This window comes from Tachypleus tridentatus, chromosome 1 (genome assembly GCF_004210375.1).
Source record: "Tachypleus tridentatus isolate NWPU-2018 chromosome 1, ASM421037v1, whole genome shotgun sequence".
Taxonomy (NCBI): Eukaryota; Metazoa; Arthropoda; class Merostomata; order Xiphosura; family Limulidae; genus Tachypleus; species Tachypleus tridentatus.
This window is the reverse complement of record NC_134825.1, coordinates 173363015-173507193: the sequence shown is the minus strand read 5'-3', so window position 1 is coordinate 173507193 and position 144179 is coordinate 173363015. Positions and strand designations below refer to the sequence as shown.

The 144179-nt window shown below is 36.8% G+C and overlaps 1 protein-coding gene across 2 annotated transcripts; it reads left to right on the top strand.

Annotated features, from left to right (window-relative positions):
* Positions 1-36411: 36411 nt before the first annotated feature.
* LOC143230439 (QRFP-like peptide receptor) lies at positions 36412-126891 on the top strand. Of its 2 annotated transcripts, XM_076463989.1 has the most exons (8): positions 36412-36654; positions 60497-60575; positions 71583-71947; positions 90958-91079; positions 97186-97309; positions 115107-115312; positions 119073-119184; positions 121821-126891. In XM_076463989.1, exons 3-8 carry the CDS (start codon positions 71609-71611, stop codon positions 122166-122168), a joined length of 1251 nt encoding a protein of 416 aa, XP_076320104.1. In that variant the 5' UTR covers positions 36412-36654; positions 60497-60575; positions 71583-71608; the 3' UTR covers positions 122169-126891. The 2 variants fall into 2 exon arrangements, with proteins under 2 accessions (XP_076320104.1, XP_076320112.1); XM_076463997.1 differs by lacking the exon at positions 60497-60575.
* Positions 126892-144179: the final 17288 nt, after the last annotated feature.

The window sequence follows — 144179 nt, the reverse complement described above, 5'->3', positions numbered from 1 at the left end:
AGTAGAACTATTAGCTTCTAGTTAACATTGGTAATACAGCCAGATCATAAGTACTACTAGTAGAACTATTAGCTTCTAGTTAACATTGGTAATACAGCCAGATCATAAGTACTACTAGTAGAACTATTAGCTTCTAGTTAACATTGGTAATACAGCCAGATCATAAGTACTACTAGTAGAACTATTAGCTTCTAGTTAACATTGGTAATACAGCCAGATCATAAGTACTACTAGTAGAACTATTAGCTTCTAGTTAACATTGGTAATACAGCCAGGTCATAGGTACTAATAGTAGATCTATTAGCTTCTAGTTAACATTGCTAATACAGCCAGATCATAAGTAGTACTAGTAGAACTATTAGCTTCTAGTTAACATTGATAATACGACCTGTTCTATTAGCTTCTGGTTAACATTGGTAATACAGCCAGATCATAAGTACTACTAGTAGATCTATTAGCTTCTAGTTAACATTGGTGATACAGCCAGATCATAAGTACTAATAGTAGAACTATTAGCTTCTAGTTAACATTGCCAATACAGCCAGATCATAAGTACTACTAGTAGAACTATTAGCTTCTAGTTAACATTGGTGATACAGCCAGATCATAAGTACTACTAGTAGAACTATTAGCTTCTAGTTAACATTGCTAATACAGCCAGATCATAAGTACTACTAGTAGAACTATTAGCTTCTAGTTAACATTGGTAATACGACCAGATCTATTAGCTTCTGGTTAACATTGGTAATACAGCCAGATCATAAGTACTACTAGTAGAACTATTAGCTTCTAGTTAACATTGGTAATACAGCCAGGTCATAAGTACTATTAGTAGATCTATTAACTTCTAATTAACATTGGTGATACAGCCAGATCATAAGTACTACTGGTAGAACTATTAGTTTCAAGTTAACATTGGTAATACAGCCAGATCATAAGTTCTACTGGTAGAACTATTAGTTTCTAGTTAACATTGGTTATACAGCCAGATCATAAATACTACTAGTAGAACTATTAGTTTCTTGTTAACATTGGTGATACAGCCAGATCATAAGTACTACTAGTAGATCTATTAGCTTCTAGTTAACATTGGTGATACAGCCGGATCATAAGTACTACTAGTAGAACTATTAGCTTCTAGTTAACATTGCTAATACAGCCAGATCATAAGTACTACTAGTAGAACTATTAGCTTCTAGTTAACATTGGTAATACGACCAGACCTATTAGCTTCTGGTTAACATTGGTAATACAGCCAGATCATAAGTACTACTAGTAGAACTATTAGCTTCTAGTTGACATTGGTAATACAGCCAGGTCATAAGTTCTAATAGTAGATCTATTAGCTTCTAGTTAACATTGCTAATACAGTCAGATCATAAGTACTACTAGTAGAACTATTAGCTTCTAGTTAACATTGGTAATACGACCAGATCTATTAGCTTCTGGTTAACATTGGTAATACAGCCAGATCATAAGTACTACTAGTAGAACTATTAGCTTCTAGTTAACATTGGTAATACAGCCAGGTCATAAGTACTACTAGTAGAACTATTAGTTTCTTGTTAACATTGGTAATACAGCCAGATCATAAGTACTACTAGTAGAACTATTAGCTTCTAGTTAACATTGGTAATACAGCCAGATTATAAGTACTACTAGTAGAACTATTAGCTTCTAGTTAACATTGTTAATACAGCCAGATCATAAGTACTACTAGTAGAACTATTAGCTTCTAGTTAACATTGGTAATACAGCCAGATCATAAGTAATACTAGTAGAACTATTAGCTTCTAGTTAACATTGGTAATACAGCCAGATCATAAGTACTACAAGTAGAACTATTAGCTTCTAGTTAACATTGGTAATACAGCCAGATCATAAGTACTACTAGTAGAACTATTAGCTTCTAGTTAACATTGGTAATACAGCCAGGTCATAAGTACTACTAGTAGATCTATTAACTTCTAATTAACATTGGTGATACAGCCAGATCATAAGTACTACTGGTAGAACTATTAGTTTCAAGTTAACATTGGTAATACAGCCAGATCATAAGTTCTACTGGTAGAACTATTAGTTTCTAGTTAACATTGGTTATACAGCCAGATCATAAATACTACTAGTAGAACTATTAGTTTCTTGTTAACATTGGTGATACAGCCAGATCATAAGTACTACTAGTAGATCTATTAGCTTCTAGTTAACATTGGTGATACAGCCGGATCATAAGTACTACTAGTAGAACTATTAGCTTCTAGTTAACATTGCTAATACAGCCAGATCATAAGTACTACTAGTAGAACTATTAGCTTCTAGTTAACATTGGTAATACGACCAGACCTATTAGCTTCTGGTTAACATTGGTAATACAGCCAGATCATAAGTACTACTAGTAGAACTATTAGCTTCTAGTTGACATTGGTAATACAGCCAGGTCATAAGTTCTAATAGTAGATCTATTAGCTTCTAGTTAACATTGCTAATACAGTCAGATCATAAGTACTACTAGTAGAACTATTAGCTTCTAGTTAACATTGGTAATACGACCAGATCTATTAGCTTCTGGTTAACATTGGTAATACAGCCAGATCATAAGTACTACTAGTAGAACTATTAGCTTCTAGTTGACATTGGTAATACAGCCAGGTCATAAGTACTACTAGTAGAACTATTAGTTTCTTGTTAACATTGGTAATACAGCCAGATCATAAGTACTACTAGTAGAACTATTAGCTTCTAGTTAACATTGGTAATACAGCCAGATTATAAGTACTACTAGTAGAACTATTAGCTTCTAGTTAACGTTGTTAATACAGCCAGATCATAAGTACTACTAGTAGAACTATTAGCTTCTAGTTAACATTGGTAATACAGCCAGATCATAAGTAATACTAGTAGAACTATTAGCTTCTAGTTAACATTGGTAATACAGCCAGATCATAAGTACTACAAGTAGAACTATTAGCTTCTAGTTAACATTGGTAATACAGCCAGATCATAAGTACTAATAGTAGAACTATTAGCTTCTAGTTAACATTGGTAATACAGCCAGGTCATAAGTACTACTAGTAGATCTATTAACTTCTAATTAACATTGGTGATACAGCCAGATCATAAGTACTACTGGTAGAACTATTAGTTTCAAGTTAACATTTGTAATACAGCCAGATCATAAGTACTACTGGTAGAACTATTAGTTTCTAGTTAACATTGGTAATACAGCCAGATCATAAGTACTACTAGTAGAACTATTAGTTTCTTGTTAACATTGGTGATACAGCCAGATCATAAGTACTACTAGTAGATCTATTAGCTTCTAGTTAACATTGGTGATACAGCCAGATCATAAGTACCACTAGTAGAACTATTAGCTTCTAGTTAACATTGCTAATACAGCCAGATCATAAGTACTACTAGTAGAACTATTAGTTTCTTGTTAACATTGGTAATATAGCCAGATCATAAGTACTAATAGTAGAACTATTAGCTTCTAGTTAACATTGCCAATACAGCCAGATCATAAGTACTACTAGTAGAACTATTAGCTTCTAGTTAACATTGGTGATACAGCCAGATCATAAGTACTACTAGTAAAACTATTAGCTTCTAGTTAACATTGCCAATACAGCCAGATCATAAGTACTACTAGTAGAACTATTAGCTTCTAGTTAACATTGGTAATACGACCAGATCTATTAGCTTCTGGTTAACATTGGTAATACAGCCAGATCATAAGTACTACTAGTAGAACTATTAGCTTCTAGTTAACATTGGTAATACAGCCAGGTCATAAGTACTATTAGTAGATCTATTAACTTCTAATTAACATTGGTGATACAGCCAGATCATAAGTACTACTGGTAGAACTATTAGTTTCAAGTTAACATTGGTAATACAGCCAGATCATAAGTTCTACTGGTAGAACTATTAGTTTCTAGTTAACATTGGTAATACAGCCAGATCATAAATACTACTAGTAGAACTATTAGTTTCTTGTTAACATTGGTGATACAGCCAGATCATAAGTACTACTAGTAGATCTATTATATTCTAGTTAACATTGGTGATACAGCCGGATCATAAGTACTACTAGTAGAACTATTAGCTTCTAGTTAACATTGCTAATACAGCCAGATCATAAGTACTACTAGTAGAACTATTAGCTTCTAGTTAACATTGGTAATACGACCAGACCTATTAGCTTCTGGTTAACATTGGTAATACAGCCAGATCATAAGTACTACTAGTAGAACTATTAGCTTCTAGTTGACATTGGTAATACAGCCAGGTCATAAGTTCTAATAGTAGATCTATTAGCTTCTAGTTAACATTGCTAATACAGTCAGATCATAAGTACTACTAGTAGAACTATTAGCTTCTAGTTAACATTGGTAATACGACCAGATCTATTAGCTTCTGGTTAACATTGGTAATACAGCCAGATCATAAGTACTACTAGTAGAACTATTAGCTTTTAGTTAAAATTGGTAATACAGCCAGGTCATAAGTACTACTAGTAGATCTATTAACTTCTAATTAACATTGGTGATACAGCCAGATCATAAGTACTACTGGTAGAACTATTAGTTTCAAGTTAACATTTGTAATACAGCCAGATCATAAGTACTACTGGTAGAACTATTAGTTTCTAGTTAACATTGGTAATACAGCCAGATCATAAGTACTACTAGTAGAACTATTAGTTTCTTGTTAACATTGGTGATACAGCCAGATCATAAGTACTACTAGTAGATCTATTAGCTTCTAGTTAACATTGGTGATACAGCCAGATCATAAGTACCACTAGTAGAACTATTAGCTTCTAGTTAACATTGCTAATACAGCCAGATCATAAGTACTACTAGTAGAACTATTAGCTTCTAGTTAACATTGGTAATACGACCAGATCTATTAGCTTCTAATTAACATTGGTGATACAGCCAGATCATAAGTACTACTGGTAGAACTATTAGTTTCAAGTTAACGTTGGTAATACAGCCAGATCATAAGTACTACTGGTAGAACTATTAGTTTCTAGTTAACATTGGTAATACAGCCAGATCATAAGTACTACTAGTAGAACTATTAGTTTCTTGTTAACATTGGTGATACAGCCAGATCATAAGTACTACTAGTAGATCTATTAGCTTCTAGTTAACATTGGTGATACAGCCAGATCATAAGTACTACTGGTAGAACTATTAGTTTCTAGTTAACATTGGTAATACAGCCAGATCATAAGTACTACTAGTAGAACTATTAGTTTCTTGTTAACATTGGTAATACAGCCAGATCATAAGTACTACTTGTAGAACTATTAGCTTCTAGTTGTGTTGAATTATGTGATTAGCGCTTGGTAATTACCAATGGTGGTATAATTAGTCCCTAGTTGTCTCTGGTAGTTTTTAAACTATTCCCTCTAAGTAACCAGCGTTAAAACTCTTAGATTCTTTTAATGTCTCTTTCAACACAATTAGCTCCTAAATATTTACTATAAAGCAACTAGTTTCTAGTTACTACTGTTAGCACAGGTATATTCTGGATGCCACTGTTAGAATTATTAGTTCCTGGTAACTGTTGGCGGTTACCATGTTAGTTAGTATCAGTAGAAGTTAGTATTAGTTTTAAGCTTCGGTAACTTTTAATTACTGACATCACAAACCAGCAACAACAATAACAGATATTAAATGGTTAATATTTTCTGTGCTTGCGTAAGACGATTAGTTTTATCTAGGATTTACTTGTTCCGATGTTTTAATTTACTGGCTGAGATATGTTCTCCTGAAAATTTACAATCATAACACAGATGTCGCTGTTGTGCGACTAAAGCAAAAGAAAATTTAAAAAATCACACGAACAAATGGAGTAACGAGATTGAAACTTTGAACATCTTGCGTTTCGAAATAAAGTAAGTGCAAATGACTCCAGTTTCTTGGTTTGGTTCGTTAGGGTAGAAAATTAGGACAAACTTGACGTCACTGATACTCGCACACACAAACATATATAACATTCGAAAACAAATGTTTTAAAAGCATTGCGTAAATGTCATTTTGCCATCGGTTGGAGATCAGTAAAAACATTTGACGTTACAGATAAACCTATAATAAACGACACGCTGAACAGCATCACAGAAATGTTGTATGGCCCACATAAAACCGATAAAAAATCCTGCCAGTAACAACAATAACAAAATTATGTAAACATCGCTAAAAATGGAGTTGTTTTAAATGTATATTTCTAATAAAATAATGAACAATCATTAGAGGAATAGTGTCACAAAACACGGCCACTCTTTTCGTTGTGACACAACAAATTAAAAACATTGGATATTAGAAGGTAATAAAGCAAAATAAAACCACTCTCTTTACTCTCATAACAACACAGCAATATCTGGTAACAGTGACACAAAATATGACCACGTGCTCTCTTTCAAACGCATGTATAAACAACCATTGTACATCTGGCAAGAGTGACACAAAATATGACCACATGCTCTCTTTCAAACACATGTATAAACAACCATTGTACATCTGGCAAGAGTGACACAAAATATGACCACATGCTCTCTTTCAAACACATGTATAAACAACCATTGTACATCTGGCAACAGTGACACATAACTCAACTATTCATCCTCATTCTACCACATTAACGTGCAAGTATTGGAAATTTGTGAAATGAGACACAACTCACCAACTTCCACTGATTGTGACACAACTCACCAACTCCCATTGATTGTGACACAACTCACCAACTCCCATTGATTGTGGCACAACTCACCAACTCCCTCTGATTGTGACACAACTCACCAACTCCCTCTGATTGTGACACAACTCACCAACTCCCTCTGATTGTGATACAACAAAACGCAGTCACTGGAGATAGTTTGACACGACTAACACTCCAATAAATCGAACGGACTGACCTAGAATCACTGGGTACGTGTAAAGTTGGCATCTAACATTAAGTAATAAAGCTTCGAGCAACAGTCGCTATTTAGTTTTAACTACATCTAAAGTTAGAGGTAAAGAACACGTGCATATGAGAAACAAATCATGTATATTTTTCAAGGATATCAATTATATTCACAATTATATCTGGTCATTTTCAAAAGGTGGAATAAATCCAGTTCTCTACGACTTTAAATTACAAAGATACACCACAATAATTAATGTAAGTATTGATACACCACAATAATTAATTTAAGTATTGATACACCACAATAATTAATTTAAGTATTGATACACCACAATAATTAATTTAAGTATTGATACACTACAATAATTAATTTAAGTATTGATACACCACAATAATTAATTTAAGTATTGAAGAAGAGAAAGAAAAACAGACAGTTTTGGTAGGAAGATTCAGTTCAGGACAAAGCCATATTTGGCTATATGTTGAGTCCACTGCGGGAAATCGAACTCCGGATTTTAGTTTCATAGGAAGGCATGGAAAAAAGAAAATAAATAGAAATCCAAACTATAGATTTTTTTATTATATTAAAAACATCCTGTAATTTGATGGTACAAAAGATATTTGAATTCTACGAAGTGTTATTTGATTATATTTCGATACTGTCTGGAACTGATCATATAACTTGCGAAAGAATTATCATCGGCCTAGAAATTGTTGTATTCAGATCATTAACTTCAGAAAATAATAAAAGTCAAGACGAAATATACTGACTACGGATCTAATTACAAATGTTAGTTTGTTATTACGTTCCCTGTGACTCGTATGGGACGACCGGAAAGCTTTCTCGCTTAGAAAGTGCAGTGTACTGATTAGTTCATACTATTATGGCCTGGAACGAAGACATACACGAGTGGTCTCGCCTTCACGTCTATTACAAGTTTACAGGCAATACAGGGAAAACGTATGAGGCGGAAACTTCAAAAGAAAACATAACAAATTACACTGTATACCCACATACCAAAATGAAACAATTCAAAGAGTTAGAAATGAACTATCTGAGGACTGACTGTTTGGTTTTTGTTAAGCGCAAAGCAAATCAATGTGTTGTTTGTGTTAAGTCAGCCACGAGTATTGAAACCTGATGTTTAGCATTATAAGTTTTTAGATTGACCTCTGGAAGTGACAGTAGGAGGTGATAAATAGATTTTTCTTTGTTGTTAAGCACAAATGTACACAATGGGTTACCTGTGCCGCATTCACCATGGTATCGAAACTCAGTTTTTAGCGCTATAATCTTTCAGACTAAATACTGAGCCATGGACGGTGAGGCGTAATTAAAGTAACGCACTCGTCTATGACTAGTTTATTTCTAGTACTTATACTTAAAGATATCACCAGGGGGACTAGCTTCTACCTTGGCTTTGCGTATTAATACTTTTAGACTAGGTGTACATCCACAGTCTCCCAAGGTGTTCTGCTTCAAGATAAAATAAAACTTAAATTAAGAATAACAAATATTTTATTTCTTGCATTTCAAATTCATGTTATGTTGTGTTGTAGTTTACATAGTGAATAATTCTTCACGTGATTCATAGTACTTGCACGTTTTACTTGCGTCACCACAGTACATATAGCAAAATGTTAGCGTCACTCATGTGACATCACTTTAGTGTCTATTGACTGACTGACATATAACAAACTAGTGTATTCTTGTATGAGTGGTTAAAACGGATGACACCTCTAGACAGCCTCTGGGAAAATAATTTCAAAGAAAACGGTCATATCTTCAGACTCGGTTTTTAACTGTAACGTTCTGTTTTGTTGTTACACTATTCACTGTTAGTGGAGCTCACGAATTGTATCATACCAACTAATTACCTGTGGCGCCAGTGCATTAGATACACGTGTGACGCATTCATTACGTCATATCTGCACTCTGAGAAAAAATAAAGCTCTCCGTGACGAGAAATGGAGGCAAAAGAGGAAAATCGTGACCCCTATTTTAAATTTACATGCATACGGGATAAAAATTTCGCAAAGTTGGGGTTTGCACATCACTTAATAAGAACGTTTTTCCAGTATAATATAATCAAGAGTTTCATTATAATATGATTCTATTTTTTTGTTATATCATCAGGTACAAATAAATTGACCAACGAAATCGGGTCACTTATTTTGTTTGTAGAATACATACGGGTTCCAAACACTAATTACTGGAACGAAAATATTAATAGTATTTTTTTCTTCTATCTTTTTGTGATTCACATGTTATGAAGGACAATGTAACCATTAAACTTTTGAACCCACAAAGAATTTGGTGCACAAGGAAAATGTGATTAAAAAGCTAACAGATTAAAATTATTTTTGGTTATCCAGAGTTATCTAAGTCTCAAGAGGTGATTTATGGAGATTTGACTTGTTTTCGTGGGGAGAAACGCCAGATGCGATTACTAAGTTTTGTGGAAAAACAAATTCAGTTCTTTTGCGACATTTGAGTTTCTGTTCTAACATAAGGACAACAAAGAAACTAATGAAGGAAGATAAATAAGATAAAGTTTCCTTTAACGACTCGACAGCAAAGACTATTAAAACCAAAGTATTTGACATTAGAGTAATGCCAGTCATTCTTCAGGATTATTTATCGGTTAAAAAATCAGTTTGTTTGTTTTGGAATTTCGCACAAAGCTACTCGAGAGCTATCTGTGCTAGCCGTCCCTAATTTAGCAGCGTAAGACGAGAGGAAGGCAACTGGTCATCATCACCACCACCAACTCTTGGGCTACTCTTTTACCAACGAATAGTGGGATTGACCGTCACATTATAACGCCCCACGGCTGAAGGGCGAGCATGTTTGGCGCGACCGGGATGCGAACCCGCGACCCTCAGATTACGAGTCGCACGCCTTAACACGCTTGGCCATGCCGGCCCCTACACTACTAAATTAGGAACGACTAGCGCAACTAGCCCTCGTGTAGCTTTGTGCGGGCCCCAGCATGGCCAAGCGTGTTAAGGCGTGCGACTCGTAATCTGAGGGCCGCGGGTTCGCATCCCCGTCGCGCCAAACATGCTCGCCCTTATAGCCATGGGGACATTACAATGTGACGGTCAATCCAACTATTCATTGGAAAAAGAGTAGCCCAAGAGTTGGCGGTGGGTGATGATGACTAGCTGCTCTCCCTTACGCTGATATATTATGGATGGCTATCGCAGATAGCATTCGTATAGCTTTTAGGGAAATTCGAAAACAAACAAATATAAAAACTACATTCTTCTGGGCCTGGCATGGCCTAGCGCGTTAAGGCGTGCGCTTCGTAATCTGAGGGTCGCGGATTCGCGCCTGAGTCGCGCCAAACATGCTCGCCTTCCCAGCAGTGGGGGCGTTATAATGTGACGGTCAATCCCACTATTCGTTGGTAAAAGAGTAGCCCAAGAGTTGGCGGTGGGTGGTGATGACTAACTGCCTTCCCTCTAGTCTTACACTGCTAAATTAAGAACGGCTAGCACAGATAACCCTCGAGTAGCTTTGTGCGAAATTCAAAAACAAACAAACATTCTTCCACGCGTAGCTTCTTGTTAATCCTGTATTAATCGTGTATTAATCCTGAACGGATTCTCCTTTAATGACAAATTTTACTAAGAAAAAAAAAATGTATTGCTGTGGGTACTAAAATGGGTCGTTCTTATGCGTCATTGTTTGTTGGTTACATGGAGAATAACTTTTATTTTCGCTTATCAAGGAACATTTTATACCTTTTACAAACGTTGTCTTGATGACGTTGTTGGTGCTACCAAAACCCCTCGTACGACTTAATTTTTTTTAACACTTCGTTTCTCCCTTCCATCCAGCGTTTACCTTCACAAGGACAGTTTTCTCCATGAAATTACATTTTCTGGACATTCTCCAGTGAACATTGTTATTTATCGACTTCATTACAGTACAGACACGCTGATTCCCGCTCTTATCTACGGTACGACTGTCATATGTTTCAGATCTTTTATATTTACAATTCCTAAGACTGCGCAGATTCTGCAGTGAAGAAATCGATTACGAGTCGAAACCTGAAGATATGGATTTTGTTTTTTATCAGTCACTTCTACCCCAGGTCTTTAATAAAAACATGTGTGCAACACGTACATTATATAACTCAACAATACATCCTCATATGTAAACATAAGTCTACAAGCTTTCCGATGTCACTTATCTTTACTTACCATCCTAATACCTCTTAATCAAAACTTCAACATCTTCACTGACCACCTCATAACTTCCAAAAAATAAAAAAACACACTTGTTAGTTATAGACTCAATAAAAGTATTTAAAAAATAAAACATTTTATTCCATCCTAAAAATCCACCCTCCCCCATTGTGAACCCTAGTACAGCCTCTTGCCCAGAAAGAAATGCGTCATCCGCCAATATATTAACACTACGACTGCCTAATCTGACCCCAATGAAGAATCTTAAATACAATAGTCATTTACCTTCACTTCAGCAAGCCTAACATACTGTGTATGCTGTACAAAGCGCAAATGTTATACGTTGGGCAAACGGGTCGCCCCCTAGGGTAGTTCATAAGAAATAAGGACGCCACAAAGCCCACAGGTTTCGACTTCTATACACTTGAACTCACATTGGCTCCATCCTATATAGCGCACAGAGAACCTTAAAAAAAGTTTGATTTTTTTAGATTATGCAATGTTAATCTATTTGGAATGATTTGGAATTTCGCGCAAAGCTGCACGAGGTCTATCTGCCCTGGCCGTCCCTAATTTTGCTACTCTTTTACCAAAGAATAGTGAGATTGACCATCACATTACAACGCCTCCACGGCTGAAAGGGCGAGCATGTTTGGTGCGAACGCGATTCGAACCCGCGACCATCAGATTACGAATCAAGTGCCTTAACCACCTGGCCATGCCGGGACTTCATTTGGAATGAATGGAATGTTCTCTGTCCTTTAACTTTTTTTGCGCGAAATTCAAACCAAACCAAACCTTCAACTTGATCTTTTCCATTTCCCTGCCTGACACTTTATCTACACTTTCCCTTAGTGACATATAGTGTTTGTAACCTTTAAGGTTTCCCATAGTGATATTCATTGTTTGTAACCTTTAAGGTTCACAGACACTTAATCCGTTCACTTTAACCACACATTTTTGTTACTTTTGTTTTATTTTTACAGTTAGTCATCACTTTTAATACGTTCATATAAATTTTATTGTTTTAAGAATATAACCGGACTCACGTGTTCATTTATTTTCTTACATAAGTTTGGTTCAACACTTCCTTTGTTTTTATTTACTACTATTGCCTGTGTTTATACAGCTTTTATAGTTTCATAATTATTAAATGTTACTTCCCTTAGCTCATTTGTAGCTTCAGAAACAAGTTATTTGTCTTTCAATCTAACCCTTATATTAGCAGTTTTACTGTCGCAAGTAACCTGACGATGGTCTATTGTTCGAAACGTCGGTAATTACGTCTGGTAATAAAATTATTTTAATTTGTTGAGTTTTTCAACACCATATTCTATTTAGTTGTGCCTTTGTTAAACTAAGATGCTTCTAAAATAACGTATTATTTAATAAATATAAAATAACTAATTACTGTAGAATATTTTATTTTCTAGCCTAATACAATGTATAATCTCTTAGTCCTTTGACAAAGTTTTCATAGCAAAACAAGAATTTTAATAAAATATTCCGAAACATTAATTAATTGTTATACAGAAGCCTGTAGTCACGTGCTTTAATGTCTTTACGTCACTCGATTTGTGTAAGTAATTATCATTTACCCACCGAACTTAGCCTGGCATGGCCACGTGGTTAAGGCACTTGACTTCTCATTGGAGAGTCCTGGGTTCGAATCCTGGTCACACAAAACATGTTCGCCTTTTTAGCCATTTGGGCGTTATTATGTGACGATCGATCCTATTATTCGTTGGTAAAAGAATAGCCCAAACGTTGGCGGTGGGTGGTGATGATTAGCTGCCTTTCCTCTAGTCTCACCCAGCAAAATTAAGGACGGCTAGTACAGATAGCCCTCGTGTAGCTTTTCGCAAAATTCAAACCCAACAAACTTACAATATCTTAAATTTATTTTTTCTGGTTTCCCTGTAATGTGTTGAGCTAGCACAATCTCGCATGCATCTCAGTTAATCCTGAGCGTAAAATAGGAAACAAAATCAAAATATTTAATAATGCCATTTTATTTCCACGTGTCGTACCCTAAGGGTAGTGAGCGAATGGCGAGACTTCTGTATACTTGCGCAAGAATCCTGACTATTTCGAACAACCAATTATACAAATGTTTTGTACAATTCCGCCTGCGAAAAGTTATACTGTGGTGAAACCTTATCCAGTTTACAAACTAGATTCTCGTTTCCATAATTATCGTGGAGAAATTTAAAATGACAACCTTGACATCCTTGTTTCCAGACTCTTCGATGCACATTTTTCAGGGTTAAAAATCGTTAGTTTTTAAATAGTCTTCAATAGATTTGAACATTTCGTAATTAATTTGTTTGTTTTCAGACGTTCGCAAAAGGATATTTAAGGGATACCTTTGCTAGCTGTCCCAAGTTTTAAACTCATAGGTCTGACGAGCTGGTTTCGTTTGTTATGAGTTTAGAGCTAAGCCAGACAAACGCTATATCAGCTAGTCGTCCCTAATTTAGCCATTAACTGCTAGTTATTACCACCCACTGCCAACTCTTTGTACCAACGAATAGGGGGATTGACCGTCACGTTATAACGCCGTCAAAGCCGAAAGAACGAGCATGTTCGGCGGGACGGAAATCCGAAACCTTGACTCACAGATTGCGAGTCGAGCACCCTATACACTTGGCCATTCCAGGCCAAGGCCTGAGAGAAGGCAGCTACTAAATGGAACCTATCGCCACCTTTTCGCCCACTCTTTTACTTATTTCTGAATACTGAGATTTGACCGTCACTTTTATAATGTGCTCACTTCTTCGTTGCAGGTCAGTAATTCGTCTCGCTGACCAATGGGCTTCTCATAATTAATAATGCTTGGTTTCCTTTGTTTTAATTTTATCGTTAAGGTGTGCAATAGGAAATCTCTTCTTTGTCTCCACGGAAAAACAACCCGATTTTTTGTCTTGTTAGCCAGTAAACTTATCGCTGACCCGATGACAATTATGTTAATGTAACTGCACAATTCACCACATGTGACTAAAAACTATGATTTTTTTTCAAACAATGACAGGTTCATTAGTCTTACGGGACATAGATATTCTAAGATCAGTCTTAGGCCTAAACAGGAGTGAAAGGACTGTGTGTGTTTTCTTACAGCAAATCCACATTGGACTATCTGCTGAGCCCACCGAGGGAAATCGAACCTCTGACTTAGGTTTGTAAATCCGTAGACTTACCGCCGTACCAACGGGAGACGACTAAAGGGAACATTTATTACCATATTATCTGTATGGCACTATCGTAAAACGTCACCTTTAACATTTCTGAGTTTATCTCAACTTCTGCGTTTGTTTTTGTTATAGCAAAGCCACTCGACCTATCTGCTGAGTCCAAAGAGGGGAATCGAACCCCTGATTTTAGCGTTGTAAATCAGTAGACTTACCGCTGTACCAGCGGGGTTCCTGTCCACTTCTATTACACATGTGTAAGTTGTAATTAAACTTTCTGTCACTAATTTGATTTCTTTCCTTTTCTGTAAGTATGAATAATTAGATGTTGGTTATGAAATACAATAAATAGGGGGGAAGCCAAAAATATGTTGTCATTAACTTTATATGAAAAGATTTATTGTCAACAACAAATTTAATACGTCAGACGATACATCATTTATTTTATAATAATTCTATATCTATGCACTGTTTCTTTTCTCTTCTTGTCAACTTTAATAATAAAGTTATTGCAGTGTAATTTAGTGTTAGGTCTCCAGTAGGTGTTCTTTATTATAATAAATGAGTTCATTAGTACTGTTTAAGATAATTATTTGGATAAAAAATTGTTCAATTTTGACATGTATAATCTTAATTTAATAACAAGTAACGTTATCCAAGAATGTACTAAGCGTAAAACTAACTAGAGTGTCAGCGTTGTAGTCCCTTTGAACACCGATAGAGTGCAGTTACGTTCTTCACGTATTATAACATTTTGTTTTCTACAAGTATGGTTGAGCGAGGGCTTATGGTTATAATGCTGGACTGTGGATTTGCCAGTTAATCGTTCATTTCTTGTCACGAGTACTAGACCCTAATCTTTGGGCTATGGGTGCGTTATAAGAGTGACTGTCAAAGCCTATTATTCAGCTAATAACAATAGCCAAACAGTTGGCAGTGGGTGGTAGTGAATGTGGTACAGCTATATTATTGAGAAACCGATCCATAAGTTTGATAAATATCAGAGCTGGGTCATAAAGAAACCCATTCACAAATTTAATGATGGTACAACTCGATCATTCATAAATGGATCCATAAGGTCAATGATAGTATAACTAGATCATTAAGAAGATAGGTCACAATAAATTGTCGAATTTGATAGGTTTTTAGTTCTTATAATGAACTGATTAATATTTTGGTTCTTGTTAAACACAGCTCCACATAATGGGCTATCTGTACTAAACCTATTACGGGAATTAAACCACACTACTTTCATCTGATTAAAGATAAGAACATAAAAAGTCACATTTCGCATTATCATCTTTTAGCTGTGCTCTATAGCATCTGAAGAATGTTTGAAATTCAGTGTTTTCAAGTTGGCTCATTGAATCTATTATTTTTTATTTCAATTTAACGATCAACTTTGTTGTAAGAAACAATCGATAAAACAAGTCGTTAGTGGTAGTTCTACTGGTTAATATAAAATATGATTCTTACAGTACGATATCGGGAGCAGATGGAAGCTTGTTATCCAACGTTAACAAGAAAAGTTTGAAATCAACTGTCAGCAGAATTAAACTGGAGAAGTTTTGATAAAAATAGAGAAGAAAACTAAAGTGAAGACATGTCAGAAGTGTTCCTCTCTGAAGGAGAAAACTAAAGTGAAGGCGTGTCAGAAGTGTTCCTCTCTGAAGAAAACTAAAGTGAAGGCATGTCAGAAGTGTTCCTGTAAGAAGAAGAAAACTAAAGTGAAGGCATGTCAGAAGTGTTCCTCTCTGAAGGAGAAAACTAAAGTGAAGGCGTGTCAGAAGTGTTCCTTTCTGAAGAAAACTAAAGTGAAGGCATGTCAGAAGTGTTCCTTTCTGCAGAAGAAAACTAAAGTGAAGGCATGTCAGAAGTGTTCCTGTAAGAAGAAGAAAACTAAAGTGAAGGCATGTCAGAAGTGTTCCTGTAAGAAGAAGAAAACTAAAGTGAAGGCATGTCAGAAGTGTTCCTTTCTGAAGGAGAAAACTAAAGTGAAGACATGTCAAAAGTGTTTCTGTAAGAAGAAGTAAACTAAAGTGAAGACATGTTAAAAGTGTTCCTTTCTGAAGAAGAAAACTAAAGTGAAGGCATGTCAGAAGTGTTCCTATCTGAAGAAGAAAACTAAAGTGAAGGCATGTCAGAAGTGTTCCTTTCTGAAGAAGAAAACTAAAGTGAAGACATGTCAGAAGTGTTCCTTTCTGAAGAAGAAAACTAAAGTGAAGGCATGTCAGAAGTGTTCCTGTAAGAAGAAGAAAACTAAAGTGAAGGCATGTCAGAAGTGTTCCTCTCTGAAGGAGAAAACTAAAATGAAGGCGTGTCAGAAGTGTTCCTTTCTGCAGAAGAAAACTAAAGTGAAGGCATGTCAGAAGTGTTCCTGTAAGAAGAAGAAAACTAAAGTGAAGGCATGTCAGAAGTGTTCCTGTAAGAAGAAGAAAACTAAAGTGAAGGCATGTCAGAAGTGTTCCTTTCTGAAGGAGAAAACTAAAGTGAAGACATGTCAAAAGTGTTTCTGTAAGAAGAAGTAAACTAAAGTGAAGACATGTTAAAAGTGTTCCTTTCTGAAGAAGAAAACTAAAGTGAAGGCATGTCAGAAGTGTTCCTATCTGAAGAAGAAAACTAAAGTGAAGGCATGTCAGAAGTGTTCCTTTCTGAAGAAGAAAACTAAAGTGAAGACATGTCAGAAGTGTTCCTTTCTGAAGAAGAAAACTAAAGTGAAGGCATGTCAGAAGTGTTCCTTTCTGAAGAAGAAAACTAAAGTGAAGGCATGTCAGAAGTGTTCCTTTCTGAAGAAGAAAACTAAAGTGAAGACATGTCAGAAGTGTTCCTTTCTGAAGGAGAAAACTAAAGTGAAGGCATGTGAGAAGTGTTCCTATCTGAAGAAGAAAACTAAAGTGAAGACATGTCAGAAGTGTTCCTTTCTGAAGAAGAAAACTAAAGTGAAGGCATGTCAGAAGTGTTCCTTTCTGAAGAAGAAAACTAAAGTGAAGGCATGTCAGAAGTGTTCCTTTCTGAAGAAGAAAACTAAAGTGAAGGCGTGTCAGAAGTGTTCCTTTCTGAAGAAGAAAACTAAAGTGAAGGCATGTCAGAAGTGTTCCTGTAAGAAGAAGAAAACTAAAGTGAAGGCGTGTCAGAAGTGTTCCTTTCTAAAGAAGAAAACTAAAGTGAAGGCGTGTCAGAAGTGTTCCTTTCTGAAGAAGAAAACTAAAGTGAAGGCGTGTCAGAAGTGTTCCTTTCTGAAGAAGAAAACTAAAGTGAAGGCATGTCAGAAGTGTTCCTTTCTGAAGAAGAAAACTAAAGTGAAGGCATGTCAGAAGTGTTCCTGTAAGAAGAAGAAAACTAAAGTGAAGGCGTGTCAGAAGTGTTCCTTTCTGAAGAAGAAAACTAAAGTGAAGACATGTCAGAAGTGTTCCTGTAAGAAGAAGAAAACTAAAGTGAAGACATGTCAGAAGTGTTCCTGTAAGAAGAAGAAAACTAAAGTGAAGGCGTGTCAGAAGTGTTCCTTTCTGAAGAAGAAAACTAAAGTGAAGACATGTCAGAAGTGTTCCTTTCTGAAGAAGAAAACTAAAGTGAAGACATGTCAGAAGTGTTCCTTTCTGAAGAAGAAAACTAAAGTGAAGGCGTGTCAGAAGTGTTCCTTTCTGAAGAAGAAAACTAAAGTAAAGGCATGTCAGAAGTGTTCCTGTAAGAAGAAGAAAACTAAAGTGAAGGCGTGTCAGAAGTGTTCCTTTCTAAAGAAGAAAACTAAAGTGAAGGCGTGTCAGAAGTGTTCCTTTCTGAAGAAGAAAACTAAAGTGAAGACATGTCAGAAGTGTTCCTTTCTGAAGAAGAAAACTAAAGTGAAGGCGTGTCAGAAGTGTTCCTTTCTGAAGAAGAAAACTAAAGTGAAGGCATGTCAGAAGTGTTCCTGTAAGAAGAAGAAAACTAAAGTGAAAGCGTGTCAGAAGTGTTCCTTTCTGAAGAAGAAAACTAAAGTGAAGACATGTCAGAAGTGTTCCTTTCTGAAGAAGAAAACTAAAGTGAAGGTGTGTCAGAAGTGTTCCTTTCTGAAGAAGAAAACTAAAGTGAAGGCATGTCAGAAGTGTTACTTTCTGAAAAAGAAAACTAAAGTGAAGGCATGTCAGAAGTGTTCCTGTAAGAAGAAGAAAACTAAAGTGAAGGCGTGTCAGAAGTGTTCCTTTCTGAAGAAGAAAACTAAAGTGAAGACATGTCAGAAGTGTTCCTTTCTGAAGAAGAAAACTAAAGTGAAGACATGTCAGAAGTGTTCCTTTCTGAAGAAGAAAACTAAAGTGAAAGCATGTCAGAAGTGTTCCTTTCTGAAGAAGAAAACTAAAGTGAAGGCATGTCAGAAGTGTTCCTTTCTGAAGAAGAAAACTAAAGTGAAGGCATGTCAGAAGTGTTCCTGTAAGAAGAAGAAAACTAAAGTGAAGTCGTGTCAGAAGTGTTCCTTTCTGAAGAAGAAAACTAAAGTGAAGACATGTCAGAAGTGTTCCTGTAAGAAGAAGAAAACTAAAGTGAAGGCATGTCAGAAGTGTTCCTTTCTGAAGAAGAAAACTAAAGTGAAGGCGTGTCAGAAGTGTTCCTTTCTGAAGAAGAAAACTAAAGTGAAGGCATGTCAAAAGTGTTCCTGTAAGAAGAAGAAAACTAAAGTGAAGGCATGTCAGAAGTGTTCCTTTCTGAAGAAGAAAACTAAAGTGAAGGCGTGTCAGAAGTGTTCCTTTCTGAAAAAGAAAACTAAAGTGAAGACATGTCAGAAGTGTTCCTTTCTGAAGAAGAAAACTAAAGTGAAGGCATGTCAGAAGTGTTCCTTTCTGAAGAAGAAAACTAAAGTGAAGGCATGTCAGAAGTGTTCCTGTAAGAAGAAGTAAATTAAAGTGAAGACATGTTAAAAGTGTTCCTTTCTGAAGAAGAAAACTAAAGTGAAGACATGTCAGAAGTGTTCCTGTAAGAAGAAGAAAACTAAAGTGAAGGCATGTCAGAAGTGTTCCTTTCTGAAGAAGAAAACTAAAGTGAAGGCGTGTCAGAAGTGTTCCTTTCTGAAGAAGAAAACTAAAGTGAAGACATGTCAGAAGTGTTCCTTTCTGAAGAAGAAAACTAAAGTGAAGGCGTGTCAGAAGTGTTCCTTTCTGAAGAAGAAAACTAAAGTGAAGGCATGTCAGAAGTGTTCCTGTAAGAAGAAGAAAACTAAAGTGAAGGCGTTTCAGAAGTGTTCCTTTCTGAAGAAGAAAACTAAAGTGAAGACATGTCAGAAGTGTTCCTTTCTGAAGAAGAAAACTAAAGTGAAGGCGTGTCAGAAGTGTTCCTTTCTGAAGAAGAAAACTAAAGTGAAGGCATGTCAGAAGTGTTCCTGTAAGAAGAAGAAAACTAAAGTGAAGGCATGTCAGAAGTGTTCCTTTCTGAAGAAGAAAACTAAAGTGAAGGCGTGTCAGAAGTGTTCCTTTCTGAAGAAGAAAACTAAAGTGAAGGCATGTCAGAAGTGTTCCTTTCTGAAGAAGAAAACTAAAGTGAAGGCATGTCAGAAGTGTTCCTTTCTGAAGAAGAAAACTAAAGTGAAGGCGTGTCAGAAGTGTTCCTTTCTGAAGAAGAAAACTAAAGTGAAGACATGTCAGAAGTGTTCCTTTCTGAAGAAGAAAACTAAAGTGAAGGCATGTCAGAAGTGTTCCTTTCTGAAGAAGAAAACTAAAGTGAAGGCATTTCAGAAGTGTTACTTTCTGAAGAAGAAAACTAAAGTGAAGGCATGTCAGAAGTGTTCCTGTAAGAAGAAGAAAACTAAAGTGAAGGCGTGTCAGAAGTGTTCCTTTCTGAAGAAGAAAACTAAAGTGAAGACATGTCAGAAGTGTTTCTTTCTGAAGAAGAAAACTAAAGTGAAGGCATGTCAGAAGTGTTCCTTTCTGAAGAAGAAAACTAAAGTGAAGGCATGTCAGAAGTGTTCCTGTAAGAAGAAGAAAACTAAAGTGAAGGCGTGTCAGAAGTGTTCCTTTCTGAAGAAGAAAACTAAAGTGAAGACATGTCAGAAGTGTTCCTTTCTGAAGGAGAAAACTAAAGTGAAGGCATGTCAGAAGTGTTCCTTTCTGAAGAAGAAAACTAAAGTGAAGGCATGTCAGAAGTGTTCCTTTCTGCAGAAGGAAACTAAATTGAAGGCATGTCAGAAGTGTCCTTTTCTTAGTAAAGTTTTGCTATGTGTGGGAATTAGTTTGTGGCGCCCGTTTTTACCTTTGTTTTAATCGTGGTTATCGTGTCTGAATCACTTAATAAAAACATTATTTAATATTATCTATTTCGATCAGTTGCTATTCGTGTAGAACTCTGATATTTATTTTATATACAACTTACAATGGTTCCTACTACGTTTTTTTGTTTTAAAATATCGCACAAAGCTACACAAGGGCTATCTGCGCGATCCGTCCTTCATTTATTAGTGTAATACCAGAGGGAAGGCACTAGTCATCACCACCCAGCACCAATTCTTGGGCGAAATTCAAACAAACATATGTGTCTTGAGTGATAAACGTTAAATTAAGTTTTAATACTTACAGAATTAAAGAAAAAACAATGTTATATGTAACACGAGAGGGATAGAGTAAGGTTCAACGTTACAGGATTTTAGTTCTTAAGAATAGTTTCTACGTCTTTCCCCCCAGAAGCTCAGCGGTATGTCTGCGGACTTACAACGCTAAAATCCGGGTTTCGACACCCGTGGTGAGCAGAGCACAGATAGCCCATTGTGTAGCTTTGCGTTTAATTCAAAATAACAACTAAAATGGTGAGAAACTTAAACACACGAAATAATTTTAACAACATATATTTAAAATAAGCAAGTTAAACTTACAACTGTATTCTGTCTCGTGTGAAAAGAGCATTATTTCATAGTTTACCGAGAACGGTCTATTTTGTTTTGTTCTAATTCATCCAGTGGGGATGTTGAATGTGAACCCTAAATAAAGAAGATAAGTTGGAAATTGAACTTCATTAATCACATTTTAGTTACTGTTTTGAAACTGACGAATTAGAAACGTAAGATAGTGCAAAATACACATACACAGTCACAATCATTATAAAGTTCAACACTTCGACCGGACGACCTCAGTAGGAATGTTATGAAGGACTCTTGGTATAAACGTTGATAGCACATTCCTCATTTATTTGAAAAAAAAATTAAACAGTTCTTTGTATTTTTTATACAGTTTATAGTTGTGTACATTGACTGCTTTTGTCCAAGATATTTACATGACAGAACTAATGGACGGTTAGAATAGTGTCTGAGTCCTGGACTGATAGAACAACGTCTTAGTCTTGGACTGATAGAACAACGTCTAAGTCCTAGAGTGATAAAACAGTGTCTGAGTCCTGGAGTGATAAAACAGTGTCTGAGTCCTGGATTGATAGAACAACGTCTGAGTCCTTGACTGATAGAGCAATGTATGAGCTCCGAGGAAAATCAAACCCCGGATGTAGATTTACCGCTGTCCCACCAGGGGACGACTAGAAGTATATGGTATCATAAGCCATTAATTAATTATAGTACGGCCAATAACATTTGTTAGTTGATTTATAATATCAGGGATATATTCAACAGTGAAGGAGAAACAAACCAACAACCATTAAGATTTACTCAGATTCAAACTTGTCTAAGACATAATTTCTTACTTTAATGCTTGTTCAGGTTACCGGTATACACTGTTTATGTCCAAAGGTTTTTTGTTGTTGTTTTTTTGCCTTTAAAAATTTAAAGACAACACAAATTTTGCTGGTTTTCCTTTGCCGATGTCAATGATTGCCGAAAAGTTGATAGAGGCCAAAGACTGGCTGATTCAGTTTGGTTATGACATGTAATCAAATCTTACAGTATTAAAGCTCATATATGATTGATATAAATGTAACAGTTTGTGTGTTTTGAATTTCGCACAAAGCTACTCGAGGGCTATCTGCGCTAGCCGTTCCTAATTTAGCAGTGTAAGCCTAGAGGGAAGACAGCTAGTCATCACCACCCACCGCCAACTCTTGGGCTACTCTTTTACCAACGAATAGTGGGATTGACCGTCACATTATAACGCCCCCACGGCTGGGAGGGCGAGCATGTTTGGCGCGACAGGGATGCGAACCCGCGATCCTCAGATTACGAGTCGCACGCCTTAACACGCTTGGCCATGCCAGGCCCATAAATGTAACAGAAACCGTGCTGTAATTTCTATTATACGATATTTGTACTGAAATGAAATTAATTTCATCGTTGTAAAGAATAATCAGTTATGATAAGTATATTTTCAGATACCTACCTCGGGCAAAATAAGCGGTGATATAAAACTGTTATGGATTATAATTTCCTTCTTCATTACTACAGCAGCAAAGAACAAATATTAACCATAAAGTTAAGCAGCCAACGGTAATATAATGTAATATTATTGCTTCAACTGTGTAGGCCTTTATTTTATCTAATTCACATTAAGCCTTATTTCACTTTATTCGCCATAAGCTTTATTTTAGGTAATTCCCACTAAGCTTTATTTTATCTAATTTACAGAAAATTTTATTTCAACTTATTCACAATAAGCCTTATTTTAATTAATTCATACTAAGCCTTATTTCACCTAATTAACTGCAAGTCTTATTTCTAGTTATTTGCTATAAGCCTTATTTCAAGGTATTCACTATAAGTCTTATTTTACCTGATTCACAATAAGCCTTATTTTAATTAATTCGTAGTAAGTTTAATTTTACCTACTTCCCAAAATAATTATGATATGAAATTACAAGAAAATGAGGTTAACTGAAATTAACGGTGGTTAGAGAGTAATTCGCTTCGAAACAGAAAATTAAGGCATATGAGTCGGTAGAGCAGTGGTTCTTAACCTTGTTGGAGGTACTGAACCAGAACAGTGGTTCTTAACCTTGTTGGAGGTACTGAACCAGACCAGTGGTTCTTAACCTTGTTGGAAGTACTGAACCAGACCAGTGGTTCTTAACCTTGTTGGAGGTACTGAGCTCCGGAAGTTTCGTACTTGTATTCACTGAACCCTTCGTCACTGGAAGAATAAAATATGATGTTTTCAAATTCAAAACATAAGTAGATATTTTATTAGTGCACAAAATAAACCGTGCATCAGTTGCACACAATATCACTGTGTTCAAAGAACAAAACCAACAGAACATGAATTTCACACAAAAACAAAACTCAATGAATATTTACTGCAAACCAATGTGACTTTCAGATACAAGTTCAGAAATGCGCGGTTTTACCTTGGCAAGTGCCACTCTCATATCATTTTCACAACAAAGTCTGTTTCTTTTCTTTGTTTTATGTCTACCATCCTCGGAAAGGATTCCTCGCAAAGATACGTTGTAACAAACGGTATGAGCATCTCAAGCAAGGGCTTTCTTAGCAATAAGAGGGTACATTACGATTTGGTGACACCAAAACATTGAGAGCGTTGTTGTTCTGAAAAGTTGCTGTTGAACCTGGCTCTGCTGAAGTTCAATGATTGCATCGAGGTATTCATCATTGACATCTGCTATCGCAACACTAAACGTGAACGGCTGCCCATCCCATGCTGGATATGACTCTCTGGTGGGGAAGTATCCATCAAGAGACTTTGCGAGCTCATCTAAGTGCATGGCAATTGCTTGCTTCAGTTCCCCGGGTACAGAAATGTCTCCGATTTCAGACACATCTTCGATCTTACTTACACAGTCGTCCAGCAGGGGACAGTTTGCGAAGTTATCATTCTCTGTTCGTAGTTTACATAACGGTAGCTTTTTTGAAAAGCCTTCAGGTTTTCTCCCGCTTCGATGATGTTGTCTCCACCACCCTGCATCTGTTGATTGAGAGCATTGAAGATATCGGACATGTACGCCACAATGAGAATGAACTCAGATTTTCGAAGCAATCTGCATGACAATGTTGATGCTCTTGCAAAAAAGGGGTAATTCCACACGCATTGACACAATCGTGTCAAAAAACACGGTTCAGCATCTTTCCCCGGGATAACCACTGAACGTTAGAATGGTACAGAAGTACCTCGAATTCAGAGCCCATTTCATTACACAGCTCTTTGAAGATGCGGTGCTTCAGGGAACTATTTCACACAAAGCTCACACATTCCACTACAATTTTTAATACTTCTGCCAGTTTTGAAGGCAAGGTTTTTTGTTGCAGAACACAATGCGTTACAATGATGTGTGGTGCATCGGAATTCACCAGCGCACCAAAACCAGAGTTTCGTCCCAGCATGACTGAAGCTCCGTCCGAACAAACTATAGAAACCATATCCAACAAAAGATTGTTGTCTCTGAAGAAGTCATCCACAAGTTTCTTCACGCCGGCTGCCTTAGTTGTTGTTGTAACAAAATAAAAAATATTCTTTTATATCGTCGTTCTTCACATAGCGCACGAATACAAGTTGGCTTAGATTGGAAACGTCGGTGGTCTCGTCGAGTTCAAGGCTGAATTTTGCTGAGATTGAACTCAGATCTGCAACTACTTGAGCCAAGACATCATCTCTCATGCCATCTGTTCTGCTGCTGATGGTGTCATTTGAAAGAGGAATTTGGGATAACTTATTTTCAGCAGCTTTTCCCACCATGATATTCGCCATCTTCAACGCAGCTGGTTTTACGAGTGCTTCACCAATGGTGTGTGGTTTGCCCTGCTTTGATCTCAAGTACGCAACTTCGTACGATGCTGTGAGGATCGGTTTGTCGATGGGTACAAAGCTGAGAACAAAGTAACCTTTTCATCGAGCCTGACTCTCTTTACCTTGAATTCAGCAAGCATTGTGTTCTTGTATTTCCCATCTCCATGCAGCTTTAGGGAGTGTTCTCTTAGTTTTGCCGGTGCTAGACTAGAATTGCTCAACTTGGCATTGCAAATCATGCATTGAGGACGCTGACTCCCATCATGTTCCGTTGTACACGTGAATCCATATTGTACATATTCGTCCGACCACCTTCTGTTTTTGCTCGACATAGTTAGTATGAAGAGATTGAAAGGTTAGGAAAAAGAATCACAAATGACGTACAATTACTACAGTCACAAGTCGACTGCTAAGTGCACGAAGTTCCCTGCAACACAAATATTAAGACCAAGTGATGTGACGTGATCACCCGCAGCCAATGATGGCCAAGTGGAGCATGACGTCACGAATGATACGAGTGGGGTGAACAGTGTGTGTGTCTTGACGTCTGCCGAACCCTTGAAACTGACTCACCAAATCCCTGAGGTTCGATTGAACCCAGGTTAAGAACCACTGCGGTAGATGTTTGTTAGACTATTAACATAAAGCAAACCGACGGAGAGCTCGTAAGATATGCAACCAGGTCAAGTTTCATGTTGTTAACAGCGGAGGTTGGTTTTAATCGACATGAATAAAGTTGGTTTTGACAAAATATACCACATGTGCTTCCTCACCAAGCAGTGTCTTGTGGGAGAAGTATGAAAATAAAACCAACTTTATATGTTAATCACAGCTTTCACATTAATCTCAATTTTAATATATTAAATCAGTTTTCTTTGATGAGATAAAACGTTGTTTGGTAGTTAATAAGTATGGTTATTATCGAGAAGTGCTACTTCTGATACTTAATATACTATCTAGTTTATCAAGGTGAGACCTGAGATCTATGGCCACAGAGTCATGATATATGTTAAAGGCTACTATGTTTCGTCCACAAAACAATTAAAATTTTCGACAAAAGATAAGATTAGTGAAGCAAGATATTTCTTAGTGATTTGGTGTTGAATGTTTTAACGATATCACTTCGCCAAATGATTTGACAATGAAATATTACATATCATTTCTAGTCTGACTTTTATTACATCGATAAGAAATAACTGAAACATCGGCAGATATAGCACTCTCACGTACCTGGCCCTCGCTCTCATGAGTTTCAGGGTTTTATTTCTCAATGGAAAATATTAAGTCACTTTATTACGTGTGCATGCAGATACGGGCACACGAAATATATCCAAGGCTAGAGGTGTTTTTGTGTAAGTTCCTGCAAAGCTACTCGAGGGCTATCTGCGCTAGCTGTCCCTAATTTAGCAGTGTAAGACTAGAGGAAAGACAGCTAGTTATCACCACCCATCGCCAATTCTTGAGCTACTTTTTTACCAACGAATAGTGGGATTGACCGTCACTTTATAACATCTCCACGGCTGAAAGGGCAAGAATGTTTGTTGTGATGGTGATTCGAACACGCGACCCGCACTTTACGAGTCAAGTACTCTAATCATCTGGTCACGTCAGGCCTCCAAGATAATTTTGTGATTAAATAACGAATGTTTCTCACGTGTACCAATGAACATCTGTAATTATCTCATTGATGAGGAGTTGAAATGTAACAGTAGCGTAACGTCGAAAAAACCTAAAAACAGATGGATTTCATATACTGTTGAACATTCAAGGCAGTTCGTGACTAGAAACTAAATAAATTGCGCTTTGAAGCTCTTAGGAACAGGAATATTTGTGAGATTAAACATTACTATTTAGCTGGTAAAAAGTAAGAGGGAAAAAGAAAGATAACCGAATACCGAACTAGAAATTAAAAATTAATATTTGACTTTAAAATGTTGTAACCAACTCTCGTCAGTGTGTGTTTTTTTTATAGCAAAGCCACATCAAGCTATCTGCTGAGCCCACCGAGGGGAACCGAACCACTGATTTTAGCGTTGTAAATCCGTACAACGGATTTTCTCAACGGCCTGCTTGTTGTGTTTGTTGTGTTAGAAAGTTGTTTGTAAACAGATCCAAAACTGTGGTTCCTCTCGACCCATTCAACTGAGTAATCATATCAATGCGCTGCGATCCAGATGGTTAGGGCGTTCGAGTCATCATAGTCAGAGGGCCGCAGGTTCGATTCCCGTCACACCAAATATAATCGCCATTTCAGCTGTGGGGGCTTTATAATGTGACGGTCAATTCCACTATTCGTTGGTAAAAGAGTAGCCCAAAGTTGGCGCTGGGCGGTAATGACTAGCTTCCTTTGGTCTAGTCTTACACTACTAAATTAGGGACGGCTAGCGCAGATAGCCCTCTAGTAGCTTTGTGTGAAATTAAAAAGCAAGATTTTACAACACACATTTCTTCTCGGATATGTAACTCTTGTAACAGAAAGCCCAGCTTGTTAAATAATAGTAACTCTTGTGACAGAAAGCCCAGCATGTTAAATAATAGTAACTCTTGTAACAGAAAGCCCAGCATGTTAAATAATAGTAACTCTTGTGACAGAAAGCCCAGCATGTTAAATAATAGTAACTCTTGTGACAGAAAGCCCAGCATGTTAAATAATAGTAACTCTTGTGACAGAAAGCCCAGCATGTTAAATAATAGTAACTCTTGTGACAGAAAGCCCAGCATGATAAATAATAGTAACTCTTGTGACAGAAAGCCCAGCATGTTAAATAATAGTAACTCTTGTGACAGAAAGCCCAGCATGTTAAATAATATATATTATTACCTTTTATTTTATTTCAGCTTCTTGCGTCGCTGTTCGAATTTCAATCAGCCATGACCTAGTAGTTAGCGTCTGGGGCTGGATATCGGAATGCCTGGAGTCTAAAATACGATATCTCTAAACACGATGGGCCTGGCATGGCCTAGCGCGTTAAGGCGTGCGCTTCGTAATCTGAGGGTCGCGGGTTCGCGCCCGAGTCGCGCTAAACATGCTCGCCCTCCCAGCCGTGGGGGCGTTATAATGTGACGATCAATCCCACTTTTCGTTGGTAAAAAAGTAGCCCTAGAGTTGGCGGTGGTTGGTGATGACTAGCTGCCTTCCCTCTAGTCTTACACTGCTAAATTAGGGACGGTTAGCACAGATAGCCCTCGAGTAGCTTTGTGCGAAATTCCAAAACAAACAAACAAACAACCTAAACACGATCCACAACTTCAGCTGTGTTGTAAAGCAGTAGACAGTCAATCTCATTATTCGGAATAACGAACCACACGAAGCAGTTGTGGCGGTAGCCATTTCTGTCCATCTTCCTCTTGACTTTGCTATCATTTGTATTACAAGTAATGTAGATTGTGGTTGTCAATACGTTCATGACAGCAAATAAAACACGTTTGTTTTGTAATTGGTAGTCCGCCCCCCCCCCATCCTTATGGAACAGCGGAAAGTGTGTGGACTTATAACTCTAGAATCATGATTTCGATACCTATGAAGGCCACAGCACAGATAAACCACTTTGTAGCTTTGTGTGTACATATAAACAAACTGTAATTTGTTTTCAGCCCAATGTAAGACGTATCCTGTCTTATTAACTTGTGTGACATTCTCCAGTCGAATTTCATTATAGTAAATAACCAGTAAGTCCTAAAATCAGTTAACTTATTGAATGTGTCTCGAGAAAAAAGGCATTTACTTGTTAATGTTCGATTTCAGTATTGAATAAAACCACTGAATGATGTCGTATTTCTTCAGTGTTGAATAAAACCACTGAATGATGTCGTGTTTCTTCAGTATTGAATAAAATCATTGAATGATGTCGTATTTCTTTTGAAAGTTTATGCTATTCACAGCAACCATGTTAAATACACGTAGCTAACTTTATTGGTAATCTTTAAGAATTTATTGGTTGCCTTATTTTTATTTTTTATCACATTTACCTCCCCCTAATATCCCAGTGGCACAGGGGGGTGTATGCAGCCTTAGTACGCTAGAAACCGTGTTTCGATACAGGTGGTGAGCAGAGCGCAAACAACCTATTGCGCAGCTTTGTGTTTAATTACAAACAAACAAGTTCTTACGCGTTACGACTTTGTTTGATAGATTTAATCTTCCTTATTAAAGCTGAATTATTAATATTATAATTTTGTAAAACGAGAAGAAAAGCTCTAATCTTATTGTCAATTTGTTTATGATAAAATTTTAGTACAATTGCAGAGAGATTTGTAGGCTTAACAAAAAATGCATTAGAAATGAACTTATCTGAAGGATTCCCAGGTGGAAGAAAGTCAGTTTACGAACTCATAAAATTCTGGGTTCGATTTTCCGGGTAAATACAATAGATATTCTAATGAGGCTTGCTCTAGAACAAAAAACAAATTCTCTGCAGGGAATTTTTCTTATTACCTTACATTTATTGAGCCCTCCGCTAGTACAGCAGTATGTCTCCGGATTTACAACGCTAAAATCAGGGGTTCGATTCCCATCGGTGGGCTGAGCAGATAGCCACAAGGCTTTGCTATAAGAAAAACACACACAAACACATACATTTATTGAAGGAAACGTTTATAAACATCTGTATTTGTTTGCTGTATATATACTTACATATAATACAATATTTACTCTTTAGGACACTAATATTTTATGACATTGAGAACGTTCACTCTATATTTATTTCTCGGACGTCCCTATGTGTATCACATTTTTTGTATGTTAAATCTAATATTCTTTCATTTTACTTATTCACTGACTTTTATTTTACTTCTATCCCTCGTTTGTAATGAGGTTTTCTCATCCTTGGCCGCTCTGGTGACAATAAATTACAAAAATAACACAGATTCCCATGAGCTTCACTTTTCACAATTTTCAGCTGTGTTTTTAGTTACAAAAACAAATTATACTGACTCAGTTAGCGATAAGAGAACAGTTCTTACATTTAAATAAGCCATGTATATCACACTTTCCGGATAAACAGATGCAGCTCAAGCAACCAGCGCAGCTAAATTTGTTTTTTTAGTACAAAGCTACACAACGGGGTATCTGTGTTCTATTAACCATGAGGAATCGAACCCCGTGTTTTAGCATTGTAAGTTCGTAAACTTGCTGCTTACCAATCGGGGAGACATGTAGCTAAATATAAATCTAATAAAAACACTTTGGCTGTGAGAATCGGGAGAGCTGAAACAGATTGAAAGTAGAACTTAAAAAAAACAAAACGAAATCATATTTGGCGGAGAAACTGGTAGCTACGCTTGTAGCATTGGTAACCATTTCACACCAAGTATTCATTCATTAGTTAGCTAGGCCGCGTTTTTACACGGTAGTATACACTATATAAATGTAACTTCCAGTTTGGGTGCCAGTTCTGATTTTCATTCCTGTAACTCGTACACTCAGTTCCTGTTTGTAGCCGCAACCTTTTTCATACCTTAATGTGTTTGATTAAATATGTTTTTTTTTGTCAATAGACACCAACAAACCACAGCAAGTGACACTTGATAGTAATCAATATTAATCATAGGATCGCAACCCTATTTTTCAAAACAGACCTATGTTGCGTTTAAACTGGATAACGTCAAACTTCACTTTCGAAAACTCAGAAAATCCTTTTCGGATCCGGAATGATCAATCACGAGGATTTGTTTTTAGTGTGGTGAAGACTTTCATCTTAATGTTCTCGTGAACTTTAGTAGAATTCCTGTCACACTTTACAGAGCTATTAGCCCCAAACCGCGAGAATTTTCTGTCTCCCCATTATTAAAAAATGCTTCAAACTGATTTAGAATCCGGAGTTGGATCCACACCAAATTTGAGGATGACTGATCCGGACTGACTTCTCATCACGCGTGTACATCGATCAATCAGTTTTCGAGATAGCCCCGCGGGACACAGACGGACACGCATACACATGGACCCGTTGCAATACCCTTGTTCCAGGACAAAGGAGGTGTGGGTAATAACTTCTTTTATAGTAACGCCTTGGAGACTAGAGTAACAGTCATCACCCTTAATGCACTCCATATAGCTGTATCAAGCATCACTATTTACACGATTCAGCAAATATCACACGACATTAAGCGGTCTGCAACTAAAACTTCATAAAATATAGCAAATTTATGCTTAAAGATTAGCAGTGAATAATAACCGACCACCAACGTGATTCTTTGGAAAAAGTGGGTTAGAAACTGCTAATTTATTTTGCCTGGCCTGACCAATATTTAACTATTAGCACGTTCTTTCATCTTATAGTTTTTCTGCTCTAGATCAGCTGTACTTATCGAAAATGACAAAAACCAAGAAACGCTTCACCGTTGTGACTCGTATAACCAAGTGAAACAGTATAAATTTAGCAACCAGTTACAATAGAGTATATTGAAATTGTTTTAATATTTATCCATCTAGTATCACTTTACTCTGTTGTGTACTTTGATTGGGAGCATTTGTTTTGGATACTTGCGTGAATTCGAGGAATAAACAACGATTCTGCTTTTCATTAAAGTTTTTACTTATTTCTTTCTACCTATTTGCTTAGCTTTTAGTATACCCATATACCTGATACCTTTAGCTTTTACAAGAACTAAAACCACAGTAACAAATTTATAAAATGTAATATTTACACTGATCTACAGATAAATGTATAAAGCTACCAAAATAGGGCTTAAATTTGTGTTTTTTGTCTTATAGCAAAGCCACATCGGGCTGTCTGCTGTGTCCACCAAATGGAATCGAACCCCTGATTTTCACGTTGTAAACCCGAAGACTTACTACTGTCCAAGCGAGGGAACTGTCTGAAGACTTACCACTGTCCAAACGAGAGAACTGTCCGAAGACTTACCACTGTCCAAGCGAGGGAACTGTCCGAAGACTTACCACTGTCAAAGCGAGGGACTGTAAACTTATGATTATGGTTTTCATTTTTATTTCATTACTTTTCGTAACAGAAATACTGCTTCATTTTAAACTTCAAAAATTTTAATACACTTTATGTTATACCTGTATAGAGCATATACTTTACCTTTAGAAACAATCGCATGTCTATCCATTAATTCCTCTAGTGGCACAGCGGTATATCTGCGGACTTACAACGCTAGAGTGGTGGGCAGAGCACAGATAGCTCATTGTCTAGCTTTGTGCTTAATTACAGAGAAACAAAAAAAACCTATCCATTGATATGCAGCGTTATCTGTTGGGTTGAATTGAGATAGAAAGATATTTAAATACATGATATGTTTGCTATTTGTACAAAGTCTACATATATCTAATGGAATTTTCGAAATCGGATACCTAGAGACAAATCAAGTAAGATGGAGAAATTTTCTAGCGATAGTCCGAGTTGACTAGGCGCGAGTCCCGCTGACGTGATCTGATAGGGAGATAGTAGATAAAAAGTTACTGTTTAAAAAAATTTTTGAATTGTTATACATAAAATTTTAATTACATTTATAGCGTATTATTAGTATCTATGCGTATAATATATCGTAGCCAATACTTTGAATGGTTGATTTTGTCGCTTAGGAATTCAGCAAGTTAGTTCTCAGCGCGTGAATTATTTGGAAACCTTCTCGATTCCTACTATTAAGTACCACCATGATTAATAATAGCTTTGCACATGTAGTTTATATCTAAATCAAAATTGACACCTAGCTGCAGTTTATAAAAATCTATAAATGAGCCAAATTTGAAAACCGTGAAAGCTAAGTTCTTCCATACAACACGTAGTTCATGTAGAAAGAATGGTAAGAAATTCAATAAAAATTGGAGATTTTATGTATCGTGAAACCCAGTTTCTTAATGTATGACCATGTGTCGTAATCATGGGTTTGGTTTGCTTTGAATATCGCGCAAAGATATACGAGGGCTATCTGCGCTAACCGTCCCTACTTTATGTGGAAAGGTTTAACACAAAATGAAATACAAATTGTTTACTCGGATCTTTGGAAGAACTTTTCATGTGGAAAGTTTCAGATGAAATCAAAAGAAAGTTCTTTACTTTAAATTTCAGAGCAGTTGAACGTTTAGGTGGCGTTGGCATGAAATGAAGAAGAAACTGTTTACTGAACATTTCTGGAAACCCATTTACGGAGAAACTAGTTACACCAGTAACGGGGTGGGGGGTTTAAACAGAACCTGGATAGATGAGAAGGTGTTTACATAATCCTTTAAGGAGATTTGTCCAGGGCTAGTGGGATAATGTTACATATAAGTGAGGGAAAAAAAACACATTTTGTTTCAAACGATAACTGCTGTTGCTATGGTGATTCCAAAATTTGGGACGAATGTGAAGTGAATAAAATTTTAAGGAAAAGAAAGAGCGAGTCAGGCTTCACATTTTCAACTAAGCTGTCGTTACGTCAATCTCTGTATTTGTTCTTATATAAACAAATACTAATAAAAATGTTTTGGCTTAGTTGGAAGCTAATATTATGACGTTGTTTTTCTCTAGCCCAATAAAAACTCACCAATCAATACGTCAGAGCCAATCAAACACACCGCCACAATATAAAAGTCCATATATGAATGTATTTTTAGCTAAGATTTTGATTATTTTGTTTCTATTTTTAGATAGTACAGACGTTTTTATACTCATGTTATTATTATTTTCAACCGAAACGGCTTCTACGTTCTTTATAATGGTCCTATGGAGGATCATGTTTCGCATCCCGGTAATTAGTACTTTTAACATATTTATAACCCAAGCCTGATGTTATTTGTCCCTTACAGATTGCCCGGCATGGCCATGTGGTTAAGGGTCTCGACTCGTAATCTGAGGGTCGCGGGTTCGAATTCCAGTCACACCAAACATGCTCGCCTTTTCAGCCGTGGGTGCGTTATAACGTTATGGTCAATCCCACTATTCGTTGGTAAAAGCGTAGTCCAAGAGTTAGCGGTGGATGGTGATGACTAACTGCCTTCCCTCTAGTCTTACACTGCAAAATTAGGGACGGCTATCGCAGATAGCCCTCGTGTAGCTTTGCGCGAAATTAAAAAAACAAAAACCATTAAAGACCTGCGCACAAACCAACACCAACTAATTTTGAACTGATAGAGTAGAGAAAGAGAAGATAGTGAACAGTCCCAGCCGCCAACACTTTGGCTGCTCTTGTCTGTCTGAAAAAAAGGTAGGCACAGATTGTATATTTTTTATAACGCACCCACGGCTCCAAAGCGAGGAGCGAGGTTACGCGGTGATGGGACTCGAACCACGAATGCTCACAGTGTTAATAACAAAACATTGCTTTCCCCACAGTTATAAGTATTTATTTTCAAAATCTCCTATTTTTTCAGACACTTCCATCAATTTGTCTGGTTAGTTTGGTTAATTACATGTAAACTCGTGTTTCTACTGTCGTTTGCAACTTGAATGGCACGTTATGTCCTCGTGAGCTAAAGCTCTAACATAACAATTCCATATTTTGATTTACTGATCCGTGTACCTAGTAACATCACATGGGATTTGAACCTAATAATGGGACTGACTGTCACTTTTATAACTCGATTAAAGCTGTAAGCCCAAATGATGTTCAACGGCAATGCGGCTTGAACCTTAGGCCTTCAATTCTATTCAATAAGCCACTCTCAATTCCACTGTGACGTTCCTAATTTCTACTTCAACTGATTTTTTTACTTCAATTTCCCTCACTTTGTAGCATTTTTTGTTCTACCGGTCATTTATGGAGCATATCAGTCAATTGATACAATACGTTAAACATTAACTGCATTCGCGAACCTAAGATGAAGTTATTATTGTTTTACATATAAAATAACGTGTTTCTTAGTCGGTTCATATTAAATATTCTTTTTTTCTATTTTATTATACACCATTCATAAGATTTTCTCCAACTTGTAATATTCATAAATAAATGTGGAAAGCGTGTGTATAGTTGTGACGTATGCCACCAGGGGTATTAAAGTAAATAATATACACCATGTGGCGCTACTATCGGAATACGTTATTATCAATAGCGTCAATTATCTTCAATAAATTACTTTAAAATATATATTTTTTTTAATTTCGCGCAAAGCTACACGAAGGCTATTTGCGCAAGCCATCCCTAATTTAGTAGTGTAAGACTAGAGGAAAGGCAGCTAGTCATCACCACCCACCGCCAAGTTTTGGGCTACTCTTTTACCAACGAATAGTGGGATTGGTCGCTTTTATAACGCCCCCACGGCTGAAAGAGTGAGCATGTTTGGTACGATGGGGATTCGCATCCGCGACCCTCAGCATAAGAGTCGAATGCCTTAACCCACCTGGCCTTGCCGGGCATTTAAAGTAATAAATAAATAAGATATTGTAAGTTATATTTTTAAAGTAATAAATAAATAAGATATTGTAAGTTATATTTTTAAAGTAATAAATAAATAAGATATTGTAAGTTATATTTTTAAAGTAATAAATAAATAAGATATTGTAAGTTATATTTTTAAAGTAATAAATAAATAAGATATTGTAAGTTATATTTTTCTTTTCTACCTCAACCACCCACACACCGAATAGGTCGGTGATGTTAAATGTCATGGACCAATTCCTGTGGAGGGCACAGCATAGATAGCCCTTCGTGCGACTTTGATCTAAATAAGAAAGCAATCAAACTCTGATTTGTTGCCCTCAAATATATGGCGGGTATCAAACTCATAATTCCTATTTATCCATTTCATGCATTCGCTTCCGGTAAAAATGAAGTTATTGCGTAGCTGTCAAAGTAGCTATACGCCCCCAGCTTGTACAGCGGTTAAGTCTACGGATTTACAACGCTACAATCAGGGGTTCGATTCCCCTGGGTGGGCTCAGCAGATAGCCTGATGTGGCTTTGATATAAGTAAAACACACAAAGTAGCTATAAAGTAGTAAAAAATGGGGGAAAAAATACTAGTACCCCGGATGAAGCGGAAAGTTAGAGGAAATAAAGTTTCTTTTCTAACTTTATTGTCAAAAAAACATTCTTTGAGTAGGAAGTGTAAATCTGATGAAGCTAAAAGTGTTCATCTGTCCATTGTTTTATAGACACGTTAGTTAGTCTTAGTTTATAAGTTCCGTAGTGGTAGTTTTGAATTACGCACAAAGCAATACAATTGACTATCTTTGTTCTGCCTACTACGGGTATCGAAATCTGGTTTCTAGCGGCGAGTGTTAATTCAACGCCTAGACAACAGACTTATAACCTCTCATACTCGTGATCAAAATGAATAATATGAAACCAATTTGAAACAGAAGGACTTCTTGGTATACAAAACTTGACATGTGGATTCGGTGACATCTGAGAGTTAAAGAAGACGTGACAACGTATTATTTCCGATATGTGTATACATATACAGTTCTAGTACATCTCTCTCTCTTTGTGATTTAATAGAGAGAAAGAGTTCGTACAAGATGCCATGGTTTGTACTTAAGTGTATTTTTATTCAAACAGATCCCATCATGCTCAGCGTCGTGGATGATAGGGAAGCACTTGCTGCAGCCCTCTAGACCGTCTCATGCTTTCACATCAGACTCTTTGCATCTGCGCTGTCTTATTCTCACTGCTAGTGGCAAGAGCAAAGTTTGATACGAAGACTTCCTATAAAAAAATATCCCGAGCCCGAGCTGTTTTCCTTGACTTCACCAAACCCATCAGTTTTATTTACACGTACACGTTTTATTCTTCAAATATAAAAAGAATTTCATCTCTTGTACAACTGATTGTTAAAGGTAAGAAACTTCAATTTATTCTCGTTTTGGTGTTTTTAATCTTATCGAGTTATCGTGTCTCTTTTCGGATTTTGTTTATCTGTTGGTTAGTGTAGGTGTTCTTATTAGAGCAAAGCCCACCGAGGGGAATCGAACCCCTTATTTTAGCATTGTAAATCCGTAGACTTACCGCTGTACTAGCGGGGGGCTGTTGGTTAGTAAAAGAAAACTAATACAATGGGCTATTTGTGCTGTGCCCATCATGGGTATCGAAACCCGTTTTCTTTCGCCTGCACACTTACCGCTCAGGCACTGAGGGATGCTTTTAACTTATGAATTCAGAATTTTTCAGTTGTATTATTTTATGGGGTGGGTACTGGCTTTGATAACTTTGCTAAGGAATTATTTGTTTGTAGTTAAGCGCAAAGCTACACAAAGGGTTATCCGTGCTCTGCTCAACACAGGTATCAAAACCCGGTTACTAGCGTTTTAAGTTCGCAGACATACTGGATGGGAGAAAGTCGGTAAAGAAATACATTTTCAAGGAGCATGGCCTCAGGGGGCAAAAGATGTTTTATAGAAAACTGACCCCATATCAGCAGCATCATATCATTCCATACCGACCCCATTTTTACTGAACACAGTTCGTTTATTAGCGCCCCCCGCTAGTACAGCGGTAAGTCTACGGATTTACAACGCTAATGTCAGGGTTTCGATTCCCCTCGGTGGGCTCAGCAGATAGCCCGTTGTGGCTTTGCTAAAAGAAAAACACAAACACATTTATTAGCATTACTATCTACCTGCACGTTTTTTTGAAAAAATACTTTAATGAAGTGACGAATATTCTTTAGAGGTTTATATTTATCTTAAATACACTTAAAACGAATCTTAGCAGGCTGGACATTTGTGTGAAAGCACGTTATTATGTGAAGGTCTGGATTAACTAATAGCCAAATAGGCACTCGCCTTTGTATTCCTACAGCAAACAAGTACGCTACGTTTGGCTACCGTGTCAAGTGGCTAACAGTGGCTGGTTTATTTTTTTATACACTTTAGAATTTTTGTATCACGTGACATTTGCTTCTAAGGTAACTGAAATTAGTTTTTCATAACCTTTCCAAGTGATTGTTACGTTAAAAAATATTATTTTATAAGAATTATATTAGTAAGAGGGTAAAATATGGTGGTTAATATAAGGTTGTAGAGATGAGGAAGGCCCACAGAAGCTCCCTGCGGGCCCGATGTAGTCTTATCCCGGTCCTGGCTATGTGAGACGTTTCTTATAGTTATTTCACAGGATCAGCCCTTCTGGTGTTTCCACGTCGTTGTCAGAAATATCCAACCGGGAGCAATAGAAAATAAATTGTATATGATAGATGTTATGTACTAGACATCACGTAAAAGGCTGTGTTCTTTTAAGTAACAGTGCTTTTTCATTAATAAATAAACTAAGTATATATAAATTAAATCACACTGAGCGTCTGCGGAGCTGAAGTCCCGTTGATCGCGTGTCCGATAGAGGACCTGAGGTTCGACGGTTCTCGCCTGTTACTGCCAAAGGTGTGCTCCACACTCTGGGGCTGTGAGTGTATTATGAGTGACGTCCAAATCCTAGTATCCAATTAGATTAACCGAAGAGTTTGCAGTAAAAGGTTTTGACAAGCTATCTTCCATCTAGCCTAACGCTTCAAAATTATCAATGGCAGGTATAATTCGTCCTCAAACAGGATTTTGGAAAATCTAAACGAAATACGAGCAATAAGTTAAGAAAACCTTCCTCGCTGCGGTTATTCAACTTAACTTAACTCAAACGTTTCGTTTCGGAAATATTAACAAATATGTAGCAACGTTCATTCAGCGTTCCGTACTTTTTAGAGTTTTTTCTTACAGACCGTAATCATGGACTCTAAGTTCAAAGTTCAAAAGTAAGAAACGTAAATCAATACAACCTTCGAATTTCGTAAAAATGTTTTAGAAATAATAGGACTTTACGTATTTTCGTGGGTGACACGTAGGCTAAAACGCCCTCCCCTTGTGGCTCAACAGTAACTCTGGGGGCTCACCCGACTAAAAATCGGGCTTCGGCACTTGTGGTGGGCACAGTACAAACATCCCATTGCGTAGCTTTGTGCTTAACACCAAAAAGACAAACAAACAGGCTAAAATGGCCAAGTCAGAGACCTCAATGTTAGGGCAAAACCATCAGTAATTTATAAATGTTTATTAGGAAACAGTCAGTAACATTCGAATTTACTGCCATGGTTATAAAGCCCCCAAAAAACTGTTCAGCGGCGTGTTAGAACTGGAACGTTGGACCTTTCGAACTGCATCACGTATGTTAACTTTTAGGAAGCTGTTGTTGTTGTTGTTTTGAATTAAGCACAAAGCTACACAATGAGCTATCTGTGCTCTGCCCACCACGGGTATCGAAACCCGGATTTTAGCGTGTAAGTCTGCAGCCTTCCCTTGAGCCACTGGGGGGCAATATTATAAAGACCCCACGACTTAAAGGTCGCACATTTTTGATATGACTAGGATTCGAACCCGAGACCCTTAGATTACGAGTCAAGCGTCCTAACCTTTAGAAAACAATAGGAAAGTTGAGAGATAGAATCCCACCCATGTAATATCATGAATATTTTTGTCTTAAGGGAATTATCACCCACGTCTCTGTCAGCCAATTAATCCCAATCTCTTAAGCCTAACTGAATGAAATTTATAGGATACTGAGAGACAGAAAAAAGTCGGATTTAAATAACAAGAACGTGAACTTTTACAACACGTGCTTCGGAGTCGATGAAATTTTCGATGTCTTATTTTTCATTTACCCGAGAAATTAGGCAGTATTAAATTTTAGGTGGCGCTAGTTGCAGTTCTACCTAGTTTCATTCTCATAAATTAGCCAGTTAATAAATGGTGATCGTTGTCGTACTCTCTCAGGTTCATTCTACTAAACTAGCAGTTAATAGATGGCGCTAGTTATAGAACTACCCAGTTTCATTCAATTAAACTAGAAATTAAGAGATGGTATTAGTTGCAGTACTATCTTTGGTTCTTATCTACTAAACTAGTAATTAATAGATGGTTCTAGTTGCAACAGTGCCCCGTTTCATTCTAAAGCTAGCAGTTAACAGGCGACGCTAGTTGCAGTACTATTTAGGTTTATTCTACTAAATAAACAGTTATTTTATTTTAGTTATCGTATAGATCGTGGGTTTTACAAACAGTCGCTAGAAGACGATAATTACATAAATTTCCTTCTCATAAATAATCAAAACAATGAAGCTAAAAACGCCACAATAATTTATTTAATCAAACTACCTGCACGAGCAAGAAATGTTAAACTTGCGATCCTAAAAAACTTCTTTCCCAAACTGCAAGCAAAATTAAGGTGACATTTTGAAGAGATGGAAATCCTCTAAGCCTAATGCTAAATTATGACCCTTTCTTGAAGTCTAAATCAAACTTGCGAAATAATGTTATTAATGAGAGAACCAGTTACACCCGTTTTACTACGTGAGCCATATTAAAGGTTTGGCTTGTTTGTTTTGAATTTCGCGCAAAGCGACACGAGGGCTATACTGCGATAGCCGTCCCTAATTTAGCAGTGTAAGACTAGAGGGAAAGGCAGCCAGTTATCACCACCCACCGTCAACTCTTAGGCTACTCTTTTACCATTATAACGCCCCCACGGCTGAAAGGACTAGCATGTTTGGGGTGACGAGGATTCGAACCCGCGACCCTCGAGCCGAGTGCCTTAACCACCTCACCATGCCGAGCCCCATAGTAAAGATACACTTGTTCTTTATTTACATCGGAATTTGGTTCATGGTTAGGACCATAGAGGGCCAGGTTTAGTGTCGACCTCTTTTTTTTTCTTTTTCACTTCACCTGTTATTACTTTGTCGAACATTTAAGTAAAACCCTTGTTACGTTATTTTTGCATAAATCATAGTGTATTACTTTTTATCCAATGTCGGCAATTGTAATTAGCGTTTAAACAACGTTTCATGCCATATCCAATTTAGGGGTAATATGAACCCAAATATTTTCACTTGGTTCATTCGTGTTTGATCGCGTTCTTAGTCTGTATTCACAATGCGGCTAAGCTTAACAGTCACAACCACACACGCACGTAATCCTATTTGTACGTAGAGAACCCTTTCAAAACAGTTAGTTTTGTGTTTAGAGTTCACTAAGCCTAGTACTTTTGGCCTTTAAGAGCTACATGTGACATTAAAGACCTGTTATATTTGGTGCCGGATTCACTGATTCATTTACTATTCTTCTCGTGAAACTGAGCCCTCATTTGTGACCTTAGGGCGTTAAAATGAAAATTTTTGTCCACTTTTAGCCTTTCCTCTGACTGTTTATTAATTAAAATCTAATCTTTAAAAAGAGGTCTCACTTGAGTTACTGGAACAAATTGATTTTAACCAGACCATTATAGAAATTTGTGACACCAGTCAAACAGACAGAAAAGTTAGCGATTTTCTTTTTACGTTTATTGTGTTTTTTTTTTAATTTCGCGCACAGCTACACGAGGGCTATTTGCGCTAGCCGTCCTTAATTTAGCAGTGTAAGACTAGAGGGAAGGCTGCTAGTCATCACCACCCACCGCCAAGTTTTGGGCTACTCTTTTACCAACGAATAGTGGGATTGGTAGTTACATTATAACGCCCCCACGGCTGAAAAGGCGAGCATATTTGGTGCGACGGGGATTCGAACTCGCGACCCTCAAATTACGAGTCGAACACCTTAACCCACCTGGCCATGCTGGACCCTTTTACGTTTATATGTTTGTTGTAAAGCACAAAGATACACAATGGGCTGTCTGTGCTGCGCCCATTTTGAGTATCGAAACCTGGTTCTTAGCGTTATAAACCTTCTGTATCACTGGAAAGCATTTTTTTTTCGTAAAAGATTAAAGATCTTAAAGAACTGTTACGACAAAATATCGGTTTTATTATTCATCTATGTTTTTCTTTTTAAAAATCGACCACATCAGCAAATTTTTGAGAAAATACTTTTATGAAAATAACGGCATTCGACACTATTTTGTGTGTGTATTGTTCTGACCAGCTCAAACTTAAGAAAGCACAAAAAACAAAAGCTTTAAATGGTTAGTCTTCGCCTAACGTTTCCTTCGAACAATTCGATAAAAATACCTTTTTGTTTTACGATATCGTCAAAGCATTAAACCGCGACTTTCACTTTGTTTCAAACAGAAAGCCTAATTCTTTTCTCTTACCGTGGCTTTTAAAACGCGGTGTTCCACACATCAGAAAATAAGTATTCGATGAAAATAAAATTATTGCTTTAGCGCTTAAGAGCTTAGCGTACAAATAGCACGAGACATTTTAAGAACAAAAAATAATAATGAAAGAATGATTCGTAACAGTTTTGAAATCACATTACTTTCATACGGTAAAGGAACCAGTTTTTTCGTAACAGTTTTGAAATCACATTACTTTCATAACGTAAAGGAACCAGTTTTTCCGTAACAGTTTTGAAATTACATTACTTTCATAAGGTAAAGGAACCAGTTTTTACGTAACAGTTTTGAAATCACATTACTTTCATAACGTAAAGGAACCAGATTTTTCGTAACAGTTTTGAAATCACATTACTTTCATAACGTAAAGGAACCCGTTTTTTCGTAACAGTTTTGAAATAGCATTACTTTCATAAGGTAAAGGAACCAGATTTTTCGTAACAGTTTTGAAATCACATTACTTTCATAACGTAAAGGAACCCGTTTTTTCGTAACAGTTTTGAAATAGCATTACTTTCATAAGGTAAAGGAACCAGATTTTTCGTAACAGTTTTGAAATAACATTACTTTCATAAGGTAAAGGAACCAGTTTTTTCGTAACAGTTTTGAAATCACATTACTTTCATAATGTAAAGGAAGCGTTTGGGTACCTGAGCAAAGTCTGAGCATGTTTGACCCGTGTACTCACTCAAGTGTAACTACCAGTTGGATAACGTGTATACCCTATTATTAATGACTTAGCTAGATGTGACCTGTGTACTCTGCTGTTGGTAAAAACTGTGTGACGTGTGTACTCCAATGTTAGTGACTTAGCTAGATGTGACTTGTGTAAGCTACTGTTAGTACCAACTGGGTGACGTGTGTACCCTAATATTAGTGACGTAACTAGGCGTGACCCGTGAACTCAAGTGTTAGTACCAGTTGGGTAACGTGTATACCCTATTATTAATGACTTAGCTAGGTGTGACCTGTGTACTCTACTGTGAGTACCAACTGGATGAGGTGGGTACCTTAATGTTAGTGACTTAGCTAGGTGTGACCTGTGTACTCTAATGTGAGTACCAACTGGATGACGTGTATACTCCAGTGTTAGTGACTTAGTTTGGTGTGACCTGTGTACTCTAATTTAACTACCAACTGGTTAATGTTAGTGACTTAGCTAGGTGTGACCTGTGTACTCTACTTTAACTACCAACTGGTTAATGTTAGTGACTTAGCTAGGTGTGACCTGTGTACTCTACTTTAACTACCAACTGGTTAATGTTAGTGACTTAGCTAGGTGTGACTTGTGTACTCTACTTTAACTACCAACTGGTTAATGTTAGTGACTTAGCTAGGTGTGACCTGTGTACTCTACTTTAACTACCAACTAATTAATGTTAGTGACTTAGCTAGGTGTGACCTGTGTACTCTACTTTAACTACCAACTGGTTAATGTTAGTGACTTAGCTAGGTGTGACCTGTGTACTCTACTTTAACTACCAACTGGTTAATGTTAGTGACTTAGCTAGGTGTGACCTGTGTACTCTACTTTAACTACCAACTGGTTAATGTTAGTGACTTAGCTAGGTGTGACCTGTGTACTCTACTTTAACTACCAACTGGTTAATGTTAGTGACTTAGCTAGGTGTGACCTGTGTACTCTACTTTAACTACCAACTGGTTAATGTTAGTGACTTAGCTAGGTGTGACTTGTGTACTCTACTTTAACTACCAACTGGTTAATGTTAGTGACTTAGCTAGGTGTGACCTGTGTAACTACCAACTGGATGACTATTCTATTTCTAGTATTTCACGAAACTACATTTTGTTATGTTTATTTGGTCATCTCCTTCAACTATTCCTTGAATATAATTTAGATTTCTGTATATGTTTAAGTTACGTTCAAATTTTCTTTTTTATAAATCATCATAAAATGAAAAACAGTGATTTTCAAATACATATTCCGACTTAGTTAACTGTAATAATTGTGATGGTGAAGACAGTGAATATTATTATACATTTTGGAATCTTCCTTTTTGAATGCCTTTTTTAACGTGCTGATCTGAAAAGGTGAACTCTAGTTTTGGCATTTTCAAAATTAAAATGTGTTGTGGGTAAAACAAGTGTTATTGTCAGGCTGTAGCCAAGTGACCCAAATTGAACAAAGTTTGGTGATGTTGCATCAGTGTGTCCCCTTGACAACAAGCAATCTTAATGGAGAATTTCCGCCATCGATTATGATTTCTGGGTTCCAGCAATAACAAGTGTGGGGTGTAGGTACACTCGATTCAGTTTTATTACTCATCACGGCCCGCCGCTAGTACAGCGGTATGTCTCCGGATTTACAACGCTAAAATCAGGGGTTCGATCCCCCTCGGTGGGCTCAGCAGATAGCCCGATGTGACTTTGTTATAAGAATACATACATACTCATCACGATATCTGCCAACCCACCCTGAAATCTAATTATATTTCAAAAATAAAGCATTATCCTTCACATATATAGCGGGAAGATTTTATCAGAGAGATATCTTTTCGTTTTATGTAGTAGATATGTAAGTGAAAACTATAAAGCTGTCAACAAATTTAAAGTGAAATATTTAGTTAAAAATTCGTTTATTAATATACGCAGTAATAATCATAGTTGTATACGTAACAGAATGACGTAATAATATATTTAAACCACAAATACACACTAGTGATATAGTAAGATTGTATGATAAAATATTAAATGATATTTAGAGATGTCACTAAAAATGCTTGTTGGTTTTGAATTTCGCACAAAGCTACTCGAGGGCTATCTGCGCTAGCCGTCCTTAATTTAGCAGTGTAAGACTAGAGGGAAGGCACCTAGTCATCACCACCCACCGCTAACTCTTGGGCTACTCTTTTACCAACGAATAGTGGGATTGACCATCACTTTATAACGCCCCCACGGCTGAAAAAGCGAGCATGTTTGGTGTGACGGGGATTCAAACCCGTGACACTCAGATTAGAGTGTCATAACCACCTGATCATGCCGGGCCTCACGAAATATCTATCCTTCTCATGAGAGATATTTCTAACAGTATGCTATGTAAATAAGGCAAAGTACTATTATTTATTAAATCATCAAATGAACTTTGGTAATATTGTTCTTAGTACAAACATTCGTCTATAAGAACACTATCCGCCTTTGTAAAATGTATGACATTAAATATGTAAATAGAAACCATAAAGTTCATAAGACCTAGAGATTAAAATGGTAGATTTAATGGTTTACACACAAAGCAAAACTATAATTGTAATAAAAAGAATTCCATGGTTATAACTGCAAACACAACGTTATATAAATTAGATAAAATATTGATATTTATACTTTGGTATTACAATGCAGTTAATAACAAATTGATTTATCTACATCACTCTATGATAATCGTACCAACACGCTCTCTGGTGCTACTTTGTGTAACTATGTTTCCTCTTGGCGGAACTGTTATGTCATCACTCTCCTGTCCCAGCATGGCCAGGTGAGTTAAGGCACTCGACTCGTAATCTGAGGGTCGCGGGTTCGAATCCCCGTCGCACCAAACATGCTCACCCATTCAGCCGTATGGGCGTTATAAAGTAACGATCAATCCCGGTATTCGTTGGTAAAAGAGTAGCCCAAGAGTTGGCCGTGGGTGGTGATGACTAGCTGCCTTCCCTCTAGTCTTACACTACAAAATTAGGGACGGCTAACGCAGATAGTCCTCGTGTAACTTCGCGCGAATTTCGAAAGAAACCAAACCAAACCAAATCTATAAGGTTGAAATACCATAACCAGCCACACCTTTCACTTTCTTAACAGTGATTATTTCTGTAAACGTAGCATCAAATTTTTCAATTCATTACACTGTTTTACAGGTTAGAACCACAGTTATTTGGAGTGTCGCTGTATTCACACAACGTCAAGTAATGTAGCTTTATGAATGTTTTTTTCTTTTGACATTGTTAAAATTTTTTATCACATTCCTCGTACTTTCGTTTCCAAAGCTCTAAGAAAAGAGTACTTTAGACAATGATACACTTAGATTCACATTTCTGCAAACTTATGGCTACTTAAGACTGTAGAAAACAGATGCCAATCCATTTGCACTTTTCAAGTCACATACCGCATGGCTGAACCAGAGTTGGTTTTAATTAAAATTCATGTTCCCTATAAAAATGTCTCTTCATAACTAATAAGTTACATTTTTATTAATTTAGTAAGCATATATACTTTAGTCTGAAGGGAAAAATTGTCTATTAGCTTTTATTTTTAACTTCTTGAAGTATATGACAAGATTTTTATTTATTTGTTTTCTAGTTGTGCAGTTCTTGCTATGTTCATAAATTGAGTGCTTAACAAAATAAACTGAAACACGTGTGTATGTTATCATGAAATTAATGGTTCATTTGTTTCGGCGAATTTAATAATTTAATAAAAATCTAACATTTCTAAAATGTACGGCAATTGAAATAATAAAAGGAAACACGAACTGGCGAATTTGTTACCAAGTGAATCAAGCGAGGTGATGATGATATGTTTTGTTTTGTATTCAATAAATTTTGTTGGTTTGGAATTTCGCACAAAGCTACTCGAGGGCTATCTGCGCTAGCCGTCCCTAATTTAGCAGTGTAAGACTAGAGGGAAGGCAGCTAGTCACCATTACCCACCGCCAACTCTTGGGCTACTCTTTTACCAACAAATAGTGGGATTGACCGTCACATTATAACGCCCCCACGGCTGAAAGGGCGAGCATGTTTGGCGCGACGGGGATGCGAACCCGCGACCCTCAGATTACGAGTCGCACGCCCTAACAGGCTTGGCCATGCCGGGCCTGTATTCAATAAAAGTGAATTTTATCTTTTATCAAAACACCATTCACACTGGGAAAGTTAACTCGCAGTAATAATTTAGTTCACACGGTCCGGCATGACCAGGCGTTGGACTCGTAATCTGAGGGTCGCGGGTTCGAATCCTTGTCACACCAAACATGCTCGCCCTTACAGCCGTGGGGAAGTTATAATGTGACGTTCAATCCCACTATTCGTTGGTAAAAGAGTAGCCCAAGAGTTGGCGGTGGGTGGTGATGACTAGCTGCCTTCCCTCTAGTCTTACACTGCTAAATTAGGGAGGGCTAACGCAGATAGCCCTCATGTAGCTATGCGCGAAATTAAAAACAAAATTAGTTCACGCAGTTTTTATTGAGCCACAGCTCATGAGTTGGTCATATAGGAGATTTAAAACATATAAAAATATTCTCTTACCGACTTGGAACAAGACAATGTTCTAAACGAGAAATTGTATTTATTCCAGTAAATATGACTACACAACACTGTAATACGTGGTGATGTAAACACGGTCACCATATTATAAATATGACACTGTAATAACAGTAAAGAACCATTTTATGAGGTGAAGCTCCCTTTGGTCAACAACTAAATTACAAAAGAAAAATAAACACTGAGGTAGACAGGTAATTAATTGATAAATATTTCCACCAGATGGGGAGATTAACCTAGTTGACTATTAATACATTTAAACCATTAAAGTTTGTTTGATACACCTAACTGACTAACCACTAACACATTTCAACCACAACATGTTGATTGATATAATTAAAGAATTACCGTAATAAATTACTAGAATAAAATCAGAACACAACATTACGTAATAAGGTACTAGAATACAAGAAAGAAGGCAACACTTGAAGCATTACGTAATAAAATGTTACGCTTTATTTAATCAGAGCATCAAGACAAAAGTGAGATTGCAGCCTTCTAACACAGCACACATTCATACTCTTAATGACCTGAACAGCAGAGGAACCTCAGCATACTGAAATACAAACTGATTTTAATTCAAGTCAAAACTGTACACCCCTAAAAATTATAAATGAAACCTACAAATAAACTTGGAGCTAGGAAGCAGTTATGTAATGATGTAAGCAAAGCTTGAGTGCCTTAAATCGGGTATTTCGCTGTTAACATATTTTAGACGCTGTGCATTCAACTAAGAAGTTAAATTGCTAAGAAACCGCAAGTGACATCTGGACTGAGAAGGTAATGGTAGAATAATTCAGATTGTAATGGTTCCTTGTATCCGTAGGAACTTAAATACGTTTTAACAACTGTGTAATGATACATTCAGCTTAGAGCTATAATGTCACTCAATAGGTGTAAATAAATCTATATGATAACTAACACATTTCAACAAGTAGGTGTATATAAACATGGGTGACAATAAACACATTTCACACCTGGCCAACTGTTAACACACATCAACCAGTAGATGTTGGTTGATACACCTGGGAAACTGTTAACACACTTCAACCAGTATATGTTGGTTGATACACCTGGTCAACTGTTAACACACTTCAACCAGTAGATGTTGGTTGATACACCTGGCCAACTGTTAACACACTTCAACCACGAGATGTTGGTTGATACACCTGGCCAACTGTTAACACACTTCAACCACGAGTTGTTGGTTGATACACCTGGCCAACTGTTAACACACTTCAACCAGTAGATGTTGGTTGATACACCTGGCCAACTGTTAACACACTTCAACCAGTAGATGTTGGTTGATACACCTGGCCAACTGTTAACACACTTCAACCAGTATATGTTGGTTGATACACCTGGTCAACTGTTAACACACTTCAACCACGAGATGTTGGTTGATACACCTGGCCAACTGTTAACACACTTCAACCAGTAGATGTTGGTTGATACACCTGGCCAACTGTTAACACACTTCAACCAGTATATGTTGGTTGATACACCTGGTCAACTGTTAACACACTTCAACCAGTAGATGTTGGTTGATACACCTGGCCAACTGTTAACACACTTCAACCACGAGATGTTGGTTGATACACCTGGCCAACTGTTAACACACTTCAACCACGAGTTGTTGGTTGATACACCTGGCCAACTGTTAACACACTTCAACCAGTAGATGTTGGTTGATACACCTGGCCAACTGTTAACACACTTCAACCAGTATATGTTGGTTGATACACCTGGTCAACTGTTAACACACTTCAACCAGTAGATGTTGGTTGATACACCTGGTCAACTGTTAACACACTTCAACCACGAGATGTTGGTTGATACACCTGGCCAACTGTTAACACACTTTAACCACGAGTTGTTGGTTGATACACCTGGCCAACTGTTAACACACTTCAACCAGTAGATGTTGGTTGATACACCTGGCCAACTGTTAACACACTTCAACCAGTAGATGTTGGTTGATACACCTGGCCAACTGTTAACACACTTCAACCAGTAGATGTTGGTTGATACACCTGGTCAACTGTTAACACACTTCAACCAGTATATGTTGGTTGATACACCTGGTCAACTGTTAACACACTTCAACCAGTATATGTTGGTTGATACACCTGGTCAACTGTTAACACATTTCAACCAGTAGATGTTAGTTGATACACCTGGCCAACTGTTAACACATTTCAACCAGTAGATGCTGATCGATACACCTGACCAACTGTTAACACACTTCAACCACTAGATGTTAGTTGATACACCTGGCCAACTGTTAACACACTTCAACCACTAGATGTTAGTTGATACACCTGGTCAACTGTTAATACATTTCAACCAGTAGATGCTGGTCGATACACCTGGCCAACTGTTAACACACTTCAACCAGTAGATGTTGGTTGATACACCTGGCCAACTGTTAACACACTTCAGCCAGTAGATGTTGGTTGATACACCTGGCCAACTGTTAACACATTTCAACCAGTAGATGCTGATCGATACACCTGACCAACTGTTAACACATTTCAACCAGTAGATGTTGGTTGATACACCTGGCCAACTGTTAACACACTTCAGCCAGTAGATGTTGGTTGATACACCTGGTCAACTGTTAACACATTTCAACCAGTAGATGTTGGTTGATACACCTGACCAACTGTTAACACACTTCAACCAGTAGATGCTGGTTGATACACCTGGTCAACTGTTAACACATTTCAACCACAAGATGTTGGTTGATACACCTGGCCAACTGTTAACACACTTCAGCCAGTAAATGTTGGTTGATACACCTGGCCAACTGTTAACACACATCAACCAGTAGATGTTGGTTGATACACCTGGTCAACTGTTAACACACTTCAACCACGAGATGTTGGTTGATACACCTGGCCAACTGTTAACACATTTCAACCACGAGATGTTGGTTGATACACCTGGCCAACTGTTAACACACTTCAACCAGTAGATGTTGGTTGATACACCTGACCAACTGTTAACACACTTCAACCAGTAGATGTTGGTTGATACACCTGACCAACTGTTAACACACTTCAACCAGTAAATGTTGGTTGATACACCTGGTCAACTGTTAACACATTTCAACCACGAGATGTTGGTTGATACACCTGGTTAACTGTTAACACACTTCAACCAGTAGATGTTGGTTGATACACCTGGCCAACTGTTAACACATTTCAACCAGTAGATGTTGGTTGATACACCTGGCCAACTGTTAACACACTTCAACCAGTAGATGTTGGTTGATACACCTGGCCAACTGTTAACACACTTCAACCAGTAGATGTTGGTTGATACACCTAATCAACTGTTAACACATTTCAACCACGAGATGTTGGTTGATACACCGGGTCAACTGTTAACACATTTCAACCAGTAGATGTTGGTTGATACACCTGGCCAACTGTTAACACACTTCAACCAGTAGATGTTGGTTGATACACCTGGTCAACTGTTAACACACTTCAACTAGTAGATGTTGGTTGATACACCTGACCAACTGTTAACACACTTCAACCACGAGATGTTGGTTGATACACCTGGCCAACTGTTAACACACTTCAACCAGTAGATGTTGGTTGATACACCTGGCCAACTGTTAACACACTTCAACCAGTAGATGTTGGTTGATACACCTGGCCAACTGTTAACACATTTCAACCAGTAGATGCTGATCGATACACCTGGTCAACTGTTAACACACTTCAACCAGTAGATGCTGATCGATACACCTGACCAACTGTTAACACACTTCAACCAGTAGATGTTGGTTGATACACCTGGCCAACTGTTAACACACTTCAACCAGTAGATGTTGGTTGATACACCTGGCCAACTGTTAACACACTTCAACCAGTAGATGTTGGTTGATACACCTAATCAACTGTTAACACATTTCAACCACGAGATGTTGGTTGATACACCTGGTCAACTGTTAACACATTTCAACCAGTAGATGTTGGTTGATACACCTGGCCAACTGTTAACACATTTCAACCAGTAGATGCTGATCGATACACCTGGTCAACTGTTAACACACTTCAACCAGTAGATGCTGATCGATACATCTGACCAACTGTTAACACACTTCAACCAGTAGATGTTGGTTGATACACCTGACCAACTGTTAACACATTTCAACCAGTAGATGTTGGTTGATACACCTGGTCAACTGTTAACACATTTCAACCACGAGATGTTGGTTGATACACCTGGCCAACTGTTAACACACTTCAACCACGAGATGTTGGTTGATACACCTGGCCAACTGTTAACACACTTCAACCAGTAGATGTTGGTTGATACACCTGGTCAACTGTTAACACACTTCAACCAGTAGATGCTGATCGATACACCTGACCAACTGTTAACACACTTCAACCAGTAGATGTTGGTTGATACACCTGACCAACTGTTAACACACTTCAACCAGTAGATGCTGGTTGATACACCTGGTCAACTGTTAACACATTTCAACCACAAGATGTTGGTTGATACACCTGGCCAACTGTTAACACACTTCAGCCAGTAAATGTTGGTTGATACACCTGGCCAACTGTTAACACACTTCAACCACGAGATGTTGGTTGATACACCTGGCCAACTGTTAACACACTTCAACCAGTAGATGTTGGTTGATACACCTGGTCAACTGTTAACACACTTCAACCAGTAGATGTTGGTTGATACACCTGACCAACTGTTAACACACTTCAACCACGAGATGTTGGTTGATACACCTGGCCAACTGTTAACACACTTCAACCAGTAGATGTTGGTTGATACACCTGGTCAACTGTTAACACACTTCAACCAGTAGATGTTGGTTGATACACCTGACCAACTGTTAACACACTTCAACCACGAGATGTTGGTTGATACACCTGGCCAACTGTTAACACACTTCAACCAGTAGATGTTGGTTGATACACCTGGTCAACTGTTAACACACTTCAACCAGTAGATGTTGGTTGATACACCTGGCCAACTGTTAACACATTTCAACCAGTAGATGCTGATCGATACACCTGGTCAACTGTTAACACACTTCAACCAGTAGATGCTGATCGATACACCTGACCAACTGTTAACACATTTCAACCAGTAGATGCTGGTCGATACACCTGGCCAACTGTTAACACACTTCAACCACTAGATGTTAGTTGATACACCTGGCCAACTGTTAACACACTTCAACCACTAGATGTTAGTTGATACACCTGGCCAACTGTTAACACATTTCAACCAGTAGATGTTGGTTGATACACCTGGTCAACTGTTAACACATTTCAACCAGTAGATGTTGGTTGATACACCTGGCCAACTGTTAACACACTTCAGCCAGTAGATGTTGGTTGATACACCTGACCAACTGTTAACACACTTCAACCACGAGATGTTGGTTGATACACCTGGCCAACTGTTAACACACTTCAACCAGTAGATGTTGGTTGATACACCTGGTCAACTGTTAACACACTTCAACTAGTAGATGTTGGTTGATACACCTGACCAACTGTTAACACACTTCAACCACGAGATGTTGGTTGATACACCTGGCCAACTGTTAACACACTTCAACCAGTAGATGTTGGTTGATACACCTGGCCAACTGTTAACACACTTCAACCAGTAGATGTTGGTTGATACAACTGGCCAACTGTTAACACATTTGAACCAGTAGATGCTGATCGATACACCTGGTCAACTGTTAACACACTTCAACCAGTAGATGCTGATCGATACACCTGATCAACTGTTAACACACTTCAACCAGTAGATGTTGGTTGATACACCTGGCCAACTGTTAACACACTTCAACCAGTAGATGTTGGTTGATACACTTAATCAACTGTTAAACATTTCAACCACGAGATGTTGGTTGATACACCTGGTCAACTGTTAACACATTTCAACCAGTAGATGTTGGTTGATACACCTGGCCAACTGTTAACACACTTCAACCAGTAGATGTTGGTTGATACACCTGGTCAACTGTTAACACACTTCAACCAGTAGATGCTGATCGATACACCTGACCAACTGTTAACACACTTCAACCAGTAGATGTTGGTTGATACACCTGACCAACTGTTAACACACTTCAACCAGTAGATGCTGGTTGATACACCTGGTCAACTGTTAACACATTTCAACCACAAGATGTTGGTTGATACACCTGGCCAACTGTTAACACACTTCAGCCAGTAAATGTTGGTTGATACACCTGGCCAACTGTTAACACACTTCAACCACGAGATGTTGGTTGATACACCTGGCCAACTGTTAACACACTTCAACCAGTAGATGTTGGTTGATACACCTGGCCAACTGTTAACACATTTCAACCAGTAGATGCTGATCGATACACCTGGTCAACTGTTAACACACTTCAACCAGTAGATGCTGATCGATACACCTGACCAACTGTTAACACATTTCAACCAGTAGATGCTGGTCGATACACCTGGCCAACTGTTAACACACTTCAACCACTAGATGTTAGTTGATACACATGGCCAACTGTTAACACATTTCAACCAGTAGATGTTGGTTGATACACCTGGTGAACTGTTAACACATTTCAACCAGTAGAGTTTGGTTGATACACCTGGCCAACTGTTAACACACTTCAGCCAGTAGATGTTGGTTGATACACCTGGCCAACTGTTAACACATTTCAACCAGTAGATGCTGATCGATACACCTGACCAACTGTTAACACATTTCAACCAGTAGATGTTGGTTGATACACCTGGCCAACTGTTAACACACTTCAGCCAGTAGATGTTGGTTGATACACCTGGTCAACTGTTAACACATTTCAACCAGTAGATGTTGGTTGATACACCTGACCAACTGTTAACACACTTCAACCAGTAGATGCTGGTTGATACACCTGGTCAACTGTTAACACATTTCAACCACAAGATGTTGGTTGATACACCTGGCCAACTGTTAACACACTTCAGCCAGTAAATGTTGGTTGATACACCTGGCCAACTGTTAACACACTTCAACCACGAGATGTTGGTTGATACACCTGGCCAACTGTTAACACTTTTCAACCAGTAGATGTTGGTTGATACACCTGGTCAACTGTTAACACACTTGAACCAGTAGATGTTGGTTGATACACCTGACCAACTGTTAACACACTTCAACCACGAGATGTTGGTTGATACACCTGGCCAACTGTTAACACACTTCAACCAGTAGATGTTGGTTGATACACCTGGTCAACTGTTAACACACTTCAACTAGTAGATGTTGGTTGATACACCTGACCAACTGTTAACACACTTCAACCACGAGATGTTGGTTGATACACCTGGCCAACTGTTAACACACTTCAACCAGTAGATGTTGGTTGATACACCTGGCCAACTGTTAACACACTTCAACCAGTAGATGTTGGTTGATACACCTGGCCAACTGTTAACACATTTCAACCAGTAGATGCTGATCGATACACCTGACCAACTGTTAACACACTTCAACCAGTAGATGTTGGTTGATACACCTGGCCAACTGTTAACACACTTCAACCAGTAGATGTTGGTTGATACACCTAATCAACTGTTAACACATTTCAACCACGAGATGTTGGTTGATACACCTGGTCAACTGTTAACACACTTCAACCAGTAGATGCTGATCGATACACCTGACCAACTGTTAACACACTTCAACCAGTAGATGTTGGTTGATACACCTGGCCAACTGTTAACACACTTCAACCAGTAGATGTTGGTTGATACACCTAATCAACTGTTAACACATTTCAACCACGAGATGTTGGTTGATACACCTGGTCAACTGTTAACACATTTCAACCAGTAGATGTTGGTTGATACACCTGGCCAACTGTTAACACACTTCAACCACGAGATGTTGGTTGATACACCTGGCCAACTGTTAACACACTTCAACCAGTAGATGTTGGTTGATACACCTGGTCAACTGTTAACACACTTCAACCAGTAGATGCTGATCGATACACCTGACCAACTGTTAACACACTTCAACCAGTAGATGTTGGTTGATACACCTGACCAACTGTTAACACACTTCAACCAGTAGATGCTGGTTGATACACCTGGTCAACTGTTAACACATTTCAACCACAAGATGTTGGTTGATACACCTGGCCAACTGTTAACACACTTCAGCCAGTAAATGTTGGTTGATACACCTGGCCAACTGTTAACACACTTCAACCACGAGATGTTGGTTGATACACCTGGCCAACTGTTAACACACTTCATCCAGTAGATGTTGGTTGATACACCTGGTCAACTGTTAACACACTTCAACCAGTAGATGTTGGTTGATACACCTGACCAACTGTTAACACACTTCAACCAGTAGATGTTGGTTGATACACCTGGTCAACTGTTAACACACTTCAACCAGTAGATGTTGGTTGATACACCTGACCAACTGTTAACACACTTCAACCACGAGATGTTGGTTGATACACCTGGTCAACTGTTAACACACTTCAACCAGTAGATGTTGGTTGATACACCTGGCCAACTGTTAACACATTTCAACCAGTAGATGCTGATCGATACACCTGGTCAACTGTTAACACACTTCAACCAGTAGATGCTGATCGATACACCTGACCAACTGTTAACACATTTCAACCAGTAGATGCTGGTCGATACACCTGACCAACTGTTAACACATTTCAACCAGTAGATGTTGGTTGATACACCTGGCCAACTGTTAACACACTTCAGCCAGTAGATGTTGGTTGATACACCTGGTCAACTGTTAACACATTTCAACCAGTAGATGTTGGTTGATACACCTGACCAACTGTTAACACACTTCAACCAGTAGATGCTGGTTGATACACCTGGTCAACTGTTAATACATTTCAACCACAAGATGTTGGTTGATACACCTGGCCAACTGTTAACACACTTCAGCCAGTAAATGTTGGTTGATACACCTGGCCAACTGTTAACACACTTCAACCACGAGATGTTGGTTGATACACCTGGCCAACTGTTAACACACTTCAACCAGTAGATGTTGGTTGATACACCTGGTCAACTGTTAACACACTTCAACCAGTAGATGTTGGTTGATACACCTGACCAACTGTTAACACACTTCAACCACGAGATGTTGGTTGATACACCTGGCCAACTGTTAACACACTTCAACCAGTAGATGTTGGTTGATACACCTGGTCAACTGTTAACACACTTCAACTAGTAGATGTTGGTTGATACACCTGACCAACTGTTAACACACTTCAACCACGAGATGTTGGTTGATACACCTAATCAACTGTTAACACACTTCAACCAGTAGATGTTGGTTGATACACCTGGCCAACTGTTAACACACTTCAACCACTAGATGTTGGTTGATACACCTGGCCAACTGTTAACACATTTCAACCAGTAGATGTTGGTTGATACACCTGGCCAACTGTTAACACACTTCAAACAGTAGATGTTGGTTGATACACCTGGCCAACTGTTAACACACTTCAACCAGTAGATGTTGGTTGATACACCTGGCCAACTGTTAACACATTTCAACCAGTAGATGCTGATCGATACACCTGGTCAACTGTTAACACACTTCAACCAGTAGATGCTGATCGATACACCTGACCAACTGTTAACACACTTCAACCAGTAGATGTTGGTTGATACACCTGGCCAACTGTTAACACACTTCAACCAGTAGATTTTGGTTGATACACCTGGCCAACTATCAACACACTTCAACCACTAGATGTTGGTTGATACACCTGGCCAACTGTTAATACATTTCAACCAGTAGATGTTGGTTGATACACCTGGCCAACTGTTAACACATTTCAACCAGTAGATGTTGGTTGATACACCTGGTCAACTGTTAACACACTTCAACCAGTATATGTTGGTTGATACACCTGGCCAACTATTAACACACTTCAACCACTAGATGTTGGTTGATACACCTGGCCAACTGTTAATACATTTCAACCAGTAGATGTTGGTTGATACACCTGGCCAACTGTTAATACATTTCAACCAGTAGATGTTGGTTGATACACCTGGCCAACTGTTAACACACTTCAACCACTAGATGTTGGTTGATACACCTGGCCAACTGTTAACACATTTCAACCAGTAGACGTTGGTTGATACACCTGGTCATCTGTTAACACATTTCAACCAGTAGATGCTGGTTGATACACCTGGCCAACTGTTAACACACTTCAACCAGTAGATGCTGGTTGATACACCTGGCCAACTGTTAACACACTTCAACCACTAGATGTTGGTTGATACACCTGGCCAACTGTTAACACACTTCAACCACTAGATGTTGGTTGATACACCTGGCCAACTGTTAACACATTTCAACCAGTAGATGCTGGTTGATACACCTGGCCAACTATTAACACACTTCAACCACTAGATGCTGGTTGATACACCTGGCCAACTGTTAACACACTTCAACCACTAGATGTTGGTTGATACACCTGGCCAACTGTTAACACACTTCAACCACTAGATGTTGGTTGATACACCTGGCCAACTGTTAACACATTTCAACCAGTAGATGCTGGTTGATACACCTGGCCAACTGTTAACACACTTCAACCAGTAGATGCTGGTTGATACACCTGACCAACTGTTAACACACTTCAACCAGTAGATGTTGGTTGATACACCTGGCCAACTGTTAACACACTTCAACCAGTAGATGCTGGTTGATACACCTGGCCAACTGTTAATACATTTCAACCAGTAGATGTTGGTTGATACACCTGGCCAACTGTTAACACACTTCAACCACTAGATGTTGGTTGATACACCTGGCCAACTGTTAACACACTTCAACCAGTAGATGCTGGTTGATACACCTGGCCAACTGTTAATACATTTCAACCAGTAGATGCTGGTTGATACACCTGGCCAACTGTTAACACACTTCAACCAGTAGATGCTGGTTGATACACCTGGCCAACTGTTAACACACTTCAACCAGTAGATGTTGGTTGATACACCTGGCCAACTGTTAACACACTTCAACCAGTAGATGCTGGTTGATACACCTGGCCAACTGTTAATACATTTCAACCAGTAGATGTTGGTTGATACACCTGGCCAACTGTTAACACACTTCAACCACTAGATGTTGGTTGATACACCTGGCCAACTGTTAACACACTTCAACCAGTAGATGCTGGTTGATACACCTGGCCAACTGTTAACACACTTCAACCAGTAGATGTTGGTTGATACACCTGGCCAACTGTTAACACACTTCAACCACTAGATGCTGGTTGATACACCTGGCCAACTGTTAATACATTTCAACCAGTAGATGCTGGTTGATACACCAATATTTTCCTAGCCTTTCCCTGCACAGTACTTCAAGTGTTCAATAGAAAAAATTTATACCGAAACTAAAGTTTTAAGTCGCGCAAAAAAAATATAAATGAGGTAGATTAGGTGGAAAGCAACGTTCATCGTAGACTATGTAGCCTGTTCATCATACAGTAAGTGCGTATCTGTTAAAATTGTACAGTTATTTGTATGCAATATGCCTAAATCCTCTTACGTTAAACAATGATTATATCGAACAGAATACCACGTGCAAGAAACGGGTGCATTAATGGACTTGTAGAATACTGCGTTAGCTACGACGTTAACGAATTGGAACTGCTACTAATTATCGGTTTGTATTAATAAGACTTTTACATTTTGCTTCTTTGTTTAGATATTTGCGACTTTTAACTGTATCATAATGGGTAAACCTTTCATGTTGTCGTTATGTAATGAATATTTATGTTAAATTATCTCACTTGGAAAAGGTCGTCGTACTTCTCTTGAAGAGCGAAGTTCGAACGGGCAGAGTGTGGATTTCATCGTTCCTGAACTCCAGGTGTTCATGTACAAAATATTTAAAAGTTGCAAACACAGCTTTATATGCTGTCAAAATGCATTCATTTTAGTGAAAATTAGAAGAAAGAAAAACATTTACCGTGGAGCCATGGTTTTTGTCCCTCTTTATGTCTTCACTACTAATCACCTTTACAGGTTTCTGTCTTATTTAGTTATTTAAATCAAAGTTCTGACTTACAACGAAAGTGATTATAGACTGCGCGACTAGACCCCGAGGAACAATGGAGTAAAATAACAAGAAACCTTTAACCGGTGTTGATACCTATAGCAGGGTTTGGTTTGTATTGAATATCGCGCTGAACTACACGAGAGCTATCTGCACTAGCCGTCCCTAATTTAGAGTATAAGACTAAAGGGAAGACAGCTAGTCATCACCACCCACCGCCAACTCTTGGGCTACTCTCTTTCCAACAAATTGGGATTGACCGTCATATTATAACGCCCCTACAACTGAAAGGGCGAACATATTTGGTGTGACAGGGATTCGAACCCGCGATCCTCGGATTACGAGCGAGCTCCTTAACCACTTGGCCATGCCAGACCTCACCTATAGCAGGGACCACAAGCGATTGGATTCGGTTTCTTCAATGTTAGATGAATACCAGCATTAGCGGAGGTTTTAATCACCAGGACCAACCTAATTTAGTCTTATTACATTCAATACATATTGGATTGAAATTTAAACTTCATTCCTATTACTCTTGGGGGTTTCAGCTTTCTATGGAGTTGCCCTCTTATAAACTTGTGTTATATTACTACAGAGCGTAAGAAGATTCTTACATAATAATTATTTAATTACACTATACAGCTCCTGAATGGCTCAGCGCTGATTTTAAGGTTTATAACACTATTAAACGTGTTTCGATATACGTGATGGAAACAGTACTGACGGTCCACTGTGTAGTTTTACACTCGACAAAGAACAAATACGTAATTCAATTTGTAGTTTTGTTTGTTTGTTTGTTTGTTGTTAATCACAAAGCTACACAAAGGGCTACCTGTGTTCTGCCCACTACAGGTATCGAAACCCGGTTTCCAGCGGTGTAAGTCCGCAGACATACCGTTGTTCCACTAAAGGGCTCATCAGTTATTGAACAGTTATGTATCGTTATCGTCAAAAATCTGATGAAAATATAGAAAGATTCAGCTATGGCTTTGTGATAAACGTGCCGAATTGTAAATTCGAGGGATTACATCTCGTTCCAAGTCGTAGGTGCGTTATAAGAGTAATGGCCAAATCTTATTGTTCAAAGAGAAGTACGAGAGTTTGCGGTGGTTGTTGGTGACCTGTTATCTTCCATCTAATCATAATAATAATAATATTTTTTGTACAAATATTTATTTTAATGGCCTTATACTTGCAGGTTCGAAAGCGGGAAGGACGTTATAGCATTTCGACCGCACTCCGCTGCCGAAGAGACCTATCCTATATATCCGTGAATCGTGAGAACAATTATCTATCTTAATTTCAGTTAAATCTCAATGAATCTTGTTTTTACTAACAGTTTAGAATGAGATAGTTTACCATAAGAAACAGACGTGATGACGTAAATACCCGCTGACGAATGAGAAAGTCGGATAATGCTACGTACAAATAATTCAGATTTCACTTGTTTATGTATATTTATATCCAGTTCCTTTATTAACAGTTAAAATGAAACAATGTTTATGGTAGATATGAGTCTAACCATAAAAAAAAAGCCCATAATAGAAAGGTGGATGAATTTTATTTATTTGTGTTTGAATTGAATTTCCTGCAAAGCTATACGAAGGCTATCTGCGCTAGCCGTCCCTAATTTAGCAGTGTAAGACTAGAGGGAAGGCAGCTAGTCAGTACTACTAACGCCTACTCTTGGGCTACTATTTTACCTACGAACAGTGGGATGGACCGTCACACTATAACTCCCCCATGGATGAAAGAATGAGCATGTTTGGTGCGACGGGGATTCGAATCCGCGACCCTCAAATTACGAGTCGAACGCTTTAACCCACCAGGCCATGACAGGCCGATTAATTTTATCTAATGATTTGTTGGATTTCATTTATTTTGAATTTTACATAAACTTGCTACACGAGAGTTATCTGCGCTAGCCGTTCCCAGTTTATCAGGGACAGACGAGAGGGAAGACAGCTAATCAACACCACTCATAACCAAAGAATAATGGGATTCACCGTCACATTATACCGCACCTTGCGACCTAAATATGACGGGGATTAGAACCTGCGACCTACAGATCACGAGCTGATCGATCTAACGACCAGATTATATTTATATAGTCTAGTGTGTGTTTTGTGAAATCCAGTACAGTTAAAACAGGTTACGTTGCATGTATCTGGTTTATCTCGGCACTAAACACGGCTGATATGTTGGTTTCTGGTGCATTATGATGTCAATGTGCTTTATATTTAACCGTATTTTTCGCAGAAAACACATTAACTAATACTTTATCTGCAGTTCCTGTGTCATTTATTTGATAAAAAGAAACTTTTCCGCCATGTTCTAAGCGGTCACGTATCCCCCCCACACACACACACAAATAACAATAACCTAATATGCGTCTTTTAGACATTTTCACGACAGACAACGACTTCAAAGCCTGTACGCTGCTAGTTCCCTTCAATATCTGCATTTGTGTTTTGTATAAACGTGTATCTACTGCCCTTGTCTCGTATTACGGTTTATATTTCGCTACCCTATTTTCAAACCCATCATATAAATACACTTTATACCAATAGCATGTAGATAAAGTAATGGTATCGGATTTGAGAGTTAGAAAGACCCGTCTTCGTTAATAGTACACATATGATGAGACGTCTCCAACAATGGTACATATAGGTTACCTGTATTGCTATTTGTACACTTATATGCAAAGAAATTATTACACTCGTTTTTATTATTTGAGAGATTATCCAGTATCCACTTTTTCACACGGATCATCAGGTCGCTTAGGCAGCTAAATGTAATACAAAACTCTTTATTTTTCGCGGATGAATACATTTTTACGAACATTTTATGCAATTCAAATATTATTTCCCGGAAGTAGTATTGCTCTAGAAATAAGGAAAACGGATTGTAAGTTTCACTAAGGAGAAATCTGTTTACCTCGTCTCCGTTTTCAGGCATAACAAAATTCAAAAAGTGTAGACAGTGATATAATACAATGATGTAGGAGTGTAGACAAAGACAACTTTCATGGATGTGACATAGTTTGAAAGGAAAACGATAACAAAAGAAAACAGTGATTTAAAATATTCATAAGAAAAATCTTACATCAGTGTTACTCGTCTTTGAGGTAAAACCTAAACCTAAATTAATATTTTAAGAATACTTCTTGTACTTACAAAACAAGCACAAAAATGTTTCTCTCATGAAAAGAGTACCATGGTTAAAAACACACACAAAGAAAACGTGATAAGGGCCGGCTGTTATAACGACATAAACAGCTTTAGTTAAGCAGTAACGTATCCCTCCTCGCACGAAATAGGTCCGTTGGTCTTGTGGCCAGACAGAGTAGATATTTTCAAGGAGGTAGGTTTACTTCTCTTGTAGCCAGACAGTGGAAATTCTCACCAGGAGGTAGGTCCATTTGCTTGGTGGCCAGATAGAACGAATATTTTCAAGGAAGTAAACTCATTTGTGTGATGGTCAGACGAATGAATCCTCACAAGAGATGCTAGTTATCCCTCTAGTCAACTCGGTCTTCTCTCATCTTTTACATATAACGTTTACATTCTAGTTGTTAATGTTGGCACCAATGGGGAATAATCCCCAATCCCTGGTTATACTCACCCTCCTCCCATTCGAACGAATGGTAGTAGATACTTGTCCATTGTGCTGTTTCTCTTCCTTGAGGGTAGTCCTTTCCTGAAAGGAAGTTGGAAAAGATAAGCAGGCGCAACGGAACATAATGACCACTTTGTCTTATCACTTAACCTTTACGAGATGAAAACCTTTGATATCAGTCCCACGTGCAATCTGTAATCCATCTACAATGCCATTTGTTTTTTTTAACAATGCGTTCAGTGCATGGTGGCTTCACGTGCAATCTGTAATCCATCCACAATGCCACTTGTTTTTTTAACAATGCGTTCAGTGCATGGTGGCTTCACGTGCAATCTGTAATCCATCCTCAATGCCACTTGTTTTTTTTAACAATACGTTTAATGCATGGTGGCTTCACGTGCAATCTGTAATCCATCCACAATGCCACTTGTTTTTTAACAATACGTTCAGTTCATGGTGGCTTCACGTACAATCTGTAATCCATCCACAATGCCACTTGTTTTTTTAACAATACGTTTAATGCATGGTGGCTTCACGTGCAATCTGTAATCCATCCACAATGCCATTTGTTTTTTTTAACAATACGTTTAGTGCATGGTGGCTTCACGTGCAATCTGTAATCCATCCACAATGCCACTTGTTTTTTTTTTAACAATACGTTCAGTGCATGGTGGCTTCACGTGCAATCTGTAATCCATCCACAATGCCACTTGTTTTTTTAACAATACGTTCAGTGCATGGTGGCTTCACGTGCAATCTGTAATCCATCCACAATGCCACTTGTTTTTTTAACAATACGTTCAGTGCATGGTGGCTTCACGTGCAATCTGTAATCCATCCACAATGCCACTTGTTTTTTTTAACAATACGTTCAGTGCATGGTGGCTTCACGTGCAATCTGTACTCCATCCACAATGCCACTTGTTTTTTTTAACAATACGTTCAGTGCATGGTGGCTTCACGTGCAATCTGTAATCCATCCACAATGCCACTTGTTTTTTAACAATACGTTACTTTTCTATAACTACTATTCCTTTTCTCGCTATAAGTGGATTCTCACGCCTTTGTATCATTTGTGCACCCGCCCCTCTTCCAACTGTATTCTGAATTGTTTATCATATTTGTCTCTCCTTTAATTTATTAACAAGGTTGTTGTTTTTTTAACTTCGTCCTAACCCGACCCTTTGACTCCTAAATGGTCCTACATGGCCAGGTGGGTTAAGGCGTTTGACTCGAAATTTGAGGGTCGCGGGTTCGAATCTCTGTTACACCAAACGTGCTCGTCCCTTCATCCGTGGAGGCGTTAAAATGTGACGGTTAATACCACTATTCATTGGTAAAAGAGTAGCCCAAGAGTTGGTGGTGGATTGTGATGACTAGCTGCCTTCTCTCTAGTCCAACATTACAAAATTAGGGAGGGCTAGCGCAGATAGCCTTCGGGTAGCTTTGCGCGAGATTGAAAAAAACAGATAAAGAAACTCCTAGATCTAGATATTACCTTGTTACCAGTTCTGTATAGATTTAACAATAATTTTACCAAACGATTTTGAACTTGTATAATTTTAATAATTAGCTAGCCCCATGGATTGGGGCCCCATGAATTGGATTAATACCTTTTAATCCTGTCGTCAGGCTAAGTAATTCATCTACTTCCGTATCCAGTTTTGTCCATCCAAATCATTTAATTCTAATATTTAAATTTATCCTCACTAAACAATCAAGACATTGATCCTCTTTCCCAGCTTGTCTCTCAGTTTCATATAACAGTATACTTACTAATAAGATTACTCAACACAGCGTTATTGGATTAATCAACTACTGTACTTCAGACATTATTTTAATATTGTTCACACACAAGTTTATAATAACCAATCCTGATTTATTCTGGGTTAAGTACAGGGTTTCTTTCTTAAGTGCTGATATTCTTAAGTGCTGATATTCTTAAGTGCTGATATTAAGTGCTGATATTAAGTGCTGATATTCTTACACTGGCTTCTAATTCTTTGAATCATTTCTTTTCTTCATTTGATATAAATTCTCTAACAGTTGGCACCTTTAAATGTATTTACGAAACTCTGTACCTGGTCTTGTTTCTAAAGCACGCTGGTAGACCTACACCTTATCTTTGTGAGGAACTCAACAATTTTAAATAACCACCAACCCTGATTTTTACCATTTGTTTGATCGTCTAATTGTTGCACGTCTAACTCGGGACATACTATAGACAGGGCTATTTCGTTTCTAATATTACATAACCAAGTACCAAGTGTCTCAGTTCTATATAAATAAAATGTTTGTGTGGTAGATGTTTTCACATAAATCCCATATCTTATCCTGCGAGTAATGTCAAGTAATTACAGGGTAACATCGGTGTTGTCATGTCCCTGAATTGTGGTCACTTACTGTGAGTGGTTATTTGATACATTTCGTAATATAAATTTTGTTATTTGTAGATTCGTGCTTAGTAACCAGGCTATCTGTACTTTGCCAACCACGGGTATTGAAACCTAGTTATTTTTTAGTGTTTCAATCCTGCAAACTGAGCGACGGGGGGGGGGGCAGTTAATTCTTGATAAGTATAGTGGTCGCTTAGAATATCCATACGGGGTTCTCAGTTGTTACTTTACTATAAGCTAAATGTTTAATAATAATAAAAATATCTTACATAACCTGAACTAAATACATGATCTGTAGTAATACCCTCAACAACTGCAATATTTACTTATTCCCGTGTGTATTACGTGGAAATTTGGGCACTATGAGCAGACATTGTAAGCTATAAATATTATGTAAGCTCCCCCTTAGTTTCATCCAACACTCTTTTTAACTTACTCTGGAACAGCGGATTTGGAACGTTGAAACTGTGTTCCATTCCACGAGATGGCCTCACCAAATAACCAAATGTGACTTTGCTATAAAACAAACAAGCTCTAACTAACTAGAGGATATGAATTACGAACACTATCTTATCAGCTGCTGTGTTGAATATTTACATTAATCTGGTTAATTCCATCCTAGTAACTTCTACTGTAAATACTAACAAACATAGGTCATATTATCAGTCTGACATAAATTAATCGTCTTTTCTATCGACTTATGTCTCACACAGAAGCTATAGCTTCACTCTGGTTTAACTCCATTAACAGACCATTATCCTTCATTATATTTTCTAGTCAGTTGTTTATAATTTCCTATTAACCCTGTCTATAGAATCACCACTGATAGAAAAAGTGCCGTCATCTCTATAGTTAGCATTAAACGTCCTTTGAGAATATCACGTCTTCGTAATAATTATTTTATCTACAACAAATACGTCTCCATACTAATGTAGTAAATTCACTAACTGTTGCTTACGTTTAATATATTTATCTCCTAATTTAACATCACACTTCTTTATGAAAACCTGACTCTTTTACTTTTAAGTGCTGTTAGATTCAACTACTTCTGATTACTGGTTCTGCGTTCATTTCAATTCTTTCTTTCATTACTACTACTACTACTCGGCTTAGTGTTTTACTAGTACTAGTTGTACTTTTATCGCTACTACTCGGCTTAGTGTTTTACTAGTACTAGTTGTACTTTTATCGCTACTACTCGGCTTAGTGTTTTACTAGTACTAGTTGTACTTTTATCGCTACTACTGGCTTAGTGTTTTACTAGTACTAGTTGTACTTTTATCGCTACCACTGGTTTAGTGTTTTACTAGTACTAGTTGTACTTTTATCGCTACTACTAGGGTTAGTGTTTTTACTAGTACTAGTTGTACTTTTATCGCTACTACTCGGCTTAGTGTTTTATTAGTACTAGTTGTACTTTATCGCTACCACTCGGCTTAGTGTTTTACTAGTACTAGTTGTACTTTTATCGCCACCACTCGGTTTAGTGTTTTAATTAGCAACTAGTTGTACTTTTATCGCTACTCACTCTGGCTTAGTGTTTTACTAGTACTAGTTATACTTTTTATCGCTACAATCTCGCTTAGTGTCTTTTACTAGTACTAGTTGTACTTTTATCGCTACTACTCGGTTTAGTGTTTTACTTAGTACTAGTTGTACTTTTATCGCTACTACTCCGCTTAGTGTTTTACTAGTACTAGTTGTAACTTTTATCGCTACCACTCGGTTTAGTGTTTTACTAGTACTAGTTGTATTTTTTATCGCTACCACTCGGTTTAGTGTTTTACTAGTAACTAGTTGTACTTTTATCGCTACTACTCGGCTTAGTGTTTTAATTAGTACTAGTTGTATTTTTTATCGCTACCACTCGGTTTAGTGTTTTTTACTAGTACTAGTTGTACTTTTATCGCTACTACTAGGTTTAGTGTTTTACTAGTACTAGTTGCACTTTTATCGCTACCACTCGGCTTAGTGTTTTACTAGTACTAGTTGTACTTTTATCGCTACTACTAGGTTTTAGTGTTTTATTAGTACTAGTTGTACTTTATCGCCACTACTCGGTTTAGTGTTTTACTAGTACTAGTTGTACTTTTATCGCTACCACTCGGCTTAGTGTTTTACTAGTACTAGTTGTACTTTTATCGCTACTACTAGGCTTAGTGTTTTACTTAGTACTAGTTGTACTTTTATCGCTACTACACTGGCTTAGTGTTTTCACTAGTACTAGTTGTACTTTTATCGCTACCACTCGGCTTTAGTGTTTTACTAGTACTAGTTGTATTTTATCGCTACTACTCGGCTTAGTGTTTTACTAGTACTAGTTGTACTTTTATCGCTACTACTAGGCTTAGTGTTTTACTAGTACTAGTTGTACTTTTATCGCTAGTACTCGGCTTAGTGTTTTACTAGTACTAGTTGTACTTTTATCGCTACTACTAGGCTTATTGTTTTACTAGTACTAGTTGTATTTTTATCATGACACTAAAATCCCCAGATTTACAACGCTAAAATCAGGGGTTCGATTCCCCTCGGTGGGCTGAGCAGAGAGCCCTTTGTGGCTTTGCTATAAGAAAAACACCCAACTAAAATCCCTACCATCATTTAAACTACATATTGTATTATTACGTGCAGTATCAGTATTATTGCGTTATTATTTGAGTTATTATGAGTTACCAATATTATTGCGTTGACAATACTATGATACTGCTGCCTTATAATTACAAAGGGAATTAGTGTTATTGCGTTATCATCACAAGGATTAATATCAGTACCATGGGGTGTATGCCTGAGTAAACTATCAGTAGTATTACGTTTTAATTTTAGATCGCCACTGCCATGCTCATTGCACGTGCTCGGTGTCTGACTACATTACTGAGCGAGCGAGATGGCATAATCCCGAACCAACCTCTAGTAATGGATACATCAATGTTGTGACTTCTTAGAAACACTTGTCCTTGTAAATCACGTATTTTCTTTATCTATATTTGTTTCTTCAGAATTAAACACAAAGCTACACAATAGGATATCTATGCTTCTGTCCATCACGGCTCTCGAAACCCGGTTTTAACGGAGCGACTCCGCAGCCATAGTGCTGTGCCACTAGGGGAACTTCTATCTCGTTTCACCTCTCCATCTTTTACTTAAACAGGATACTTACCTATCGTCTTGTTGAATGTTTAGTTATTGAAGTTGAGATACTCTTTGAAATTACTTTCTATATATTATTTAATAATGTTAATTTTTTTTATACTAAGCAGAAAAAAACCCAGAGCTTGTGTCAGTTAGTAACAAACATTCTATTCTGTCTATTTTAAAACTAACTACTGGTGTAATTTTATTGACGCGATATATGATTGATATACAACCCATGGTATTGGAACTCCATCTACTTTCGTTTATAATTCTTACTGGAATTATGTTTCATTGTTTCTGCTACAACTGTTTTTTCTGTTGAAGTTACCAACTATTTCGTGAAACTCGATACCGAGTTACCTTGTAAGATATCTCTTTAGCCAGACAGAGAGGGCGAGTTATGGGCGCGAGGTCGAAGAGAGCTCGTATCATTCTGTTGTGGCCTTGAACAAGACACTTTACCACTCTTATTCCAATCAGTCCAGCTGTATGGTGGGTGCTAGTTGTTAGGAGAAGTAGATCGACGCCCTCTTGTGCCATTTGAAACCGGCTTTAAAAACCTTGCTATTGTGGATATTGCAAAGACACAGTTAGGACTGCAAAAACACAGTGAGGACTTTACTGTTTGACACACGCGGAACATATGTTCTTCAGTCCCATTTAATGTTTTCTACTTGTTATCTTTAAAAATTTGCAGTACATACTAGAGAAAATTACACATTTGGATAAAACTACTCTGTTAAGGTTTTATAATTGATTTTTTTACAGTGCGTGTCTGTGACTAGTTGGCGAAAAATTCGAACAATAGACAAACAACACACAATCCACTTATTCCAATAATAATACATATACAGAACAAGTCAAATGTGTGTACAAAAATTCTTTAGACTATACAATATCACAATTATATCTAAAACTCTAAATAATTCGCTTTTCTAGTCAAAGTCCACACAGGTTAAATCAATTATGTCATTTATAATTTAATTCACAAGAGAGGTTTGTTTTTTTTCTCAGCTTTGTTTCTTACTATACAATCTGCGATAAATTCACATACGTTACTGTATGGGTTACTACAGTTGTATCTCGAATTTCAAATAATTGCATCCTTTCATCATAGTCCACACAGACAGATTCAAACAGACAAAGCAAATTATTTTCCTTATATCTGATAAACTGTGAAACTCACTTTATAAGATCACCTGTTAAAGCCAATCACTCACATGCCGGCTAACTTCACATTTTCTAACTCTTTTTCTCACTGAACTTTATTTTACTTGCTCTCACTTGGTCGCCTATATTTATAACATGCTTAACTGAGGTCTCGAATTTTCTATAAACTACGCAGGCGACGCTATAGTGCGGCAATACTCACTTACGGTTATAATAATAATACCAAAGGTTCATGTTGGTGCCAACAATACTAAAACAGATGAAAGACACACACAACATAAGACTCTTACCAAGTTACGCAACCAAACTAGTCATAACTATTCACTTAAAATAAAAACGATTACTTTTACCTCTCTTATTATGAAAGGAAATAATTAGTAAATATTAAATCGCTAAATAAACTAAATAATAACTATTATAGTAAGCAATAGTGTGAATCTAAAATATTTTATACTATTAGATATATAAAAAAAATATTTGTGTATATATCTCAACCAACGTTTCGCCTTTGCGTCTTCATCATGGTTAATATACACAACTGTATTTTTTTATAAACGTTTATATTTGTTATGTTCTCTCCTCAAACTGTCTCTAGCAAAGTGTCACTATATTCCGCCTTTCAACCATTTTGCACTTTATGATTATTTTCGTAATTTGTTCTTGCTGGCTTGGCCTGTTGTTTACTATATGATTATTTTCGTAATTTGTTCTTGCCGGCTTGGCCTGTTGTTTACTATATGATTATTTTCGTAATTTGTTCTTGCCGGCTTGGCCTGTTGTTTACTATATGATTATTTTCGTAATTTGTTCTTGCCGGCTTGGCCTGTTGTTTACTATATGATTATTTTCGTAATTTGTTCTTGCTGGCTTGGCCTGTTGTTTACTATATGATTATTTTCGTAATTTGTTCTGTTGTTTACTATATGATTATTTTCGTAATTTGTTCTGTTGTTTACTATATGATTATTTTCGTAATTTGTTCTGTTGTTTACTACATGTTTTACCTGAACTCTTGCATTGCAGCCACGTTTATTCCGTGTAACAGCTTTGTTTATATGCCTGTTTGTCTTTAACTTTCTCGTGTTACTAACTAGCCCTTTCTAGCAGTTAGATTTCTGTGTCTCTCGTATCATTATCTCATGTACGTGAGGGTTAGCTTTCCTTAGTCTACTACCTAATTCCTGTAACTTACACTAAAATTCTGAGCAAAATATTTGCCTGTTTTCTATTTAGCATGTTCCGTTATAGCGTTCGGTGTTGGCGAGTACCATTAATTGAATACATATCGATACGTATTTAATTTCTAAATTATAATTTAACTCAGTTTCAAGCTATTCAAAATGACATACATTACGTAATAGATGTTTAACACCTTTTGTATTCCACTTGTTAACAGTTTCAAACGTGTGGTTTGTTTCGACCCATACTATGCTGCAACGTTTTTTATAATTAACTTCTAGATACATTTTATTGTTCTATTTTATGCATTTAATTGCATAATCAATACGCTGTAGTCCAGGTGGTTAAGGTGTTCGATTCGTAATCTAAGGGTCGCAGGTTTGAATCCCTATTCCACCAAACATGCTCGGCCTTTCAATCGTGGGAGTGTTATAAATGTATCAGTCAATCCCGTTATTCGTTATTGAAAGAGTAGCCCAAGAGTTGGTAATGGGTGGTGATGACTAGCTGCCTTCCCTCTAGTCTTACACTGCTAAATTAGGAACGGCTAGCGCAGATAGCCTCGTGTAGGTTTGTGCGAAATTCCAAAACAAACAAATCTTTTCTAGGTGAATGCTAGAATTTTGTTGTTGTTTTTTTCAGATATTGCGTTAAGCAATTAATGCGGTGCGTTCCTGTTTTAGCTGTTCCCGTTTTAATTGTTTTCTCTAAAGTATTCAATTGAGCATATTTACAGGAATCTTTTCTTGGTCCAGCTAATTATTGTAATTAATTGTTGTCTTTGTCTAGGTATTGCCTAGTTTGTTGATCGAGCAATGGAGGGTACATCACCAGTAGCCCTAATTATGGGAGACGAAGAGAGAGAATTAGTATTGAATAACACTGAATATGCTGATGACGAGAAAAACAACTCGGTGAATTCCACGTTTCTGTACGACTACGACCCTAACGACAGCTTTGGAACGTTCTTTCTGGACGATTTGATTCCTACCAGCATCGTGTACGGCCTCACCCTTATTATTGGCTTGACCGGAAACATTCTCATTATGTACACGGTGGTCAGATTCAGACGCATGCGCACTATTAGTAACATTTTTCTTGCTAGTCTGGCATCCGCTGACCTTCTCTTGATACTCGTTTGTGTTCCTGTAAAGGTAAGAATGCTCTTTACTTACCTTACCCAGTTCGGGTTTTATCACTTAATACCATGCTTTATCTATAAAAATGTCTAACTTTTGAAAGTCGTGAAATTAATTAAACCTTGTCTTAAAAAAGATATTAATATTTGTAACATAAACAATACGTTGTGTGCCCGCGGATCGAATGGTCAAGATAGAGATCTGTGGTAAAGCCATCTGTAAGTTTGAGCTAGCATCTAGAGATAGGACAGCCAGTCAATATCACATGTCCCCACTCAGTTTCATGTTATTTGTTTCTTAAGTCTTGCTACAAGTTTATTTACTTACAACATAGCACTGTACGATTTTATATTTGGAAAACCGCCTGGCATGACCTAGTGGTTAGAAATGATCAATTCCGTTATTCATTGGTAAAAGAATAACTCAATAGTTGGCGGTGGGTAGTATTGGCGAGTTGCTTTTTCCTCTAGTTTTATTACTGGTAAGTTAGGGACGAATACCGTAGCTAGCCTTTGAGTAGTTTTGCACCAAATTCAACGAACAAACAAATTCGAAGACAATAAAGAAAAAACACAATTTGTTCCTAGAAATATGAGGAACAATAAATATTGGATGACATGAATGCTTAGTTGTATAACTTTCTTCTGGAAGGTTTATTTTTCAGCTTCTATCAATCTTCGCCAAGCTACAAACTTATAAAAATAAAATTACTTATCACGAAATGACGAGAGACACGAGACATTATAGCACGTGACGTATCTTCCTCGCTGAGCTCGTGTTGAACTCTTGAGAGTAACACTTCAGGAAATAAAGAAGAAAAATCAGTGTACTTGTCCAACCAACAACGTCCTCCTTGCTTTCATTCTGTTATTATTTTATTCCTTAGTGGGGCTTTCGAAGAAATGCATAGAGTTAAGTAATTATCATGAAAAGGAAGCGAACACTTGGAGGTTTGTATTCCAGGAAGCTGGACATAAGTATATCAAAATGTTTGGTTTATCGAGTTATTTATCGTTAAGTGCAAGGTTAAAGACTCGTTTGACTGTGGACTGAATTCTGCGGGTACCGAAACCCAATTTTTAGCGTTATGACTTGTCAAGGCCCGGCATGGCCAAGCATGCTAAGGCATGCGACTCGTAATCTGAGGGTCGCGGGTTCGCGCCAAACATGCTCGCCCTCCCAGCCGTGGGGGCGTTATAATGTGACCGTCAATCCCATTATTCGTTGGTAAAAGAGTAGCCCAAGAGTTGGCGGTGGGTGGTGATGACTAACTGCCTTCCCTCTAGTCTTACACTGCTAAATTAGGGACGGCTAGCACAGATAGCCCTCGAGTAGCTTTGTGCGAAATTAGAAAAACAAACAAAAAATGACTTGTCAAACTTACTGCTGAACTACAGAGGGTCGAGATACTTGGAATCAGTTGAAAAACTAAAGCACCATATTTAATTCAATGTCAGCAGCCCGGCATGGCCTGTGCTTAGAGCACTCAACTCTTAACCTGATGGTCGCAACTTCGAATCCCTTTCAACGAATATGGTCGTCCTTTCAGCCATGGGTGCGTTATTAGGTGACAGTCAATCCCTCTATTTATTTTAAAAGCGTAGATCAAGAGATAACTGTGGGTGCTGTTGGGTAGCTGCTCTTCCTATAGTTTGGCTCGGCATGGCCAGATGGTTAGGGCGCTTGACTCGCAGTCTGCTCAGATCGGTGGTTCGAATACTAGTCCCACTAAACATGCCCGCTCTTTTAGCCGTTGGGGCATTATAATTTGACGGTCAATCCAACTATTCGTTGGTAAAAGACTAGCCCAAAAGTTGGCGGTGAGTGATGACTAACTGTCTTCCCTCTAATCTAACACTGCAAAATTATGGATGATTAGCGAAAATAGCCCTCGTGAAGCTTTGCGCGAAATTAAAAAACAAACAAACAAACAAACAATTAAGAAGATATTCCGAAATAACAGAAGTGTTAATTATTTTAGCAACAACACAAAACATTCAAATTTTCTGCTCTTAAAAACAGGAATGAAATCTTGCCTTTGTTAAATGGACATTAGCACCAGTTCTTTCTGGAATTCCAAGTGGAATACAGTCAGTTTTTCTTTTTATTGGAAACCAGTTGACCCTAATCCAGCTATTGACCAATATTTACCTGGAAACTAAATTTTAACAGTATACGAAGTCTAGTATTAATATAAACTGATACTCCATAGAGATAGGTTCAAATTAGGAGAGAAGTTCCACATTAATAATCAGAACCCTGGTGTTTTGCTTCCTATCCACCATGGCCATGTGGTTAAGGCACTTGACTAGTAATCTGAGAATTGTGGGTTCGAATTCCCGTCACTCCAAATATGCTTACCCTTTCAGCCGTGGGGGCGTTATAATGTAACGGTCAACCCCACTATTCGTTGGTAAAAGAGCAGCTCAAGAGCTGGCGGTGGGTGTTGATGACTAGCTGCCTTCCCTCTACTCTTACACTGCTAAATTAGGGACGGCTAGCGGAGATAGCCCTCGTGTTGCTTTGCGCGAAATTCAAAAACAAGCAAACAAATATTTTCCGGGACAACAATAACATAAGTTTGTAAAGAAAGAAATTATTTTGAATATGTTTCAAGCACGTGACTAACAAACTTTGGAAGTTTCGTGGTCTTCAACTTACTGAATCAAACCTGAATCTCCAATCTTTATGTATCTAATGTATTTGAATCAGTGATAAATAACCTAATAATTTAATAATGTCCTATTTGTTGATGATGTCGCATTGCTGTTAGCTATTTCACAGAAAGACGTGCAACGAGAACTTGCATTACCGTTTCGGTTCTGTACAACGTATCGCTATTCCTACTGTCGTCCTACGTTACAACTCAAGACACAAACAGTAGGCATAACGAAGTATTGTGGTTGATCACGTTTCAACCGATAATTATTAAACGATAACGTAAAACCAGTGTACGAAAATATCTTTGAACTTTTTAGTTTTAATTACAAACTAATTTCTTAAAACTGGATGGTTATGTGCATTGTTACGTAGCAGTAAATACGGAAAGTACGTAGACAGACAAAATGAATCTGATGGTTACGTACATTGTTACATACAACGTATAAGGTAATAGATAGACAAAATTAATGTAAAGGGGTATTTGCCCTGTTATGTAATAATATGTACGAGAAACAGAGAAACATACCAAAATTATAGATTTGTATACTCCATTAACCAAGAGGACGTTTCAGGGTAACTATTATGCACAGCGGTGTAAACTATAAAAACAATATAATGAACTCTTCATATAACAATGTGTACAATAGAACCGAAAACGGTTATCAGTGACAGCAGTATGTACCAGCACAAAACAATTGGAGCATACTTGAATTTCGTGTTGTTTAACAATACAAAACTACTCTTGTTCAATAATATTTTTTTCGAAAATCTTGAATAAGATTAAAAAACAAGCACAAAATGGTTGCAGATAAAGAACCAAACGTCCCTCTTTGAGAGATTATACCTTCACCTTATTCAACAATTTTATCTTTGAGAGATTATACCTTCACCTTATTCAACAATGTATCTTTGAGAGATTATACCTTCACCTTATTCAACAATGTATCTTTGAGAGATTATACCTTCACCTTATTCAACAATTTTATCTTTGAGAGATTATACCTTCACCTTATTCAACAATGTATCTTTGAGAGATTATACCTTCACCTTATTCAACAATGTATCTTTGAGAGATTATACCTTCACCTTATTCAACAATGTATCTTTGAGAGATTATACCTTCACCTTATTCAACAATGTATCTTTGAGAGATTATACCTACACCTTATTCAACAATGTATCTTTGAGAGATTATACCTTCACCTTATTCAACAATGTATCTTTGAGAGATTATACCTTCACTTTATTCAACAATGTATCTTTGAGAGATTATACCTTCACCTTATTCAACAATGTATCTTTGAGAGAGATTATACCTTCACCTTATTCAACAATGTATCTTTGAGAGATTATACCTTCACCTTATTCAACAATGTATCTTTGAGAGATTATACCTTCACCTTATTCAACAATTTATCTTTGAGAGATTATACCTTCACCTTATTCAACAATGTATCTTTGAGAGATTATACCTTCACCTTATTCAACAATGTATCTTTGAGAGATTATACCTTCACCTTATTCAACAATGTATCTTTGAGAGATTATACCTTCACTTTATTCAACAATGTATCTTTGAGAGATTATACCTTCACCTTATTCAACAATGTATCTTTGAGAGATTATACCTTCACCTTATTCAACAATGTATCTTTGAGAGATTATACCTTCACCTTATTCAACAATGTATCTTTGAGAGATTATACCTTCACCTTATTCAACAATTTTACCTTTGAGAGATTATATCTTCACCTTATTCAACAATGTATCTTTGAGAGATTATACCTTCACCTTATTCAACAATGTATCTTTGAGAGATTATACCTTCACCTTATTCAACAATGTATCTTTGAGAGATTATACCTTCACCTTATTCAACAATGTATCTTTGAGAGATTATACCTTCACCTTATTCAACAATGTATCTTTGAGAGATTATACCTTCACCTTATTCAACAATGTATCTTTGAGAGATTATACCTTCACCTTATTCAACAATGTATCTTTGAGAGATTATACCTTCACCTTATTCAACAATTTTATCTTTGAGAGATTATACCTTCACCTTATTCAACAATGTATCTTTGAGAGATTATACCTTCACCTTATTCAACAATGTATCTTTGAGAGATTATACCTTCACCTTATTCAACAATGTATCTTTGAGAGATTATACCTTCACTTTATTCAACAATGTATCTTTGAGAGATTATACCTTCACCTTATTCAACAATGTATCTTTGAGAGATTATACCTTCACCTTATTCAACAATGTATCTTTGAGAGATTATACCTTCACCTTATTCAACAATGTATCTTTGAGAGATTATACCTTCACCTTATTCAACAATTTTACCTTTGAGAGATTATATCTTCACCTTATTCAACAATGTATCTTTGAGAGATTATACCTTCACCTTATTCAACAATGTATCTTTGAGAGATTATACCTTCACCTTATTCAACAATGTATCTTTGAGAGATTATACCTTCACCTTATTCAACAATGTATCTTTGAGAGATTATACCTTCACCTTATTCAACAATGTATCTTTGAGAGATTATACCTTCACCTTATTCAACAATGTATCTTTGAGAGATTATACCTTCACCTTATTCAACAATGTATCTTTGAGAGATTATACTTTCACCTTATTCAACAATTTTACCTTTGAGAGATTATACCTTCACCTTATTCAACAATGTATCTTTGAGAGATTATACCTTCACCTTATTCAACAATGTATCTTTGAGAGATTATACCTTCACCTTATTCAACAATGTATCTTTGAGAGATTATACCTTCACCTTATTCAACAATGTATCTTTGAGAGATTATACCTTCACTTTATTCAACAATGTATCTTTGAGAGATTATACCTTCACCTTATTCAATAATGTATCTTTGAGAGATTATACTTTCACCTTATTCAATAATGTATCTTTGAGAGATTATATCTTCACCTAGTTCAACAATTTTATCTTTTGAGAGATTATACCTTCACCTTAGTCAACAATGTATCTGTTGAAAACAAAAGTCTGGTGATGGTTTTACTGAATAATAAAGAACCTGAGGATGACGTAATTGTGTTGAAACGACGTGAATTTAAAATCCAGTTCTTTTCCTTATCCAGTCAAGCCGTTTCCTGATTGGGTCTCTATTCACCAAATGAATCTTTGAGTTGTGCATCATTCAAGAAGTAAGAAACCTGAAAAGTGCTGTGTTCAGGAACTTTGGGCTATGTTCATTCAGCCTATGTTCGGGAATCAACGCTTAGCAAAGATGGCTTTCAGTCTTTACAATTCCCTTCATTTCAATACAATGGACCAATATGTACTCAAAACGAGGGTGTGAATGAGGTCCTGACAACTTTTATGAAAGAACCGTTTTAGCTGTTGTATTTTGGTTTGGTGTCCAAAGGTATTTGAGCGAACGCGATGTGTTTTATGTCTAGTTTGATGGAACGAAGTTACAAAAACGTGTAGGCCATTCCATTCGGACAGTACCTTGTTCTTCAAAGAATTTGTATCAACCAGTTCAGTACAGAGGAACAAAATTATCAACTATTAGGTGGACTTCAAAGCCAATTACATCAGCACAAAGTATGTTTGGATGTGATCCTTATAATGCGTGGAATCAATTGTATCCTTGGCACTTCTTCGGGTTTTGAATTTCCCGCAAAGCTACATGAGAGCTCTCTGCGCTAGCCGTTCCTACTTTATCAATGTAAGTTGAAGGCAGCTAGCCATATCACCCACCGCCAACTTTGGCTTCGTTTTATTTTAACTCAGTTCAAACTTAAATTTAACAAATAAATTATAAGAAAATAGTATTTGCACCACGTGTGAATATTTGTACATGAAGAGCTGGCTAAAACAACTATTTCGGATCGTATATGAAATTACATTGTCGATTTTTCACTCATGAGTTTTGTTGTCCATTGTTTGTTGTAAATTTCGAACTAAAATAAATATCTAAAGATGGTACATTTCCTACCGACTCGGTAGTATGACTGACAAACTTTAACACTAATAACTTGGTTTCAGTATCATTGGTAGGCACATTACAGATAGACCGTTGCGGAACTTTAGGCTTAACAATGAACTAACAAACCCAAGGTGGTTGAACGTCACTAGATGTTATTGGATTTGCGATTTAAAATATATATTAATAGCTAGAACAAAATTTAAGAATACACTCTTAGAATAATAAATAAAATTGGTTTCGTTACTGTCTTGTATCTTTCTTATATAAAATGGGTTTTATTACCATTTGCAACTTTGTTATATAAAATAGGTTTCGTTACTGCTTTGTAAGTTTGTTATGCCCCCAGTGGCACAGTGGTATGTCTGCAAACGTATAACTCTGGAAACCAGGTTTCGATATCTGTGGTTAGCAGAGCACAGATAGCTGTTGTGTAAGTTTGTGCTTAATATAAAACATTAACAAAACTACCTTGACTATACAAAGTCGGTTTACGCAGCTCATAATTCTCCTAGATTCATATTTTAAATCGCTCTTTATGAGTATCGTTTCTGTTATCATTCTCATGGGCCGGGCGTGGCCAGTGGCTAGAGTGTCCGGACTGTCAATTCCAAGATTCATGGGTTACATCCCTTAGTCATGAGAAAACGGCTTAAACTTTAGACTCGTGGGTGAATCTTAAGAGCGATGATCAGTCTTGGTTAAACAAAAGTTGGCGGAGAGTACTGCGGAGAACCTGCCCTTCTCTTGAAAAATTAGTCAAGATTAGGCGCTCGTCTTCTTTATATATCATTCGAGTAAACACTGAAGCAAACATCAGTTTGATGCCCAATGTTATCTTGTGAGCAGCATCTTTGTGGATTGGAATATAAAGTATGGGTATGAATTCTGCCAACACGAACCTGATTAAGGTTTGTGTTTATTTTCGCGAAGTGACTAGAAACGGTGAATTTCAAATGATATTATTACAATCAAACATTCAACGTTTGAATTTCGCGCAAAGCTACACAAGGGTTTTCTTCGCTACGCCGTCCCTAATTCAGTAGTGTAAGACTAGAGAGAAGGTAGCTAGGTATCACCACCCACCGCCAACTCTTGGGCTACTCTTTTATCAACGAATAGTTAGATTGACTATCACATTTATAACACCCCTATGGCTGAAAAACCGAACGTTTTTCATGGGACCAGTGATTCGAACCCGCGATCAAATAATCATGACTCAAGTGCCCTAACCACATGGCCATTCTAGGCCAGTTAACATTTAAGATTTTTTTTTCATTTATACCAAACTAACATTAAATGTTAAGTCTAAGGAAATCAACATATAAATTCATTTTCTGAAATAAACCTAAAAACAACAACAAAAACTTGTAATTTGTATTCTATCGTGACGTTTATCAGTGGATGACGTGAATATTGATGTTAATCTGGAAGTGTCGATCCGAAGTTACAGTTATGAGACTTACATATTGTTATTTATAATGCAGTCCAACATCAGATTATTTAAACTGCACGATTTTGTCTAACCGTTAAACACGTTTCTTAGGGCATTATGTTTATTTATCAGTTATTCCGGCGATATAATAAGTGCTAGAGAACTTTGAAGAGTTGATTATGCCCCTGTTAGACATATAATAAGTGCTTGAGAACTTTGAAGAGTTGATTATGCCCCTGTTAGACATATAATAAGTGCTTGAGAACTTTGAAGTGTTGCCCCTGTTAGACTGAACGAAACTTTATGTCATCGATTAAAATTTAAAAAATTCAACTCGTGCACACGAGAGGTTTATTACCTTCGGAAAATAAGTAATGGTATGAAAAGAGTAGCTTTCAGTAACAAGCCTGAGTTTTGGGATAAAAAGTTAAGTTTCGGTTTCTTTTTTTTTTTTTTGTCGTAGTATAGAGTTAAATACTAGGTTACTTCTTTGTCAAGTAATTATAAGAGAAATTGAGAACCATATCCACCATGATTAGAACTTAACATATTATAACTCAAGAGATCTTGATAGATTTTGAAAATATATCCAGGAAAAATAAACTGTGTTTTGTGAGTTACGATCGTAACGTGAAGGTGTGTGTTAATCCAACTTCAGTTAACACATAACTGTAGAGTTGCTAATTCAATATCTCACGGGGTACGCCGTTAAAATATTAATCAACTAACTGGGAAAAAACTGGGAACTCAAGAAAATGTTTTAAAAACATGTTTCGTATTAACTTACGTGAACAGATTTCAAAAGTTTCCATCAAAACAATTGACAGGAACCGCTCGTTACTGTTTCGGTTCACGTTTCGGGTTTTATAAATTCTACTTGTTACCTTAATATAAGAGTCGAGATTAACGAAGTTAATGTCTGAGTCTGTAACCCTGAACTTCGTGGTTTGTTAAAAGATCTCGGGTACGATCTGTGGGCACACAATAAGAGTGACAGTCAAATCTTGCTATTCGGTCAGACAATAGTTACCTCAGTGATGGCAGTGGGTGTTGTTTACTAGCTACTTTGCATCTAGTGTGTCAGTACAAAATTAGGAAGAGTTACGTACAGTGGTCCTTGGAACAAACAGGCAAAATAACCTATTGAATTAAATAATATAGTTCACCGATTGGTTACAATAGTAAAAAGTATTGAAGTTTAGAAGTGAGAACAATAATAATATAACAACTATTGTTGACGTTAACCGCAACCAGGTTGTTGGTTTTCACAGTGGAAATTAACCACAACCACGTTGTTGGTTTTCACAGTGGGAGTTAACCACAACCACGTTGTTCGTTTTCACAGTGGAAATTAACCACAACCACGTTGTTGGTTTTCACAGAGGGAGTTAACCACAACCACGTTGTTGGTTTTCACAGTGGGAGTTAACCACAACCACGTTGATGGTTTTCACAGTGGGAATTAACCACAACGACGTTGTTGGTTTTCACAGTGGGAGTTAACCACAACCACGTTGTTCGTTTTCACAGTGGAAATTAACCACAACCACGTTGTTGGTTTTCACAGAGGGAGTTAACCACAACCACGTTGTTGGTTTTCACAGAGGGAGTTAACCACAACCACGTTGTTGGTTTTCACAGTGGGAGTTAACCACAACCACGTTGATGGTTTTCACAGTGGGAATTAACCACAACCACGTTGTTTGTTTTCACAGTGGGAATTAATTACAACCACGTTGTTCGTTTTGACAGTGGGAATTAACCACAACCACGTTGTTGGTTTTCACAGTGTCAGTTAACCACAACCACGTTGTTGGTTTTCACCGTGGGAGTTAACCACAACCACGTTGTTGGTTTTCACAGTGGGAGTTAACCACAACCACGTTGTTGGTTTTGACAGTGGGAATTAACCACAACCACGTTGTTGGTTTTCACAGTGTCAGTTAACCACAACCACGTTGTTGGTTTTCACCGTGGGAGTTAACCACAACCACGTTGTTGGTTTTCACAGTGGGAGTTAACCACAACCACGTTGTTGGTTTTCACAGTGGGAGTTAACCACAACCACGTTGTTGGTTTTCACAGTGGAAATTAACCACAACCACGTTGTTGGTTTTCACAGAGGGAGTTAACCACAACCACGTTGTTGGTTTTCACAGTGGGAGTTAACCACAACCACGTTGTTGGTTTTCACAGTGGGAATTAACCACAACGACGTTGTTGGTTTTCACAGTGGGAGTTAACCACAACCACGTTGTTCGTTTTCACAGTGGAAATTAACCACAACCACGTTGTTGGTTTTCACAGAGGGAGTTAACCACAACCACGTTGTTGGTTTTCACAGAGGGAGTTAACCACAACCACGTTGTTGGTTTTCACAGTGGGAGTTAACCACAACCACGTTGATGGTTTTCACAGTGGGAATTAACCACAACCACGTTGTTTGTTTTCACAGTGGGAATTAATTACAACCACGTTGTTCGTTTTGACAGTGGGAATTAACCACAACCACGTTGTTGGTTTTGACAGTGGGAATTAACCACAACCACGTTGTTGGTTTTCACAGTGTCAGTTAACCACAACCACGTTGTTGGTTTTCACAGTGTCAGTTAACCACAACCACGTTGTTGGTTTTCACCGTGGGAGTTAACCACAACCACGTTGTTGGTTTTGACAGTGGGAATTAACCACAACCACGTTGTTGGTTTTCACAGTGTCAGTTAACCACAACCACGTTGTTGGTTTTCACCGTGAAAGTTAATCACAACTACGTTGTTGGTTTTCACAGTGGGAGTTAACCACAACCACGTTGTTGGTTTTCACAGTGGGAGTTAACCACAACCACGTTGTTGGTTTTCACAGTGGGAGTTAACCACAACTACGTTGTTGGTTTTCACAGTGTCAGTTAACCACAACCACGTTGTTGGTTTTCACCGTGGGAGTTAACCACAACCACGTTGTTGGTTTTCACAGTGGGAGTTAACCACAACCACGTTGTTGGTTTTCATAGTGGGAGTTAACCACAACTACGTTGTTGGTTTTCACAGTGGGAGTTAACCACAACCACGTTGTTGGTTTTCATAGTGGGAGTTAACCACAACCACGTTGTTGGTTTTCACAGTGGGAGTTAACCACAACCACGTTGTTGGTTTTCACAGTGGGAATTAACCACAACCACGTTGTTGGTTTTCACAGTGTCAGTTAACCACAACCACGTTGTTGGTTTTCACCGTGGGAGTTAATCACAACTACGTTGTTGGTTTTCACAGTGGACTTAACCACAACCACGTTGTTGGTTTTCACAGTGGGAGTTAACCACAACCACGTTGTTGGTTTTCACAGTGGGAGTTAACCACAACCACGTTGTTGGTTTTCACAGTGGGAGTTAACCACAACCACGTTGTTGGTTTTCACCGTGGGAGTTAACCACAACCACGTTGTTGGTTTTCACAGTGGGAATTAACCACAACCACGTTGTTGGTTTTCACAGTGGGAGTTAACCACAACCACGTTGTTGGTTTTCACAGTGGGAATTAACCACAACCACGTTGTTGGTTTTCACAGTGTCAGTTAACCACAACCACGTTGTTGGTTTTCACCGTGGGAGTTAACCACAACCACGTTGTTGGTTTTCACCGTGGGAGTTAACCACAACCACGTTGTTGGTTTTCACAGTGGGAATTAACCACAACCACGTTGTTGGTTTTCACAGTGGGAGTTAACCACAACCACGTTGTTGGTTTTTACCGTGGGAGTTAATCACAACTATGTTGTTGGTTTTCACTGTGGGAATTAACCACAACCACGTTGTTGGTTTTCAGCGTGGGAGTTAACCACAACTACGTTGTTGGTTTTCACAGTGGGAGATAACCACAACCACATTGTTGGTTTTCACAGTGGGAGTTAACCACAACCACGTTGTTGGTTTTCACAGTGGGAGTTAACCACAACCACGTTGTTGGTTTTCACAGTGGGAGTTAACCACAACCACGTTGTTGGTTTTTACCGTGGGAGTTAACTACAACCACGTTGTTGGTTTTCACCGTGGGAGTTAACTACAACCACGTTGTTGGTTTTCACCGTGGGAGTTAACCACAACCACGTTGTTGGTTTTCACCGTGGGGTTAACTACAACCACGTTGTTGGTTTTTACCGTGGGAGTTAACCACAACCACGTTGTTGGTTTTCACAGTGGGAGTTAACTACAACCACGTTGTTGGTTTTCACCGTGGGAGTTAACTACAACCACGTTGTTGGTTTTCACCGTGGGAGTTAACCACAACCACGTTGTTGGTTTTCACCGTGGGAGTTAACCACAATAAGATATTCTATAAGAAACTTGGTTCTAGCGCCAGCTTCTACATAATTACGTTTCTTTGGAATTAAGCTCGAAGTACAAATATTTATTAAGACTGCTCTGATTTGATGGTTATGATCGATTCAATAACAGAAAATTCGACAGGATTGATTCATACAGCATAACCCGAATTTCTATGACTTTTATTGAGTGTAACAGAAAGAAAGAAACTGTACACACGTTTGCACATAATTAAAATTTTATTCAAAGAATCGGAACTCAAGTTAACATGTTTTTCACTGACTCTTCAATAGAAGAGGCGATGTATTCTTGGCCCACCACGGGTATCGAAATCCGGTTTCTAGCGTTGTAAGACCGCAGACATACTGTTGTTCCACTGTCAATATAGGACTAGTGCATCAAATAAGGACATCGTATGGGCCGGGCTTTAACCTAAAAAATTGTACTGTAGAGAGAATAAATGTCGATGGATACCGATAGGAGAAGTTCATTTAAATATTGCCTGCTGGAAAATGATGAATTAATTTATATAATTTTTAAATTTAGATTATAAACTGCCTTTTAATTCCAAGTTTATTGACATGCAACAAAAACAGCCAATTAAATGTTAGTTAAATTTTGAATTTAAATCTACTGAATGTCGTGACATGCGCACTTTTACTCATCGAGAGTGAGTAATAAGAACATCCGTGAATTTGAAAGAAAGTAGTCCGTCCTCTTCCATTGTCTCAGTGGTGAACCTGAAGACTTATAACGTCAGAAAACTGGGTTTCGATACCTGTGATAACCATAGTACAGACTGTTTAGCTTTATGCTTAAAAACAAACAGACTTAAAAGTAAATAAATGTTAAGACAAAACTAGTGTTAGCGTTCTTGCTGAAAGTGAGTTTATCAATGTATTTCTTCCGTTTGAAACATTGCGAAGTTTTTATATCATTTTAGTTGTTAATTAGCAGTGAGATCGGTACTTTTCTGAAATGGCCAGAAGCGAGAATGCTTACTAAAGTTTTGTAAAACTTTGTCTGGATAAGAAAAGACAAGATTAGGTCAAATTGTGTCAGTTAGAGAAATAGAATTAAAATCAAAATATACATTTAATCCAGGCAACAGCTCAGTCGTAAAGTGGTACTCGAAATAACGAGAGGAGTCGCGCAGAAAATCTGTTATATTTGTCTAACGTAGAAACTTTAGGTTCAGCTTTGGACATAGAAGTGGACGATGACAGTGGAGAAATTCAGTTTTTAGGTTTTTCTACAAAATCAAGATGATTTCAGACCACAAGAGATAAGAATGACAAAAATATCAAATAGAGGCAACAGTTGCTATTCTCCCGAGACTCCGCAGTCTTAGACAACCTGAAAGATAAAGAGCAACTGTTGGAGAAAGATTGAAAAAGAAGGCTTAAGAATAAAAGATTTAAACACAGGAAGGACTTGAAGTAATTTTAAAATGCATGAGCTTTCAGGAAATCCATTTTTTGTAAAAATTCTAACATGCTATAACGGGTAGGAAACTAGTCATCCTAGACCAGAAGCAGATAACTCGTATCTTATCACCACAATAGTACTTGTGGTCCTTGACGGGAAGCAGATAACTCGTATCTTATCACCACAATAGTACTTGTGGTTCTTGACGGGAAGCAGATAACTCGTATTTTATCAACATAATAGTACTTGTGGTCCTAGACCAGAAGCAGATAACTCGTATCTTATCACCACAATAGTACTTGTGGTCCTTGACGGGAAGCAGATAACTCGTATCTTATCACCACAATAGTACTTGTGGTTCTTGACGGGAAGCAGATAACTCGTATTTTATCAACATAATAGTACTTGTGGCCCTAGACCAGAAGCAGATAACTCGTATCTTATCACCACAATAGTACTTGTGGTCCTTGACGGGAAGCAGATAACTCGTATCTTATCACCACAATAGTACTTGTGGTTCTTGACGGGAAGCAGATAACTCGTATTTTATCAACATAATAGTACTTGTGGTCCTTGACCGGAAGCAGATAACTCGTGTCTTATCAACATAATAGTACTTGTGGTCCTTGACTGGAAGCAGATAACTCGTATCTTATCACCGCAATAGTACTTGTGGTCCTTGACTGGAAGCAGATAACTCGTATCTTATCACCGCAATAGTACTTGTGGTCCTTGACTGGAAGCAGATAACTCGTATCTTATCACCGCAATAGTACTTGTGGTCCTTGACTGGAAGCAGATAACTCGTATCTTATCACCGCAATAGTACTTGTGGTCCTTGACTGGAAGCAGATAACTCGTATCTTATCACCGCAATAGTACTTGTGGTCCTTCACTGGAAGCAGATAACTCGTATCTTATCACCACAATAGTACTTGTGGTCCTTGACCGGAAGCAGATAACTCGTGTCTTATCAACATAATAGTACTTGTGGTCCTTGACCGGAAGCAGATAACTCGTGTCTTATCAACATAATAGTACTTGTGGTCCTTGACCGGAAGCAGATAACTCGTGTCTTATCAACATAATAGTACTTGTGGTCCTTGACTGGAAGCAGATAACTCGTGTCTTATCAACATAATAGTACTTGTGGTCCTTGACCGGAAGCAGATAACTCGTGTCTTATCACCGCAATAGTACTTGTGGTCCTTGACCGGAAGCAGATAACTCGGATCTTATCACCACAATAGTACTTGTGGTCCTTGGCCGGAAGCAGATAACTCCTTTAATACTGCCCGTGAGAAGAAACGGAATAATATAAAACGGCCTATGTTTAACAGGTAGTCCGGTGTGAGAATAGAAACTGCTATTAACTGTGGAGGACCCCCCAGAAACAATAAAGGTTCTTATCACCTCTGTTGACGGTGAAGAATACTTCAATCTTGGGAAATGGCCTGGATGACAAAACCTTCACAAATCACTTTGAACAATGGTTCCAGTGTCTGATTGTTTCAGACTATCTGACCAATCGCTTCCATGAAGGTGAGCAAAGCTTACAAATGAGCCTAAAAGATAAGGGGTTAGAGCTAGATTTTGCGTACGTACTCTATGGATGTTCCCTTTGAGCGAGATTTGGTTTTGTTAGCTGAACTCTGAGGGAGATTAGTTGACTTGGTATAACTTATTGATGTAGCCATAACTGAGCTTTCAATGGTGCTAGGTATAAATTATTAGTGGAACAGTCACTAAAATTTGAGCAATGCCGTATGAATTATTGGTGGAACAGTAACTAAAATTTGGGCAATGCCGTATGAATTATTGGTGGAACAGTAACTAAAATTTGAGCGATGCCGTATGAATTATTGGTGGAACAGTAACTAAAATTTGAAAGTTGAGTAATATCGTTAACATGTTCATACTGGTTAAATTGTGTCTCAGATACTCCATTAGGTAAGAATAGACCGTGAATCCTGACAAGAATAACCTCGTTTGTAAAATCGGATCTGGAGCAGAGAATAGAAATGAACATTTGGTGAAGTGTTTATGATGATAGACAGATAAACGGGTTGACCGAGATAGAAAAGAACGAAATTCATTTCATATAAATATATATATTGGTCACCTCCATATGATAGATGTGTTCTATTTAAAAGTAAAAAAAACTACAAACAACAGTTATTCAAAAGGAAACAATAAAGAAAACCAGGGAACGTGAAGTATGTGATTCATCAACAACTGGTTTTGTGTTTCCACGTTGATGTACAATACAACTACAGTACAATACAACTACAGTACGGATGATAGATTACACTCCCATTATTGGTGAATCTGGTAACGAGTTATTCATAACGTACTAGTATCATACATAAGTATCATATGTATATATCATATATATATGCATTACTTTGTTATAGTTTTAAAAAAGCCGAAACAAAAACAAATTAAACAAAAAACTCTGCATCACTTGAAAAAATCCCAGGTTACAAATTATAATGTGAGATTTATAAAACGTATCCTGTGTTTTCGAGGTGACTCAAGAGGTAGGACCCACATTACGGTGAGGATACATCGTCTATCAGTCTTAAACATCGTTCCTAGTCTCATATAAAAATAAAATAGATATAGAATTAAAATTAAAAGAACAATATGTGGGATCTCAAACCCACAACGTCACTCATCTATATCACTTTTCACTGTCTGCAGACTGCTGTGGGAAGGTGACTGTTCTCCAAATAAACAAGAAAAATTAATTGAAATAAAAATAAGAAAATAAGGTGCTGCCATGTGGTGGTAAGAAAGTTAAAATTTACCTTTTGAAGTTAGCATTCCAACCACAACAATGTTACAGTGGTGAGACAAAGATTTAACGTTAATACTAACTGTAACAATGTTACAGTGGTGAGACAAACATTTTACGTTAGTACTAGCCATAACAATGTTATATTAGTACAACAAACATTTTACGTTAGTACTAGCCATAACAATGTTATATTAGTACAACAAACATTTTACGTTAGTATTAGCCATAACAATGTTGTATACAAAGTTAATTCCACTTACAATAATGTATGTTTCCAATAACTGTTAAATTAGGTTCTCGAGTTATTTAAGTAACTTCCAGAAATTCTGCAGAAAGGCCCCTAGTGTTGACTTTTAAGTTAAAAAGAAAAGCTGTTATAAGCTGTGTGCTACAACATATTATTGAAATGATTATTTGAGTCCAGCTTAAACGACACACCAACCGAATCTCCTTTGAGGGTTGCGGGTTCGAATCCCCGTCCTACCAAACATACTTGCTTTTACAGTGGTGGTGAGCTTATATTGTGTCGGTTAATAGCGCTATTCGCTGTTACAAGTATAGAGTTGGCAGTGGGTGGTGATGTCTGGTTGGTTTGCGTCTAATCTTTCACTGCTAAATCAGGGACAGCTAACTCCTGTAACCCTCGTGCGACTTTGCGCGTAATTCAAACCAAATACATTTTTGTGGCTATTAAATTGTTTGGTAAAGAAAATAAAACCTTTTCGACAAAAAGAAATTCATAATTCTAATACTTAAAGCTATTTTTTTTTATGTAACACAAAAGATCATGCTTCTTGTGCGCTACTATATAAGTTGTCGTTTACTATAGTAATCGATTGTAGGTAATTGTTTTACTTTACGGATACGGATACCAAAGGTTCTATAAACGAGTTTCTTTGATACATCTGTTTCAGAAAGAGCATTTTCAAAACTTCTTTGTACGTATTTATTTTTCAGTATAGATAAAATATCGTGATAAGTTTCTGAAATTTTTTCCAACAATTTTGTTTAATGTAATTTAACTTAGAAAACTTCAGTTACAGTAATTATAAGTGATTCATTGTAGATACCATATCCCCGGTTTCTCTGTTCACATAATTAATCAGATGACAGGGCTTTCTGTAGTAAGTCACCTTCCTTTGAAGTGAATATGACCATGAAACTCAGAACTGTATCAATCTACTTGTTTTTGTTGGTTTTTTTTGTTGCCAAAATATTTATAACTAGTTTTGGATAAAAAACAAGGCACATTTTTCGTGTACGAAACCTTAAGCCTAACAAACTCCAGACCTAGTGTTGTTTGTCATAATGAGTTGGTTTTAAAAAATACTGTTATGGTTCATGCGCTCCGATACTCGCGTTAAATGAAGAGAGAGAAAAAAAAACATTAATGAAAAACCTTTTACGCTTGGGGGCGTCGTTCCCAATAAACGTACTATATATAAACAAGTAATTTATGGTGGCATAGTTTATAAAATGTAATGGCAGAATATATATTAAGTGAAGTCGCAAAGAATGTGATGTCTTACAACATATTTATATCTGTACAAGATGAACCATGAAAAACAAAGTTCTTATTACCAATGTTTGTTGAAGATACACTAATATATAAAAACAAAGTTCTTATTACCAATGTTTGTTGAAGATACACTAATATATAAAAACAAAGTTCTTATTACCAATGTTTGTTGAAGATACACTAATATATAAAAACAAAGTTCTTATTACCAATGTTTGTTGAAGATACACTAATATATAAAAACAAAGTTCTTATTACCAATGTTTGTTGAAGATACACTAATATATAAAACAAAGTTCTTATTACCAATGTTTGTTGAAGATACACTAATATATAAAAACAAAGTTCTTATTACCAATGTTTGTTGAAGATACACTAATATATAAAAACAATGTTCTTATTACCAATGTTTGTTGAAGATACACTAATATATAAAAACAAAGTAAGTTCTTATTACCAATGTTTGTTGAAGATACACTAATATATAAAAACAAAGTTCTTATTACCAATGTTTGTTGAAGATACACTAATATATAAATACGTACACTTGGAAATGCTATTTTTGGTTTTTCTCCAATTTATATATTAAACTTAACAGAACAGTTACGTAACTTTATATATATATATATACACACACAGAAACACAAATTTCATGTATAACCCCGATAAAATTATTATTACTTAAATATTTGACTTTCTTTATCTAAATATCTTAATATTCACTTTCCCTCAGTATAATTTTAATCAAATGTTTTCAATAAAACTGTACTCGTTTTTAAGAAATTTATTAAAAATACAGTTGATATTGACTTCGAATCGTTTTCCATTCATTTGTTATGTACAAACTTTAGTCGCTTCTCTCCTTTTTTTCTCTCACAGTACGTCAAGCTTTTCTCCTACACGTGGACTTTAGGAGAAATCTGTTGCAAGCTCGTGTATTACATTCAAAACGTTTCGTCTATTTGTTCCGTGCTGACCCTAACAGCAATGAGTGTGGAAAGGTAAGATCAGTAGTTTTAAAGTGCAGTTATCAAAACTGTTACTGAAACTAAAGTATTTTATATTAACTACTGAACTTCGTTACAGTAATTTAACGATATCATGTTTATAAGTACCACCATAACTTATTTAATGGGATTTATAACAGTACAAACCTAATTAATATAACTTGATTTATCAGCACCAACCTGCTTTATATAACGTAGTTTGTCAGTACCAACCAGGGTTATCTAACGTATTTTATCAGTACCAGCCTAAGTTATCTAACATAGTTTATCAGTTTCTATTGTTTAAATAGTACACTTTCTGAAACGTCTGTGAATATACGTGCCCAGAACGTTAAGCACGTGCTTGTAAACTTATGAGCATTTGTTTACCTGGGTTTTACATCTGGATAAACAAAAACTTGAATGTGTAGAAAATGCACCCCGGACCAGAGAGAGAAACGTGGCTTAAATATGTATATTTATTAAGCAGTGAACACTAATACACTGAACTTGAGGACACGCGCTCTGAACACGTGCCAAAGATGGCTAACACACCGAACACGCGCTGTATGAGAACAACTTGGGATCTGATATACATGCAAAACGCCACTACTAAAAAATAATTCTGCAGGTACAACTAAGTTCCCGAATGGAAAATAATTAAGATTATAATTTATTGTTTTCAACGAACGCCCTACTAGCTACTACTGCTGTAGTAACTATGGTGGTTCGAAAATATTATAATAGCTAATAATTCTATAGTAACCAAAGTGGTTACCCATCATATAGGAATTCTTGGAGTTATTTTCGTCAGCTTTAGAGCAAAACCACATTGAAATATCTGATGTATATATCGCAGGGAACCGAACAGCGAGTTTTAGCATCATAAGTCCGTAAACTTACCACTGATTCATTAGGGGACTTGTTATCACTTAATTCAACGTTCACATATTTTCCAATGTTTAAAGACTGTTTTCGCTTTCAGCGTTGTTGTTGTTTTCTTACTCGAAACGAACGTTTAGAATAATAAGAGATAAATGTGATTTTTGGAATAGCTTCATAGGTTAGAGTTCATCAATTGCTGTTAATTATAACAGAATGAAAGGTTATTTTTAGAACTGCGCATGCACAAAATACATAGCGTCACCTTTCAGTAAAATCAATATTCTAATAACCCAGTCGCATCTCATGAAATCACGAGCTATAACTTATCCTCTGGAAGTCTCTTGGAAGGGAAATATGACAATGTAGCAATTTCCTGTTGAGCATGATAAAAATCACTATCGTATTTGGTATGACGTTCAAATTTGCAACGTTTATTGTTCAAACTTATGATAAAGGTGGATTTTTGGAAACAAACAATAAAATTGGATATTGTATAAAGACAGTTGAATTGTTGTGTTAAAACGATTTTACAAACTGGACCGGCCTGGCCAGGTGATTAAGGCACTCGACTCGTAATCCGAGAGTCACGGGTTTGAATCCCCGTCGCACCAAACATGCTTGCTCTTTCAGCCGTTGGGGCGTTATAATGTACTGTTCAATCCCACTATTCGTTGGTAAAAGAGTAGCCCAAAAGTTGGCAGTGGGTGGTGATGACTAGCTGCTTTCCCTCTAGTCTTATACTGCTAAATTAAGGGCGGCTAGCAAAGATAGCCCTCGTGTAGCTTTGCGCGAAATTCAAAACACAAATTATCGCACAATGTAAAGCGGAAATATTTACTAATTATTTGTAACATTGACATGGGAATCACTGTTAATAAAAATAATTCAGTACACGACAGTGTGTGTAGAAAACTAACCAATGTTATTAGTTAACTTTGATTATATCCTTAAACGTTCATCACGAAGCAAAGAGAAATATATTTCTCAAGGTTTGTAACGCTCGTGAACCAACTTTCATGACTTCAGTAACTTGTTTCATAGCTTCACTGCATTCTTCCATGACTTAAGTACATTGTTTCATAACTTCACTGCATTCTTCCATGACTTAAGTACATTGTTTCATTACTTTATTATCTTGTTTCATAACTTCAGCACCCCACTAGTACAGCGGTACGTATACGGACTTACAACGCTAAAATCAGGGGTTTGATTCCCCTCGGTGGGCTCAGCAGATAATCCCCTGTGGCTTTGCTATAATAAAAACACACACGCATAACTTCAATGCATTGTTTCATTACTTTAATATCTTGTTTCATAACTTCAGTGCATGATTTTATTACATTTTTCCATGGATTCAATACGATGCTTTATAAGTTCTGTACATTGTTGCATAAGAACAATAAGTTGTTTATTGAAACGATTATAATAAAAAAAATCTTTATGTGGAAATAATAGGAGTGTGAGATTGGAGTCGTAGAGTAAATTTAAAATACGTTTTAATATTCATATAATTCTTCGTTATTTTATCCTTGATCAGTTTACTCTAAACGTCCAATAAAAATGTATTGACCAACGGACATTTGATCTGGCATTAATCTGTTAGCTTTGGTCAGCAAAAAATATCAAGTGCTGAAGTGCTATTACCTTCACCGTTTCTGGTCTTAATCAAATGAGTTCACAAAAAGTACGATCGTACCTGACTATACAGCAAAGAACAAGTCACGTGTCATTCGTCGTTAACTTACCATTGACAGCTCATACCGTCAGTTTCATTGCAAATAAGCTATTTTGTTTGTTCTTCTTTTCGTGTTATATCCAGCTGCGAAGCTGATAAACTACTATGAAGCTATTAACTGATGTGTTCGACCACTCAGGTCTGTTTAGATTGAGGACGTATCTCGACTGTGAGATAAACACGGTATCTGTTTTTATCTTAATAACTTATGATACTAAATGAAAAAAAAAAAAAATTATAATTACTTACAGCTTGTCGTATAATCAAGAGGTCGCTCGTCTATCTCCCGAGTCAGGAACGAACTTTTAATTGAATAATAAAAACTAAACTGACATAAAATTAACGGTGGAAACACAACTGTTATTATTACAATGTTTTTTTTTTATTTAATGTAAATGGAGTAAACAATAAACACAACAATGTAAGAGCAACAATGAGATGTAATTAACAAAATTTAGATGGAAAAGTTATATAATCACCTGTCAAAGACGAGAAATTCAATTAATGTACAGAAATGTCAATAAACTGATAAGGTATCTAGAACATAATTAATAGAGGGAAGAACAGTCACGCAAATATTATAAGAACCAACTGTGTCTGTTATAAACCACCAAACGTATGTCGATTAATATGAATAACAGTTGAATGATTGTGTCACTGAACAGAAATTTGGGCAAAGTAACTTTGATCAGCTTTATTATAAATATACATGGCCCGGTGAGTTAAGGTGTTCGACTCATAATCGGAGGGTCGCGGGTTCGAATCCCCGTCGCCCCAAACATGCTCGCCCTTTCACCCGTGGGGGCGTTATATGTGACGGTCAATCCCACTATTCGTTGGTAAAAGAGCAGCCCAAGAGTTGGCGGTGGGTGGTGATGACTAGCTGCCTTCCCTCTAGTCTTACACTGCTAAATTAGGGATGGCTAGTGCAGATAGCCCTCAAGTAGCTTTGTGCGAATTTCAAAAACCAAAAAACAAACTCTTCACTGCCGCGACAAGAATTAGATTCCTGTCAATAACAAGTATCACGAGTATATACTTGTCAATAACCAATAGCTTTTCTTTTGTCTGCCAGTTATCACTGCCGTGATTATTTTTTCTATCGTTAACCAATAGCTAAGGTTGTTTTATCTTTACTCTGTCAATAACTAACACTACGACTGTTCTATCTCCTATGTAAACAACAAAATGCAAGACTGTTTTACTTGGTTTCACAACTTTTAACTTATTTCGTGGTAATTTAGCAGCAGAAATCAGTACACGACTTCCCTGTGTATCGAAACGTCCTGTAAACTGATTCTTTTTATACCACTTAACGTCTGAAACGTGGAGTGTGTGTTTGTGTTTTGAATTTCGCACAAAGCTACTCGAGGGCTATCTGTGTTAGCCGTCCCTAATTTAGCAGTGTAAGACTAGAGAGAAGGCAGCTAGTCATCACCACCCACCCAACTCTTGGGCTACTCTTTTACCAACAAATAGTGGGATTGACCGTCACATTATAACGCCCCCACGGCTGAAAGGGCGAGCATGTTTGGCGCGACGGGGATGCGAACCCGCGACGCTCAGATTACGAGTCGCACGCCTTAACACGCTTGGCCATGCCGGGCCCTGAAACGTGGAACTTGAGCCGTCAACTTATTAACGAAATAAACATTCTTCAGTTATTCTACAATAAGAATAATAGTTTACTATTCGCCAAAAATAAGTTACTGAGACGTATGAATAAGACAATGAGAATAATTACACACGCTATTGTAAACTCAAGAGAAATCCAGACAATATATTCTAAATAATATTCATTTTGCACAGACCACGCCTTCTACGTACGTCATAATATCTCGGTTATAGCACCACCATCGGACGCAATTAGAAAAAAAAATACCATTAAATGTTGTTACCTATTCGCGGGTAAAACCGAACACTAGCACGTTACCTAGTCCACCGTTTATACACTGGAAGAGATACGAACGATACTTAAACATAGGTGTCAGATCTTTAAGGTGATTCAACAACTTGTACGTTACAAACTCTCCCTTAGTAAGTGGAAGTGTTGAGAACTCTGCTCACTATAGAGTAAAAAAAGACCGCAGGACGTGAAAAACAAATGATATAAGTGTTCAAAATAAGTAAAAACACGCGTCTGTGACACACAAAAAACATTTATATAGAAATTACTATTATAACATTATTTTTACTTATATCGAATGTTTTTCATTGTTTCACTACAATCATACATAAATTCAGAGATTCTAGCATTTTATTTTTTTTAACTATTAGAGGGGTGGTATACCAATTACACTTGGAAGTTTCTTTCTTAGTTTTTTAAAACGACAAAAGACAACCTTTGTTTGGTACGAGAATATTTCACTCAATCATTGACAACTTGTTCATTTAGAGCTAATTTCTACAGTTAACTACTCTACTAATTCAAGGTACGAATATCGATTGAAAGGAACGCAGTTTACCACGTGGAGTGAAGAATATGTTACTAGCTTTCGAACATGATGAATCCAGAGAATACATCCTGGTGTTCTGTTTGTTGAGTACATACACGCTATAAGGCTGTTAATACGAACCCTACGTTGCTTAGAAACGCATCCCTAGTTAGTTAATTTTTAAATAGACAAATGATGTAAACTTTTTTTAGTAATTGTTAAATGTTCAATATATAATTCTTTAACATTCCTTCTCAAACACTCCTAACAACGTTAGTTAAACACCTCAATATTTTTAAGAATCCTTGAAACTGTTCCAAACTTCTAAAGTTACTATCCTGATATAAAAATAATCGAGTATAGAAAACAAGTCGTATGTAATACGTCTTTTATTTAAAAATATAATAGACGCAATATTTTAAAATAAACTTATCTTTGTTTCATGTTAAGCCCAAAGCTACGCAATGGGCGATATGTGCTCTGCCTCCCACGGATATCAAAACCTTGTTTCTAGCGTTGTGTGTCCACAACTTTGGGGGGCGTATAAAAAAAGAAAACCGTGTTTTATACGTACTTCAATATATTGTCCTTTATCCTAAGAAATGTATATAATACATAGATAATAATAATAGGCCCGGCATAGCCAGGTGGGTTAAGGCGTGCGACTCGTAATCTGAGGGTCGCGGGTTTGCATCCCCGTCGCACCAAACATGCTCGTCCTTTTCGTCATTGGGGCGTTATAATGTTACGATCAATCCCACTATTCGTTGGTAAAAGAGTAGCCCAACAGTTGGCGGTGGGTGGTGATGACTAGCTGCCTTCCCTCTAGTCTTACACTGATAAATTAGGGACGGCTAGCGCGGATAGCCCTCGTGTAGCTTTGCGCGAAATTCAAAACAAACAAACAAACAGTAGTAATAGTAACAAAATGTAGGTAATAAACTGAGATATATTACTGATTCAACGTTTATGAAACCACCAATAAATAAATAATTTATTTGTACTTCTGTACATTACACATAAACGTTAGCTCCGGGCGTTAAGTTCAAACTGATTTTACTTCTAGGTATTACGCCATCATCCATCCAGTGAAGTCCCGCTACATCTGCACGACCAGTCACGCTCGCCGGCTTATCATTGCGGTTTGGCTCATCTCTTTGGTGTTTGCAATTCCCGTGGTATTTGTTCAGGTGAGATAGACAGATAGATGGAAGTTTATCAATTGTTTCATACAATGGCCGAGTGATGCCTTTTTATAATGTATGGTTCATGTGTCGTATCATAATTATCGTTATGCGTTTATATATGGTTCATGTGTCGTATCATAATTATCGTTATGCGTTTGTGTAACGTTGCATCGTTGCTTAAGTGTGTAAAAATCTAATAGTTTATGTATTATAGATCAATATTTACGTTACAATAAGCAGGTTTATTTTTCTCCATATCATTAAGATTATACAGGGTGTTCGGAAAGTCACTGTGCAGTTTTGTAATCATATTTTATTCAATGTATATCAAACCAGCAACTGATAGCGGTGTTTAGAAACAAAATAAGAAGGATCCAGGCCTGTAATATGCCAACAGGGGTCACTTTCAACATTGTTTATAATTGTCATTCATATTTACCTCCTGTATTCTATATTGAAACATGTTTGCTAATAAATATATAAGTGCACAGTGACTTTCCGAACACCCTGTACATTTGGGCGTGTAAAATTAGAGTACAAGCCACCATAATTGTTACGTTGAGTTTAACAGACACTGTCAATTGTATTTAACATAACCTGTCCAGTTTATTATTCTCAGAAGGTTCTTTGAGATTAAAATCGTGAGTTATGGTGCAACATTTCTCCGCCAGGCGTTTTTGGAAAGGTCCCTTTACCAACTTTCCTTTGGCCTTCTAAAAGATTCCATGCCCTTCACAACAAAACGAGCGTAATATTTAAGCCTAAGTTAATATTTTCAGTGGACACTGAGTGGCTTCTCTTTTAACTCACAGTCAATTGTCGCGAGCTCGAGACTGACCTGCGCGTAGATTATGCTGTTTTGTCCTTTCGCAAGATACTTTACCCCACGTGTTCTAGTTTATCCAGCTAACTATACGGAGGTTACCATGAGGGTTAACGCTGCGATGGAATTTTGTCCCATATAAGGATTTTTTTTTTTGGGGGGGGGGTTACAATGCATATCCCCATGTGCTCACTTACAAACGGATTTTCAAAGCACCGACCATACGGGCTTTGAACGTGATAAGGCTTAATAGCTGTACTGGTACAAATGGTCATTGTTTTGAAATATATATGTAAATGGCTCGTTTGGGTTGAGAAAATATTTTACGTAGAGGAGCAAACAACGTTTCGACCTTCTTCGGTCATCGTCAGGTTCACAAAGAAAGAAAGAGGTAACTGACCGGAAGCTGACCAGATGTTTGAAAGGGCTTGTGTAACTAAGTGTCGGAATATAGAGAGCGGTGTTAGATGTTTAAATATATAATTTTATATTATTTATTTTATTATTTTTAATAAAGGTATAAAGGTGTTCCTTTGTATTGGTTTATTTTGGGTTTAAGTTGTTGTATAAGTAAGGCTTCTTTAATTTTGCGTTTGTTTGTTTCTTTATTTAGTATTTGAGTGTTTTCTATGGTTATGTTGTGTTTATTTGACTTGCAGTATTCGAAAACGTGTGAAGGTGACTTTATGTTCTTTGAATCTGGTTTCCATTTTTCTACTTGTTTCTCCAATATAGAAGTCGTGGCAGTTATCACATTGAATTTTATAAATAATGTTGGTGTGGTGTTTGTCAGTGTAGTTTTTACAGAGTATAGACCCCAGTTTTGTGCCTGGTTTTTGAATAAATTTGGTATTAACTGGAATGTCATATTTTGTTACTAGTTTCTGCCAAATGTTGGTTATTTGTCTGCTGATGTCAGGAATATATGGCCTGTGCTATTTAATGTAGATTATGAAAATACGTTGCACAATTTTAAAGGTACATTATTGGATATTTAAGATTGTTTAGTGTAAGAGTTATTATGTGATTGAATTAGCGATCTTATATTTAATAATTATTTATTTTTCATAACAACGATGTTAAACTGATGTTACGCTACTCAATTGTTTTATATTTTTCTCATTGCCTTAAGAGAATTATCTTGACTAGTTAACGTTTCACCAGTAACGTTACAATATCTGTAGACGTTACATCATACGTCTCGTGGTTTGTAGAAAGTTCTAGGCCTAAATTTGGCAATGTATATATACTATGTAGAGAGACGACCAAGCGAGCGTAATTAAATTAAGTCAGAAAAGTCTAGTGAAGGTGAATGTTCGTTTACCTGTAATAGGCGATATTTTAAAGTGAGTTTCACAATTTAACAAAGATAATGAAAATAATTTGCCTTGTAAATTGTGTTCTAAAGAAAATGGATTCGTCTGTGTGAACCCTGACGAAAAAAAAAAGAGACAATTTCTTAGAATTCTGGATACAACTATGGTAACTCACAGAGTAACGTAAGATAATATATTGCAGATTTGCAGTAAAAAAAACATAGTAGGGATAAATAGTCGTTTTGTCAGTTGGATTCTAAGTTAACTGAACGATAATGTGTGGATTACTGAAAAGAAAAGAGAATTACTTAGAGTTTTAGACACAACTGTGATATTTCATAGTGTAAAGAATCTTTAAATATGCGTTTGACTTGTGAAAACAATTGGATTGTGTGCTGCCCGTTTATTGTTTGAATTTATCGCTAACAAGTCACAGACACCTAATGTGAAAAAAATCCAGCATTTGCTTGCATAGAAACCTAGCATACATTAAACACCAAAATGTTAAAATAGCTCAGGGTTCATCTGTATTATCAATGAAATTTCTTGTCACGAGAATCATATTGATAAAACAGAACCGTTTCGTTATAACGCTACCATCGGAAGCCATCTGCAACTGAGAACCATGTAGATGTAGAAATGTTATAACCAGTTTGTACTGAACTATTACCGATTGAACAGATTACTAAAGCAGTCAATCACATAAAATAACTGTTTGTCAATATAGGGCAAATAGACATAAAAAACTATACATATCTAGTTATTATAAAATATGATAAACTATGAATACAAACTTTCCGATATTTCTGAAACAAAGTACATTCAACATTGGCTAAAATAAACATCTTAATTAAAAACAATCAGAATTTGCATTGGATAATTAACGCTACACTAAGCCTACTGGGATTAATGACATGACATCTCTATTTTCTTTTAACTTTGAACAATATCTTGGTTTCACCAGTAAACAATTCCTGTGACTCCATATTCTCTATACAAAGTTAATCTATTTCTTCAATAATTACGTCACTTATGACGCAATCCCCACTGGGTCCAATGATAGCCAATTGTTTTCTCTGCTACCTTGATTGCTAGTAGCAATGAACCTGCCCATGTCACTTCAAACCTATTCCTTAGAAACACTATACCAATGGCATTTTCTTTCCAGAAAGACAATCGAGGGCCTAGACCAACGTTACAATATATGTAGTAATGACAAACACTATACCAATGACACTTCCTTTCTAGATAGACAATCGATGGCCTAGCAAAGCCAGGTGATGAGAGCGCTCGACTCATAAGCTGAGGGTCGCGGGTTCGAATCCCCATCATACCAAACATACTCGCTCTTTCAGCCGTGGGAACATTATAATGTAACGTTCAATCCCACTATTCGTTGGTAAAAGATTAGCCCAAGGGTTGGCGGTGAGTAGTAATGACTAGCTGCCTTCCCACAGCTAAATTGGGAACGGTTTGCGCGAAATTCAAAAACCGAATAAACAATCAAATTACATTTCCAAAATCCATTCTTTACCTTATTCCCAGCAACAAGTTCACTTCTGAGTTTAATATTCAAATATCTGGGTTTTGTAATAAAGGTTTCCCAGTTTTCTTTCTTTTATTCTGTAACAAAATCTAATGACTTTAGCTTCTGAAACCACGTGACACTAATTTTTTGAGAACCAAGATATCTCAGTGTTATATCCTAGAAAGCTTTATAATCGATGGTGTTATAATGAGACAATACTCTATATTGTGTGACGTTATTTTTGAGAACCAAGCTATCTCAGTGTTATATTCTAGAAAGCTTTATAATCGATGGTGTTATAATGAGACAATACTCTATATTGTATGACGTTATTTTTGAGAACCAAGATATCTCAGTGTTATATCCTAGAAAGCTTTATAACCGATGGTGTTATAATGAGACAATACTCTATATTGTATGACGTTATTTTTGAGAACCAAGCTATCTCAGTGTTATATTCTAGAAAGCTTTATAATCGATGGTGTCATAATGAGACAATATTCTATATTGTGTGACGTTATTTCTGTAGGCTAAGTTGCCCTGTTTCACAAAAGTTTTTTTTGTTTTGTTTTGTTGAATTTTGCGCGAAACTAGTCGACTATCATCTGTGCTAACAATTACTACTTTACAAGTAATACACCAGAGGAAAAGCATCGCCCACCGCCAGTTCTTTACGCCAAAGTTTCACGATATATCGCTCTCGCGACTCACAGGACAAGCATGTTCAAAGACGAGATTCGTATGCTCGACCTACAGATTGCGAATCGAGCGCCCTAATCATCAGAAAATGACACGCCTTTATTTTCCTACTGTTTTATAGAAAAAATTACACAATAGGCTGTCTGCACTCTGACTATTGTGAAAATTCGAATACCCCTGACGCTGGCGTTGTAAGCTTGTAAACCTAGAACTTACCCACGTCATGAAAGTTACATTGGTAACGCAATGTAGGCTTAGTTTGTTACTTTCACCTAAACAGTTCACTGTTTTACTCAACCTGTCTTCAAGTAATTTTGAATGAGTGGATATCGGTTTTGGCTGTTGAAATGTTTAACTTGTATCCAAAGTAAACTTGTAATGCATGGAAGTATGACCATGTCGAATCTGGCATGGTTTGGAGAGTTTAGGCTAACCAAGTCAAAGATATCAAATATAGCATGCATTTGACAATACCTGTAGTAATGACAAATATCATATTATTATTAGCTCAACGCTACAATATCTGTAGTAATGGCAAATATCATATTATTATTAGCTCAACGTTACAATATCTGTAGTAATGACAAATATCATATCATTATTAGTCCAACGTTACAATATCTGTAGTAATGACAAATATCATATGAAGAGCAGCCCCTTACTTTGTTAACCATGATCAAATATGAAGAGTATATGTCATCACTCAGACATTCCTACAGATGAATGTGTACGGATAGTATTGAGTGACATATCGCGGCTCATACCTTGGACCTTTTTTTATTCCACTGCCATACACACTAATCACCAGGCGAACCACAGCCAATGGGAATTCACGAGCGCGTGCTTTCGTGCACTTTCCACACTGGAGTCCTCAAGCCATTGTTAAACACCGTGGTATAATTTTTGAAGCCATCTTTACCTACGCGTCACATTGCCTAAATTTGCATAAATCAACACTTATAGTACTTTCTCTTGTATAGTCACAACAGGGTAGTCGCAGTGTTATCACAACGTTCAACACGTTAAATCACTATTTTATTGGCCCACCACTGCTGATGGTTGAGTCAAATCCAGAAACTTGGTGCTTTGTTAGAGAAAGTCAGAAACCAAACTTTGGTTTATGTAAGAACCAGTACCTCAGAAACCAAACTTTGGTTTATGTAAGAACCAGTACCTCAGAAATCAAACTTTGGTTTATGTAAGAACCAGTACCTCAGAAACCAAACTTTGGTTGATGTAAGAACCAGTACCTCAGAAACCAAACTTTGGTTCATGTAAGAACCAGTACCTCAGAAACCAAACTTTGGTTTATGTAAGAACCAGTACTTCAGAAACCAAACTTTGGTTCATGTAAGAACCAGTACCTCAGAAACCAAACTTTGGTTCATGTAAGAACCAGTACCTCAGAAATCAAACTTTGGTTTATGTAAGAACCAGTACCTCAGAAACCAAACTTTGGTTTATGTAAGAACCACTTATCAAATACGATAGCTGTTCTGACATTGACGTAAATGAAATCCTTTAAATGTTTGTTGTTTAATATTTGTATGTTTGTTCTTTACCTGTAAGCAGCTCTAAAATGTATTATTAAAATGTGAATACTTTCTTTTACTACAGAAATGTGTTATTCTATTTTTTCCTTAATAGTATATTGAAGTAATTGTTTGATATTTCGTATTTTAACAGCAGCACTTACAAGATATTAATGTTTTACACTAAAAAACATGCAGGTTTAGATTCATCATTTGTATAGATGTTTAAATCTTGTCCCCCGCTATTACAGCGGTATGTCTCCGGAATTTACAACGCTAAACTCCGGGGTTCGATTCCCCTCGGTGGCCTCAGAAGTTAGCCCGATGTGGCTTTGCTATAAGAAAACATACATACATACGTTTCAATCTTTGGATTTTTTATTCTAAATCCGTCAAGATTCGTTTTCATCAAATCTAGAATGATTAATAACTTTGTTATCAGATGTCACTTATTGTTAATAATGTTGCTTAGGCACATACCTTTTAAAAAATGGACAAAAAGCTGGCGTTTAATAGAAAACTGCTTAAAAGTAGAGAAAATTCTGTGTATTTTTTACGTTTTAATTTATATAGTTACGAGTTTCAAAAACCATGGTTATGAAAAAATGTAATTAGTCTTTGAGACGATCGTTTCTATGATGAAATTGTAGAAAATTAGACGTAAACTGACCAGCGGCATTCTTTATAATAACATGTTTAGTGAAATTAATTTTCTTTTAAAGCATTTAAATTTCACGATCAGATTTGTTTTTTTATAAAATAATAGATGTAGTTGTAGAAACTTCTGTTCCTACACGTGAATTATAGCTTCTTCTTTGTAAGGGAAAAAATATCCAATTAAATCTGAGGGTTGCACATCAGTATACGAAGATCAAAACATAACAAACTCAGTACGTTTTATAAAATATATAATCATGGAGTATTATGTATATTACAACATTACTACATTAAAGTTTGAAAACAAAATTTAAATACGTATATATATCTACTATTGATATGTCAGATACAAATAAGTATATCTCCTGTTGGTATATCGAATAAAAATAAATATATCTCCTGTTGGTATATCGAATATAAATATGTCTTAATGATATGTAGAATATAAAAAAGTGTATTTCCTCTTAATATATCGAATGTAAATAAATATATATCCTGGTGATATGCCGAAAATTAATAAATATATATATCATGTTGATATACCGAATATAAATTAATATATCTCCTGTTGGTATACCGAATAAAAATAAATATATCTTATGTTGATATGCTGGAAAGAAATAAGTATATATTCTGTTAATATACCGAACATAAATAAGTTTATTTCCTACTGACATGTGGAACATGATATCCATCATTGTCTAAACAAAATATTATATCTTAAAGGATACCATGAGAACTATGAATATTCGAGAAACACTAACTTACCTGAACGAAATCAGGTAAATAATTATGTAAGGTTGAAACATCGAGTTATAGTAACAGTACCCTACACGCAACAGATATCCCAGGAAGCAAACTGACAGCGTCTTCTAATATTTCACAGTGACGTTACTTCACTAAAACAATGTAGAAACAACGTGACATGGTGTGTCAATTGTTCTGACAGTTAGTTCTCTTGTTACGCGCAGAGCAGGGCCGTATCGGCTGTTGATGGCATGTTCTATGAGATGTTAACATGACGGCGTGTTCTGTGAGTGTGTGTGTGTTTTTCTTATAGCAAAGCCACGAAGGCCTATCTGCTCAGCCCACCGAGGGGAATCGAACCCCTGATTTTAGCGTTGTAAATCCGGAGACATACCGCTGTACTAGCGGGGGGAGGCTGTTCTGTGAGATGTTAACATGATGGCATGTTCTGTGAGATGTCAACTCTATATCCTCCCCAAACAAAAACAACAAGTGATCTATCCTTGTCTTCAAATATGCATACTATCATATTCTATGAACCTGCGTTTTGTGCGAGGGTTACTGCTCGCCCTACCCTTGATACAACCACGGCGCTAAGCTACAGAGAAACTAAATGAAAGTGCTGAAACGGCTTTGTATTAAAGTCTCTTTGATTAATTAGTCCAGCTGTTATTTTTGTGAAGTATGTTCTAGTTACCAGGAAGAACTAAGTGTGTTCTCTTCACTGCGGGTATCGAAACCCGAGTTTTAGCATTATAAACTCTCAGACTAACATCTCAGCCACGGAACGAGGGATAGGGGGGTGATTGAACAGTGCCATCTGAGCCACAGAACGAGGGATAGGGGGTGATTGAACAGTGCCATCTGAGCTACAGAACGAGGGATAGGGGGGTGATTGAACAGTGCCATCTGAGCCACAGAACGAGGGATAGAGGGTGATTGAACAGTGCCTTCGTTACCGAGAGACACTTCATTATATCATGTCTTGATAGTACCGTGTCGTCACTACCAAGTGTTGTGAGTAACGCACTACAGAATCTATATATATAATACCGTGTCGTCACCACCAAGTGTTGTGAGTAACGCACTACAGAATCTATATATATAATACCGTGTCGTCACCACCAAGTGTTGTGAGTAACGCACTACAGAATCTATATATATAATACCGTGTCGTCACCACCAAGTGTTGTGAGTAACGCACTACAGAATCTATATATATAATACCGTGTCGTCACCACCAAGTGTTGTGAGTAACGCACTACAGAATCTATATATATAATACCGTGTCGTCACCACCAAGTGTTGTGAGTAACGCACTACAGAATCTATATATATAGTACCGTGTCGTCACTACCAAGTGTTGTGAGTAACGCACTACAGAATCTATATATATAATACCGTGTCGTCACCACCAAGTGTTGTGAGTAACGCACTACAGAATCTATATATATAATACCGTGTCGTCACTACCAAGTGTTGTGAGTAACGCACTACAGAATCTATATATATAATACCGTGTCGTCACCACCAAGTGTTGTGAGTAACGCACTACAGAATCTATATATATAATACCGTGTCGTCACCACCAAGTGTTGTGAGTAACGCACTACAGAATCTATATATATAATACCGGTCGTCATTACCAAATGTTGTAAGTAACGCACTACAGAATCTATATATATAATACCGTGTCGTCACTACCGAGTGTTGTAAGTAACGCACTACAGAATCTATATATATAATACCGTGTCGTCACTACCAAATGTTGTAAGTAACGCACTACAGAATCTATATATATAATACCGTGTCGTCACTACCGAGTGTTGTAAGTAACGCACTACAGAATCTATATATATAATATACCGTGTCGTCATCTATACCAAATGTTGTAAGTAACGCACCACAGAATCTATATACATAATACCGTGTCGTCACTACCGAGTGTTGTAAGTAACGCACCACAGAATCTATATATATAATACCGTGTCGTCACCACCAAGTGTTGTGAGTGACGCACTACAGAATCTATATATATAATACCGTGTCGTCACCACCAAATGTTGTAAGTAACGCACTACAGAATCTATATATATAATACCGTGTCGTCACTACCGAGTGTTGTAAGTAACGCACTACAGAATCTATATATATAATACCGTGTCGTCACTACCGAGTGTTGTAAGTAACGCACTACAGAATCTATATATATAATACCGTGTCGTCACCACCAAGTGTTGTGAGTAACGCACTACAGAATCTATATACATAATACCGTGTTGTCACTACCGAGTGTTGTAAGTAACGCACTACAGAATCTATATATATAATACCGTGTCGTCACCACCGAGTGTTGTGAGTGACGCACTACAGAATCTATATATATAATACCGTGTCGTCACCACCAAGTGTTGTGAGTAACGCACTACAGAATCTATATATATAATACCGTGTCGTCACCACCAAGTGTTGTGAGTAACGCACTACAGAATCTATATATATAATACCGTGTTGTCACTACCAAGTGTTGTGAGTAACGCACTACAGAATCTATATATATAATACCGTGTCGTCACTACCAAATGTTGTAAGTAACGCACTACAGAATCTATATATATAATACCGTGTCGTCACCACCAAGTGTTGTGAGTAACGCACTACAGAATCTATATACATAATACCGTGTTGTCACTACCGAGTGTTGTAAGTAACGCACTACAGAATCTATATATATAATACCGTGTCGTCACCACCAAGTGTTGTGAGTGACGCACTACAGAATCTATATATATAATACCGTGTCGTCACCACCAAATGTTGTGAGTAACGCACTACAGAATCTATATATATAATACCGTGTCGTCACCACCAAATGTTGTAAGTAACGCACTACAGAATCTATATATATAATACCGTGTCGTCACTACCGAGTGTTGTAAGTAACGCACTACAGAATCTATATATATAATACCGTGTCGTCACTACCGAGTGTTGTAAGTAACGCACTACAGAATCTATATATATAATACCGTGTCGTCACCACCAAGTGTTGTGAGTAACGCACTACAGAATCTATATACATAATACCGTGTTGTCACTACCGAGTGTTGTGAGTAACGCACTACAGAATCTATATATATAATACCGTGTCGTCACCACCAAGTGTTGTGAGTAACGCACTACAGAATCTATATATATAATACCGTGTCGTCACTACCAAGTGTTGTGAGTAACGCACTACAGAATCTATATATATAATACCGTGTCGTCACCACCAAGTGTTGTGAGTAACGCACTACAGAATCTATATATATAATACCGTGTCGTCACCACCGAGTGTTGTAAGTAACGCACTACAGAATCTATATATATAATACCGGTCGTCATTACCAAATGTTGTAAGTAACGCACTACAGAATCTATATATATAATATCGTGTCGTCACTACCAAGTGTTGTGAGTAACGCACTACACAAACTATATGAGGTATATATAGGTAATAGAGAGCCGTCACTGTTGATTAATGCCAGTAAAGAACGAATAAAGGAATATTCATTGAAAACTGCTAGATTTAGACTTGGACAGCGACGTTCAGAACTTGTTTATGAAGTAATTTCCCTACTAAGTAGGCTAAAAGCAGAAACAAACGGAAAATCAAAAAAGTCCTACTTATACAAGGACTTAAACCTATATTAAATCAATAAAACATCTTTATATCAGTTGATAACTTAACATCTAACTGCAACACCTCCTGGAATTTCATATCCTCTAGCACTCAGTTGCTAACTGTTTTTGTTAATCTGAAGATGGCCTGAGAAGATCGAAACGTTGTTCTGTACTTTATTTTGACTAAAGTTTTAATAGCCACACCAATTGTCTCCAGAACACATAGTTTATTAAGGGTTTCTCAGTTGTACTGTTATTTCTTTATAAACCTAAAAAGTAGGTTCGAAATGCATTAAAAACCTAGAACGTAGGTTCGAAATGCATTAAACATATATTTCTATCACCAATAACTTCCTAGTTAAACCACTCTTACTTTTGTAAATTTCTGAATATAGATATTACAACCATACAATTAAATATATAATATGTAGCTGAACTAAAAAAAAACATATCGCAAAAAAACCAGATACAGAATAAACTGTGTCTTTCATTTAATTATTGAGACATTTGGCTCGTTGTCTCGCGGGCTCCAAACTCTTATCTGACAATTTTGCCCTTTCCACCTTAAGGATGTTATAATGTGAGAATCAACCCTATTATTCGATTAGAGTACCGCAACAGTTATTCGTATTGACTAACTTTCTTCCCTCTAATCTTTCACTACTAAATTAGGGACGACTATCGCAGATAGCCCTCGTGTAGCTTTACGTGAGATACAAAAAATAAACAAATACATAATTCTTCCCGTAGAGGTATTCTGTTCTGATAAATACAAAATTATTTGTCCTTCTTGAGTCCTGGTATTGTCAGAAGTATCTACAAGTACACCGTGTGACAAACACGTGTTAATTTATTCACGTGTCTACACGAGTTTCATCGTGATTGGATTACAAGTATACTAGAGAAGAGTACAATAAGTTTTGTTTCTATTGGATTGGTTTTCACACAGTTTCATAAGTGATAGCTTACAAGATTCGACAGTAACAACTAGAAGTTATTTTGCACAATGTAACGAGAGCCGTTCATCTGAGACGACAAGTTGCATCGCATTAACAAGACAAGAGGATTTTTGTTGTTGGCACAATAAAGCTACAACAAATATGATACCGAACCGAAGAAAGAATGTAAAACCAACAAAGCCAAGAGAAATGTTACTGCAAATATCAAGATGTTACTTCCCTAACACTTCAAGTATAATATAGAAGGAGTTGTTGTTGTTGACTTATGGGGACCATATAGGGGGAGATTTTTTGTTGTTATTCAGATATTACAGAAAAGAAGTGTTTTTATTGACTTGTGAGTACCACATAGGAGGAGATTCTTTGTTGTCGTACAGGTACTATATAGAAAGAGTATTTTTATTGATTTGTGAGTTCCACATAGAAGAAGATTCTTTGTTGTCGTACAGGTACTATATAGAAAGAGTATTTTTATTGACTTGTGAGTACCACATAGGAGAAGATTCTTTGTTGTCGTACAGGTACTATAGAGAAAGAGTATTTTTATTGACTTGTGAGTTCCACATAGGAGGAGATTCTGTGTTTCTACAAGAGAGAAACAGGAGTTTGGTAAAACCATTTCTCTTCACTGACGGAGATACTTTTCGATTATGTTACACACTGTTGCTTGGGTCACGTAGACGGTTATACCCCAGAACTTTGTGCTTTAAGAAGCTACACTTTGTTATCATGGCTATGGTATAACTTGTTGGTTTATGTATTCGATAACGTTTTAATATATCATACTCGTGGTCATTCTGTTTGATGACCAACGTTGTTAACGTACTTAGACATTCGTACGTAATCCAAGCACAAGCTTTAGTCAGCTCTGAATTCTGAAACATTACAATTCTAATGCACTAAGTTATTATATGTTAACAAAATAGTTTTCGCTCATTTTGAAGATTTAAACTATAATCCATTTGTTTAGGAAGCCTGGTCAATACTTAAATATCTTTCAAGATGCATTTACAGCTGTAGTAAACGTAAACTCTAGAACAATGTTCAGTCTTGGAACTGAAGGTTTTGAAGGAAGTATTCCAAAGTGGTTTCGAACTATTCACACAACTGTATCACGTGGAACGTGCATCTCGAAAGTAATGAGAATTTGAGCTGGTGCTATAAAGGTAAATTGGAAGAAAGTTTCGAATTACTAGCATAAGAAAAACCACCATGATGAGACAGTGGTCATTTCATGGCAAATTAGGGAACTACGACGTGAGAATCATCACTTGATCGTAGATAAGTGAGTTATGACGTCGTTATGGTCATTCCACGATAAGGTAATGAATTTCGAAGCAAATGAAGCATTTTCAGTATAGGAACGTTTTGAAAATGGTTTTATAAATTACAGTTTAACTCTACCACGTTTGTAGATAAATAATTTTTCAGTTCTATGGGCATAACGGCTCATAGAATAGCTCCGAGTTCGTTGTTATTTTTTCAAGTACAAACTTTAAACTCATAACTTCGTCTTGTGATTGATATGATGATCTAATTACAACCGTGGATATTGAGGATCCCCACTGGTGAGCTATCTAAAAACAAGTGGTTTTGTGTAATTAATTATATCTCACTTATTACATGTCTGATGTATGTCATGATGGTACTCTCAGATATGAATATGTGTTTGTTTCTGAAATTCGCGCTAAATTTGAATTGATGGACCTTAGGAACGTTGCTTGGCAACAGCAGCTCTTGGACTGCTCTAATCCAATAAAGGGATTTGACTGTAACGCTCTTATAACGTACTCACGCTTCCAAGATGAGCAGCGTGTAAATCATGCCGCAGGATGTGGACCACGACTCCTCAAATCCTCAGTTCCGCACGTTGACCACTCGGTCAGTCACGCCTGACTGAGATTGCCAGAAGTGTTTAGTGAAGTGTTCCGTGAAATGAATTTCGGGAATTTATTTTTGAAAATTTTGAAATTAATATACAGATGATATATTTTTTAATTAATCGTGTGATTTTTCGTTTGATTGTGTAATCCTTTTTAAAAACCTTTCCTTCGATTTGGTTTGGTTTGAAAATTCGCGCAAAGCTACACTAGGGCTATCTGCGCTAACCATCCCTAATTTAGCAGTGTAAGTCTAGAGGGAAGGCAGCTATTTAATCATCATCACTCACTGCCAACTCTTGGGCTACTATTTTACCAACGAATAATAGGATTGACCGTCACATTATAACGCCCCCACGGGTGATAGAGCGAGCATGTTTGGTATGACGGGAATTCGAACCTACGACCCTCAAATTGCAAGTCGAGTGCCTTACCTGGCCATGCCAGACCTCATGTCCTTCGAAGTAAACTCAAGGGGATGTATATATGTTCCTATGACAGTGAACCAGAAGCAGTACAGAACAACCAACCAGTTACAATGTGTTTGAAAAGTTCCTGCAAACAAACAATTGTAAATATATAATCACCCAGAAAGCTTCTTGTTTTTTTAAATCAGAACTGCATAAAGCTTTGTTCTGTTGCTAACATGTCAATAATTTAATGAATTTAATAAATTAACAAAAACTAATTTTTTGAAAAAAAGCAATTGTTTCGCACCAGCATATTAGTAGATGTACTCGTAAGTCGAATTTTTAAATTGTCATGACGACATCCAAATTACAGCTTTATTCAACATAGCAGTAACATCCGAATAATTTCTTCAAATATCAGCTTGATCTCGTTTTCATGTTCACTATTTTTTGGATATAAAATAAAAACAGTCTGTCAGTTGTAAAAGTGTAATGCTATTATTTATTTTGTGTTTGTTGTTCATGAATGTCGAGTCTATTGAACATTATGTTTGCAATCCACTGACGTCAAAGCTACAGAGATTTTTACAAGGCCTAAATGATAGACGTATAAATAGCTTCGATCAGAAGAGGGTAACAGTAACACCATGAAAAGAAAAGTTTAGTCAGATAAAAGTTAGAAAACACACATTTTACCATCATAGGAGTAAAAGGGCTAATATTTGGTATGTTAGAGTGAAATTAACAATTTGGAAGATATAAGGTGATTAATTCTAAACTAAATGAAACCGCCTGTGTGGTCTTCGATGGAAGGCAGACGATTATTCAAAGTTCACGATACAACTACGAAAACTCACGCGACAGCGGGAATTACACATAGATACTGTTACGATGTAACTAGATAAAATAGCCCGACTTGCCAACTAAATTCTAAAACAATTGAATTCGCCTAAGTGGACTTTTGATAAGTGGAAGAGAATGTATAGTGTTTACGATACGCCTATAATATCCGTAGTGTAAAGAATTTTTGTACATTCATTTAACTTGTTTTGAACATATATATTACTTTCAAAACAAGTGAAGTGGTGTCGTTCGTTTATCGTCGAATGAATCGTCAGCAAATCACAGACACTTACCGCAGAAGAACACTTAGCCCAACACACCCATATAACTCTGTTATAAATTTCCTCGATTATTGAATACGATAATAATACGCACATTTAAATGTTAAGAATTATAACAGTTGCTGCTATAATTACTTTCACAAAATGTGTCTCAGCTAATTAAAGTGTTATTATTAAAGTATTATCCCTCTTCTTACTATGGAACAATCAACGCATATTTAGCTTTATACGAAACTAAGAATTTTTATAAATCTTTTTAAAATATATTATTTTCATAAAAGTAAACTTTCATAAAGTTGTAGCACCTTATGGTTTCGTGTTGTTTGAACGTGTGCTGTGACAACCATTTACTTAATTCACCAATCAGCAGATGAATTTCTGCAAACCAAGTAATTAAATATTTTGATTTAGATTAAATAGGATTATGGGATGGAATTCTTTGTGCCAAGAACAAAATAATCTTAATTCAGAATTCAGTGATGTTATGTGTTAATTTTTGTATGTTGTTCTAAAGTGATATGTGGCAGGTCAGTGATGTTATGTGTTAGATTTTGTACATTGTTCTAAAGTGATATGTGGCAGGTCAGTGATGTTATGTGTTAGTGTTTGTACGTTTTTCTAAAGTGATATGTGGCAGGTCAGTGATGTTATGTGTTAGTGTTTGTACGTTTTTCTAAAGTGATATGTGGCAGGTCAGTGGTGTTATGTGTTAGTTTTTGTATGTTGTTCTAAAGTGATATGTGGCAGATCAGTGATGTTATGTGTTAATTTTTGTATGTTGTTCTAAAGTGATATGTGGCAGGTCAGTGATGTTATGTGTTAGATTTTGTACGTTGTTCTAAATGATATGTGGCAGGTCAGTGATGTTATGTGTTAGATTTTGTACGTTGTTCTAAAGTGATATGTGGCAGGTCAGTGATGTTATGTGTTAGATTTTGTACGTTGGTCTAAAGTGATATGTGGCAGGTCAGTGGTGTTACGTGTTAGTTTTTGTATGTTGTTCTAAAATGATGTGTGGCAGATCAGTGTTGTTATGTGTTAGTTCTTGTATGTTGTTCTAAAGTGATATGTGGCAGATCAGTGATGTTATGTGTTAGTTTTTGTATGTTGTTCTAAGATACACTGGATACATAAGATGAATCTGCAAGTCATTATTAATTCTTAATATTAATGAACTGTCGAAAATGTTACTTAATCTGGCAGAGATGAACGCAGAAGAATACGTCAAATGAAACTCTTTTAAATAAACTGTGTCAAAAGTTTTCTTCTCGATGTTTCCCAACTGGAAAATTGAATTTATCTAATGGCAGGTAAAATAACTCAGTTTTTAGCATTGCAAGCCCTCAGATTTACTTATGAACCTCTGAAACCGCAGGAAGGGTCCGTTTTTCTTTGCTTGTGATATGTTGCGCAAAGCTATTCAAGGGCTATCTGCGCTAGAAGTCTCTAACTTTATAGTTGTATGGGAGCTACCTCGTGCAGTACTCTAATCCAACAGTGGGATTTGGTCGTCATTCTTAAAAAGCACCTATAGCTCCACATTGCAGAACGTGAATTGTTTTGGACGGTGTCAAAGCACTATCCTCCAAACCTCGGATTCATGGTTCGGAACACGAATTTATATACCACGCTCGATTCATTTATCATATAAACATAATATATCTTGTAGATAATACTTCTATATACAAAAACAACAATATGTTTTAGAAACCTTGCAAAAAAATTGAATTTCATATGCCAACGCCCTCTACTGTATTTTTATCTGCAATACTTAAGAATATTATAAAATTTTATAATAATAAAAAGATCCGTTAATGAATTATAAATTTTCACTGTTACTCCATTTCTGTTAATATTCTGTTAAATAATAATTTAGATATTTCAGAAATGTTTTGCCTATAACTTGTTTCATGTCTGTCATATGTTAATTAAACAAAACTGTGTCTATTTCATTTCTTGGCCAGGTGATTAAGGTTCTCGACAAGTAATCTGAGGGTTGCGGGTTCGAATCCCTGTCACACGAAACATGCTCGCCCTTTCATCCGTGGGGTCCTTATAATGTGATGGTCATTCCCACTATTCTCTGGTAAACGGGTAGCCAAAAAATTAGCAGTGGTGGCGATGACCAGCTGCCTTTCCACTGCTAAATTAGTTACAGGTAGCACAGATAGCCCTCGAGTAGCTTTACGCGAAATTCAAACCATAAGTTAGGACAGAATTTGTGCATCAAATGTCATAAAATTTTATTTTATTTTTTAGGATTTTCATAAGTTACACTTTTTTAGACTATTTAGGAAAATTTCGTAATGTAACTAACACATTAAAATTATGATTTGTAACAGAGAACTATTAAAAATATTTGTTTCAATGTTAAGCACAGTTTATTATAATTTAGTATAAAATATTCGAATAAACATGAGTTCCTTTTTATTATAAATCACAGTATGTTATGAATCTAGATCCACTTAGAAGTGGGAGAACGAATCAAAGCTTACTGGTGTGTTCGGAGTTGGCATACTTCAATCCTGTGGCGAGGTTACGAAGTGTATATGCTTATTGTTATCCTTGTGGTACCATCTAGTGTTATGGGATACACTTACACAAAGATATGTCGACAGTTATGGGTTGTTGTGAAGGAACGAGCTGACATGACTTTGGGAAATGTGTGAGTATTTATTTATTTTATAAATAAATTTATCTTTCTGTTTTCTTTTAATTATTATTAACGAAGTAATTGAAATAAAAATAAGTTAACATGACTTTTTTAGTTTTATGTCACTCGCACTGTTTAAACATGTTGGGAAATGAAACTTGAGGGATTTGAAATGCAACCATGATAAAAAAATACTTAATACTTTAAAATGTAAAGTCTTTTCTATTCATAATAAACGATGTGATATGTGGATATGGATATCAGATAATGATATTAAGGTATTTTCAACTGAAATTCAGTAAGTTGGATTTTTTAAATATATATACATATAATTTTGTTTGAAAACAAACAAATATATCGTCAATGAAAAAATCATCCAATAGATGTCACGTTAGAAAAAAATTCCAAAAAAAAAGACCAATTTCTTTTATAATAATAACTTTATATACATTTATAACGTTACAGATCATTTTAGTGATGTCGACTTTGTAGGATTTTATATGCCATTGGTTATTATTATACAAACTGAAAACAGCAACCCATGATATTTATATCTCCCAGGCAACCGAATAACTGCCTAAGGTTTTCCTATAACTTTTTTTGATTTTGTATTGCGTTGTTGTCGAAGAAAGACACGAATTTGTAAAACTGCGCTGACACCTGATAATATGGGATACTTATTACACAGGGCAATTTATCGACGCTACCGGTCTCTTGTATGAATACGTATAACACGTCTAGGCCTATAAGCTAAACAGCGAAAGCCACCGTTGCTAGGTGACGGACAAGAATGTATATTTATAATACTCTTGGAAAGTGTTAGACGTTTTTGGTTCGTCGCGCTGTTCTAATTTTCATGTTCTCGTATTCTCGACGTTACACGTCAGAAAGATACTAGCTGATTTTTAGAAAATGGAAAAGCAGAACCCTTATTGGCATTGCAATAACAGTAATCTTTATTTAACAGAATTTGAAACACAAAAATCACGTACATGTGACGCAATATATCTTATAGTGTATTGTACACTTTCTCAGTAGAAATAGTGGTAATATACGTAGCAATACGGTAACTGTACATATAGATTTTCTATCAGTACGAATTGAACATTCTGATTTAAAGAATGTTATATTGACTCTCTACGACCCGAGGTTTCCTCATACGATCACGTCAAAACATGACTTCTTTCACTTCATTGTACTTTAAAGTGGCTGAAAACTATATAACCTTATCTTCATTTGTACATTGTCTATTATCATGTGTTTAACTGTGAATTAAATGCTATAAAAGAAACAATATTACTTACTCACACAATTATATAAATGTGTGGGCCCGACATGGCTAGGTGGTTAAGGCATTCGACTCATAATTTGAAGGTCGTGGTTTCGAATCTCTGTCACACCAAACATGCTCGCCTTTTTAGCCGTGGGGGCGTTAAATGTGACAGTCAATCCCACTATTCGTTAGTAAACGAGTAGCCCAAGAATTGGCGGTGGGTGGTGATGACTAGCTGCCTTCCTCTAACCTAACACTGATAAAGTAGGGACGGCTAGTGCAAATAGACCAAGTGTAGCATTGCGTGAAATTCAAAACAAGCAAACAATATGTGTGTGAGGATCGTATACTGGTATTTGTCTATATGAAAAGGCCAGCCAGGCATGGCCAGGTGGGTTAAGGCGTTCGACTCCTAATCTGAGGGTCGCGGGTTCGAATCTCGGTCGTACCAAACATGGTTGCCCATTTAGCCGTGGGTGCGTTATAATGTGACGGTCAATCCCACTATGCGTTGGTAAATGAGTAGCCCAAGAGTTGGCGTTGGGTGGTGATGACTAGCTGCCTTTCCGCTAGTCTTACACTGCTAAATTAGGGACGGCTAGCGCAGATAGCCCTCGTGTAGTTTTGCGCGAAATTCAAAAAACAAACAAACTTTATGAAAAAGTTTAATTATCTAAAAATTCACATCAGATCGGAATTTTTAATAACATCCTGGTTGTATCTATTATAAAACATTACTTTCACCATGGTTGAATATACATATATATATATACATACATATATTGACAAAGTTCGAAAATCAGCCCTGTAATTAATCACGCGTACGGCATCAAGAGCATAACCTATATCTTGTTAAACCTTGTCATTAGAAGTATGTCTTTCAATTTAAAGATAGCGTTAGAATTTCAGTTTGGTTTGAATTTCGCGCAAAGCTACACGAGGGCTATCTGCGCTAGCCGTCCCTAATTTAGCAGTGTAAGACTAGAAGGAAAGCATCTTGTCATCACTACCCACCGCCAACTCTTGGGCTACTCTTTTACCAACGAATAGTGGGATTGACCGTAACATTATTACGCCCCCCCCCACAGCTGAAAGGGCGAGTTTGTTTGGTGGAACGGGGATTCGAACCAAAGGCTCTCAGACTACGAGTCGAGTGCCTTAACCTAAGCTATATAGAGAAAATGCGTATTTGTAATTACATATTTTTAAGCATATTTCGGAGACACAGGTTTAAAAAACAACCGACTTTTGAAGTTTTGCAGCTATATTATTACTTATAATAATTAAATCCATTTTGTTTTGTTTTCATAGTAACAAAATTAGTATTATCATCACACTGATTTGCTTTTATTTTTGTACGTAAGTCAACCCAGACAACACACTAACATATTGTTTGGATTGGGAGTGGTCTGTAACAAGCTTCACTAACTGTATACCAGAGTAGTAAGTCAATCCCAGACAACCTACTAGCATATTGTTTGGTTTGGGAGTGGTCTCTAACAAGCCTGACTAACTGTATACCAGAGTAGTAAGCCAACCCAGACAACATACTAACATATTGTTTGGATTGGGAGTGGTCTGTAACAAGCCTGACTAACTGTATACCAGAGTAGTAAGTCAACCCAGACAACATACTAACATATTGTTTGGATTGGGAGTGGTCTCTAACAAGCCTGACTAACTGTATACCAGAGTAGTAAGTCAACCCAGACAACATACTAACATATTGTTTTGATTGGGAGTGGTCTGTAACAAGCTTCACTAACTGTATACCAGAGTAGTAAGTCAACCCAGACAACATACTAACATGTTGTTTGGATTGGGAGTGGTCTCTAACAAGCCTGACTAACTGTATACCAGTGTAGTAAGTCAACCCAGACAACATACTAACATATTGTTTGGATTGGGAGTGGTCTGTAACAAGCTTCACTAACTGTATACCAGAATAGTAAGTCAACCCAGACAACATACTAAGATATTGTTTGGATTGGAAGTGGTCTCTAACAAGCCTGACTAACTGTATACCAGACCAAATTTCAAATTATTTATTAGTGTAGCCCGGTAATTTTCGAAAGGTGCCGGAAAGTATTTGCCATCCATAATTTTGAACAGAAAAGCTATTTATAGCTCTCTCTATATCAATTATTATAGTAGTGTGTCTGTTTTTCAAGTGAGACCATAATATCTTAAAATGGATAGTTGTGGATAAGTCATGTAGAAACATCTAAAGTTTTAAACGTTTAGATGTATTAATACGATACACAAACGAACTGGTGTATTTATAAATGATCAGTTATATTCGATGTAAACATTCACTTATTATTATTATTATTCCATCTTTCTTTTGAATTTATATTTTAACTCACAATAAACGTTGTTCATAAAAATAATCTGTTTTGATAAACTCAGTTCGTTATTTCAGTAACTGATAAACAGTACCTTTAGGTTACTCAACCCCTCGCAGATAAACATTAACGTGAAGCTCTTTCCTTATGGCAGGGGCTATGGAACGGAGATGTCGGTTCGGATCAAAAACCAACCAATGTCTTCAGGTACGAAACCAAGATCCACGATCCACAGAATAGATGACGATAATAACCAGGTAAAACAGGTGAGAGAGATGATTTTGATATAAGTATATTCATTACTCAATACAGAGTCTTGTACCCCGATCTGATTTGGCATTATCCCCAAATACGCCGTTGGCGTCCTCTTAAATCAAAATAGAAAAAGTAATCTGTATCATATTGAAGTCTCTGCATGACCAGGTGATTACGGTGCTTCTCTCGTAACCTCAGAGTCGTGGGTTTGAATCCCTGTCACGTGGATCATACTAGCCCTTTCAGCTGTGGGGGAATAATAATGTACGGTCGATTCCACTATTCGTTGATAAGTGAATAGTCCAAAAGTTGGCAGTAACCACCTGTCTTCCCTAAGTCTTACACTTAGTCTTAGGAACGGCTAGCGTAGAGATAGCCCTGGTGTAGCTTTGCGCGCAATTCAAAACAAACCAATCATATTGAAACGCCGAAACTTTCCGCGCCTCTGGATTCGAGCCTCGAATCTTTTAAGCACCTGGCGACGCTTCCGACTCAACATTTGTAGCAAATGACGTAACTTACGAATAGCTGACTTGAACTTAACTAGACGTCTATTTGACAACATGGCTCTTCGCTTCCTCGTTAATGAAAGGTTTGTTTTGAATTTCGCACGAAACTATACGAGGGCTATCTGCGCTAGCCGTCCCTGATTCAGCAGTGTAAGGCTAGAGGGAAGGCAGCTAGTTATCACCACCCACCGCCAATTCTTGGACTACTCTAATACCAGCCAATAGTGGGATTGACCGTTACTATATAAAGCCCTCACGACTGAAAGGTATTATATTATATTATATTATATTATATTATATTATATTATATTATATTATATTATATTATATTATATTATATTATATTATATTATATTATATTTATTCGCGCTTATTTTTGTTTTCCATCGATAGAGGGCTAAGATGAAATAACCAAATTAAACAAGTAACTGATTAAGCCTCTTCATTTGCTTCCTCTGATTTGTTGTTAGTAACGTGCAAGACATTAAGGAAGATTGACTTGTCTTTCACCTCATCCCATTCTCTCAAAGTCATTAATCAAACGAAATGAGAAGATAATTCAAACTCTTGGTTTAATCTTTCACTAATGCTAATGTTACAAAGACACCAATAATGTTCTCACGGAAACACAGAGGGCGTATTAAAACGTGGAAAAAATTTCATGACAAGAATACACCTAACAACATGGATTTAGACATCAGGGTTTGGAAAATTTGGCGTTGATGTGCGCGTTTTGTGGTTGCTTCACGTAAGCACTCTGGTAGCGCAATCGCAACTCTGCGGTCTTACAGCGCTTGAAATGGGTTTTCATTACGGATCTTTTTCGCTGTGCGCTTAAACTACAAACAATTCACGTAAAGAAGTCGAAGCTAGAATGAGAGAACACCGTGATTTGTTGGAAACCTTAACCTTATGAGGGCGTGAAAGAAAGCCTAACTTGGACATGAATAAATAATACAAGAATAATTCTTACCATAATTCTATTGTGACGTAAATAAAACGTTACACCTGTCACCAACCTTCTAACCCAGTCCACACTACAACAACTGTTGCCAAGCGGTCTAACAATAATGAACAGTTTATGAACATATCCCTACTAGCCTCGCGGGACCTGGCATTACACGAAGGCCCTTGTCGTCTCTAAATAATAACAGAAGTAAGGGTGCTTAAAATCTTATCATGCGGTCTGTTTATAACCTCATCACACGAAAGATAGTATCCGTGTAACGAATGTAGTTGTATAAATCTATGTTTTAAATAAGGTACAGCTGTAAAGAGGAAAGAAAACACTCGCAGAATCAGTTTAAAACGTAAAGAATTTCAGTTTTCATGAACTGAAAACCAAGTTGAAATGATGTGTTGTGATGAAGGAAAGTGATGGATGTTTTTCTCTTATTGAGCTTATTAATTAATCAATTAATTAAATAAAGTATGAGAACAGTAATAAAGAACATGAGTGGAAGAAAAAAATTGACGTGTTGGGTTTCCAGGTGATAAAGATGTTGGTAACATGTTTCTGTTTCCAGGTGATAAAGATGTTGGTAACATGTTTCTGTTTCCAGGTGATAAAGATGTTGGTAACATGTTTCTGTTTCCAGATGATAAATATGTTGGTAACATGTTTCTGTTTCCAGGTGATAAAGATGTTGGTAACATGTTCCTGTTTCCAGATAATAAAGATGTTGGTAACATGTTTCTGTTTCCAGATGATAAAGATGTTGGTAACATGTTCCTGTTTCCAGGTGATAAAGATGTTGGTAACATGTTTCTGTTTCCAGATGATAAAAATGTTGGTAACATGTTTCTGTTTCCAGGTGATAAAGATGTTGGTAACATGTTTCTGTTTCCAGATGATAAATATGTTGGTAACATGTTTCTGTTTCCAGGTGATAAAGATGTTGGTAACATGTTCCTGTTTCCAGATAATAAAGATGTTGGTAACATGTTTGTGTTTCCAGGTGATAAAGATGTTGGTAACATGTTTCTGTTTCCAGGTGATAAAGATGTTGGTAACATGTTTCTGTTTCCAGGTGATAAAGATGTTGGTAACATGTTTCTGTTTCCAGGTGATAAAGATGTTGGTAACATGTTTCTGTTTCCAGGTGATAAAGATGTTGGTAACATGTTTGTGTTTCCAGGTGATAAAGATGTTGGTAGCTGTTGTTCTCCTTTTCATCGTCTGTTGGGCCCCAATTCTTATCACGAATGTCTTGACTGCTTTTGGCTACATTCACCACCTGAATTATGGGTATTTGAAAGCACTGCGAACCGCGTTTCATCTTTTGTCTTACTTCAACAGTTGCATTAACCCTTGTGTATACGGGTTCATGTCCCAGAACTTTCGAAGCAGCTTCAAAAGCGCTTTACGCACGTGCTTGTGTGCGGGGAAAAGACAGCGAGTTCGAGGCCTGTCGTCTCTCAGCCGCACGCGCACCACATCGATAAGTTACGGTCGGTCGACAGCAATAGCTAACGACGGGTTTTGAAAAGATCACAGAAGAACACCTTCCCTCACAGAGTAACCAAAGCTTGGAATGTTCATCTCAGTTTTGAATGAAAAGATATGTTCTTTCGTAGACTGGAAGATGGAATCTCTTGTGAGCGTTCCTTCTCAATACAATTCAACATTAAAAACAAAAACGAAGTTAACATCATTAGTTTCCACTTACTGGTTGGTAAAACAGTCACGTGGCTCAAAACTTTTTTTTTTTTAATTAAGAAGAGCTCTTGATAAAATTGTGGTCATTTTATTTATTTGTACGTGTTTCTAGTCAAATGTTAAATCATATGGTTTTCACGAAAAATCTTCGTCGTTGTGAACTTACTGGAAACTTATTTTAAATTCCAGAACCTTCCATAGTTTTCCTGAAATGGTTTATATAATTTACACGCTGTTCAAAACATTAATAAATAATTCCTTTTTTTCGGAGTTGGTAAATACAAGAGAACCAATATAACTGACCTGGTTTTTTGTGATCTACAACAGCGAAATATGAACCGTATTAAAATTATGTTTAGTGTTAGGTATAAATAGTAATCGTAGATCTTTCAATAATATTATATTAAAGCTCAAACGTTAATTATATTTAAAGAAATTCGCACATTTACTAATACTGTCCACGAAGTTTTGTTTTCACATTAGGAGTTAGCATTAATACATGTAGCAGTCTGTATATCACTACTAGAAATTAACATTAATACATGTAGCAGTCTGTATATCACTACTAGAAATTAACATTAATACATGTAGCAGTCTGTATATCACTACTAGAAATTAACATTAATACATGTAGCAGTCTGTATATCACTACTAGAAATTAACATTAATACATGTAGCAGTCTGTATATCACAACTAGAAATTAACATTAATACATGTAGCAGTCTGTATATCACTACCAGAAATTAACATTAATACATGTAGCAGTCTGTATATCACTACCAGAAATTAACATTAATACATGTAGCAGTCTGTATATCTATACTAGAAATTAACGTTAATACATGTAGCAGTCTGTATATCACTACCAGAAATTAACATTAACACATGTAGCAGCCTATATCACTACTAGAAATTAACATTAATACATGCAGCAGTCTGTATATCACTACTAGAAATTAACATTAATACATGTAGCAGTCTGTATATCACAACCAGAAATTAACATTAATACATGTAACAGCCTATATATCACTACTAGAAATTAACATTAATACATGTAGCAGCCAATATATCACTACTAGTTTGTTTGTTTTGGAATTTCGCACAAAGCTACTCGAGGACTATCTGTGCTAACCGTCCCTAATTTAGCAGTGTAAGACCAGAGGGAAGGCAGCTAGTCATCACCAACCACCGCCAACTCTAGGGCTACTCTTTTACCAACGAATAGTGGGATTGACCGTTACATTATAACGCTCTCACGGCTGGGAGGGCGAGCATGTTTGGCGCGACTCGGGCGCGAACCCGCGACCCTCGGATTACGAAGCGCACGCCTTAACGCGCTAGGCCATGCCAGGCCCATCACTACTAGAAATTAACATTAATACATGTAGCAGTCTGTATATCACTACCAAAAATTAACATTAATACATACAGCAGACAGTACTAGGAAATATTATATTATAGTTTTACCTCGATGTATATCTAAATAACCGATCTAGAAGAATATATTTTAGTTGTGTGTTTACGTTACTACATTTTGTCAGTATATAGTCCATATTAACTTGAGTCAACTTAGTTTTATAATTGAATATTACTTTTCTGAAATTCCTACTATTAAGCTAGTGAATGTTCAAACGACTGTAGACGACAGTCAAATTTTGTTTTAAAATTCAGAGTTAATTACTTTAATAATATTGTTCACAATAATTGTTACCTCCACCAATGAACGAAGGATACGTTTCCACCCCTTTATATGTGTTTGTCAGCAAAATATCTCGAACATATCTGAATGGATTTGGACGAAACTTGTTATACATTTAGACTATAATCAAAGTTATATTTTGAAGGATGAACTAGTTAATATATTTTAATACTGTATATAACTTGATATCAACTTCGAATCCTCGTCCCACCAAACATGTTCGCCCTTTCAGCCGTGGGGCCGTTATAAAGTCAGGGTAAATCCCACTATTCTTTGTTAAACGACTAGACCAAGAGTTGGCAGTGGATGGTGATGACTAGCTGCCTTCCTTCTAGTCTACCACTGCTAAATTAGGGATGGCTAGCGCAGACAGCCCTCGTGTAGTTTGGCGCAAAATTCATGACAAACAAACCAGACACCTTCTCTCTAGTCTACAACTACCATGTGAAAAGAGCACTTTATTTGACTTTGAACAAAAATTCTGTGATGAAAATAAGAAGGGAAAAAATACCTTTCTAAAAACGTGACATTTCTTTTAAACTTATACGATGGTCACGCGAGTTGATTTGAATCGTCCGATACTTATATAAAGGGCCCGGCATGGCCAAGCGCGTTAAGGCGTGCGACTCGTAGTCCGAGAGTCGCGGGTTCGCATCCGCGTCGCGCCAAACATACCCGCCCTCCCAGCCGTGGGTGCGTTATAATGTGACGGTCAATCCCACTATTCGTTGGTAAAAGAGTATCCCAAGAGTTGGTGGTGGGTGGTGATCACTAGCTGCCTTCCCTCTAGTCTTACACTGCTAAATTAGGGACGGCTAGCACAGATAGCCCTCGAGTAGCTTTGTGCGAAATTCGAAAACTTATATAAAGAGAAATAAAAGATATTTTTATCTTATATTCTCGCCCATCGTTAATACTAGAAATAAAAACATATGTTGTCAAATGACTCTCCCTCTTCTCACTTGGTCACGTGAGCGCAACCTAAGTAAATGAATACTTCGATAACAGTTGATAGTAGAAAGATAAATACGTTAAATCTTTAAGGGCCGTCCTACCGAAAGGAAGACTGTTGGTTTGGTTTGTTTTTAATTTCTCGCAAAGCTACTAGAGTTTGTTTGTTTTGAATTTCGCACAAAGCTACTCGAGGGCTATCTGTGCTAGCCGTCCCTAATTTAGCAGTGTAAGACAAGAGGGAAGGCAGCTAGTCATCACCACCCACCGCCAACTCTTGGGCTACTCTTTTACCAACGAATAGTGGGATTGAACAGTACATTATAACGCCCCCACTGCTGAAATCGCATGCTCAATGTGACGGGGATTCGAACCCTCGATCCTCGGATAACAAGTCGAGTGATGACTGTTGGCAACACTACAAGATTGTATATCGATACGCGCTCTGGTCAGAGTATGGACAGTCAACCGTGCGTCCAGCGCTTAACAATATCCCAACAATAATAAACAGTCTCACTCACAGAAGCCAGTGAAATAAAATGATGGCACAATTTCACCTTGAAAAGGTAAAATGAAGCCCACTTAGTGTCTGTTTTTTGTATATACAACATATATGTCAGAACCTGGGGAGGTGGGAAGAGAGCACGTGCTACTCCAATAATTAAATTTCAGAACAAATATTATTTGACCCTCCCTCATAAGTTTGTTGACAACAGTTTTTTACCCTTTATTTAAGTTGTAGTTTCACTTTGCTAGCCGAAACTGACAGTGGCTTTAGTTCTTTGGAAAACTCTACACAATACATATAGTATCTGTTTGGTTTTTTTTGTATATTTATATAACGCGTATACTGGTTACTATCTGAAATATTCGTTTTATTAGTACGAGTATGATTAACTGTTTTACAGTACGGAGAAAACAATGTAAATATATTGTACGTTCCAGCTTTCCTCTACAAATAAAAGGAACAGTTATTCTCGATACTATAATATTTAAACAATAGGAAAGCTTTGTCTACAAAGATATTGTTACCTGCTTTGTTATGACAGACATGCTGGTTCTATGTTTCAAAAGAAAGGTTTAATGAGCCAATTTTATTCGATATTTTCATGTATAAATATTTCATGTACACATATAGATGTATTACCTTGAGGTGGTCCCATATTTCTCCTACACATCTCGAGGTGTTTAAGCCTAAATTATTAGTATTGTGATGTAGTTTACGTTTCATTGTGTTCTCGAAAGTTCCTTCTATGATTTCTCAACACAAGATTTTAAAATATTTACGCCTCCTATTCGTTAGTCGCTAACTATAGGTGACGTGGATGACTGAAACGTGATTGATATCATATTTATAATTTAACTCTATCAAATATTTCCTTAAATTTAAGGAAAACATAACTCAAAATGCTGTCTGTCATTGTAATGATATAGTACGTTATCTTGTCTGAATATTTTACTGTTGTAAACTAAAACCAAATTAACCAGTAACTGTTGCATGATTTTTGACTTATATATATGTATATATAAACAAGGTTTGACCTTAAGTGTATATATATGTTTATTGGTATTCAACTTTTATTGTTCGTATGATGATATGCTTCTGCTTAAATTATACAGATATTACACATTATTTTACGTTAAAGTACTGCAAAAGGTTAAAGGTCAAAGAATCTCATCCATCTAATATTGTACTGACCTTCTGCTCTGCAGTTACATATACCAAGTAATCAAACGTTTCGTCTCTAACGACAACAAAAAATATTTCCTCGTGATAAGCAACATATCTCATTACGAACATAGATTGTTGTGTATATATATATCAACAGGTATTAAATGTTTTGTTCATGTAATTTACACTTGTGTACCTTCAATAAAGTAAAGTCCAACGTCAAACTGTTTGCTTGTAAATCTGTAATAACTGAGTCGCTTAATATAGAATTGAACACTGAAAAACAAATCCTTAACGTCACACAATCGTGCGTCAAGACCTGTTCCAGTTTACAGTTCCAGCCACTATTAGAGAAAACAACAAAATCTGTGGTACCACTTTACAGTTCCAGCCATTATTAGAGAAAACAACAAAATCTGTGGTACTACTTTACAGTTCCAGCCATTATTAGAGAAAACAACAAAATCTGTGGTACCACTTTACAGTTCCAGCCATTATTAGACAAAACAACAAAATCTGTGGTACCACTTTACAGTTCCAGCCATTATTAGACAAAACAACAAAATCTGTGGTACCACTTTACAGTTCCAGCCATTATTAGACAAAACAACAAAATCTGTGGTACCACTTTACAGTTCCAGCCATTATTAGACAAAACAACAAAATCTGTGGTACCACTTTACAGTTCCAGCCATTATTAGACAAAACAACAAAATCTGTGGTACTACTTTACAGTTCCAGCCATTATTAGACAAAACAACAAAATCTGTGGTACCACTTTACAGTTCCAGCCATTATTAGACAAAACAACAAAATCTGTGGTACCACTTTACAGTTCCAGCCATTATTAGACAAAACAACAAAATCTGTGGTACTACTTTACAGTTCCAGCCATTATTAGACAAAACAACAAAATCTGTGGTACCACTTTACAGTTCCAGCCATTATTAGACAAAACAACAAAATCTGTGGTACTACTTTACAGTTCCAGCCATTATTAGACAAAACAACAAAATCTGTGGTACTACTTTACAGTTCCAGCCATTATTAGACAAAACAACAAAATCTGTGGTACCACTTTACAGTTCCAGCCATTATTAGACAAAACAACAAAATCTGTGGTACTACTTTACAGTTCCAGCCATTATTAGACAAAACAACAAAGGCAGCTAATCGTTGCCTTCCATTTGATTAGCAATTCAAAATTAGGGATTATGGTACTTGAGCTAAAGGTATCACATTATTTGTTCCGGAAGATCCCCATTGAATAAACTACGTGTCATAACCTCTAATTATTTATTATAGAGGATCCATATTAAATAAACGTACATGTTTTAATCTCTAATTATTTATTATATAGGATCCATATTAAATAAACGTACATGTTTTAATCTCTAATTATTTATTATAGAGGATCCACATTACATAAATATACATGTTTGAATGTCTAATTATTTATTATAGAGGATCCATATTAAAAAACGTACATGTTTCAATGTCTAATTATTTATCATAGAGGATCCATATTAAATAAACATACATACTTTAATCTCTCATTACACTGCTGGCCAAAATCTTAAGGCCAATGAACATAAAGAAAAAATATGCATTTTGCGTTACCAGACTCAACCACTTATTTGAGTAGAGCTTCAAAAGATTAAAATAAGAAAATGGAAAATAAAAATAATAAACTTTTTTGGCATTTAATAGGGAAAATGTGAAAACTATGAAATTAGCCCAAATACTATCTGGTCAAAAGTTTGAGACCATACCAAAAAGAAGTCCTAAACATGGTAGGAAATGCCCAACAAGAGGCCTCAGTAATGAGTTGCACGGCTGTCATTGTGAATAACTTCAAACATTTGCTTTGGCATGGTCGATATAAGCGTTTGCAGAAGTCTGGCTGGAATGTTATTCCAAGTGGTGAAAATGGCTTCACGAAGATCATGCACTGTTTGGAATTGACGTTCATTTCTATAGACTTCCCTTGCCACCCACCCCAAACATTTTTAATGGCGTTCAGTTCGGGCGAACACGGATGGTCCAAAAGAATCACGTTATTCGCCATGAAAAAGTCATTTGTCCTGCGGGAATCTTGAATTGCAGCGTTGTCCTGCTGAGAGATCCAGTCGTTTCCACACAAGCGAGGGTCTTCAGACAATAAGGATGCTCTCTCTAACATGCCAATGTGGCCAGCTGCTGTTTGACGCCCCTGTATAACCTGAAGCTCCATTGTTCCATGGAAGGAGAAAGTACCCCAGATCATGAAGGAACCTCCTCCACTGTGTCATGTAGATAATGTCTCCGGTAGAATATCCTTATTGTGCCAGTAACGTTGGAAGCCATCTGGATCATCCAGGTTAATTTTTTCTCATCAGAGAACAAAACCTTCTTCCACTTTTCTACGTCATATGTTTGGTGCTTCTCAGCAAAATTTAACTGAGCTGTTTCGTGGAGTGGAAAGAGGCGTGGCTTTAGAAGACGTTTACGGTTTTTAAAGCCTTTCTCTCGTAGATGCCGTTTTATTGTTCTTGAGCTGCATTCTCCATCCCTAAAGGCCTTAATCTGGTTCGATGATTGGCTAGTGTCTTGCCAGACAACCCGTCAAATCTTCCTGCTCAACGCCGGCGAAATTTTCTTGGGCTGACCACTTGAAATTTTGGTGCCGTATCCATTAGGGTCTTCTAAGAAATTTTACTCCACCCAATCTCACCAGTGATGGCACGTTGAGAGAGACTTTGCTTTTGCAGCTCGACAATTCTGCCACGTTCAAACTCTGTCAACATTTTAGCCTTTGCCATGTTTTTATCCAATGTAACACAGGAGATGTCAGTGGAAGATGTTGACAACGCTAATGCTTGAACATAAATGACTAAATTTCGTTACGTGTTTACCGATTAACGCTTCGTATCAGTATGGTCTTAAGCTTTTGACCAGCTAGTATTCAGGCTAATTTCATAGTGTTCACATTTTCCCTATTAAATGGTAAAAAGTGTTTTTTTTTCCCCCCTTTTCTTATTTTTATCTTTCGAAGTTCTACTCAAATAAGTGGTTTAGTCTAGCAACACAAAATGTATATTTTTTCTTTATATTTCTTGGACTTAAGATTTTGGCCAGCGGTGTATTTATCATAGAGGATCCATATTAAATAAACGTACATGCTTTAATCTCTAATTATTTATCATAGAGAATCCATAGTAGTGACGATAGGATTAGATCTCATGTAAAATAACGACGATGGCTGGCACTTTGGATTAGATCTTATGTAAAATAACGACGATGGTTGGCACTTTGGTTTAGATTTTATGTAAAATAACGACGATGGCTGGCACTTTGGTTTATATTTTATGTAAAATAACGACGATGGTTGGCACTTTGGTTTAGATTTTATGTAAAATAACGACGATGGCTGGCACTTTGGATTAGATCTCATGTAAAATAACGACGATGGCTGGCACTTTGGTTTAGATTTTATGTAAATTAACGACGATGGCTGGCACTTTGGTTTATATTTTATGTAAATTAACGACGATGGTTGGCACTTTGGATTAGATCTTATGTAAATTAACGACGATGGCTGGCACTTTGGTTTAGATTTTATGTAAATTAACGACGATGGCTGGCACTTTGGTTTAGATTTTATGTAAAATAAAGACGATGGTTGGCACTTTGGATTAGATTTTATGTAAATTAACGACGATGGCTGGCACTTTGGTTTATATTTTATGTAAAATAACGACGATGGCTGGCACTTTGGTTTATATTTTATGTAAAATAACGATAATGGCTGGCACTTTGGTTTAGATTTTATGTAAATTAACGACGATGGCTGGCACTTTGGTTTAGATTTTATGTAAATTAACGACGATGGCTGGCACTTTGGTTTAGATTTTATGTAAATTAACGACGATGGTTGGCACTTTGGATTAGATCTTATGTAAAATAACGACGATGGCTGGCACTTTGGTTTAGATCTTGCGTAAAATAATGACCAGGACTCTTACGTAGAATTAAATCTTATATAAAATAAAGATAAGAAGTGTTACCTAGGATCAGATCCTGTATAAACTAATGACCAGGACTGGAACTTTGGATTACATCTTATATAAAATAATAAGAAAGACTGACACTTAGGAAACGTATCTCATCAGATACTAGTGAGGACTGACAACTAATCTTAAATCCTATAATAATGTTTAAGACTCATATTTACCACTAATATGACATTTAAGTGAAAATCGAGACGCATACAAGATCCCTTTTCCTCAAGACAAAATACGTGACGTCAATTCAACTAGAGCGATGTGATTTGTAAAAGGTGCAGGTAAGCATCTGAACATTAGGTTTCACCTAGTTTTGAAAATCGTTTTATGTTCTTGCTGCGCGGAGAAGACCTAGTGAGAAGATATTCAGCGCATCATCAGGAAACAGCCACAATCTTAACACACAAAGTTTCTATATTTTCTATCTTTGATTAAGGTCCCCATATTGTTTTCATCATTAACCCCATGACGGCGGCTTCATTGAATGCGAGAGGAATGTTTGTAATTCATACACCGTATACACTCGTGTTCATCTGCTGGGGGTAGATCGTACGTACCCTCTTCCACCAAGATATACTGGACTTTGAGCGCCGCTACCAAGGAGCGTATAACAAAAACATGATGGGAGACTATATTTGGGGGCTGATATGTTAAAGTGATTTACATTACAGTCGCAAATCTCGAAAAACTACTCACTTCTAAACATTTTTGTATAACTTTAGTATAAATACATGTAAACCTTGATTCATATGTTGTTTTATTCAGACCTCATGTAAATGAAATTGAGCAAATGTGCCCGTTTTTACATAGAAAATAGGTTAATTTCTAAATTTCATTATTCAGGTCACAAAAGCAAAGTTTGAAGGGAATAATGACCATTTTCTGTACTTTTACAACATAAGCAATTAAGAAGTAACACATACTATCCAGGAGCAAAATTTATGTTACATATTGTCATACAAAAGTCTTAACTTACACACAGTTTATTTATTTATAACTAGCATATTGTTACAGTATTCATTATTAGCTCATCAAAAATTTTCTATAAGATTTAAGGACTCAATATGTATATACTTAAAACATGGTATACACCATGTAACGGTGAAGATGGCTTTGTATTAAGAAGTAACGTAAAAAATGAGAGGCGGTGGGGTGCATTCTGTTACCTGCTTTTAACACCCAGCTCTTAATGTGCTTTCACAATGTTTCATGTGACTAATTCTAAATTGATGGTCATTGGTCGTAAAAGTGTCTTACTGGCCGATATTGTAAGGTCACGGGTCAAAGTAGGAAGGAGGTCTCACTCAAGAAATAACTCTTCATATCAGGTTATTGTAGAAACTTCAATTGATTTTATGTACTATTGAAATAGTAGCTGCCATTTCCTTTCATTGCATTCCTCCGTAAAGGGTACTAACCCATTTTCTGGGATATATAAGACGCTTACATGCCTCTCCCCAACATTTTGTGCATGTTGTAATACAAAAAATTGAATAGTCTCTTCCTTTTGTAAGAATGTGGCGCCACCTATGAATGTAGTTAATATTAACTTACATAACCGATCAGTAACAGTTGTGAACCCACGTTAACATATTCCTTGTTCCAAACGACCATCCTACAAAGTTTATATGAGGTTGGCCCAGAAACCTAGGAGTAGTTATATAACGGACAAACAGATTTTTTTGTGTGCTTTATATATATAGATTGGTCACCGTCTTTCCTTGGGATTATGGTTAACATACGAGCGATCTAGTAAAATGTCTGATGAATCCGCTTGTGGCTGACAAGCTCAGTTCGAAGGCAATAGATTGCTACAAGTTTCACATATCCCGGCGTTGTCTGAATTGAAATCTAAGATTACATAACGTTGTTTTCTTCTTGTACTCCGGTTGGACAACAGACACAGCAGAATGTGGCTTTTACCTAACACAAAAAAGCAGTTTCTTTCTTCATCGCGAGAACCCCCCCGCACCCCACCCCCCTCTTAGAGCCATCTTTATCTCCTCTTTTTTGATAAAGGTTTCTGAGTGTGTCAGTACTGGGTGTTTTAGCCCCTCCATGTTTAATGTTTTCACTTCCCACGTTATTTTTAAGATGTTACGTATACACCTCATGTGGAAGCTGTCCAATATCTTGATATAGATAATCCAATATGGAATTTTTACCACCCAATTATTCAGTCTGTCTGAGTGATTTAGTATAAACATCAGGCAACACCAGTAATAACTGTGTAAGTTATCATAAAACATGGACGTATCACACAAGTCTCGCGTAATCTCGTCTTTACGTTACTCGACAGTTCGCTGTTATCCCGTGAGAATAGTTTCTTTATCGTTCCAGTTAGCACGTAAACGTAAATTTATGACACAGAAACGCTTGTACACGCGTGTATACGTCCCCATAGTGCAGGAATATGGAAATATACCTACAAACAGTGCTTCTAAAATACACAAGTAATTAGAGGAAAACGAAAGTGTTCTAATTGCATGAATTACATTACTTCAACCACTGTCTCAGAGTTGGAAACTGCCCCCTGACGGTAAGATAAAAACGAACATGAAAATGTTTTGTTATTGGTTAAATATTTCATTGCGCCTTTTATTTTTAATTCTTTTGGCATTCATAGAGTGACGTTTTGTGTTGTTTTCATTAACATGCTTTTATTGACACATAACTGTTCTTACCAAATTGCTAGAATCGCCGCTTATATAATACATACATATAATCTATGACTGACAGATATTTGTCAAAATGGCGACATGTTACTTTTCTAAGTATTAGTTGCCAACAGTATTCTCGGTAGAGATTTTTGTTTAATAATTGTAGTTTCTTTTCTCTAAATAATAGTTTGTTTTTTTTTACATATTTCCATGTATTGTTTGAATACAATAGACTTAGTATATTCAATTGGCCTGGCATGGCCAGGTGGTTCAGGCACTTGACTCATAATATGAGGGTCGCGAGTTCAAATCACACCAAACATGCTCGCCCTTATAACGTTGATTCCTCTCGTGTAGCTTTGCGCGAAATTCAAGTATTGCGAATCTGTTACAAAATACAAAGCTCTAAAAATATAATATTCACTCTGAATACTGGACGAAATGTCATTGATACTTTTGACCTTCCAGATCATTATTCGTAAAACTAGTGTTAACTTGTTAGAGCTTTTCTTTTGAATTTCAAAAAGCAATAAAAAGGTCCTGTCTTACTTATTAGGGGACTTTGTTCAGGTGGAAAATCTCCTATTTTTGAAAAAATCCGGCGACGTGATTTAGCTAGCATAAAGACGATTATATTTTGAGATAACTTATTAGAATATTAAGTTATTTCACGATGTAATATGGCATGTTCTTCTTACATATTCGTTCAAAAAACAGGTAACATAGTTCGAAAGATTAATTAAGGCAGGCAACAGAAAAAGCGCTTTCTAAGATTCAATATACAATATTCCTTTATATTATATGTCTTAAAATTCAAATTTATCCTTAACTTTTAAACGAATGGAGGTCAGAGTATCATGACCTTTTACACAGTGCTATCCAGTATGGTATTTTTCTCCGGTGGGACAGAGGTAAGTCTTCAAATTTACAATGCTAAAATCAGGTGGTCGATTCCCCTCGCTGGACAAAGCAGAGAGCCTGATGTGGCTTTACCTTAAGTATAACACACACAAAGCAAGGTGTAACGTAGTTAATGTAGAATTGTCAACTATTAGTTTTACCCAACGTTGTGAGTAGAGTAAATATCATATAGTGTTAAGGTATATTACCAACAACTGCAGATATCCGTTTCGTACGTTATACAAATACAATACGTAAACTGTACGACGGACAGGTGTTTCTATTTTTCACATGAGCATCAACCTGCATTTTGACTTGTGGAACTTTGTATCGAGTTGATGTCTTACAGTCACAGACATATCTCAAATACATTCAGACCCCCGCTGATACAGCGGTACGTCTACGGATTTACAACGCTAAAATCAGGGTTTCGATTCCCCTCGGTGGACTCAGCAGATAGCCCGATGTGGCTCTGCTATAAGAAAACACGCAGATATTTTAGTAACGTAGACGATTTCTTTCGTTCTGTAACACTATTGTACGTTTTGTTAAAAGGCTGTCAAACTTCATGGACGTACTCACAAGTGTAGTCAAAATTCCCTTTTTAACACTGGATCACTCCAAAGGGAGGACCCCTTAATAAAGCAGTGTCTACTAAACCTATCACATAAACGTTAATCCTAGGTTTTATTTTGGATGGAGTCTCTAATCTAGTTTCGAGATGAAAAATTAGGTAAAAGTAAATTTGATCACATAGAACTATAACAGTGGCGACAAGGTCTCGGTAATAAAACATAGCTAACGTTTCTTAACGTTTCACGCTGCAACACTTACAGTAAACATAACTAACATAATAGAATAAAGTGATAGAATATGTTGCAAACTAATCGATAGATAGTTAATTTTTCAGTACGCTTGTTATTCTTGTTTGTTTGGAGTTTGTTTATTTGTTTTTGAATTTCGCGCAAACCTACACGAGGGCTATCTGCGCTAGCCGTCCTTAATTTTGCAGTGTAAGGCTAGAGGGAAGGGTACTAGTCATCATCACCCACCGCTAACTCTTGGACTACTCTTTACCAAAGAATCGTGTGATTGACCGTCACATTACAACACTCCCACGGCTGAGAGGGCGAGCATGTTTGGGGCCATGCCGTCCCCTGTCGTTTGGAATTAAGCACAAAGCTATATAATGTGCTACCTGCGTTGTGCCCGCTACGGGTATCGAAACCCGGTTATTAACGCTTCAAACTTTCTGCTCTGTGGAACTCAAGGGTAAACATTTACTAAAAACGTCACTTTATTTTTGTTTCTCACTGTAGATGACTTACAAGAGAAAGTTCGGAAATTTGAAATGAGAAATTAATTAATTAATCGAATAAATAAATACTTTTCTTCCAAGACTTTCAAAATAATCTTAGAGTTCTTATTGGCTGATGTTAATGAGTGCGTCACCGAAGTTACAATTTCTTCGAATGCTCTCTTCGAAAGAGAATTTTAAAGAGTCTTTCAGCTGTATATTTATTTCAAAAGTTTGTTTGTTAATAATCAGACAGCTACATCAGGCCCGGTATGGTCAGGTGGATAAGGCACTCGACTCGTTATCCGAGGGTCGCGTGTTCGAACCTTTCGGTCCTGGGGGCGTTTTAATGTGACGGTAAAAGAGTAGCCCAAGAGTTAGCGGTGGGTGGTGATGATTAGCTGCCTTCCATCTACTCTTACACTCGAAAATTAGGGACGGCGAGCGCAGGTAGCCCTCGTGTAACCTTGCGCGAAATTCAAAACAAACTAAACCATTTACATAATGTCCATCGTGAGTATCGAAACCCAATTTTTACATATATAAACCCTCAGACTTAAAGCTGACGCACTGTGGGTGGCACGGGGGTGTTCGGAAAGGACATAAGACAGAACAGTATAATTCGAGTTATAAGTGATGCTGTTGACGCAAAAAGAGATGTGGAGTTATAGTTGTTGTCTTTCATCTAAAAATATAACTTCAGGTAAGTTCTCGTTTATACTTGTTTCCTGTAGTTAAGTGTACGTATCTCAGGTTGAGACTCGTAAAAGACTTCGAAAAGTCGGCTTGGAAAAAAACCCCTTCGAGTTTATAAATGTTTGATATACTATACCTCCTGTTCGAAAGACCTGTTTAACGGTTGGTTGAAAAACACTGAGGTTCGATCTCAAAGCAAGCTTAATCAATCACAGTGGTCACAACAAACTTAATTAGGTCCTTTCGAGCTGCTTAGCCGTCTTGTGAGTAGTAAGTCCACCGAAGAATACGGTGGATGTTTGCCACGAGCTCCTAGAAACAAAATCAATATAAAATAATATGATTCGCCATGAGTTCTCCTGGGGAGATAACATAAAGTGACGTAATTAAGTATGGCGTACCTCTTACCTTTTTTATCATCATGGAAGATTACATCTGCTCGGTTTCAGATACCTTCACACGATTAAATAAAATCTCCTATCTTCACAACAAACAAATTGGTCTTAGCTCGTTGTATCGTACATTTGTTTTTATTGGTAACTGAAATAAATTAACAGAACACAACCAGTTTTAACTTCCGTCAAAAGCAATAGATATAGCAAACGTTTCCAATGAATTGTTTTGTTATATTACAACTTAACAGAAAACGAATGATACTAAATACCAGTACACACACTGCTCGTGCAGTTTTGAATTTCGGTTATTGAATCCAGGGCATGCGAGTTTGCTAACTTTAATAAAGGGCTGTGTTTAAAACGTGTATGAGGGTTATAAGGGCGACTCTCACGTGTAAACAGTGGTAAATACAGCATTTAACAATATGAAATCAAAGATCGCTGAAAGCGTAGGCCGTACACGTAACTGACTCTGTAAACCCACACACCTGCAACAAGTTGTGTGTATTAAACGTATACGGTATTACGTTATTTTCTGTCCACACGATAGGTTGTTACACCACATTCGTTTCGTTTGACTTACCATTTCTATGGAACTCAAAATATTTAAAACTAAAAATCGTAATTACTGAGTAGAAAGCCACGTTTGTAATTTCAAGTAAAAGCGAATAATGAAAATTCGCTTAAGTACTGTATTTGCTAGAAGTAAGAAGACAACTACTAATATAATAAATGTGAGTCCAAGTCCAATAAACTACCTCCATTAAAACATTAAAAAGTAGTGATAAAAGCAAACCTAGAAAACAAGATCTAGCCTAACACAACCAGAGTATTAAGGGTGTATATATACATAATATCTGCCAGGCTACGTTCAATATTATTTCAGGTTTTACAAGTAGGGCCATTAATTTATCTACCGTAAAGTTATGTCCACCATTACTTCAAATAAGTAGGACTGTGAAAGTATTCACTACAAGGTTATGTCTAATAGTACTCAGTACTTTATACAAGCTGGGTTATGAGGGTATATACTGTCGTATTATATCCATTATTAGTCTATACAAGTAGGGTTATAAATGTATACACTCCATACCAAGCACTGATATGAAAACGTATGTCTTTCCTTGTCAATTATAAAACGATATACTGAAAACAGTTTGTACTGTTCACTTAACGGCTGTAATTAAACCATGTCACGAAGTGTAGCCAAATGGAGGCCTGGCATGGCCTGGTGGTTAGAGCACTGAACTCGCAATCTGAACATCACAGGTTCGAATTTTCAACACCAAACATGCTCGCCCTTTCATTTGTGGAAGCTTTATAATACGACGGGCACTTCCATTATTCGTTAGTAAAAGACTATCTGCCCTCCCTCTAGTCTATTATTAATAAAAGTAGAGGCAACTAGCGCAGATATCCCTCGTGTAACTTTGCACGAAGTTCAAAACAAACCAAAATTGTGATTCGTGTCATTTTGTGTAAATATTTAATATCTCTAGTATAACGTCATGGAGATGTGTGTGGTCATTCATTGTGACCACATATGGGGTGTTGTTAGGTGACAAGTACATGCAAAAACTTACGTCCTAATTGGATCTATTTTTCTAGACTTTTGGAACGGTCCCTCAAATATTGAATCACAAAACAAGTCCTTCTGTTTTCTGATGTTTCCGTAAAAAGTCTAATGAGAACAAATATTGTATCCGTCGCCGCAAACCCCCGTAAAACTGACAAAAACCGCTAATTGTGATATCGATTTTGACGCCCCTTGGAGTGAACGCCCTTTGCAGGGATGCCGGACGTTCATCCAAAATAGTGTGCTTTAAAAATTTAAAATACACATTTAATGTGTACACGTAATATTTTTAGGTACGTAACTTGATTCATTGTGTGCATGTAGTGTGTGTTAGAAATTTAAAATGTATATTTAGTGTGTGTTTAAAATTATATTTAGTGTGTGTTTAAAATTATATTTAGTGTGTGCTTTCAGTATGGTTTTAAACTTTTCAAAGATCGCACTCATTAAATGCACTTAGTGAGTTCTAGGAACTTAAGTTGCGCATTTGGAATGCGCACGTAAAGTTTTTCTTGCGTCTGTTCGTTTAGTCCTGGCCCGGCATGGCCAGGTGGTTAAGGCGTTCGACTCGTAATAGGTGGGTCGTGGGCTTGAATCCCTGTCGCACCAAACATGCTCGCCCTTTCAGCCGTGAGAGCGTTATAATGTGACTGTCAATCCCACTGTCTGAGTTAGCGGTGAGTGGTGATGATTAGCTTCCTTCCCTCTAGTCTTACTTACACAGTAAAATTAGGGGCGGCTAGCACAGATAGCCCTCGTGTAGCTTTGCGCAAAATTCAAAAACAAACAAACAAAACAAAGAATCGTTTAGTCCGAAATGTACGCAATTATTTCTCTTTTCTAATGCATTCAATATCGTATACATATTTTGAAAATTACTATTAACATCAATATAAAGTTTCATGATGTAAACACATTTAACATAGAAATTCACGAATAATTCTGATATAACCTTTCAAGTAGCAGTTAAAGAGTTGACGAAATACGTTTTTATTCTCAAATAAAATAATGTCTTTTTTATAAAATGTTTACCGTCAGAGGGACAACTGCTGTAAATTAATATCAGCCTTTTTTCTCTCCACTTACTACAGATTTTCAATTGTCAGATATCTTTCAAAATAATCGTTTTAGGGCTTTGCAGAAATACGAATTGAATAAATAAGTATTATTTAACTATATACTTCTTGCTTCATAATACTTGAGCACGTGAAAGCTAAATAAAATAATATTTGCTACTTACTGGCTACGTTTATAGTTATTTCTGGATGCACATACAAACCGTAAAAAGTACAGCTTACAAACAAGGAGCATTTAACAATACTTTCTAATTTGAGTATAGTTAAAGGTACTGCAGAAATGATGGACAGTATACTTTGTTCTGGACAAACTGTGGTCCTAAAGAAAAGTATAATTTGTTCTGGACAAACTGTGGTCCTAAAGAAAAGTATACTTTGTTCTGGACAAACTGTGGTCCTAAAGAAAAGCATACTTTGTTCTGGACAAACTGTGTTCTTAAAGAAAAGTGTATGTTGTTCTGGACAAACTGTGGTCCTAAAGAAAAGCATACTTTGTTCTGGACAAACTGTGGTCCTAAAGAAAAGTATACTTTGTTCTGGACAAACTGTGGTCCTAAAGAAAAGTGTATGTTGTTCTGGACAAACTGTGGTCCTAAAGAAAAGTATAATTTGTTCTGGACAAACTGTGGTCCTAAAGAAAAGTATACTTTGTTCTGGACAAACTGTGGTCCTAAAGAAAAGCATACTTTGTTCTGGACAAACTGTGGTCCTAAAGAAAAGTATACTTTGTTCTGGACAAACTGTGTTCTTAAAGAAAAGTGTATGTTGTTCTGGACAAACTGTGGTCCTAAAGAAAAGTATAATTTGTTCTGGACAAACTGTGGTCCTAAAGAAAAGTATACTTTGTTCTGGACAAACTGTGTTCTTAAAGAAAAGTGTATGTTGTTCTGGACAAACTGTGGTCCTAAAGAAAAGTATAATTTGTTCTGGACAAACTGTGGTCCTAAAGAAAAGCATACTTTGTTCTGGACAAACTGTGTTCTTAAAGAAAAGTGTATGTTGTTCTGGACAAACTGTGGTCCTAAAGAAAAGCATACTTTGTTCTGGACAAACTGTGGTCCTAAAGAAAAGTATACTTTGTTCTGGACAAACTGTGTTCTTAAAGAAAAGTGTATGTTGTTCTGGACAAACTGTGGTCCTAAAGAAAAGTATAATTTGTTCTGGACAAACTGTGGTCTTAAAGAAAAGTATACTTTGTTCTGGACAAACTATGGTCCTAAAGAAAAGCATACTTTGTTCTGGACAAACTGTGTTCTTAAAGAAAAGTATACTTTGTTCTGGACAAACTGTGGTCCTAAAGAAAAGCATACTTTGTTCTGGACAAACTGTGTTCTTAAAGAAAAGTGTATGTTGTTCTGGACAAACTGTGGTCCTAAAGAAAAGCATACTTTGTTCTGGACAAACTGTGTTCTTAAAGAAAAGTGTATGTTGTTCTAGACAAACTGTGGTCCTAAAGAAGAGCACACTTTTCTGCAAATAATATGTAAACCTAAAGAGCAACTCATTTTACTCTGGATAAACTGTTAACCTAAATGACAATACACTTTACTCTGGATAAACTGTTAACCTAAATGACAATACACTTTACTCTGGATAAACTGTTAACCTAAATGACAATAGACTTTACTTTGGATAAACTATGATGGCAGGTAAAAGTATATCTAGAAGACTTCAAGCCTTAGATAATAATATAGCTTAAAACTGTTTAAATTCTGTTATGCGTAACATCTCACATTATTTAAGTGTGTTGGAAACTCGTCTTACTTAAAACACATTAGGTGAAATCTGATTGGTTAAGGAGTGTTGTGATTTATTCTTTTTTGAGAACATTTTATCCGTTTACAGTAAAACACTTGTAACGTCAACATACTTACAGAATGAACTGCTGTAATACTTTATTTCTTAACTGTCGATAAAAATCAGATAAATTGAAAGAAAAGTGTTTGAAAAATTGTTTCTTATTTGATTGAACGAATTCTTGTATTTAATAAAAGTAGAGAACTCACTAGAGGCTCTGAATCCAGGCGTTAATATTTATGTTATTTACTAAAAGTAGGGAACTCACTTGAGGCTCTGAATCCAGGCGTTATTATTCATGTTATTTACTAAAAGTAGAGAACTCACTTAAGGCTCTGAATCCAGGCGTTATTATTTATGTTATTTACTAAAAGTACGGAACTCACTTCAAGCTCTGAATCCAGGCGTTATTATTTATGTTACTTACTAAAAGTAGGGAACTCACTTGAGGCTCTGAATCCAGGCGTTATTATTTATGTTACTTATTAAAAGTAGGGAACTCACTTGAGGCTCTGAATCCAGGCGTTATTATTTATGTTATTTACTAAAAGTAGGGAACTCACTTGAGGCTCTGAATCCAGGCGTTATTATTTATCTTATTTAATAAAAGTAGGGAACTCACTTGAGGCTCTGAATCCAGGCGTTATTATTTATGTTACTTACTAAAAGTAGGGAACTCACTTGAGGCTCTGAATCCATGCGTTATTATTTATGTTATTTAATAAAAGTAGGGAACTCACTTGAGGCTCTGAAACCAGGCGTTATTATTTATGTTATTTAATAAAAGTAGAGAACTCACTTGAGGCTCTGAATCCTGGCGTTATTATTTATGTTATTTACTAAAAGTAGGGAACTCACTTGAGGCTCTGAATCCAGGCGTTATTATTTATGTTATTTAATAAAAGTACGGAACTCACTTCAAGCTCTGAATCCAGGCGTTATTATTTATGTTACTTACTAAAAGTAGGGAACTCACTTGAGGCTCTGAATCCAGGCGTTATTATTTATGTTATTTAATAAAAGTAGGGAACTCACTTGAGGCTCTGAAACCAGGCGTTATTATTTATGTTATTTAATAAAAGTAGAGAACTCACTTGAGGCTCTGAATCCTGGCGTTATTATTTATGTTATTTACTAAAAGTAGAGAACTCACTTGAGGCTCTAAATCCAGGCGTTATTTATTTATGTTATTTACTAAAAAAAGGGAACTCACTTGAGGCTCTGAATCCTGGCGTTATTATTTATGTTATTTACTAAAAGTAGAGAACTCACTTGAGGCTCTGAATCCAGGCGTTATTATTTATGTTATTTAATCCAGGCGTTATTATTTATGTTATTTAATAAAAGTAGAGAACTCACTTGAGGCTCTAAATCCAGGCGTTATTATTTATGTTATTTAATAAAAGTAGAGAACTCACTTGAGGCTCTAAATCCAGGCGTTATTATTTATGTTATTTACTAAAAGTAGGGAACTCACTTGAGGCTCTGAATCCAGGCGTTATTATTTATGTTATTTACTAAAAGTAGGGAACTCACTTGAGGCTCTGAATCCAGGCGTTATTATTTATGTTATTTACTAAAAGTAGGGAACTCACTTGAGGCTCTGAATCCAGGCGTTATTATTTATGTTATTTACTAAAAGTAGGGAAGTCACTTGAGGCTCTGAATCAGGCGTTATTATTTATTTGTTATGTTACGTTATTATTTATGTTATTTACTAAAAGTAGGGAACTCACTTGAGGCTCTGAATCCAGGCGTTATTATTTATGTTATTTACTAAAAGTAGAGAACTCACTTGAGGCTCTAAATCCAGGCGTTATTATTTATGTTATTTACTAAAAGTAGGGAACTCACTTGAGGCTCTGAATCCAGGCGTTATTATTTATGTTATTTACTAAAAGTAGGGAACTCACTTGAGGCTCTGAATCCAGGCGTTATTATTTATGTTATTTACTAAAAGTAGAGAACTCACTTGAGGCTCTAAATCCAGGCGTTATTATTTATGTTATTTACTAAAAGTAGGGAACTCACTTGAGGCTCTGAATCCAGGCGTTATTATTTATGTTATTTACTAAAAGTAGGGAACTCACTTGAGGCTCTGAATCCAGGCGTTATTATTTATGTTATTTACTAAAAGTAGGGAACTCACTTGAGGCTCTGAATCCAGGCGTTATTATTTATGTTATTTACTAAAAGTAGGGAACTCACTTGAGGCTCTGAATCCAGGCGTTATTATTTATGTTATTTACTAAAAGTAGGGAACTCACTTGAGGCTCTGAATCCAGGCGTTATTATTTATGTTATTTACTAAAAGTAGGGAACTCACTTGAGGCTCTGAATCCAGGCGTTATTATTTATGTTATTTACTAAAAGTAGGGAACTCACTTGAGGCTCTGAATCCAGGCGTTATTATTTATGTTATTTACTAAAAGTAGAGAACTCACTCGAGGCTCTAAATCCAGGCGTTATTATTTATGTTATTTACTAAAAGTAGGGAACTCACTTGAGGCTCTGAATCCAGGCGTTATTATTTATGTTATTTACTAAAAGTAGGGAACTCACTTGAGGCTCTGAATCCAGGCGTTATTATTTATGTTATTTACTAAAAGTAGGGAACTCACTTGAGGCTCTGAATCCAGGCGTTATTATTTATGTTATTTACTAAAAGTAGGGAACTCACTTGAGGCTCTGAATCCAGGCGTTATTATTTATGTTATTTACTAAAAGTAGGGAACTCACTTGAGGCTCTGAATCCAGGCGTTATTATTTATGTTATTTATGAGAACTCACTTGAGGCTCTGAATCCAGGCGTTATTATTTATGTTATTTACTAAAAGTAGGGAACTCACTTGAGGCTCTGAATCCAGGCGTTATTATTTATGTTATTTACTAAAAGTAGGGAACTCACTTGAGGCTCTGAATCCAGGCGTTATTATTTATGTTATTTACTAAAAGTAGAGAACTCACTTGAGGCTCTGAATCCAGGCGTTATTATTTATGTTATTTACTAAAAGTAGGGAACTCACTTGAGGCTCTGAATCCAGGCGTTATTATTTATGTTATTTACTAAAA

Excerpts from the sequence above, each read along its gene's own strand:
- LOC143230439 (XM_076463997.1), top strand. The coding sequence starts at position 71,609 with ATGGAGGGTACATCACCAGTAGCCCTAATTATGGGAGACGAAGAGAGA. Across the intron at positions 71,948-90,957 it reads TCGTTTGTGTTCCTGTAAAG|TACGTCAAGCTTTTCTCCTA; the intron begins GTAAGAATGCTC and ends TTTCTCTCACAG. Across the intron at positions 115,313-119,072 it reads GACATGACTTTGGGAAATGT|GGGCTATGGAACGGAGATGT; the intron begins GTGAGTATTTAT and ends TCCTTATGGCAG.